This window comes from Cygnus atratus, chromosome Z (assembly GCF_013377495.2).
Source record: "Cygnus atratus isolate AKBS03 ecotype Queensland, Australia chromosome Z, CAtr_DNAZoo_HiC_assembly, whole genome shotgun sequence".
Lineage (NCBI taxonomy): Eukaryota > Metazoa > Chordata > Aves > Anseriformes > Anatidae > Cygnus > Cygnus atratus.
Window position 1 is genome coordinate 37853806 of NC_066396.1, and position 144179 is coordinate 37997984.

A 144179-nucleotide genomic window follows, 5' to 3' on the forward strand; every position below is an offset into this window, starting at 1 on the left:
TATTACTGAGGGGTGGGAATACATTTTATAGTTCATCTTTCCATGGAGCTCTGTAAAACTTGGGAGTGAAGGGCTAGGACCATTGAGAGCTGTAGGTTAATCTCCTAGAATTTGTTACCATCTAACACTGTGATAGGAATCATTCAGTATTATGTATATACAGCAATGTAGACTTTGTAAAGCATTTTTTGGCACTGTGTTCTGAAGTTAAGGAATACAATTATGTTTGCAATGTCTTTTCAGTCCCCCAAATCTTGGATTGAAGAAGTCTTCAGTAAAAGAGAATGTGCAAACATAATTCCCAATTTAAAAGATCCTCACAGGTAACACAATTAATTTCATTTTCTTTCTGTTAACGTTTAGAAAGAATCAGAATACACTTTTCTGGGTGTTTTGTGAAGTTTAGATGCAGTTCTTTGCAGTTTTGCAATGCTGCATTGGCGATTGCTCCATTTTTAAGTACATCTCAGCAGTTCATTTTAAATGATGTTGTTTGCCCCATCCCTGGGAGTGTTGCATGGGGTTTGAGCAACCTGGTGTAGTGGGAGGTGTCCCTGCCATGGCAGGTGGGTTGGAACTAGGTGATCTTTAAAGTCCCTTCCATCCCAAACTATTCTGTGTTTCTACAGTACTGTTTGTTTGGATTAGAAATTGTGAACAATTGACCTTCCTTTCCTTCCTAGGCGCCTTGCTCTCAGTCCAGTAACCAAAACTGTGGTATGGCGTCCAACTGAAAGAGAAAAAAGTGTCATGCTTCTAATATTGCACTACTGCTGCGCAGGAATTCTTAATCCTGTTCTACAGTTTTCTCCCTTCCTCAAAATAATGTCAGCTGTTTATCAAAGTTCAGAGACACAGGTTTCTGCTCAGGCTGGCATAGAGCGTGAAAAGAGTAAAGAAAAGATGAAATCCTCAAGCTATTCTTTAGGAACTGAGAAGAAAAACATGATTTGGCATTCCAAACTCTGTATCTAGTGGATGGTGTTGCCTAAATATACTCAGTGAAAACACATTTTGAGGGTGTAAACTTGTAATTTGGATAGTATTGTTCTGAACACATGGATTGTGTAGAGTAGATGAGAAGGAAGACTCATCTATGAAACGCAGATATAATGTATATTCTGAGATGTAAAACCCCAAACAAATCAGTGAAGTTACCCAGTAGTTCTTCCAAGGGTGAATGCAGAAGAACACAACCTTTAATTCTGTTAATAAGAGTTTTATTACATGTGAATTGATATTTTATGAATACCGTTACAGATGTTTTCTTTTATACATGCATGTTTTAATTATCCATCTTTATCACAGATGTCCGGCAGGATGCCAGGTGTGCCAGAATTTAATCAGGTAAGAATGCATAAATATGTATCTATGATTTTTCTAATGACATAAAACCAGCAATGGATATTCCTAGTCTAGGAAGAAACGACAGCAAAAATATCCTCCTCTTACAATGTCAGAAAAGAATTTCTGTGGACCTGGTGGAGACATATTACCATAAACCTACATAAAATAATTGTAGGGTAAACTTTAACTTACTCCCAGTAGAAAATTTTGTCTAAATAATTTCTGTGTGTGAGTTTGTCTTAATCTTCTCTTGATGAATGAAAGACAGAAATGTGATGTTAACATGGGAAACAATTCCAGCTATATCCTGGATGATACAAAGGAGAGAGAGAGGAAAGCAATGGAAAACATTAAGAATGAGGGAAAGAGCAGAAACAAAATAAAGGGAGAAGAAACATCCCTGATGATAGGTTTTCATCTGCTCTGCACCGGGCATTCTAAGTCCCTGCCTTCAGCAAGTAACAAAAATCACATCATTTTGGTGGTTTTAACTGATGTGTTGATTTTTCAGACAGCTAGTATTTGTGGCTTGTATTAACTAGTTGTTTTCAATCCAACATTTTTAGTTCAGCTACTGTTCCCAAACTGCTTTTAGTATTGTTTATGGTTATAAACTAGAAGTTTTTTGAATGAACATTTAATCTTTCCTCGTTATTAATTTTGCACTAAAGGCTTCTGAAAGCTGAAGCAACAGAAAACAATGTTTCCAATAACTAACAACTAGTAAGCTGATGCAAAATGATTCTGTCATCTGCGTGAGCTTGACTATTTGCTTTTTGATGAAATGTTTCACATTTTGCAGTTGGACAAGATGATCTCTGAAGGTCCCTTCCAACTGTTCTGTTCTGATCTGATCTGTTCTGATCTGATCTGTTCTGTTCTGTTCTATTCTATTCTATTCTATTCTATTCTATTCCTTTGTTTTACTTCTAAGTCTTATATGAAACAAGAATCACATTTTCCAAAAAGCAAATAAAATACTGCTGTAAATCATATGACTGCAAATGGATTTGTAAGTAAAGCAAACATTCTGTGCAGCATTAGTTCAGAAAGGGTCAACTCCCTCTATCTGGTATCTGTCCATGAAGAATGGTTGTATGCATATTTTGCTTTAGAGCAGAAGAAAGGAGATCCAAAGATTTTTTTGCAAATGTTCTAGAAGTAGAAAGAAAGCTGAAGTTAACTTGCACTTCCAAGATGGTTATTCCTTTGGCGCCAGGTGAGCTAAGTAAAGGAGTACTTAGTGTATAATTTCATGGTTTAATCTCATGGTTTAATCCAGTCTAAATCAGGACCACAGCAGTTCTGTAGTTCTGTGCCACCTCTCTCACCGTGCTCATAGTGTGACCACATTGTTAGTTGTTCTTGGAAGCTCATTAGTATGAAAATTAACCTAGAGGAAAAAAAAATAGCTTTCCACCAAATCAGCCACCTAATGAACCATTATTTAGTTGCATGAATGCTAATATTATGGTAGGAGAAGGAGGAAGAGAAAATGGAAAACGGGATGGGTTTATTTTTTCTCTTTCACTTTTCTCTGTAAAGAGATCCCATACCTTTGGATTTTTACTTTTCATCTTGTAGTTGTTTCTTTTACTATTTTGTTGAGTATTTTCCCATGGATCCTGTATGTCCCTCTCCCTATACATGCAGAATGTGTGTCGGTGTCTGATGTTCATTTCAGTCAGCCATTCAGTCATGCAAGTACATTTCCCCAAATGTTAACTCTTCTTTTCTACTTGCGTATCTTATGATGCACTCAGAGCTTTATTTGAGAAGAATTTTTCTGTTCTTAACAAGAGGAAATCATTTTCACCTTAGTGTTATAACTGTTTATATTGTATTTATTAGGTCAGCAGTGAAGTCAGGTTTAGGCCTCTTGAGATCTGTGATTTTCTACTCAGTCCAAAATTGATGTGAGTGTACTTATTGCCTATTATAATTTGACCCAATATCACAGGCAATTGAAATCTCTTAATGATTTCTTATTTGTAGAGAACTTCCAAGGTTTGCGATTTATGATTGAGTTACACAACTATTTGCTAATACTAAGTAGAATAATTCCATGAAGTAGTTGCTAATGACATTTGATAAACTCACTAGCACACTTGTTTGTCCATTCTTCCCTGGTGTGTTGAAATGGCCCCTTCAGTGCAATGCTAACAAATACATACCAGAAAGCACCTAGACCAGTCTCACTATGTGAATATTCAGCAGCATGGTGCCATACTTCTGAATCCTTACATATCTGAGGTGCTCTCATAAATTGTCTCTATGTTTGACCATTTACACACATTTAGGGCTGTATCAAAAGAAGCATGGGCAGCAGGTCCAAGGAGGTGATTCTCCCCTCTGTACTCCTCTCTCATGAAACTCCACCTGGCATACTGTGTTCAGCTCTGGGACCCACAGAAAGCTAGGGAACTGCTGGAGCGGGTCCAGAGGAGTGCCACGAAGATGATCAGAGGGCTGGAGCACCTCTACTATGAAGAGAGGCTGAGAGAGTTGGGGTAGTCTAATCTATAGAAGAGAAGGCTCTGCGGAGACCTTACAGAGGCCTTACAGTATTTAAAGGGGACCCACATGAAAGATGGAAATCTCCTTATCAGGGAGTGTAATGACAGGACAAGGGGTAATGGTTTTAAGCTGAAAGAGGGTAGATACTAGATTAGATATAAGGAAGAAATTTTTAATGATGAGGTTGGTTAGGCACTGGAACAGGTTTCCTAGAGAGGTTGTAGATGCCCCATTCCTGGAAGTGTTCAAGGCCGGATTGGATGGGGCTTTGGACAACCTGGTCTAGTGGGAGGCATCCCTGCTGATGGTGGGGGTTTGGAACTGGGTGATCTTTAACTTCCCTTCCAACCCAAACCATTCTATGATTCTGTGAATTTTTGGGCACTGAAGTGCTGCCTGCAAGGACACTGGACTTTGTAATGTAGTTACTGCAGTTACTTCAGCAATAATCCTCCAGGTTTCTCCTTTTTGTTTTAAGTGTGATTTTCCAGGGGTGTGCTTTTGTGTTACTGACGTTGTTCCCTTCTTCGCTCATAGCTTGGTAAGCCTTTTGGGCAAAGACAGTAGAGTCATTGCTGACACTTTGAAACTATGCTTGCGACATATTCACAGTATCATAGAAAAATGCAGGCTGGCAGGGCCTTAAGGAGGTCCCCAGCCCAGAGCAGGCTCAGCCTGGGCTCAGCCTGGGCTGCTCAGGGCTTCTCCCAGGGGTGTGAATACCCAGGGTTCAGAGTCCCGACCTCCCTGGGCCTTGGCTCCACGGCCGGGCTGTCCTGGTGGGGAAAAGGCTTTTCCTTGTCTCCATCCTGAGCCCCTCGTGCCTCAGACTGTGCCCTGCCTCCCGCCCTCCCACCAGGCACCGCTGGGCAGAGCCCGGCCGCGTCTCCTCCATCCCCACCTGAAAGTGCCGGGGCTGCTGCTGGGAGCCCCCGCAGCTGCCCCTTTTCCCGGCTGAACCGGCCCTGCTCCACAGCCTCGCCTCACAGGGCAAGGCCTCCAGCACCACTGCCTTGGTGCCTCCCCTCCCCTCCCCTCCTGCCTGTTTGTGGGTGTCCTTCCCCTGGACTGCAGCATCCCAGCCCAGACACAAGGTACTGGGGAGCTGTGCCTGGTGCCCAGCTGGAGTGGTGTAAACGGCATCCCCGGCTCTCCTTTCATCCCCAGGGTTTAACCCACGGAGGGCAGTCAGGTGGGACAGGCATGATTTATCCTTGGTGAGCTCTCGCTGACTGCTCCTGGTCACTGCCTTCTCCCTCATGTGCCCAGACATGGGCTCCAGGAGGACTCGCTCCATGATCTCACCCAGGACTGAAGGGAGGCCAGCAGGCCTGCAGTTCCTCAGGTTGGGTTTTCCCCATTTTTGAAGGCAGGTGTGGCATTTGCCTCTCTCCAGCTGATCTCCATGGTCCTTTCAGAGCTGATGGAGCTGGCTAATGCCCTTGTATGGCTGCTCTCCATCAGCACCCTGGGGTGCAGCCTAATGGGTCCCAGGGTATGTGGCTCCAGAGCTCCCAAGCAATCCCTGGCTTAACCACCAACCCTGGCTGTGAGCTCCTGTCCTCCTTGAGCCCTGTAGCTATGCACACAGCACAAAAGTTTACAGAAAAGCAAAACAAAACAAATGTGTGTGATGTCGTGCTTTGGTTTCCTCACCCTTTCTGAGAGCCTCTTGGTCTTGCCATTTGAACTCTCACATCAGAAAGGCCTTAGCACCTGGTCTGTTACTGCTAGTTGGCTGAAGAACCTGAGCATGCCAGGATGTGGCAGAGCATGAGCTGCTTGGGAAATACAAGACCCTTTGAGTTCATACCTCTTATTATGGTAATCACTGAGGTAAAAGCAGGTGTATGTACCCTATGTTGCACGTGTTAGGTCCACGTGCAATTCTTTCACTGTCTGCTGAGCGTAGCTGAACTGTTCTGAGTGCAGTTCACCTGTGGGTGTATTTGCATCCAAGCATTAAGTATGCAGAGCTAATGCTGTTAATTACTAAAGCTGTTAAATGTTCATTGGGCCTCTCAGTTTCAAGGTTACTGCACTGATTTGTCATGCCAGATAGTTGGTTGCTTTCTATAGGATCTCTGCTTTAAAAAGGAAGGTTGCTCTGGCTCTTGCTGTTCTAGAAAGTACTGCTGATGTTACCCTGTATGGAGCAGTAACATTAGATAGTCATTCTGTGCTCATATTTGATGATGGTTTACTCTGTAGACTGAAATTAATTCAGATTTTAGAAAATTTAATGCACTGATAATGAGTCTGATTGCTTTTCAATGCTGTTCTTCCAAGCACTGGCCTGTGCTGGGTTGGACTGTGTAATGTGGTATAGTAAGTAATTAAAGTTGATGTAGTATTTAGTTGGGACTGCTATTGGCTCACTGTCTTCCAGAATGACTCCTGCATAAATGGGTTTGTTATGGTGAGACCACTCCAGGAGCAGAATGGTGACAACAAGATATTTTCAGGACCAAAATGAGTAAGGACACTGTTACTCATTTTTCCTCTGGAGATCTCTTTTTTTGTGGACATCATACTGTCTCATACCCTGGAGTCCCCAGAAGAGCAAAAGTATGAGAAAAAAAATGGAGCAAGAAGGCTAATACCTCACCTGTAAGGAAATATGCCCTCTGAAGACCCATAATAAAATCAAAGCTATTTCTTTTTTCTGGTCCTTCCTTTGAGGTGCATTGGCAGAGCCATAAACAAGTATAGTCATTGCCCTCATGTCCTTTGCAGGCAGATGTTATCCAAGGCTGTTTTGCTTGTGTTATCTGGCTTTGCAGCTACATTGCTCTGAAACAGTTTTAGAACAGGTATGGCTCTGTGGCAACTCTCAGTGAAGTCTGAGTCCACGCGCTATTTGACAGCACTCACAAGATCTGCAATGATCTTCCATCTGTGTTGAACCCATGCAGTTTCCTGAAACAGGAAACATTGTGTATCTGTAAATGTTTTGGTGTGACTGGCTTATTCTCCAAGTTCCAGCTTTGGATACTTTTTGTCTAGTTCATGATCCTTGACCTGGATTGCCTCTGAGGAGTCAGAATTACAGCAGGTTTTGATTTTGGGGTCATCAGAATAAGATTTCTAGATCAGTAGCTAGTTTCATCAGCTCCTGTGCCTGCTCTGCTATTTCTTGTTTTTTAATATTTATTTATTTATTTTTGTTTGTTTTGTTTTTTCCTTATCACCACCATGGTGCAAATGGTTGTGGAATCATGCAGTGAATGCAGTGAGCTGGACTGGAGAATACTTCTGGTTAGAATAGACTGACAAAAAGGGTCTCAATGAGGCTTTCTCCTTACTTCCAGCTAGATCAATTCCTCTTTATTTTTACAGGATTCATTTGTGACTGCGTGCCTGACTTTGTGGAAAATCCCTGTATTTCTGTGATTTCCTACTAAATTAGCTAATCCATGTTGAATTAGCTTGACAAAAGTCAGGCATTTTTGATAGCCCCTATTGCTTTCTGACTTCTAGCTAAGCACCATCATACATATGATAACAGAGCTCAAGTCTTTTTTGCAGCTTAAGGTTTCTATGACTCTGCAATTCTTCAATGAGTAAGATTAATTGATTTATTAATTACCTGTAACTGTAGGAGGCTTCTTTCTCCAGTTTGCTTTTGCAGAGCAAAATCGATCAAATATGATTTGCTATTTGCCTGTTTAAGAAAACAGGGATGCAAACAAAATTTTTTGGTTTCTAGGTGTCAAAAAGTACCTCTCTAAAGCAGTTCACTTCCTTAATTTGCTTAGCGCCTTTTTTTTTTAATGTATTTATCTTTCACTGGTTAGTTTACACTCATCTGCACAGAAACTAGTCTCTCTTTTTGAGTTTTTGAGGATTTTGTAGATCAAGTTTACATCTAGCTTGCACCTAGATTCACCAGAAATGCATCAGAGTCCCAAGACAGTCTTTTGACTGAATTTGGGCTTTTGGAGGTTATTTGTTATTTTACAGAGTAAAGGGGAAGAATTTATCTCCATTTCCCAGAGTATGTTAACATTTGAAATGTCTAAAGGAAAACTGGAGTGTCAGATGTCACTATAAATACATCAAAGTTACCCTTGTAGAGCTGGCTGGAGCTTGTTGGAGCCTGTATGACAGTAATACCGATTGAATTTGGAGTCTGGGTTATTCATCCTGTTGCAAACCTTTAATGCTAACTGAGCTTCTGCTAAATTTCTCATAATATTGCACTTAATTTATTTTGTATATTCACTTTGCTGATGTCCAAGGGTTAGTACAATGGTGTCTCTAGACTGAGGGTTGCTCCTCTCTTCCCAGTTAATGAGTGTAACTACTAGATATTTCTTCAATACCTAGAATAACCTCTGGTAATAACCATAACAGATCTTGGTGTCCTAAGATATTCCTCTGAAATTTCACAAGTCCAGTAAATCTCAGGTCAAAATTAATTTCTGGGTAAACTGTCAAACTGTTAGCAGTGTTCTCAACACAGAGAACAAGTCATGTATCTAGTAAAGCATGTATATTTAATTCAATGTCATTTTGTCATTTCTGAGATTTTTTAGCTGAGCTCATTTTTACTTTATTCAGTGTCAGAAAGATACTCTTCTTTGTAGGAAAACTATTTGGACTATTTTGGTGATGATCCTAGAGCTGCGCACAAGTGTGTATAGTATAAAATTGTTTCTTTACGTCTAATCTCTTTATCTCGCCTCTCTAATGTGAGATGCTGCTGTGGACGTCTGATTGGAGATCACCCAGGATTAGACTGTAGTTGGCCTGTCTATCAGCCTGCCCTGCAGAGAGATGAAGAATGGTCTGTGCAAAAACATACACAGATGAGTCCAACGGATGCATTTGGAACAATCAGTTTTCAAGATGGAGATCACACTTACCATGCCAAGGTTTGCATGTAATTCAATTCTTAATGAATGTTGGGGTATATATGTCTGACTTCTTCTTATAATTCCAGTGTAAGAAAGGTGAAGAGTGACACTGGGTGAATATTGGATGGTTTTTCTTAAGAGAGCAGGGGAACCTAAACATAATTCGAGTTAGAGCGTGTGCATAATATTTTTACGTTGAACTTCACTGTAATTAAGAATAGCTTGTCTTTCTGTCTGTATTGCTCACTGATGTATTTTTGTGCTATCACTTTAATTGTATTATGAAAGTTGTGATCCTGCACAAAGTGTTTAAGATGTTAGAGGTGGGAACTTCATAAAATGTTGCATTTTCTTCTCTAGGAGTATTTTAAGGATGTTTATTTTACCAATTTTTTTGACTTTCTTCCAGTATATTAGACTCTCTTATGATAGCAATTTGGATCAGCTGTTACACTTGATGGTTAAAGAATGGCAGATGGAGTTGCCAAAGCTAGTTATCTCCGTTCATGGAGGCATTCAAAATTTCAAGCTTCCCTCAAAGATCAAGCAGGTGTTCAGTAAGGGACTGGTGAAGGCTGCTGAGACTACAGGAGCATGGATAATTACAGAAGGCATCAACAGTGGTATTGTAATTCTTATTTCTTTTAGTCTCCCTCTGGTGTTCTTGTCTGTATATAAGCATATATATTTGGGGCAAATATAATGAAATTGTTTGATATTTGTGATATTTTACCACAAAAATAAAGCATTTCTGGTTTAGGAACAATGCATAATTCAAAGAGTAACAGTGCCTTTGCTGTTGACAGGCATTCTGAATATTTTGTTGTATTTTATTTTTATTGTTCTATTAACGAGCAAAGAGTATTCTGCATGTAGTAAGAAACACAGTGCCAACTGATAGTAGATAAGCAGAACTTATTTTCAGTCAATTTTATCTGCTTTATTGAAATATTTAGCTTCTGAGGATTATAAGCAGTGTTTTGGAAACTGTTTTCAAATCTAAATTTAACTCCTGTTTTATAATTAAGAAATTTTTGAGTTATGATAATCCTTACAACTAGCCTATTTTATTATCTGAAAATCCCTGTGGATTTTTCTATTCTCAAAAACTGAGGTGATCAGTAAGCCACAGAACTGAAACAATTTTACTTCTTTAGCTTTTATTCAATCAAGTGACCTCACAGGAGAACCAGCCTCTACACTTATGTAAATAATAAAGTTTCAATTCAGGTAGAAAGTCCCAGTAGCACATATGTTAGAATTATTAACTAAAAATTTGTGTTGAGTATGAAGCATTGGCACATTACATCTGAGCCTTACAAATTACTGCAAGGCACATCAAGTATACAAGCAGGGAGGAGGTTTATTTCTGATCAAAACATAACTACAGAATAAAGTACATGATGGAAAGCTCTTTCATTTCTGTCCTGTAGCGAGTCTATGAATGTAGAAGAAAAATGATTGTTAATTGTCTGTTTAGGAGTGTCCAGGCATGTGGGGGATGCACTGAAAGGTCATGCCTCACCATACCTGAGAAAGATTTGTGCTGTTGGGATCCCCCCATGGGGTATCATTGAGAACCAGAGGGATCTCATTGGCAAAGATGTGAGTTTGACACATTTTATTAAAACCCTTTATGTTCTGGCAATGTTTTAGCTTTTGTTCATACCTTATTTTCTGCTTGCTTTATTTCCCTGATTTGGTATTTTTTCTTAGTAACAGAGGCTTAGATTTTGCACAGTAGGGGAATTCTGTGGCATGTTGAGACACTGTATTTTGTTTTTCTTCTGTAAATGAATAATTTTAAAACATTTCTTATAGGAAATTTTCATTCCTTTTTTGAAAATTTGTAATTAATTAGGTAACTCTCCAGAGGATGCAAATGATGTATTTCTATATTTATGTGATTTAGGATAGGCAGTCAGGTTAATGGTATACACAAAAAGGCTATTATTATGTGTGATTTTTGTTCATAAATTAGAATTTTAAGTAAGTGCCACTGTGAGGGCACAATCTACTTAACTGTTGAAAAACACTTGATATGTAAGGCACATTAATTCCTGATAAATAGTAGCTTACATGTTTTTAACAGAAATACACCCAGGAAAAATATGCCACTGTGTTTCAACTATTGCAAAGAAAGGCAGGCAGTGACCCTGACTAAGGACTGCAAGCCTGCCTAATCAGAAATGTTTTCTGTGCAATAAATTGTGGTTTTGTTGCTGTTAAGATCATATAAAATGAAAGCCCATTCTTGACTAGAGCAACAAAAAGCATGATAGAGATTTTCATAAGATTGCAATGTGATGAAGAAATACATAAAAATGAGTTGACGTACCTGGTGATATTTTGCTGGTTTCTGTGAAGATCTTTTTATTTTGGTTTTCATAGGTAGTTTGCCTATACCAGACTCTTGGTAATCCACTCAGCAAGCTAAGTACCCTCAACAGCATGCATTCTCATTTTCTAATGGCAGATGATGGGACAGTAGGCAAATATGGGAATGAAATGATGCTCAGGAGGAATTTGGAGAAGTATTTGTCACTTCAAAAAATACACGCAAGTAAGTACTGCCATGGTCAGCTTTATTACAGAAAACCCTATTTAAAAGATCATGAAGGTGCTTGACATTTCCTGTCATCTTCTTGTGAACGTGGCAATTAGGGATGTGGTTTAATGGTGGAATTGGTAGTGTTAAGTTGATGGTTGGACTTAATGATCTTAAGTGTCTTTTGCAACCTAAATGATTCTGATTCATTTTCCGTAGATTTCACTGAGGTTGAAAGTTGCTCAGTGCAACTGTCTTGAATTCTGAATATCAGAAAAAATAAAAAGGACAGCATTCTCATAAAGCATTATGCATCTGGACTAACTCACATTTTGGTTTCTTAGTTGCAGGGACATCTAAATGACTCAGATGTATTGAGCATTTTCTCACTTCACACAGTTTTGCATGGTCTTTATATAAGCACTATACAGTTTTGCAGCATTTTGCCAGGCAGAAAAACTGTCACATTTGGTCGAATTTGTATTCTTCTCCACATTTATTACTTTTATCCTTACCACTTTTCTATATTACCAGCTTGTGTCCTCCCCAGGTACAGAGGCAAAGACTGGTTGCAAAAGGAGTACTTTTATCCAGTGTTTCTGTTTGTCAGTTTGTGCAACTTCCATTGGTTGCTTATGCAGTAACTGAATTATAGTATAGAAATCATGAAAGAAATATGTATTACATAGACAAGTATTTCTTTTTATTTACTAGTTTGTATAAGTCATTTGTGGAAAATTCATTCTTACCTAATGATTTAAATCTTTACGTATGTTAAAAAACTTTAGTAGAGTTATAATATTGAATCCTTGTTTTCTTTACTTGCTTACAGTATAGTATTTAGAAACTAACTCAGTTTTTAATCTGTTCATATTTAGAGCTTCTTACTCAGCCTCTGATATTTTTTATTAGGACTTTAAGTCAGACTATTTCTATTTTTTTTAATTATTATTTCTATTGCATCTTATTGGAAATATTTCTGATTAGTAAGAAAAATAGCCTGCTACTGTAAAACTTGAGAAAGTCCTTAAAAGGTGCCTAATTACTTTTTTTTTATGTGCAGATAACAAAATGGATATGGATCGCATTTAAAATGCTGTCAGTGTCCTTGCATGTGTGAGAGCTAATGTAAAGGGCAGGATATTCAGCAGGATATTCCTTCTTTCTGATGCTAGAACTTTATTGAGATGTTTTCATGGTCATTTTGATCTGGTCACAGAAGTTCAGTGAAAATCAGACTTAAATTAGAGATAGTGGAGGCATGATTTCCTCTCTGTTGAATCACGTAGTTACTATGAGACTTCTTCATGAGTATTGATCAGATGTCCTGATTTTGTGTGTGTGTGTGTGTGTGTTACTGAGACCTGTTTGTAACTGGTTACTTGTGTTTTGAAACAGGAATGGGCCAAGGTGTACCCATAGTTGGGTTGGTGGTGGAAGGAGGTCCCAATGTGATTCTAATGGTGTGGGAGTACGTGAGGACCAGTCCACCTGTCCCTGTGGTGGTCTATGAGGGCACTGGCAGAGCTGCAGATATCCTGGCTTTTACCCACAAACACACAGGTGATACAGGGTGAGTAGCGCACGGTCTGTTGTGTTGGGAGGGGCCGTAAAAAGCCTGTCCCAAAACCACAGAGATGATTTCTAATGCTTCTGATGATAACCCTGCCATGGTCTTTTGCTGCCTTTTACTTCTGTGAAGTGGGAGCAGTGTTTCTTCCTTCCCTTCCTCAAACTAGTGCTAAAAAAATGTCTCTGCCAAATTTGCTAAGGGATTATTTTTTTTGTTTTCAGAGGAAATAGAAAATGCATGTAGGTATTTTGAATCATTATGTTTCTCACCTTCGTCTAGGGACACTGCTGAGGGACCCCACAGTGCCTCAAGTTTTGATCCAATCCTTTCATATGTCATCAATATTCTGCAAGTGGCCTTGGAGCTTGGGTTCACAGCATGTTTGAGATTACGGCTGGGGTTAGTGGCTGTAGGCACCTCAGGCTGGGGTAGGAGAAGGAGTAATGTGCTCTGGTTTTAGCTTTGTTTACCCAGATTTGTCATCCTTACTGTAATTCTGTTTGTGACTTCTAGTGCAGTCTTAGCCTCAGACTCTGCATTAAACCTAACTTGATGCAAATTTTGTATCCAAAATGTAAATAAACAAATATATTTCTACAGCAAATTAATATCTTTGTGAAGGTTTTTCAAAGGCAAAAGGGCTTTTTACATAAAAGTCAATTAAAAAAAAACCACACACAATCTGACCTGGAATTTTTCTAATTAAACAGAAATTAACAGCTTAATAAACTTAGTTATTCATTATGTATATATCCTAATAATTTATTTATTATTTATTAGCAACCTGGTTTAGTGGAAGGTGTCCCTGCCCATGGCAAGGGGTTGGAATTAGATGATCTTTAAGGTCCCTTCCAATCTCTTATGATTCCATGGTCTTTTCTAAATATTTGGGGGGAAGAGGGAGGCAGGGGTAGTATTTTTCACTTTTTTCACTTGCTTTGTCCTCAATATTCTTTGATCTTTAAAAAAAAATATCCTATCATTTGAGAAGGAAAGAAGAATATGAACAGAAGGGTTAGCAGAGAGAAATGAGGGGAAAAGAGAGATATCAAGAATAACAAGGAACTAATGAGGAATTTAATTTTATCCCTATATTAATACTGAAAGAAAGAAAAAAGGTTTCTGAACTTTTCGTGGCTGTTTGCTTTATATTCACGGATAATCCTTTGAAAATTGTTAACTGTTCCATTTCTTCAATTTCCAATAATACATATGTATGGTCAGAACGAATGCCTGTGCAAATAATATTTTAAGTTATGGGATGCTTTTGTTTTGTTTTGTTGAGCAAAGGGAGGAAGATGTCAACGGAGAAGTGGAAGTATAAGAGATCTCCAAGTGTCTCTGCAGTCCCTATCTCTTGCTTAGATGTCATTTGGGCTGGGAAGAAGTAGCCCAAAAAAATATATATTTTAGCTTGTATATCTGTTTTTCAGGGAGCTGCGCCCTCAAGTGAAGGAGGAAGTTTTGGTAATGATTCAAAATATGTTTAGTTTGGGGCAGAAACAGTCCAGTAATCTATTTCACATTTTGATGGAATGCATGGAGCACAGAGAGTCTGTGAGTAGGATTAACGCTCTGACTTTTTTATATCTTAATTTGCTGTTACGCTTTTTGCCCTTTCTGTGGTGGGTTGGCATGGACGCAGCAGTTGTAAAAGTAATGGTGTTATCCCTAAAGTAAATATAATACAAAAGTGTCTGTACTAATTTATATACTAAGTAGCTCCACAGAGGCTGCTTAGTTAACTTTGGAAGTCTTGATGGCTGCTTATGAAATGACAGTCTTTCTGATTTTAGTAGAGGCTGGACATCTTTGTTTTCACATGAAAGATCAATTAATTTTTACTTTTTTAATGCTCTAGTACTGTGTTCTTTGTAATTTGGAAGTGGTTCTATCTATTCTTCTGCTTGTACCAGAACTGTGCTAGAATTTGTCTCTGAATATCAGGATAGAATGCACTGTCATGTTTATTGGCTCAGGAGCTCATTTGGAGTTGCCAAATATTTGTTTTGGGAATAACGACAGTTGTAGCAATGATTACTAAAATGGAAACTATCCAATATGTTTTTATTATTATTTGTTTTACTTAATTGGAGTGTCTGTTTTCTAGTTGAAAGCTATGTAGTTATTCATCACGTTGCATTTTTGCATTTTGTAGCTTTAAAACTAATCAAAAGGAAATAGACATTATGCAGTAGGTTGATGCCAATTTGTCTTGTATGCTATTGTATTACAAAGCAAACTGGTACATTGTCTTTCTGAAACAAAGGAAAATCATGACCGGGCCTTTGCCAGTGTTTGTGTTGAAGTCTTTATGATTTAATCTACCACAGCCAAGAAGAAATAACCACAGACTTCTTTACCCCACCTCAAATAGTGTACTTCTGCAATTCTAACAGATAACCATACTTGATGTGGAGTCTGAAGAGCAGCAGGACATTGATTTGGCAATTCTGACTGCACTCCTGAAAGGTACCCAAAAATACGATCTGCTTTCATCTGAAATACAGTCCCACTGGCTTATCCTTTCAAAGCAAAGGAGTAACATCAATGTGTGAAGACTACTCGGTCCTTTGCTTGTTTTCTAGGTACAAATATGTCTGCTTCAGATCAGCTGGATTTGGCATTGGCCTGGAACCAGCTAGATATTGCCAAGAAACATATATTGGTTTATGGACAACACTGGAAGGTACTCTTACATTTTATTTTTTTGCAGTACCTTTACACTTTATTGTGACAACTGATTTTCCATGGTTTGCATTTGTCAGGCTTTTTAAATGAGGAGTAGTTTGGTGCTTGGAGTCAGTCTTTTGGGGTAATCATCTCTTATTTTGAAGAAGCATTATTCTTAAAACTGCAAAGTGCTCAACTGTAGAGACAGTTGAGGGCATCAGATGAAAAATCAAATGCACTTGTTTACCCAGAAAAGAGATGCTGTCTAAAATTCCCATAGTTTTCACTGCTAGCTTTTTCAAATAGTTTCAATGGTCCTTCTGGATATGTATCCCTCAAGCCTATGTTGACAACCACTGACGATCACAGACATTTCACGGTAACCCAGAACATTCTTTTCTTTGAAGGAATAAACTACAAAGGAGTGTTGTCTCTGTTTTCCTAGCTCCAGAGAATACGGATATCCCAAGACAAATGCTGAATCCTTTATGGTGTTGACAGGTAGAAATAAAATTATCTGTGGTTAGCATGCCATTGTGGCTCAGCTTTGCAGAAAATGACCTAGTAGGTGCCACGTTAAACATGAGTCAGCAATATGCCACTACGAAGGTTAACGGTATTGTTGGCTGCATTAGGCAAAGTATTGCCAGCACTGGTGAAGCTGCACCTGGAAGACTGTCCATTTCTATGCTCCCCGCCAGTACAACAGCTACCTGGACATACTGGAGGGAGTCCAATGTAGGGCCACAAAGGTGTTTAAGGGACTGGAGCACCTGTCCTGTGAGGAAAGACTGAGAGTGCTGGGACTTCCCATTTGTTGTAAGAGTGCATATTTATCAAAGTAAAACATTTCTTTGTCTTTTTTTTTTTTTTTAAATTTGCTTTTCTTTTTATATCTCCCATTCTGCTGTTAAGAGGGCTGATTTCAGCTATGCATCCGTTCCGTGGGAGATCTTACGTGAATACTACCTGGTACTGACAATTTGCTACCACTTTACTGATGACTTCTAAAATCTTTTCTACCGACAGTTCAGTTTGACATAGTTCCTCAGATTTGTCTGCCATAAAGAACAGCTTTGATGTGGGAACTTTCCTAACATATTCTGTAGCGAGCAGTGAGGCAATGAATTAATTTTCTATTTCTAGAATAGCCTTCTCTTTTCTCATGTTTCTTTTACACCTTGATCATCCTTTGGCCTTTATGGATTTGCTGGCAGTCCACGTGCCCCTGTTCCTCTACTTCAGATGTGTTTGAAAAAGATGTGTGTACCTGTTCATATCTGCACAATTGTTCAGCACCATTTTGAATGAAAAGTCATTGTCAAATAATGAAATAATGTTCCCCTCTTTGAGTAAGATGTAAGGAGTTTGTAATAAACAACGCTTACATCTCTAGCTGCTTCTCCAAGCAGAAATTGGAAAGAAACATGTTCTAGAAAATCTTCTGCCAATTAAGTAGGAAGCAATCTTAAAAAACAACATTTTCTTCATACATTGTAAATTAATAAATAAATAAATAAACAAACACATTTTTAAAATTCTATTTTGACCTAAATGCTTTCTTAATTAAAGAGGAGTACCCATACAATGCAATTGTAATGGTCAGCAGTTTATGCATGGATATTTGGATACTATGAAAAAATTATTCACTGAGAGCATGGCTGTGCACTGGAACAGTTCAGTTTGTTCTTGGGCAACCCTATGCACAAATACAGGCTGGATTGAAAGCAACCCTGAGGAGAAGGACCTAGGGGTGTTGGTTGATGAGAAACTCAATATGAGCTGGCAATGTACACTGGCAGCCCAGAAAACCGACTGTATTCTGGCCAAGAAGCATGGCCAGCAGGTTGAGGGAAGGGATTCTCCCCTTCTACTCTGCTCTCATGGGACCCCACCTGGGGCCCCAGCACAAGAAGGACATGGACATATTAGAGCGAGTCCAGAGGAGGGCCACAAGGGTGATCAGAGCGCTGGAGCACCTCTCCTATGAAGACAGGCTGAGGGACTTGGGGTTCTATGACTCTCTATGTCCAGCTCCTTTGTTATTTTGCATGTAGAATTCCTCTTAAGTTCTGTGCAAGTACTATGACTCGAGAGTTTTCACAGTTTCGATACTGCTGTAGGTAGAGCTCTGCTTTGCAGCGTGTTTGAGAGTTTATCCTAACGCAGATTCTCTCTCATATGTGAAGAGAAGTCTGCTTTAAAGAACATCGAGTTCTATAGAGAGATCTTGAAATATAGTACCTTGAAATGGCTTTTGTCATATGTCGAAAAAGAGAGGCTTTCCTCCTGCCCCCAGCATTATCATACATTAGCTTCTGAAGTGAATTAAAGAGTAGGAGAGTATTATCCTGCTGTAGAGTATATTATTATCCAAGCCTGGTTGTAAAGGTAGACTTGTAAAGGTCTTCACAGATATTGGGTTTATGGAGACACAGTTTTACTCCCCCTTGCTACTGGATTTTTTAGGCAGATGCTTCTTCCAGTATATTTTTCTTCTATACTGTATACTTTGAATATACATAAAGACAAATCATTGTGATAAACAGATCCTTAACTGCCCAGGAATCTTTTATTTAGTTCCATAAGAAGATAATTTTCTAACCTTTCCATCTATTTCTGTCCTTCTGAAGGTTGGTGCTTTGGAACAAGCAATGCTGGATGCTTTAGTGATGGACCGTGTGGATTTTGTAAAGCTGTTAATAGAACATGGAGTGAACATGCACCATTTTCTTACCATATCTCGTTTGGAAGAACTCTACAATACGGTTAGTATATGAAATCCCAGTGTACACAAGGCACACTAATAGCTTTGGATAAACATATATAGAAAGATTACTGTTTTCCTTAAGAGATTAGGCCAGGCCACTTTTTTTTTTTTTTCTTTTTGATAAAGAGCTTTTGAGAAAAATTGAAAATGAATGGGTTTTGATCAGTTTTGATTGCAATGAAGGATTATTGGATTGATGTACCAGCTTTTTATTTTTCAATTCATTGACTTGAACCAGACTGCTCACCTGAAGCTCATGAGAATTTTGCTCTGCTTTTAATCTGGTATCTGATGTATACTTACCTTGTTGTAAATGATATGCTGTTTAACCATAGTGATACCTACCTATGTACCATATAGTAAGATTTAAGTTAATAGAGATGTTACAGATTGGAGTTGAAATGTTTTTGAAGAGGTTTGTGGGGACAGTGTGAATCACAATGGTTTATTCTGAGGATCTTTAAACTTCTTTCCTCGACAATATTGTTTTTCAAATGTAGAGATGTGTTGATTTACTTTTTTCTTTTCACATCACAGAAACAAGGACCATCAAATCTACTTTTGCATCACCTAGTTCGAGATGTGAAACAGGTAATGGATATAGGAGAGGCTGGGGAGCAAAAATAGTAACTTAGAGCTTTAGTGTCCAGTGGCAGACTGCTATTAGACAATACTGGGGAATATGAAGGAATAGAAGTGATGTTTTCATTACCATACTTCTGTATCTACTAAATGGTTTTTATCTTCATCCCACTAATCCCCCCAAGCAATTAACTAACCTACTACCACTGAATACTCCCAAGGGTCCTGTACCTTAATTTCAAAGCCAGAGGTTCGTATAGATCAGACTGTCTCTTTCTCAAGTTACTAAAGTGATATTATGAAGTGATTGTACAAAAGACCTAGTGAATTAGTACAGTGATTATGCTTACTAATGTAACATTTTTCTTTTTCTTTTTCCTTTTTTTTCCCCTAAAGCGAAAGAAAGAGGCTTTCTGTGCTAAGCAGTAACAGAAAGATGATGTGACAAGAAAGATTATTTTACTGTGCTGCAGTGTCTAGGAGAACAGAAGGTGGCAGTGGATGACTATTGCATGGAGCGCTGGCTGACTTAGTTTAGTGACAGCCTTGTTATATAGCTACATTTAATTTATTTCATATTTTCATTATCCCTGACAGCTTTGCTTAACCAGAAAGGGGTGAGCTGTTCTTTCTGCATGCAGTCTCCACTGCAAGAGATGCCTAGATCCAAAACTAGATTAATTGGCCAGTTCTTTCCAGGTTATGAATACTAAGATAAATAAATAAATTAATCTGACTATTTGCAGAGTTCTCTGGTCTCAAGTATTGGGATTTCTGAGAAGATTTTGTTTTTATGGGTGACCTCCATGTCAATGCCATTGATGCTACAGTAGGTGGGCGCAGGGTGTTCAGATCTTCGTGGCAAGCTATTTTCTGTGTTTTCCCACACTGATAGACATATTTTGGGTTTAATTTATATGATGGACCTGGAGGATCTCAGTGTTGAAAATACATTCTGTTCTTCCAGTCTGAGAATGGAGATGTTTTCTCCATTAGTGTGACCGGCTTTGCTGCTGCTTTGTTTGAATGGAGATACATTGCAGTCTGCCCCTTCTAGCATTCAGTATATGTTGCTTGTGCAGAGAAGCATCTGCAAGTGTGGGTATTTAGGACTATAAGTACTGGTCTATTTTTTAGTTTTGGAGGTGGCAAGCTGTGAGACACGCTTTTGCCCCAGAATGCTCAACATGTTGGTGCCTCTTGTTACCCAAGACTGGGTGGCTTTTGCTAGCTATACTGAGGGTTGCCACTAAACTCCAATGAAAAAAGCTCAGCCTAATGGATAAAATGGCTTTTTACAGTCTGAAAGGCATAGACTCCTCTGATCCTGATAATACCTGTGATCCTGTTTATGTACAGGCAGGCACATTTTTCATTTCCAAGAGTTGCGCTTTAAGGTTTTATTGATTATATCTAAAATATGCATGGAAGATAATCTTTCTTCAACTAATTTGTCACAAGTCTTGTGTCTTGGAAGTACACTGGATGTACCCAGGGAAGCAGTGCTTTAAACACAAGTAGTGACATACTCAGAAGGTACAACTAATGCAAGTGCAGCTGCTGTCCTAGTTATCACGACAGTCTTGAGCCTCTGCAAGAGACTACAAGTGTCCTGGAATTATTCTACAACATTAAATGTATGCTTCATCTATATCTTAATTTTTAATTAATAAACTGGTTTAATGAGCAGATTGTACTCTACCAATTTGCTCTGTTATCAGAAAAGGAAGATTTTTATCAGCTTGTCTGGCTGATAAAAATTGTACTGAAGTACTGAATTGTACTGAAGTACAATTACCTTCAGTGTTGAATGTAGCTCGTCTTGTGAACATTGCTATGTATTTCCCTGTGTGATGTGGATGCAGTGGACAGCAGATGTCACACTTCTTAGGCTGAAAATGCCAGTGTGCCTCTTTTCTCCCTCCTAGAGTAATTTTGTATGCCTAAAGAATGTTTACACTTCCTGACAGATGCAGTAGCTGTCAGTTGCACCTTCTCCCAGAGTTTCCTTATAGTAGCAGGGATAGCATGTTGCACATAACAACATCACAAAATGCTTGTGACATTTGGTGTTCCAGAGTACACTTCCTTCGGATTATAAGATATCCCTGATCGATATTGGCCTGGTTATAGAGTACCTCCTTGGTGGAGCTTATCGGAGCAGCTACACAAGGAAACATTTCCGAATTCTGTACAATGATCTGTACAGAAAACACAAGGTAAATTCTGTGAAATGGCTACCACTGGTCACAAAGAAAATCCAAAGTATTGTACCTTAAAATAGCTCAGGATGTCACTGTGTTTTGTCTGAAGGTCATCAGTTAAGTGTATACCATGCTTACCTGTTTTATGAGTTTGCTAGCTGTGGAAAAGTTGCAATTAAAACAGACAAATATGTCTAATGTCTAGACCAAATGCTAGAAATGCCATCCTTTGGACAAAATGGTCAGCAAAAAGTTCAGAGAACTTTTGTCTTTTAAAGAGCTTATGGCACCTTTTGTAAGGACTGGCACTTGGAAGAAATTCCAGATTGGGTCATTCCATTGTTGTGCAAGCTTTGTTGTTTAAATTGTATTATTGGGGAAATCAGTATTTTATCTTTTCGAGATTCAGAAAAAAATATATATATTTTTTTAATTAAATGTGAAACAGGCCATTTTTTTTCCTTGTTGGTATAAGCTTCAGCTGTAGTTTGCAATGATGGCTGACTCACTAGTCTCTGAATAACTGCACAGGCGCCACTGAAGTCAGAGATAAATATAGGCAAACTTTGTCCCTAATTTGCATTTCTCTTTCTGTTTTATGGTGTGCCTTTGCATTTAGAGAGCGCTCTCCAGCTTTTCTCAGAACCTGTCTCATTCCCTTCATCAGAGTAATCAAATGGGTAGCAGAATGGGATCTGCTGAAAATACTTTACATTCTCAGTTCTTCCGAACAGCACAGCCTTACAAATGCAAGGTAATGTAATTGCTAGTTCTGAACTGTACTTAGGACACAGTAGGCTGCTAATCAGTTTACTGAGAGATTTATTTTAGACAGGCATTTTTATGATAAGGTTTTACTGCCCACTGTTCACGCAGTAAAGGACTCCTCCCATGATACTTTTTGACTTCCATTCACACTTGTTGATAAGAGCTTTCATTCACTGAAATGCTGTATCACTAAATCTGTGAATATCAAGCACAGATGAAAACTCTTCTTATTTGGAAGCAGCAGTAGGAATTTTCTGACTTTCCTGATGTTTTCTCATGATTGCTTATTAAAGTAGCTATAGTAAGAAGAGATATAGTTCTGATATCTGTAAAACAAAGACAACGTTTTCTGTCAAAGAAAGAACAATAAAAGAGCAAAGATCACCATATACATATATCTGATAGACTAAATGTAGGGTTGAATGAGTTTAATTGGCTTTATTAAATTTAGTCTGAACCAAAATGAATGCATTACAGCACTGACACAATCTGTGATTCACCTCCCTTAAACCTAGTAAGACATTTTCATTGCCATTAGTAGAGATAGGAATGTGTAGAAAGTTCACACTACAGGTGTGGTAAACTAAAAATCATCATTAACTATCATAAGTCCTTTGTGTATGGTTTCAATCTACTGTTTGCTTTTTCTCTGGTCGTGATGGGAGTACAAGAAAGGAGTGAAAGTAGTGTCTTGGTATCGCAGGGGTTCGTGAGTACCCAATGTTATAAAAGAGGAGGCTATAAATGGCAAGGGTACAGAGCAAGGAGTGTCTTTTTCCTCTACTAATATTATCAGCTTCTTAGCACTGATAAACTAAATGTACCCTAGCTGTGGTTTATGACTTTGATGTATATACCAATTAAACAGTTTGCTACTTGCAATTCAGAACTGTGTGCAATTTTATTCACATGAATCTGAACCTCAACCATTCAGAGAGATTTTGTGTTTTTTAAAACAAATTTATAGGAAAGATCCACTGGTTTCCATAAGTCTAAGAAGAAGTCAAAAGAGGATATAAACTTTGCAGAGAACTATGAGTCATCTGGCTTTATCTACCCCTATAATGACCTCCTGGTTTGGGCGGTATTAATGAAAAGGCAGAAGATGGCAATGTTCTTCTGGCAGCATGGAGAGGAAGCCATGGTCAAAGCAGTTGTGGCTTGTAAACTCTACAAGGCAATGGCACATGAAGCTAAACAGAGCAACATGGTGGATGACACTTCAGAAGAACTTAAGAAGTACTCAAAGTATGAGTTCTCCCTTCACTTCAGTTAATAAAGATTAGCAATGCTTAGAATGGTTAGACTTTTTCATAATCCAATAAGAATATGTAAGATTAGTGGTGCTGCAGACTGTGGAGTATAAAATGTCTTCTGCTGCTCACTATTTATAACATATAATGGAGCTCTGTATTAGTGCACAGTCTGGTCAAGAATTAAGGTAAAACTATTAGTATGTTATCTAGTTGCATAGCTGAAAAATAAAATATAGGTTAGTAGGGCATATCTTGCGGTCTACTATGTGGTCAACGGGGATTTTGAAATTTCCCTAATAGCTTACCTAACCAGCTTAACTTGTTAAAAATCAATTATGACACAGCTGTGTTAAACTTTTCAAACTCATAATATCTGGTAATGAACAAAGTAAAATCAGTCCTTAAGTCCTGCTCTGCATAAGACCTTATGAAAAGTATTCGCTGAAAATATCTGAGTGAATCAAAAATGAAGTAGACCAAGAACTTTCATCAAGTTTGTTATTTCATTGTAGTATTTTTCTGGTAGTTTTTCTTCTTAATGACATATTGTCATTATGGTTTTGTACCATAATTCCTCAGATTCAGATTACAGTAAAATGTGCTGGCCTGTTCTGCTTGCAGTTCCAAAACTTAAAGGAAGGCATATCTTCCTGGCAGAGTCTCCCCAACAGAGGTGTCTAGGAGCCAGTGTAAAAGAAGAGGCTTTTGCAGATGCCTGCAATGCTTCCCCACACTGATGCTAGTACATAGAACTTCATAGGGTCCATTTTGATCACTAAATGAGATTAAGAACAAAACAAATAAATCAAAAGATAGAAACGAGGATGACATTAAACCTTGTGATTAGGACTAAATAGTCACATTTACTCACCAAACTATTTTTCTCTAAATATATTGATAAAACAATGGGTAAATGAGAAAAAGGCATACTTACTGTGTATTTTAGCTGAACTTTGGCTAATGGAGCTTTCAATCCAACCAGTAGTGATTCTGAGTTTTGACTGGTCCCTATTAATTCTTTTCTGCTCAAGGGAATTTGGGCAGCTTGCCTTAGATATACTGGAAAAAGCATTCAAACAAAATGAACAGATGGCCATGAAGTTGCTGACCTATGAACTGAAAAATTGGAGCAACTCAACTTGCTTAAAACTAGCAGTGTCTGTGGGCCTGCGGCCTTTTGTATCTCATACTTGCACACAGATGCTACTGACCGATATGTGGATGGGACGCCTGAAGATGCGGAAAAACTCCTGGTTTAAGGTAGCATCACTCACTTTAGCTTTTGGGGCATTTAGATGCTATTTATATGTTTTATACATGTATTTGTGTTTATGAACTAGTCTAATGCAGCTTCAGACAGATATGCTTGTGTGTAGATTGGAACATATTCATCTGGGAGAGAAAAGAAAGGCGGGGGAGGGAGGACAGTACTTGGCGTTGGTTTTACTTCTTTGCAAAAGAATCTGGGGGATGGCATTAGGAGAACACAGCTCCTGAGTTGTCTTTGTCTGTTCCCATTTCCTCAGCACCCTCCAGTCCCTCCCCACCTATTCTCGTTGCCCCACATTGCTGGTTTTCCAACAGAGCTGCTGATGGCAGGAATGCCCTCCAGACATAGGGAACAGTATCTACAGTATCTCCAGATACCACTAACTCTCTCCAAAGCCACAAAACAATCAAGAGCAGCACACCTCTTCAGAGGCTGTAAGAGTGTGACACGGAGATTCCCACCCCAGTGGCTCTGTCCCAGGCCAGTGGAATAGCTATGGGTTTGTGCTGGCATCATGCATGGCTGACTTTGGCCTCAGGTCTATGCTATCACTGCTGAATTAATTTCCTGAATCTTGTGTTTCTCTTTCAGGTCATTGTAAGTATTCTCCTGCCTCCCACTATCTTGATGCTGGAGTTTAAAAACAAGGCAGAAATGTCTCATGTGCCTCAGTCTCAAGATTTCCACCAGTTTACATGGTACCATGGGGACCAGAGCCCACCCAGCACTAAAGATGTCTTGTCTCTGGTTAGTCTGTGATGGGCAGTCATTTGTGTGTCAGGGTCTGTTGAATGAGGAGGGATTGATCAGCTGGAAACATTGGGACCAGATTATCAAGAAGTAGGGTTTTGATCCCTTGCTGGGACAGAGACTAGAGGGATCCTGGGCAAGTCACTTCATGTGTCCAGTATTGGTCATATTGAGAATATCCTTTCCAATCTCACAGGAGTACAGAGGTTATAATTAACTGTCAGTTATGCCGTTCTTTTAGGGCACAAATTTTCTGCTCTCCGTGTTCAAAAACAGGTTCTCTCTTCTTCTGAGTCTCTTGAGGCTAGTAGAGACGTCATTTAAAGCACAAGAGAAGCACTCTTTTGGTTTAATCATTTGAACTGAGTCCTGAAGCACTCTGCAGGGACCTGTTGTTGCATGAAAGTCCTCCTTAGATCTGACTGTAGAGAATCTCTAGCATAGGTGAAATCTTTCCCTATTAAGATCTGAATTCCTCCACACTTCTGCTAAGCAGAGTTGTGTGTCCTTTCTTTTCCTCATTCTTCACAAGTCATTCCTTGAACTGAAATTTTCTAGAAGTTTTCAGTTGGAGGCAGACATCAGACACAGAGAATTTTGATCCGAACTGGTAAATGTTGGTGAGGTGTTGACCAGCGCAAATATGATTGTCAAGTGAGATGTGTCAGGCAATCTTACTTGCTCTGTCTCCAGCAGATATGTTTTATGGATTGATTGGGACCTTATCTGTTAACTTGCAATTTGTGCAAAAATAAAGGAGAGTGGATTATTGTCAAGGGCTTTTGCAGCAGAATGGCAGACCTGTCATTGCCACACCTGTGTTTTCTACTTGATGCAGGAAAATGCTTGAAGCTCTTACACCCTGCAGTGCCTGAACTGACTGTTCAAAAATGCTTTCTGTGGGATTAGGTAACAGCTATGATATGTAGGAAAGGCAAATTGTAATTGCTGTAGGGACCCCCTGCAGTCTGGTAAAAAGCAACACAGCAATGTGCTTTTCTGCCCTGCCTCAGACAGGGTTGCTTCCTTTCTGAGCTAGCAATAGGCTTAACTTCTAATTTTATCTAATACAGAGTGTTGTTTAAAACAGAAAGCTGACCTACTTTTCTTAAATCCTCTGATATGAAACACGGAAGAAAAAAGTACAGAAAATTTCAAAAATCTTCAAGTGCCATATAGAACATTTTTCACACACGGTCATAAATTCCAGTCACCTGCTGCAGCTGGAAATTGCACTCTTTTATGGGACAAATTGTCTACTTCACCTCAACAGATCTGCTGTTAATATGTCAGGATGATTCTGTGTGTGTTTCTCTGTTTTAGTACTTTTCTGAGTCAAAGATGATGGAAAAAAACCAGTTTTCCCTGACAAGGAAATGTTGTGTAGTAGGGATAAATCTCCATGTCACCAAAACTGCTGTGCTGCAGGTGTCTAGTATCAGCAAGTTTTAACATTGATATTACCCAAGGCAATTAGCCAATGTTAAAACAAGAATGAATGAGATAGGTTGGTTCCTCCAGGCCTGCCAAACTACCTAGTTTCCCCTCCATCTCTTAAAGCCTTCTTTCAGCACCTTCTGTTTTTTGTTTGTTTGTTTGTTTTCAGTTGCCCACTGCTGTGGGTCTGCACCTTTTCCTAGGTTTCAGCAGCAACTCAGATATTTGTTTCTTCAGAAGGGTTCTTGTACAAGTGTCAAACTCAATGCAGAATTGTTTGCTTTTTGCTTTGTTTTTAATTTGTTGAGGATAATAAAGAAGTTACCTCTATTTTTTGTAGACTGATTTTGTAAGAGAATACTTATCTCATCCTCATCTTCTAATCAGGCATACAGTACACCAAAAGTAGAAACTGGATTCTGTATTTAAAACTCCAGTATCCTGACGTTTTCTGCACATCTGTATTCAGACTGCATGCAATGAGCTGAGATGTGGTACTCATTCATTTATTTCAGAATGCCCCACAGATATGAATAGATTTATAGCTTACACACTTAAGTCATATTGGGAGTTGTTATTTATCTGTACTTTACAGATAGAGGAGATGAGATACAGGGAGATAAGTGACTTGCTTAAAGCCTTAGAGAAATGTGTGTCAGAAACAGGAGTGGATTCAATTCTGCTGATACCCAGGCCATTGCATGTAATCATAAGACCAAACGCTAAATGGTATTTATAATTAAAAAGTGGGAATGATAATGAGATGCTTGTAACCAGATAAAATCAAGCTACAGTAATAGTATATTTTGAGTAAAGCCTAAACATCTGTGCCTTCTTCTAACATGGCACAATCTTTGCAATCATAGAGCATGGTTTCTTACTCTTAAAATGCTATTTCCTTTTTAAGAAGGATTATGATGTGGAGAAGGTGGCTCAGAAGTCTGATGAAAGCCAAGTAGATGGTGGACAAGGAAACCTGCCTGGCACTAGAAAAATCTATGAGTTCTACAATGCACCAATTGTCAAGTTCTGGTTTCACACGGTTGGTCATCACACAAGAACTTGGATTTCCAGAATTCTCCTCTGATTCTTTGAATGCCACTTGATGCAACTTTTTCTCTGTCCAACGTGGATTTCCAGTCACTTGGTGGTGGTGGGGAATGGGAAAACATTTTAATGAAAAGTTTTCAGCTGAAATCATGCAGCTGCAGTAGAAAAAAAAAAAAAAAACACAACAATGATACCCTCCCCCTCTTTTAAAAGATTATTTCCTACAGAGCATTTATTAAATCAATTTGGATTTATTCTCCCTGCATTTGTTAAATCAATTTGAGTAACTAACCTCTATGTTAGTAGAACTTAAGGTATTTGAGATCAGGCTGCCTGTTGGGTCAACTGTTACTCCTTTAACAGGTTGTAGTCAACCAATTGATATGTCATAAATCCTCCTTCTTAGGTATGTTTATGGAAAGTTTTGTTACCTTTTAAATATGTTATCCATCTGATCTTTTTGTGTTTTGGAAGGCACTGATAAATCAAATGTGATTCACTTAGTTTTGAGAATGGTTACTTGCTCCTGCGCAAGGTTAGGACAAAAGTGTAGCATTACCTTTACATTCATGTAACAGTGTGTAGATAGTTAACATTTACATAGATAGTTAGAAAGAAAGATAGGTAATAGCATGGCTCCTGTTGGGCGTTGGGGCCTAGGTGAACATGCACAGCAATAGTTCATTTTCTGCTTCAATCTTTTGAGCACCAAAACACAGTTTTCAGATGATGTTTAAGGGTATTTGCACAAAAATACTTTGGAGAGCTAGGCTTAAAAATCTTAGAGTGGCCCAGTAGTTAGAATATATGTTTATATTCAAAGTATATTTTGTTATATTCAAAGTATATTTTGTTATATTCAGAGTAATTATTTGATAATATGTTTGCAGGAATTTGTTGGAGTTTTTCATGCATCTGTATTATATACTGTGTATTTTTTAGATGGCGTACATGGCGTTTCTCATGCTCTTCACTTATACTGTGTTGGTGAAGATGGAACCAAGACCGAGTGTGCAAGAGTGGCTTGTTATTATTTATATTTTCAGCACTGCCATTGAAAAAGTTAGGGAGGTAAGCTTTTTCCATTCACACTTCTCATCTATAAAGGATGTATTATTAACCAGAAAATAAAATAAACTGGAGAATGCCAAACTGTGAGTTTTCCATTGGAGAGAATTTAGCAGAGGAAAGAATTACATAGGGCAGTTATTTATGTGATTTTTTTTTTATATAAAGACTAGTACTTGGACTTTAAAAATACATCTTGAAGTTTGTCCTTAAAACTCCATTTCTATGTAAGCCAGTGGTAACATACAGTTTGTTTTAAAGTGATTGTGCTGAATTGGGTTTTGGAGCCCTATTGTAGGCACCCATTTCTTACTTTCTTGGACCAGACCATTAGATTTCCTATAATGAATATAGAATGTGTCTTTAGGTACTACTTTGAGTGCGGGCATTGTTATCAGGTATTTTATGTAGAATAATCTAAGATTTTCCATCAAGTCTAACTGACCATCTAGAAACAAACTGAAAAAAAAAAGCCAGCAAATTTTAACACTGGATTGTTTGGGCGTGAAAAAATGATACTCTAATGAAAATTAATTGCAATTAATTGCAGTCAATTATTTCTGAGTTTCTGAACACACCTTGCACTTCAGACCTGAAGCTTGAGACGAATGCAGCTATATATTTCACAAATTATTTTATCTGATCAGACATACCTTCAACATGGAATTGGTGCAGCAGTAATCAACAGCGGTGTGAGGTGTCCTTTATATGGCTTTTGGAATGCTGTACTTTTAGAAGAATAAAACAAAGTATTCACAGTTCTGAGTGAAGGATTCTGTTACAACAGATCACTCAGAAGACTACAACATCATTATGAGAGAGGTGAGGGATTTTAAGGTGCAGCAGAAATGCTATGGATATATTGAAGTTTGGGATGAACACAGAAGTTCTGTAGCTGCATGAGGTTAAAAAAAAATAAGGATTATCTAATTGGGAAAAGAAAAAAGGATATGAAATATCAAGGACTGGAGATTGCTGTTCTGCTGTTGCACTGTATTGATGGTGGGACAGTGGAAACATCACTTCTCCTTTCTAGCATTAACATTCTTTGGAGACTTTGAAATTCATTTCTTCTTGATCTTCTTTGTCCGTGTACTAGTTCTGGGCAGCTGTCAAAGATTTTGTAGGGCAATCTGTGTTACATGTCCAGCTAATTAACTGCTGAGGGTCTTGTTATATATAATTGCAAACGTCCATTTCTCTAGATTGTATCAAGTAATGGTTAAAGCCTTAGGCGCTGATCCTACAACTAGTTCCTCATATGAGTTAGTCAAGTTGAATTGAGTAGGATCACTTGTTTACATGAATGTGTTCATATGCGTAAATTCTTGCAGGATCAGGGCATAACATTTAAAAATCTCTCCTTTGCTTGGTTCTTATCAGTGTGATCTTACATAGCACTGCATAATTGGCCTCACTCATGCCACATGCAGAGGTTTTATTTACAGCCTCCCAAAGATTCCACTTCACACATTTGCTCAGTGAAGCTTAAAATCCCTTTGGGGCACCTCACAGTTCAAGGAGTGAACGTTTCATTCTTTACCTTCCTAGTTGCCAGCACTCCTTTTTTTAGCATGCCCTTGGTGCAATACAAGGATCTTACTTTATATTTTCAGCCTGCAATAACAGGCAATAGTTGTTTCCCCATCAGCAAGGTTAGGTTGATGTTTTCCATGATTTAGGGGCTTTTGAAGGGGCTACTGCAAGTCGTGACCATTCCTCTAGAAAATATTAATTAATTTATAGTGATAGCTGTTCTGTACTGCCTGTTCTTTTCTGCTGAAGAACACTTTTCAGTGAACAGGTTCAGGCTTGGGATTTGTTTTTCTTTAGGAAGAGCAATTCTGTTTGGTGTGGCATGCTTGAGAAATAAAACATTATAGATTAAGTCTAAACCTCAATAAAGAATGAATTGCAGTATATATAGTATGTGGGCCTGAAAAAAAAAAAAAAGGAAATAAGAAACAAACTTTTTCAAATATCATAAAACTGTTCAGACAGAAAAGGTCAAAGAATGTATCTTTGATTTTAATGGAGATGCTGTGTATATTTTTTGTTTTGGTTTTGTTTTGTTTGATTTTTTCCATATTCTATTCAGGTATTTATCTCAGAACCTGGAAAATTCTGCCAAAAAGTGAAGGTGTGGATTTATGAATACTGGAATTTTACTGATTCTATAGCCATCATCCTGTTTATGATTGGCTTTGGCTTGCGCTGGTTTGAACCCACTGTTCAAACTGCAGGGCGGCTCCTTTATTGCTTGGATATAATATTTTGGTATGCCCGTCTCCTTGATCTCTTTGCTGTGAACCAGCATGCTGGCCCATATCTGACAATGATTGGGAAAATGGTAAGCATTACACTGTGGAGCAATTTTCTTGTAGTCATGACATCTACCGAGGAGCTTGTAAAGGTCAGAAGTGACATAAAAGGATGGTGATCAAAGTAGATGTTACCTAATAAATCATAGTGAATGTGTTACCTGAAAATACCATGATTTTTTCTGTTTGTGAGTTGACGATAACCAGATTTCAGTTCTATTTTATTCATTATTTAAGTTTATTCACAAAAGCCATTTTCACTTTGTTCCTTAGAGAAGGGTTGTATTTGTGTAGAGTTTCTGATCCAGCTTGATAATAGTAAGAAGAAAAATCACCGTTTCTTGCAGACGGGCTCACTACTATAGATAATTCCCCTAGCTCTTGGAAACTGTCTCATTATTATTTTACATTTTGATTCAAATAATTATATCCCATTTTTAGCAGGCAAAATTTCTCTGAGATCAAAGTTAATTTTTTTTCTCTTTTGGTATCAGAACTGCTGCTGAACTGCTGCTGAGTCTTGAGGGACATATGCAGATTCCCACTGTAATTTCCCTCAGTTATTGGAACTATCTTATTAATACTTTTATATTCTGTCTTGCATAGTAATTCTGATTCAGTGTTAGAATGAAAAAATCATTTGAACTGCTATTCTGTACTCTTAGTTTAGACGAAGATGCCACTGATGAAAAGCACCATCACAAGGTCTCTGTGTTTTTTAAATATTGGATAAGATCTTTAGAGAGATTTGAGAGGCAAGACTTCTGGCCTTTTTGTTCCAGAATTGATTTTAACCTCTGGAAAATGTTTTAATTTCCTCCAGCATATTAGATTGTTAGCCTGTTTTTGTATTGCTATTTGCAAAAGTAGTGACTGATTTTCTTCCCCAAAATGTAAGTCTCCTTTGCATATAATTAACACAGTTAATTCTTCCATGTCCAGACAGCAAACATGTTCTATATTGTGGTCATGATGGCCATTGTCCTGTTGAGTTTTGGAGTGTCACGAAAGGCAATACTTTCACCAGAAGAGCCTCCTTCTTGGACTCTCGCCCGAGATATTGTGTTTCAACCCTACTGGATGATGTTTGGTGAGGTCTATGCTGGAGAAATAGATGGTAGGTGATTTTCACAGTGCAGCTCAACAGCTTACATTTAATATGTGCTTAAACAAGTTCACTTTTGACTGTTAGAATTTTGGCCACATATTAAGTCTACCCTTACTCAAACAATTTTTATTCCAGTGTATATATAGCCTTAATTTGTAATACTGCACAAATAAAGGTGAGAATATTAGTTTCTGTGTATAAAATGAAGATTAAAACTTTCAAATTTAACTTCTGAAATGAAGTATATTACAAAGCTCAGAACAAAGCACATAGGGACTAATGATAAAGTAATTCTTGGTCAGACCCTGTCAGTGAAATGAATTTGCAATTGGGACAGTCCTAAGCTGCTGATCTCTTGGAGAAAAGACTGCAAAGTTTATTAGGAAGACAGAATAAAGGGAAAAGCAAAAAGGAAAGAAAAAATGATTTTTCACCATAGTAAGAATTACTTGACATTCTTCTTAAACAAATAAACCAGCTGAACATGAAAATAAATAGCTTAAAACAATAGGAAAAATGTTATTTCTTGCTTATGGCTTTGTCTCAGTGAGAGAGAAGATCCAGGCGCTCCAGGGGTTATTTCATTATATAGATGGAAGGCACTCTTATGCCATTAAGCAATGGGTGCAAGTAAAATAGTCTTGAAAACGGAAAAGAAGGTTTGCAAATACATACAGATACTTAAGACGTATAGTTCAGTTTAGACCTGATTCACTTAAATAATTAAGGATGCCACATCAATTATTATTGATGAAACAGTCACATGACAGATACATATCTTGGCTATATAAGTCAAAATACTTTTAATAAAAGTATGGCATTAAGTTTCACAGTTTAATTCATTTAATCACCTAGTAATGCTAAACCTTTAGAAATTTGAAACTTCTCAGATAAGACGGATTTCTCTAATGAATCTTTATGCCATGGAATATCTTCTGAATTTAGGACTGCTGTGTTACAAACGTGTTTTAAAATTTCCTCAAAGGTGCAAAATTTGATTAAAAAGCACAAACATTAAAAAGTGGTTGTTTTCTCAGTTTAAAAATATTCAAAGGGATCCCTTAGTTTCTGTGTACTATCAAAAGTATCCATATGTACATTTGCATGTTAATTAATATGATCTTACTGAAGCTATAAAGGATTAATACTTCAGTTCTGATAAAGCAGCCTTGTAGCTATATTTGTTTCACCACGGGGTCAGTGAAAGCTTTGCCACTTGCTTTAAAGATCAAAGATTTGTATTGCAGTTTACTTGAGTGTGTGCCATCCCCCAAATATATTGCAGTTGCGTTATTTTCCACTTAACAAAAAGTCATAGTGACTGTCATAAGATATGTATAGAGTGGTGTCTAGAGCTTCTGAATTGAAATGGAAACAATGAGGCAGTAGGGTCATGAAGAGTTATCTTCCTTACACAGAGGTAGACTTTTAACAACATATCTCTGTGGAAGAAACTGGGACTATTCTGTTTCTTGCTCAGGCAAATGAGGAGCATATAGAATCATAGAATCATTAAGGTTGGAAAAGACCTCCAAGGTCTTGGATCTCCTCCAAGGTCCTACCACCAATGTCACCCACTAAACCATGTCCCTAAGCACCAGGTCCAACCTTTCTTAAACACCCCCAGGGAAGGTGACTCCACCACTTCCCTGGGCAACCTGTTCCACATGCCCTTGCTGTGCTCTGTTATATTCCCTTGCTAACGGTGCTCTGTATGTCTTTCCCTTTTAGTTTGCGAAACCAATCAAGACTGTCCTCCTGGGTCCTTCCTCACACCATTCCTCCAAGCTGTCTACCTCTTTGTGCAATACATCATCATGGTCAACTTACTTATTGCTTTCTTTAAGTAGGTACCGTGCCGTATTGCTGCAAAAGCAAAGACAACTGATAGATGTTCTGCCAACACTTCTGTGTTGACTGTTTTGAAGTTTGAACAGAACCTGGCTCTGTGGCAGTAGACAACTCCACTTGGCAAACGAGCAACATTAATTCAGCTCTGACATAATTTGTACTTTGTTCCTAAAAATTGTATTTGTTGTGCTGACAGCCTATATAATACTCATCACAGGGTAGCACAAGTTTTAAATTGGCAGATAAGTGGAGAATTTAAGGGAAGGAGGGTAATGCCATTGTAGGAGCATACTCTTTAAGTAACTGTTTAAGAATTCCTATTGTTTGGTGCAATTTGATATGTTCTGGAACTGAAATCTAACTGTTGTGTATTGAACTATCTGCTTTTTAATGTCTGCTGCCAGAGTAGGAAGCTTTCATCAATGTTGTTATAGTAATTTTAACCTTTTGGGTTGAGGGAAGCCCTTGAAGTAAATCAATTTCTGTGTAAATATTAATAAAGAACAGTGTAACCCAAATAGTTAATTTTTTTTTTCTTAGAGTTGTAGTATTTCTGGGGAAGAAAAAGTCAGCTGTAGGTTAAAAAAATTTCAAATCAAGAAATGTAGTGATTAATATTCAAGAAAACTGAATGATCAAAACTCATTCTATTCCCACTTCCAATTAGAAATCCCTTTCCTGAAATTGTGGCAAGGCATTAATTTTTTTTTTTAATGCACAGCTGTGAAATTGTAATTTGAATTATTTCTAGATTTAAACCTTCAGCACTGATGATATGTTAAACCTTCTGCTTAGTGATTTGATTGTTCCAGAAGTGGGACCAAAAAAGGGTATAAGCAATATTTTTAATTATGCTCCCAGAAGCAATGCTGATGTTTTTTTGATTATATGTTGGGTGTGTAGTATGACAATGCAACTGAAATTAAAGTGCCAGAAACCACAAAGTTGCTTTCCTGTATTTGGGTCTATGACAGTACAGGAAATACTCTATGCAACACCAGCATCACGTTTAGTAATATCAGTGCTCCAAAGAGTACCCCACAGAAGAATTGCTCATGTAGCTGCCTTTTGCATCATGTATTTTGTTGTAGGGGGAGAGCACTGAAAGGCAGCAGAAGGGTTGTTAACACTCTTCCCTTAGCCTGACTCACACGTTTAATCCAGTCCAAAGAGGCAGACAATGTTGAATTCCCAGATAGGCTATGTATTAAAGTTTAAATAATCTGGTTGAGATTTCAAAGCCACTTTAGGGATATTTTTTGCCCAGTTCCCATTAAAGTGAATGGGAATTGGATATCCCAATCTGTTAGGCAGCTTTGAAGATCTCGTTCTCTGTGCACTAGCTGCGGGCACATGCTGCTGCTTTGTTAAATGAAAGTTGCTAAGCTGATTTACTTCACTGGAGGGATGAGACTTTTCTTCAGTGTCAAATTAGATCTGTAGACAAGCATCTTTTGCTGTATTGAGAAGATTCCTCACAGGAGTGTTTTACCTTCCTTTCCCGTTTATCTCTCTTCTCAGTAATGTTTACTATGATTTGAAATCCATATCAAACAAGCTCTGGAAGTATAACCGGTACCGCTACATTATGACCTATCATGACAAGCCATGGCTGCCTCCACCTTTTATTCTCCTGAGCCATATTGGACTTCTGATAAATCGCATCTTCCACCACCGGCCCACAAATGAGTCTGATCAAGAGGAAGGCGATGTTGGACTGAGTAAGCAGAGCTAAACTGGGGACCAACAGAAATAGATTATGAGGAATGTTTTGCCAGCCTCCCATCACTTTGTAGCTCAGTTTCTCCAAAAAAAGAGATTTTCTGGCCTGGAGGCTGTTTTTATTTGCAAACCAGAACTTAATGTGCCTGTCTGAGAAGTCTTGTAGAAAAAAAAGTGACTAGGGGAATGTTTTGCTTTTCATTTAGCTTTTGTTTTGCTACATATTGTGCATCAATCAAAATGTAATATAGATAGTAGTAACAGTTAAGAACTTAGGCAGGCTCTGGCTCTGAGGTTTTAACTTACATCATACTCAGTCATAGCTATTTTCAATGTAGCTAGCCTATGACGTGCAAGAAGGTGTTGCAAACCTATCCTGCTGGAGTGACATAGATAAGTCACAACTTGGAGCTGAAATTAAGTAGTATTAACTTTTCTGTATGGTAGAAAAACCTTATTTTGACGGAAAATAAACAACACTGAAGGCATACATTTTTGTACATTTATCCCAAAAAGACCATCAATTTCTTTTTAATAGCCCAGAGTTACAAATACTTTTGATGAGTCTGTGTTTATTCTTCTGGTACTATTCAATGACTTGTTCCCCCTGTATCCTCCATATACCATTAAGTTTTCATAATTTTTTTTTCTGGAGCTTAGGTAGTTGGGATCTGTGGCTCCTAAGATAAACGGCAGTTTAAGTAAAGAGGCACTGAATGGAGATCAGTCTCCTGCTTTCAGTTTCCTTTGTAATGAGTGTCACGTGTATTAAGTAAGCTAGTTCAGGGTATTTTGAGATGAGGTGTTAGCAGCCCATTAAAGATGCTTCAGCAAATGACTCTTATGTCCCTGACTTGTTATATAATTCAGTGCATGAGTGCAGAGTCCCTTCTTGACTTCTGCAGCATTGTCTGGGGAAGTGAAACCTGCCATTTGAGAACCCATTTTTGCATCAAGTAACAAGACCTGTTTGTAGATGTAAAGGAGCTGTGAGGGGAAAATCCTCCTAGACTATATGAGTCTCTGGGAGAACAAGAAAACTCCAGCTTGCTAGGTTTTTGGTCATGAACAAAATAACCACTTTATGTTAGGCTTCAGATTGGTTGTTAGTCAATGTGTCAACATTACTTTATAGCAGTGAATACCAACATGAATGCCCAGAGCAAGTCCCTGTACAGTAGTACTTCACAGTACTATTGCTGCCTCCCGTGTTGGGGAACAGGTGTCTGTGGAAGCTGAGGAAGTAGCTGCAGAACCTGAGGACAGAGGAGATCTGGTGTTGGAAGATATATGGAGAGAGCACAGGAGCTTCAACTTCCTCACTGCACACTAGTTCCTTTGTGCATTGGCTCATCACTGCCCCTTAATCCCACCTCCTTCATCCTTCCTGACCTGGACTCCTCTGTCCTGAGGTCATTCCTAACACCTCCTCATGGCAATGCCAGCTCTGTGTCCCACTGCCTCCAGCTCATGCTGTTCTGTCAGGAACAGCCATAGCCAATGAGAGGAGGGGACTACAGGGTGTCAGGATGGGGAATGAATACTCAACAGTGGGTCTTGATGGATGGTGGGGCAATGCAGGGGAATGAGGTTGTGGAGAGGCTGGGGGCTGTAATCTTATCTAAAATGGGGAACATTACTGTATAGTATTACACGGCCTTATCCTTTTTGAAGCAGTGTACATTCTTGATACCTAATAACTGAACTGAGCAGACCCTTCTTGGGTTATGGTTCATTTAGGATTTTCTCTGCTGAACACGAATCCCTGAAGGTATCTGCCATGCTCACAAGTGGTTACAGAGTTCAAAAGTGCGCTCAACTAATCAATGCTGAGCAGCTTTACTGCAGTTCCTAGGCTCAGCTCCTCCTTCATGGCTGGATATATCAGCGTGCTTTTGAAGTACCACTGCTCTTTTTATATGCATGCATAGTATAAGCGACTGACACAGAGGGTTTCTTGCAAGGTATGTTAGATACCAGGAAAGCTGTAAGACTGCTTAGCACATCCAAAAGTCCTTGGATAGAAGAGGGCTCATACCTTGCCTGCATTTTTCTCAGTGCAGAAAAATGCACTTTTTTCTTTTTTCTTTTTCCATTTAAATACCTTTGTGTTCCTTTTCAATATGCCTATGCATTGCTTCACAAGTTTAAAGAAATTTTTGTGATTAAACAATTGCTTTTAGCAATGAGGATCCAGTGCCACCCTGTGGAAAATCAATGAAAATGCCAAGGCAGAGAGTGAAATCTGAAATGAGCTCACAAGCAGGGCAGAAAGGATTTGGCATGTTTGGTCTTTGTACATAAGCCCAAATTTCACGGAGTTGGGTCTGTTTCATTCTTGTCAAGGGAGGAAAAGAAAACCTGTTCTGTCATTTTTCTTTTTTCATGGACACATACTCAATTGTATTTGTCTTCACACTTCATACCAACTCCTATTTCTTTGTTCAGAGCTGTACTTAAGTGATGAGGAGTTGAAGAAACTACATGACTTTGAGGAACAGTGTGTGGAAAAATATTTTCATGAGAAGAATGAAAGCTTGAGTTCCAGTGACAGTGAAAGGATCCGTGTGACAACAGAAAGGTGTGTTTTGCTGCAAATTTGTGCTCTTTGTATACATTTGTTACAGTAAAAAAAAAAAAGAAAAAAAAAAAAGACTTTTAATGCTTTTTGTCAAGTTATGGCCATTGTGAATTTGAGAGGCAGTAGCATATGTAGACCATACTAATTTGATGGAAAAGTAACATGTCTATTTGACCTGAATGGTAGGCCTGTCTGGGAAGCCTTGCTGGCAGAATTGCATCCTTGGACACGTGCAGTTTGGTTAATGGGGTTGTTAGTGGTTTCACACTGATGGCTGCTTAAACTCCACCACACAGCTCTCTCACTTCTGCTCTTTAAATGAACAGGGGGAGAAAATAGAGTGAAAAGGGGCTCAAAGGTTGAGATAAGGACAGGGAGATCTCTTACCCATTACTGGCATGGGCTAAACAGACTCAGCATAGGAAAATTAATATAATTTTTTGCCTATCACTAGCAGAATAGCATAGTGAGAAACTAAAAGTAAACTAAAAACACCTCCCCCCCAACCACTCTCTTCTACCTCCTTCCCCCGAACAGCGCAGGGGAACGGGGGCTGCGGTCAGTCCCTAACACTTCAACTGCGCCGCTGTCTCACGGTCCCTCTCTGTCCCTGCTCCCCATGGGGTCCCTCCCACGGGATGCCGTCCTTCCCGAACTGAGCCTGTGGGGGCTGCCCACAGGCAGCAGCTCTTCAAGAACTGCTCCCACATGGCTCCGTACCAGGGGGTCCATCCCTCCCCCAGGAGCAAACTGCTCCAGCACGGGTCCCCCACGGGTGGGCGGCAGCTCCCCCCAGACCCTGCTCCTGCGTGGGCTCCTCTCCATGGGCTGCAGCTCCGGCCTGGGGCCTGCTCCTGCGGGGGCTCTCCATGGCCCGCAGCCTCCTCCAGGCCACATCCACCTGCTCCACCGGTGGCTCCTCCACGGGCTGCAGCATGGAGATCTGCTCCGTGTGGGACCCACGGGCTGCAGGGGGACAGCCTGCTCCACCAGGGCCTCTCCACAGGCCACAGGGGAACTGCTGCTGCACGCCTGGAGCACCTCCTGCCCTCCTGCTGCACTGACCTTGGGGGCTGCAGAGCTGCTTCTCACTCCTCTCTCTTCCAGCTGCTGTTGTACAGCAAGCTTTTTTATTTTTATTTTTATTTATTTTTATTTTTTTCCCCTTCCTTAAATCTGCTCTCCCATAGGCCCAACCAATGTTGCTCACTGGCAACTGCTCACTGTGTGCAGAATGGTGTTCTACATTTTCCCTTTTGCAGAGAAGGTATCACCAAGAGGACATGCCAGAATATGGCATACAATACGTAGTTTTATTTAGAGGCTTAGCTGTGTAAGAAAATAATTGTATAACCAGTGTAGCATTATCTGCACTGTACCATCTTGGTTTGCAAAATATCAATATGTAACTATTAACAGGATTTCAAAGCCCCCAGTATTTGCCTAATTTAGCTTTCTATTGAAATCAATGGCAAAGCTGTCATTACTTTTAAAAGGAAGAATTAAACAAACTGAGCACTATAAAAAGTCTTACTGAATGCCAATACAGATCTGATCTAAAATTTGTTTTGCCTAGATATAGATAGGCCCTTGATGTTTGTATTTTCATGGTCTTATTTTCTACATACCAAGACAAAACATATAAGCAAAATGAATGTCCCTTGTAGAAGAAATAAAATAAATAGTTTTGTTCAAAAGCTGTAGAATCAATTACAGCAAGAAGATTTTATTTACTGGATAACTATAGACCTAAAAAGGGATTTTTTTCCGGAGTGCCAAGTTAAAATGTACTCCTAGCATTGCATAACATTAACACAAGAAATTCATTTAGGTGAATAAAACATTTTGGAACACTGGTATTTGATTTTATTCAGCTGTTGGTTGAATGCTGCATCTTTAAGTTATTCAGTAACAAAGGAAGAGAGCTTCTTTTGCATATTGCCTGCAGCTGGTTCATCATTGTCTTAATGATAGAGCACCAGAGAGAGTATCTTTAGCAAACGTGAGATAATGAATTGGTTAAAAAGATATCGTTCCAGTCCAAGAAGTTCTTGCACTGTTCACTGGGGATTTGAAGACCATAAAAAAAGGCTTTGATTTTGGCAGCTGATTTTTTTTTTTTTTTTGGTGGCTGAAGATAACCGGTAGCATCAAACATAAAAAATCTGTTCCAAGAGGCCATACGGGTTGTTGGGAAAACCATTTTCAAGCAGCATTTGAGAAATGGAATAGTATCTGTAGGGTGAAGCCTCATCCTTCTCATGTTTGCACAAGAAGTGTAGAAATGAAAGATGACTGGCTGACAAGAAGTATACTTTACAGCTTTTTACTTTTTTTTTTCTTTCTTCTTTTTACAGCATTTACACTTACAGCAGTACACAATGTAGCATTTCCAAAGCTGTGTCTTCTTGTGTGTGGCTTAGTAGTTCTATGGCATAGAATGCAGATTAGCAGAAATATGTTTTTTAAGATAGATTCTCTCTGAGCAAAAGGTCTATTTCTTTAAAAGTCAGTGCCTTTTGGCCCAGTATACTGAATGACGTGTTTTAAGTCTGGATGGGTTTTATCAAATATACATGTTCATGAGAATGGAATTCACATGAAAAAAATAGAGAGGATTGTTTTAAATACTGGCTTTTTAAAATGTGTTAATCATCTGGCACACAGAAGCAAAGATCTGTGTTTTGATGTTTTAATTATCTGTTCTTATTCTGTCTAGAGTGGAGGAGATGTTTCTGCAGCTAAAAGAAGTGCACGAGAAGGTATTTTATATCAAGGAGTCTTTAATCTCCCTCGACAGTCAGCTAGGACATTTGCAAGACCTGTCTGCCTTGACAGTGGACATCCTAAAAGTGCTTTCGGCTGTAGACACCTTGCAGGTGGAAGAAGCCTTACTGGCTGACACAAAATGTCGATCCTGTAGGAAGCTGCCCCATAGCTGGAGCAACGTGCTCTATTCCAAGACCCTGAGCAGTCTGGAGTGTTTGTATGACAAGAAGTACCACTACTACAGCATGCCACCCTCTCTGTTACGGAGCTTGGTAAGGAGTCAGTGGTCATCAGAATGCAAAGACCACAAACTGAGGACTGAGAGTAACAAGGTGGTAGAAGACAGCTCTCGGAAGATAGAAATAGAAAGTGACACACTCACTTCAGGCATATCTTCTGAGACTAAGTCAACCCCTAGATATGGACAATTTTTGCTGGTACCTCCTGATCACCAAGGAGGGCCCTTTTCAGAGGATGTCACCTTAAATTTGTCCTTTTCAAGCACTCCTACCAAGTACAGGGAAGATGTATTCAGTGATGAACTTCAAAGGAGCATTGCAGTGCAGCAAAACATGCAAAATGTCAGCCTCATTGATAAAGAGCCAGAAGATTATCAGTGGAGCCAGAGGGACTTTGTTATTCACTTGCCATCAAAAAAGACTAATGCTGTAGAGGCTGATCATCCTCTCAGTCTCCAGCCATCACTGGATGACAGAGAGAATGCAACACCCTGCTGTGATGACAGGGAAGAAACTGAAGGTGGTTATGTGAACTGGGGATTCTCTGAAGGTGATGAAAAAGGGGTTTTGAGCTCAAGAAAGAGACAGAAGAAGGCACTGTGCATACATTCCTCCTATAACTGTGACTGCAATTGCACAGGTAGCCCTCCCAGGCACGTCCAGATAAAAGAATCAAAGTCCTTCTCTTACAACTCCAGCAGCTCACAGCACAGCATCATCTCTGAGAACAAACTGAAACACAACACCTCCTTTTGGATCAGTCCCCCCTGGAGGGACTGGGGTGTCTGCAGGAGCAACAGTTTACCATCCTCTCAAAAAGAGAAAAGAGGGAAAACCTGCAAGGCCATAGGTGATAATAAAAAAATGCTGTACCTTTACAGTATCTTTTCTTGGGAAACACAAGACATTATTAAAAGATGTTTTTTTTTGGCATTCAGGAGGTATTAGCTGTAGCTGAGGGTAGTAAGGAAAGAGTCCAGAGCTACTATTTCACTTTTTTTGTGTGCTGGGAATGATTGCTGTGGGGAATTTGTAAGTGTGCCTGGTACAAGCTGTATGACACCACTGTGTCAGCCACAGTGGCAGTCCAACCCTGATTCTCCCCACCTAAATGGCCCCCTACAGTTGTGGCTACAATGCTGCTGTGACAGAGGAATGATATTGGCTCTTGGGGAGTCTTTTACCCTGGGGAAGCAATCCAAGAATTACAAGAACCAAATGAATTTGCAGAATACCTAAGAGATACATTGTCAGAAGGTTGAATGGATAATGAATGACATTTTTATAGAAGGCTTACAAACCTTCCTGTCCACCACCAAATTTGCTTACCAGCAGCTAAAATATGGCAGATTCCAGTTCTAAGTATAAATAGTATGAGATGATAGATAACATTTGTTGTTTTATATCTTATGATGGTGAACATCTTTGCACTGAACTGCATGAACTGTCTGAATATTAGCTTTGGGTGTCACAAGTCTTTCTCAGCTTGCTTTGGAGATCTGCCAACTCTGTCTTATCAGATCTTCTCTTAGTAAACAAAAGCTCTGTAGCTTAATGGTGTTTTTTGATTCTTTCCCACAGAGTCTTTACCATCTAGTGAGCTACACTACAGTGAGGCAACAAAAGCAAAACAACAAAACAGAGACAGAAAGTCTGGGAGAGAAAAGAAGAATCAAAAACCCCTTCAGGTGCCGGTATGTGTAGATGGAAGGGAATCACATATCCCATAGCTGTCTTTTTCATTCACTAAGAGCAGTTCTGCAGTGTAGAGCAAAATTCAAGTTTAGTTGAATATGTTTGCATTTAAAAGGCTGCACACAAATTGAGAAACCTTTTTTTTTTTTTTTTGTCTGGCTTTGATTTAATCTCCCTTTTGTTTGAATGTGTGGCATTTCAGTTTTGAACACGATGAAACCTATGGACTTTGTTAGATAGTAGACCAAGACTATTATTGATTTTACATAGAAAGGAATCAGTCCTTGCACTTCAGCTGAGAGAATCAATTGTGGAGGCTTCATATGCTGTAGGATAGATTGAAGAAGTGGTGAGCTGCATCCAGACTGTGTGCTACTGTAAAGAGGAAAGCCAGGCTTTATAAGGTTCTCACTCACCTACAGGAGCCCTGCAGTCTTTTCTCTGAATCCATCAACCAGTAATCACATTGTAGATAGCATGTTGATTGTGTCATAGAAATACAGCAACTTTCCTTACTGTATCTATACATACATATATAAAAATTCGCTTCTGAAGAGATTTCCAGCATCTTTGTCAGGTGGAAAGAATTATTCCTGTTTAATGAGATGAAAGGTGAAGGCTGCTTTGTTTACATAAGATGCTTAGGTCAGCAACAGACTGGAGACTTGAACTTTGAGACCTGATCGTCTCTTAGGGTATTCTGAGGGACTTTGAAGTTTGTTTTAAAAACCTATAGCACCAGATCTTTCTTCAGTAGTATTGACTAGACAAAAGCAATGTGACTTCTGCAGCTTTTAACAAATACGGGAAAATCTGTTTCTCATTTGGGAGACAGTTCAGTCATTGGCATTTCAGTGGTGCACTGAAAGGCCATGTCATAGTGTAGCTGTCAGAGGAACTGTAGAGGTGCTAGTCATCCTATAAATCGAGTGTCGTTTTGTCTGTCTTGCCAGGTGATTAGAGTGGATGATTGTCCCCAGAACACCCAAGTGAGCTCAGAGCCTGCAGAGATCAATATCTGGGATGAGGAAGAGAAACACAGCAAGAACTGGCTTACTGTGTCTAATTTCAGTCAGCTAAGTATGTGATACTTTGCAGACAGTGAATTCAGGACAGCTTTTAAAAAAAGAAGCAGTAAATAAAAATTCACAAACTCAAAGTGTCATCTTCCACTTTCACCTCCTGGCATAATTTTTACAGAATTAGAAACAGATTGCAGGCATGCGTGGCTTGGTTACTTGCTACTTTATGTCAGGGCAAAAAGGGACATAGATTGGATGGAAGGTCAGTTGCATTTTTCTGGGAGTGCTGCCTGTCTTGCATGGGAAATAGTAGAGTACTAATCCTCAGGAATAAGTGGGAAGTGGGGAAGATGATATCCTTTCCTCCTCTCCTGAGGTGTCTTCTGAAGTGGCATTCTGGCTTATTGCAAAAATAAACTCTCGTGAATTTTTCAGGGCATATACACTCACAGGCAGTGCTGTGATACTGTATCTGTTGGCAGATCTTCTGAATGCATTATTCATTACTCATTGCTCAGAAACACATCCTCCAAAGTGAAGAAATGAATTCTTCATCGTCTCTGCTGGAATTAAAAGGGAATGGCATTCTTCCTGTTCTTTTATAAATTCTCCATCTCTTTCATTCTGAAAAATCCTTGCATGGATTATTTTATCTTTGAGTTTTGCTATATGCAGCCCACTAGCTTCATCCTGCAAGCTGCTGGGAGAAGCACAAGGGAGTGCTGTGACTCAGCACAGCATGGTCAGAGAAGGGCTGCTGCACTCCTCTGAATTCTGCTGACAGAGAATGGAAACAGTTTTAACCCTGTGAAATCCTACTCTTGCTTTTATAGCCCATTACACATTTGCTAGGGCATTATGGCATATAGGTGGTTATTTTATAGCACTAAATAGGTGTGTGTAGCAGTAGAGCTGTTCATATACACTCTGGAAATAGCTGATACCTGCTCTTTTGGCTAGGTTTGGAATGTCTCAGTTACATGCACCAGAAAATGAAAAATCAAGACATCCGTAGGCATACCATACCATTCTGTGATTACCTGAGGCATTCTCAAGAGGTAAGACCTAAGATTACACATCCTAGTCCATAGATTTGTCTGTTTTGAGACTAGGATAGCTCTGCTGACCTCTGTGGACTTGTAACTATAGGTTATTTGTCGTGAAATACCTCTTGAGACACGAGAAACTTTCCTGTATGCTGCCACTGTGCTTGTGTGTGAGTAAATGAATAATTTAAGAGCTGCTAACACTCTATGAAGATTATTGAAGTAGGATATTAAATTATTGAGTCACGGAGTGGTTTTGAGTATGAAGAAAGTGGCCAGAAACAAAGTATGTGTTGATGTTTCACTATGCAGTAAGTGAGCACCCATCTTTGTCTTGAACTTGTGGGCAGAACTGGTCTGCACAGTGAAAAGATTTTTGGAAAGTTGGCTGCATAGTTCTTAATCAGACACACAGAGATAGTTATTTCTTGCAAAGTGTTAAACACTGATAATAATTTCAAAGCTTGGATTTCTTAACCTCTGATTTATAAACACCTTGCCTTATGATTCATCAGAATTAATTTGCAACTTAATAACATAAAGGCCCTCTGCCTATGTAAATCAACATATGCCCCTTGAATTTGATGGAGCTAGACCAATTTATATGTCCTGAAGACTGTGGGCAGGAAGCTGCTGTGTAGAAAATTCTGTCTGTTTTTAAATGGTGTGGCTAATAGAAGGAAATACATCTTTCACTATGTTGTGTAGGAGTTTCTCAGAGGCATGTCAGAAAATTAACAAGGAATAAATTGAGAAAAGGAACTGTTAAATAATCCTTTCCTCTTCCATTTCAACAGCACCCACTCTTGCTTGTTTTACTTATAGCACTTGATTTTTGAAACAATAATGTCTAACAGCCTAGCTTATTTTTCACTGTAGTAATGTGAGTCGCTTTTTTAAAAAGGGGATGAAAATAAAACAGATAGTTTCAGATCTGATATTCTGAGTGGCATAGAATTTGAATCCCAAATACTTGTGAAGACTGCTCAAATCCTAATTAAAAAAATGATTTTTTTTTTTGTGTGTGTGTGTGAAAGAGGTCAGAGATAAAAATAGAAATAACTTTGCTAATTATGTATTCTGTAAAACCTGGGTTTGGAGATTACATCAATAAATCTTTAAAATGTGAAACACAGAGTCAGACAAGCAAAATAAAGGTACAGTCAGGAAAACTGCATGAAAAGACGAAGTAATCTGATGCTTCTGAATTTATATTATGGTTTCTTGCTTAAAATTCAAGGGTAGGATTTTTAAAGCCTGTAGAAATATTCCACTGATTACAGTGGGATCAGAATTAGGCAGGAACTGGTCACCTCAAGAACACTAACTTCAAATTATTTAATCTTCTAAGATATAGTTTCCAATGCACACTGAATGTTTGTGCCTTCTCTTAAGTACTGTCTGGATTATAAGGTTATGTCTGGTTATGACATCTCAACAGTACATACATTGTTGAGATATTATGATATTGCTGCATATAACTGCTCATTGTGGATTAACATATATTTTAAGTTAACGAATTATAATATTTTTCAGATTTACCCAGGAGGGTAAATGGGTATCAGGGAGCAAAGCAAGGATGTGTCTGAGATTTCTGTTTTGTTAAAGATATTTTTCGTCTGCAAGGCAATCTACATGGTGAAAACATGAGTGAATTCTGAAATAAATTGAGAGAAATTGAGAATTAAATCTCAGAAAATATTCAAAGCTGAATTTTAGTTAGTTTATCTTTAGTCTTTGTCTTCTTCAAACTTTTGATTTGAGCTCTGCTTCCTTTGAGGATTGAAATCTGACTTTTCAGAAGAATAATCCCATCTCTGACTAGCACTTTGGGAGGATCTTGCAAATGGCAGGCTGACCCAATTTTTTGTAATAGGGCTGGAAGATCATTTGACTACTTCTTTAACTACAAGACCTGGAAAATATTTGATCTAAATATCCCTGGAGAACTGCTTAATGTGTTGCCTTATTCTATTATCGAGGTTTAGGGTGCATTTTATTTCTAACAGCTGTAAAGCTTATTGCTAGATTGGAATTTACTAATACAAAGAGGGTTCCCATAATATTTTCAGTATTAGAAGACCTTTAACATGCTTTGTAACTACACTGAGATACAGCTCTGAACATAACTATTTTATTCAGTTATATACAGACAACATGAAAAACTGCAGTATGAGCAAATTGTTATTGCATTTTACTGTAGGTATGGCAATGCTGTTATTCTCCTGTCAGTGGGATTATTCATGTTAACAATAAGAGTATCAATAAATGTTCTCAAGATTTTACATTTTTTAATTGTTTGGTGAGTATGTGACAGCGATATACAGATTTATACCAGTAAAAGTATCTCTCTTCTCTATAGGATTTGAGTAATAGCATGTCTGGAAGCACACAGAGAAATAATCTGAGAAACTCCTCGTACGTATCATTAGCATATTAAGATATTCATCACGTGTTTTTAGAAAGAGACTTCTGTACTTTCTGCTGTACTTTCTGCAACTTTCCACTTCAGTTCTGTAATATACTTAGAATGGGAAATTGAGGTCAAATGAGGAGTTAAGACAATTTAGTCTGTTTTGGTTTCTTTAAATGAAGGCATATTGATGGAAGTAAAGTAGATCCGTTCAAAGGAAATGTATAATTTTAGGTGGAATGGATACTCCTTTTTATTCTAACAATATCAAATTTTCTAATTCAATCACTAAGATTACCATGGTGTCTTTAACTATAGAATCTAGTAAGCATGAGTTGCGTATGATTTTGCTGTGCAAATTGCATATTTCCATTATTAGTAATTAAAATCCTAGCAGCTCATGAAACATTCTCTCATTCTGTGATTAATTTCTTTTGTACTGAGTTTACATATTTACAAAATATTTACTTAGTTTTTATAATCAGTTTTCAACAGTTATTAAGCTTTGATTATATGTATTGAAATTATACTGTTTTCAAATGTGTTTTCAATGTTGCTTTTTTATTTTTATTTTTTACAGCTTGATTGATCATTAGCTTAATATTGGGGGTAATTTATTTCATCCAGTACTGTCTCTCTGTTCCTTCTTTCTTATTTTCATCAATTTCTTGTATGTTTCCCTTACTGAGTAATGCTGTTGATGTAATAAATACAATGTACTAGAAAACTGTCACATCCCATGTGATTTCACCATGGGGGGAGGGAGAAAGATACTGTGTTTTTTACCCATCCTGTTTTTTTTTTTTTTTTTTTTTTTATAAATCCAGTAGCCAAACTACATACTTACTAGCAGGATTCACAGGCTTTTGAATAGCTTGATTCTGTAAGTCTGAGTCTGTTGAGTGAGTCTGTTGACTTCAGTGGTGTGTTAGGTGAATCACATCCACTGTCTTCTCAAACAAAGGTACCTTTAATGTTAACGTTAATGTTTGCAGCCTTGTTAATCCAAAAGACCAACTGTTTAAAAACTCATCTTTTGTGCAAGCAATAGCATGTGTAGCTCTGAATACATCTCAGCATTGATTCACATGGTTTGAAAAATGAACAATTGTGTACGTGATTGAAGATCTTTAGCTGATATTGTTACTGCATTGTAAATGACACGAACAGCAGTGCAGAACTGCAAAAGGGGTTCAACATACAGCAGAGAAAGGAACATGCAGAAAAATGTGGCTGTTCTTCGGTAACTGAAATTTATTTGCTAATTGTTGCAATGAACAAAATTACACTGCGGGTTATTTTGTTTTATGATTGCTTATCAAAATTTAGTTTTGCCTTCATATAGATCATACCTCTTTGATATATGATATACTATATATAGTTTAATTACAGGAATTTTGGAGTAAAATATCAAATGTTTGTTTTTAAACAGGTTGAGAGCTTCAGAAGGGCCTGACAGTAAGTTTTTGGTTGCTTGCCACACTTTTTAATTCCTCTCTGCAAATTCCACTTTGACAATTCAGAAGTATATAATCCAAAAGAAAATTAATTTACTATAGTTGGATAGTTAAAAGAAATGTTATATTTGTTTCATACATTGGTTATAAAATCTTATTTTGAAATGTAAGATTTTTATTTATTTATTTATTTATTTATTTATTTTGTGAGGACATGTTTTCCTCATGGTAGCTGTAAAATCTTGAAAGAAAAAAATCTATTTTTACTCAAGTCTGTCCTGCAATGATGTCCTTTTCAGGAGAAATAAACTTTAAAAAAAATTAATCACTGGCAGTGTGAGAGAAGCCTGAGTTAAAGCTGTGTCTGAGGATAGATTATGGTATACAATTTCTAATGTATGCTTGATTTTTTGAATACCAGTTTGGTGTAGTTCCTCTACAACAAGTTGGTGAAGCAGGTGAAGCACTGAACTTATTATGAAATAGCCAATAAAGAAATTCAAGTTCATAATGAGGAGTGACTCTGTTCCAAAGCAGCTAGTTCACTTGTATTTATTGCCTATTAGTCTGTCTTCGGACAGATTTAGCTATAACAGGTTGAGCAGTGGAACGTTTATCTCTTGTTTGAAGCTAGCTGTGATGCAGAAGCACATCACTCTTAGGCTTGTCTCCCCTGTATGTGTGGTCTCTCTGGGTCAGGCTGTGCACAAACTGTGGCACTGCTGCAGGTGTGGGATGTCGTTGGTCTGTTCTCCAGAGTGCACCCTTGCTTTGATTAAAACCTCATTTTCCCAGCCTCAAAAGGAATAAGTTGGCCCCCAGTCTACTTCTCATGCTTCTCATCTGACAAGGCAGAAAATGTGATAAAACTACTTGGGTCCTTCTGGAAAGAGAGCAAAAGGGACCTCTAATCACCAAGAGCACTGGTTGGAAATGCTGATCATTCCCCCAGCATCTGTTTGTGTTTTTCATTTAAGATCTCTCCCACTGGGGAAGGAAACCTAGCAAATAAAGTAGACCAACAAGAAGAGTGTAATTTTCAAATGGTTTGATGAAGATTCAGTTCCAATTATCTCATTTTTCAGAATTAAAAATATTATAGCATACTTTTTTTTTTTTTTTTCCAACCTGGCATTTCAAAGGATTTCTTTCCAATATAATAAAGTGATTTAATGTGATCAGTGGAAACATGTTTATTAATCTTGGTTTTATTAAAAAGAATTTTTATAAAACAAAGATTTTTGGACCAAATCTGACCTGGCTGTGCCTGCTATGTAGGTAACCACAGAAATTGTTTGTCTGTTTATAATTTAACAGCATTTTAGATGTCATGGGTTAATGAATCAGTATTATTGTAACTTTGTTGTAATAGTACAGTTAATGGAATGCTTAATGACTGAGGATGGACTTGGTAAAATCATGCCTTTGGGAGACTGCGAAGCATGATGGACAGTAAAATGCTTTTAATATCCCAGAGGTGTAATTGGCTCAGAGAAGCTACATGTCTTTGAGGTTAATATTGCTGGTTTCCCACCATTTCCCTGAATAAATAAGTCATCTGGCTGTATTGCACCGACTGAAATCTGCTGATATACTGTACATTATAACACAGTTAAAGCCTATTAGTAATTCTCCTCTTCAGAATGCTCAGACAGTAATTCTGATTAATTTGTTTCATGGCAAACCCTGGGATGGAAGGAATTCAAAAACCATGCATTTATCTCTGCTATAATAATTAACATAATGATCCTTTAAACATTATTTCAGATATCTTTGCCTGCTTGAAAACATCTCAAGATCTGCACCATCATTACTCAGGTAAGCAGGAGGCACCAGTATGATAGCTGAGTAGTTTAACAAATTTAAAAGAACATTAGTTCTTCCCTTGTCATTCTCTGTGATTTTCACTTTGAAGAGTTGCACAACTGCCCACTGCTAAGAAGGTGGTGTATTAATTCAGGCCTAATACTGCAGTGAGGAAATTATGAATTATTTTCTTGCTAATTGCTCCATTCCAGGTATTTGTGGCAAATACAGAGCACAATATAGATAATTGCTTTCAAAATATCAGAGAAAACAATGAACAGAGCTCTGATTCCCAGGGGGGCCAGTAGAGGCACTCATTTGTTTATAGCTGTCATTTCCCCTCACACCTCCCACATCCTCCTTTGTACTTTCTGGAGTTGGTTTCTTCAGTTAATTGGTCCTGTACTACTTAATCTGTGTTTATATACCTATGAACTCATGGAAATTTGGCAGGGAATAAATCATTTGGATGCTAATTGCCCACAATCCTGTCTTTTCCTGAACTGAAAATGCAGAGATTTTCCCACAAGCTTGGGTTTCATTTTTTTTTTTTTTTTCCCAGAGGAGAGCTGTGCACAGCATACCAGTAGATGTCTCTATTGCCTGCATGGCTTCGTCTCCTTTCAAAGGAAGCATAGGGTAAACCAGAAGCATTAGCAGCCTCATGAAGTTCAAAAAGCTATGTTGTTTTCAATGGGAATAACACCACTTGGTTTGTAATCAGTGTACAGAAGTAATTTCTCTGACATGGTGGCATTGTTGCAATGATTAATTTGTTTCTTGTCAGGCATGCTGTTTGAGACTGGGACGACTTTTTAGTGCAGGCGACAATCTAATTTACATTAAAAGCTGACAAAGATCTCTAGATGTTTCCAGTATAGGTGTATAGGTGTTCTTATATCAGAAAGATCAGAATAGAATGTAGTCAACAGAACCCACACTTTAATACTAAAAATCTGTGCCATATACTGCTTATACTTTATTTTTGCTATCATGTTTTGCAGACAACTACAGTTCTGCCTCTCTGCACACCCAAAAGAGCTCAAGTTTTGCCTCAAATTTAGCAGCTGGTTCAAGTTGCTTTCTCATTTCACATTGCTTCCCAAGGCTCTGCAGTGAGCACTGAAAGGGTCTGACAGACAGCACAGGTCTGGCAGCTCCCCTGTTAACATCCTTTTCCCTGCTATACAGTAATTTAGTGACTGTGTCACTTTGGTGATGCATCAAGGCAGGACCTTGATTTTCAGTCTATGCTTCAAAAACTGTTCAGGTATATTAATCAATGCCTATCAGATTTGGAATATGTAAGCGGAGTCTGAGATAGAGGTCTCTCAGTTGAGCACCCTAATTCAAGGGTTGGCATGTCAGGGGTCCCCTTTGCTCTCTCCTTCTGGGCTAATTAATCTCTAATTTCTGCTTGGAGATTTGTATCAAAAAGGGCGAGCTCTGGAAGCTTGTATATAAGCTCTGGAAGTCAGCCAGACTTACAAACTTTTTGGTTGCTGTTCAAAGAAACACAGCTAAGGTAGTATATGGGTTTCCTCCTTGTTCTAGTCTTTATCTCTTTGAGGTTTACTCCTCACCTCTCTCCCACTTCTCAATAACTGAGTCATTGTGAAGGCAAATCCATAAATATTTAGTTGGCACTCTGAGTTTTGAAGGTGTTTGACTGAGAAATAAGCTCCCTGTTAAGAAGGTATAATAATGTTAATTAGGTTGTTTGGCGTGGAGCCCAGATGAAGAAGCTACGTTCTGCGTAGGGCAAGCCTGGATTTCCCTGCAAAGTCTTGCTAAAACCCGAGGCACTTCAGAGCCTGACAGAGACAGACAGTGAGGGCAGCTGAGGCCAGTGCATCTCAGTGGCACAGTTCAAATATCACTGCACTGGAGCCAGCAGGAAGAGAAAGCAGAAGCAGCCCTTGGTGAAAGGAGGATGAAGACCAGAAGCAGTCCTTCTAGCTAGGGTGCAAAGTGCTTGTTCCACAGCCTGTTTTCTTGGAAGACAGGAACTAATGGACAGGGAAAAGAGTGGTAGCTGATGCTTGTGAGATACCATGGGCATACAAAGGAGAGTTGCTGGCTAGGTAGAACTTCTCAAATAGCAATCAGAAGATCTGACAGAGAACCACACTGTAGCTTGCTTGGCTTTGAACACTACAGTAGAGCACTGTCAGATATTTTTGAAAGTCAGTCGGCTTGTTTATTCAGTATGGCAATGAAACCTGTCTTGTTTGCAGCTGTTGAAAGAAACAACTTAATGAGACTTGCTCAGACCATTCCATTTACACCAGTCCAGCTCTTTGGTGAGTACTGACCTCCTGCTTATGTTTTTTTTTTTTTTCTTGGTTGGTTGTTTTTTTTTTTTCTTTGTAAATAATCCATGCATTATTTTTTAAAGATTGCGTTTGAGACATTTCCTTGAATTAATTTCAGTAATTCTTCTTTTCTAAAGAAATGAACCAGGATAGAATTATATTCATGCAGTATTTTAGGAGATTCTCATGGTTATCTGGTCCAGCTCCCTGAGAGGCCAATTCATATCAGGTTGCTGAGGACCTGTCCAGTTGTGTTTTGAATATATCTATAAACAGAGTTTCCACAGCCTCTCTGGACAACCTGTTTCAGTGTTTGACTGCTTCACTGTAAACTCTTTTTCCTAATGTTCATTGGAGTTTCCCTTGCTGCAGCTTGTATCTGTTAGCATTCATGTGATTACTGTGAACCTCATAAAGGAGTCTAACTCCATCTTCTCTGTAACCTCTCATTAGGTAGTTGAAGACAGCAATAAGATTCCCCTAAGATTTATACATGCATTCTCTCTCTCTCAGAGAGAATGGTTCTTTGTCAGGAACAAAACCATGTATTTGTTGAAAGGGCAGAAGACTTGTAGTGTTCCAAGTAAAATAGAACTGTGGTATAACAGAAGAGTGGTAGAGAGTAATATGTAAGATCATTTGGAAGAGTTTTGAAATTAGTGTGCTGTATTGGTTTACAGCAGCAGAAGCTCTGTCTCTAGACATTTGAGATCTAGGTGTGTTTTCTTCAATGGGTAGAATATTTTGTCTCACAGCAACTAATTGCTGATACTTGCTGCATCGTAGGATTTCTTGGGACCAGATTGCTGCAGATAATTAATATAGCTATGAGCATATTGAACATTCTAATCTTTCAAGCTCCCAGGAGATACCTTTCTAGGTATTAAATTGTCAAAAGATAATAAAATGAAGAATTAATATAAGATTAAGAAATGTGCCCAGTTATAGTACCTTTATTCAAGTGTCTTTTATGTAAAACATTGACTTTTCCATTGCTTTATTTTAAATTAAAATGTTTGCAAAGTGTATCATTCATACCAATTCTGTGGTAACTGGTGAAGGTAGGCTCAGGGGCAGGAATGAAATACATTAATTTATCTCTGAATTCAGCTTGCCCTCCCTTATGCTATTGTTTGCTATTTGCAGATGCAGTTACCTCATCCCACTTGCTAATAAAGACCTGTTTCTACTGAATTCACATTGCAAGTAATGTGAGTTGCAAGAAGAAAAGCCAAGCTTAAAAAAAAAAATCTGTTAGTTTACAACTGACAGAAATGTCTCTTGCTTGCACTGCTAGAGAGGAATGCTATTACAGCTATATAGGGTAACAGCATGACTGAGTTAAAATTCACCAGATTTATTCTGCTTTCAGTAAAATGTTATTAGCAGGAGCAAAACTGAAATCTTTTCAGTACAAATAACATTGGAATCTATAGGAAAAAAGATAAATCTTAATTTACAATGCCAAAGATGTAAATGTCTTGTTAATTTGCTTTTGCTTGTTTTTCTAGGATTCCTTTCTCCAAGGAAAGATCATGCCCTTTTCAATCTAATTTTCCTGGCTTATCGTGGCCAATTCATTACTTCTGTACAACTTGGCTGTCTGCCTCAAAAAGCGGCTATCTCTAGCCCTTTAATTTTGCAGTCAATAACTATTACAAGCTGTGTGTGTCTGTTTGCCTTGTCTATTTGTTTGTTTTGTTAAGCACAGTTACAAGGAAAATACTGTGAGTGGTGCCTGGGTCTTGATTAACTTAAAACAGATCTTACTAAAAATCCCCCTTCCACACAAGTGCAGAAACAGAGGGAGCCATGCTCAGGATAGTTAAGTTAATTCACTGGAGATAAAATGATAAACCTTTTTAAATATATATTTTTAAATCTATTTTTTAAACCATTTTAAGTACTTTAAAATTGTGGCAAAAGAGATTGTTTTATGTAGACCAGAATGTTGCTGAGCTTTGTGTAAAAGGTCTTAAATTGCATAAGGTCTTAAATTCATGTCTGTCTAGAGGCTTAATACAGCTCTTTGGGCCACTCATGTTTTCACAGAGGATCTGTGAAAATAGGTAGTATAAATTTAGGCAGGGAAAACTTTCACAGAAATGAATAGTGTGGCTTACAGGGTTATTTTAAGATACTGAATCAAAATGTAGTTCTCTCCTGTTTCTGCAATGTGTGACTTTTACTGACAAAACTTCCTTTCGTTTAAGCTGGAGAGGAAGTGACTGTCTATCGACTAGAAGAGAGTTCACCTATGAACCTTGATAAAAGCATGTCTTCCTGGTCCCAGCGTGGCATGGCTGCAATGATCCAAGTCTTGTCACGGGAGGAGATGGATGGGGGTCTACGGAGGGCCATGAAGGTCGTTTGTACTTGGTCTGAGAATGATGTATTAAAACTGGGACAAGTGTTTATTGTGAAGTCTTTTCTGCCAGAGGTGGTTCAGACTTGGCAAAAGATCTTTCATGATGGCACAGTGTTACATCTCTGCCTGAGGGTGAGTACAGACCTGAAGGGACACTGACTAGTGTAGTTTGACATGCCTTAAATGTTATACTGCTTATATGTGAATGTCTTCAGCATGGGTGATGTGTGGTTTGATGTTATCTTCTGGAAAGGAAAATGGTCTTGAGGAAGATATATCCCCCATTTGTAAATGGTATACAATTGGCTGGTTTTTGTTTGTTTCTTTTTGTCAAATTCATGCTACCTTTCTTCATGATACCAAATGAAAGTGATGCTTATAACGTGCTTTTCTTCAGGAGATCCAACAGCAAAGGGCTGCCCAAAAGTTAATTTATACCTTCAATCAAGTGAAGCCTCATACCATTCCCTATACTCCAAGGTAACTTCACTGTCTTGAAGGTTTCGGTGGCAAAGGTTTCTCTTCTCAGCTATGTCCTCGGTCTCATGTAGACTCTTTTTCCATAGTGAGTTGAAACAGCAACTGCTTAAGACAGTTGAGTGATAGTTTAATTAAAATACATAGGTATGTAGATATGTAAAGATAAATCAGGGTGGAAGACAACAGTAATGGTAGTGGCTTAAACAAGAGGGTGTTAGTGAAAGAAATTTTCAAGAGACTTAAAAAATTTCAGATTTGTTGACTGTTTCCTGAAATCTGTTTTCTGGTGCATGTTTTTTTTCCTTTTTTTTTTTTTTTTTTTATATTTTTTAATAAGACACATTATGTGATGGATAGTATTTGAATGTGTGCCAAAGGGAAGGGAAGGTAAATGAGGTAGTGGGGTGGGTGAACTGTATGTTTTAGAGGGTTGATGTTAGTGAAAGCAGTAGGTCTTTAAAGTATATTTCAATCGTGTATTCACATATTCAAATGAGAGAAATGCCCACATCTTTAGTATTACTTGAATAATATTAAAGCTTTTTATTAGTAACTGATTGAAATACACATTTTTGAGAAGCAAGCAATTACCCTGCACTCAGTCTGTTTTTAAAGCATTGCATATATCACAGTGTCTTGAGAGCCTCCATGTACAACTGTATTCGTTTGGTAAAACAGATCACAATTTGGGAGTACTTGCTTTGTAAGCACTTATTGTAACTTTTTGCATAAAATTTTACTGTTTCCTTTACATGCTATCTTATGAGCATGACGAGAAACGTCAGGCCTTCAGCTCATAAAAGACCTGAAAATTCAGCAAAGCAGAATAGCTTTCTGCACTAGAAGAGCTTTGTTACATTTTTAGGGTAGATAAGCAGGTCTGATGTAGAAAGTGCTGAGACATTATTTCTAACCTGTGTTGATGGAGACTTTTCCTTCTGGTTACCTTCTCTCCCCTTCCATTGGCTGTATCTACAATTGCTTCTTTTTAAATCTGCTCTTCTGAAATGATACAGCCCCACGTTAGTTACAGACTTCCTATTGTCTTGGTGGGTAAAGATTTGGCAGCAGGATAGTAAAGAAAGACATACCCAGTTTAATGTCACTACTGGGGAAAAAGCAAGCGGCACTGAGCTGTTATGCATTTTCTGTGGTAGCAGTTGGGTGGCCACTGAAAAAGTCTTGGCTCTGTGTAAGCCCTTCTCTGCAACAACTAACTCAGTGGTGTGTTTTCAGCATTATTCTCATCCTAAATCCAAAACACAGCACTGTACCAGCTACCAGGAGGAAAATTATCCCAGACAAAGCCAGGACACAGATTATATTGTTTGCCCATAAACTGTACCTTCTGCTGAAATGCATTGTTTTGATAGTTACCAAACTGAGGAAGTGTTTGTGCTGTCTACCATTTGGTATCGCTTGCCGTTGAAAATGATCCAGCCGGTGAAGACATGCCCTCCTTTTTGGTATATTTGCTTTGCATCATGCTGTGTACTGACTGTGAGGATGTTCATTACCCTTATAGACATCATTTATATCCACAGATTCCTGGAAGTTTTCCTCATCTACTGCCATTCAGCAAACCAGTGGCTGACCATTGAGAAGTACATGACTGGCGAGTTTCGGAAATACAACAACAACAATGGAGATGAGATTACTCCCAGCAGCTTGCTTGAAGAGCTGTTGCTGGCCTTCTCTCACTGGACCTATGTATATACTCGTGGGGAGCTCCTTGTCCTGGATTTGCAAGGTAACTGCTAGCGTGGGATCACCAGTCCTAAGCCCACTGAAAAACAACTTTCTTAAAAGAGAATTTAATACTGCGAAATGGGCTAAATTAAATTCTCTTTAGCCCATCTCTTTTCTACATACTGGCAAAACTCAAGCAACCCCTGGATATCTGTTGTGAGGTCCTGATAAATGAGCATTGACAGAAACGCGATAGATTAATGTAGGTATTGTGGGAAAATAATTTGGCTTCAGGTACATTTAGGCTGAATGGGCAAGCAGCAGGGAGTTAAAGTGTACAGGAACATTTCAGCCAGCTCCAGAAAAACACTCCACAGTTAAGGTATTTTTCTTTTTATTAAAATACGTAAATAATACAGAGATTCAAGTGTACCCATGTATATGTGCATACTTAATATGTGTGTATATCTGTCCAAAGAGTTTGAATGGCTATCTGTTTTTTTTTTTTTTTTATTATTAAAAAATCTGTAAGCAGTTTACATAAGCTGCAAGCCTCAGTGCTATTCACAAACTCTGGTGGCTCCTTCAAAGAGCATGTGATCACTTTACTGTACATGTATAAATAGGAACATGGCATATTTTAAAGAGATAAAACAGTTGACAATGTTCAGAAGATGAACAGCACCCATCAAATGGTATAAACACAATTGTTTGTCATTTCTGTCAAGGGAAATGTGTATGGGTAGACAGAGACTTAACATATTTACATTTTACAGCATCCAGAAGCTGTGAATTACAAAAAGACATGCTTAGTATGCAAAATAAACCTATAATTCCATCCTTGCCTTCACTTGCCTTTAGCAGCACATGAAAAAAAATACAGAAAGAGTAAGTGTGTCTCCAACCATAGCTTACTAGAATTTGTCTTTAAGTTTGCTTGGGTTTATTATACAACTCTTGACAGTTCCAGACCAACTGCATTGGCTCAAATGTGAAGAATTTAAACATCTATGTAAATCTCATCAAGACTGGAGCTTCGGTTTCCATCTCAAGTGGGGAAATGGACTGAAATCTGCTCTAGTTTTGGTCCCATGTTTATTCTGTAGTTCTCTTATCTGGTGTTTAGTAAGAGTGCAAGGGCTGCTGTCTTTGGATTTCTGATTAATTTCTATCACAAGTTTAATACTGGGGCCATACTACATATGTATACACTAAATTTTGTCTAATTTAAGTCAGCTGAAATGAATTCTATTGAAAAATATTTCAATTTGGGGGTATTTCAATTACAAAATGCTCTCCATAAGTTCTACCGGTGTTTGAAATAATTAATTATTCAAATAAAATAATTGCATATGTTTATAGAATCTCTTCTTCAGTTTAAGAGTACAACAATTTCTTCAGATGTAAGGAAAGAGCTTTTTGGTAAAATGTTATTATTTTTCATTTTTAGGAAAACTGCAACATAGGTATGAGCAGTCAGTCAGTTATTGTAATCATTTATTTAATCTACTTTGGTGGACACCCCAAAGAAGCAGAGATAACGAACCCAGATTTGCACATCACATAATCGAATAATGAGTTGTGGCTTGTGTTGTGTTTGCTACCTTGAAGGGAGTATATCTCTGGAAGTAGATCTGTTGTTATCAGTAAGATGCACCTTGGGTTAGTACTTTTATTCCAAATTAAAGTCTTACTGCAGGTTACACTTTGTTTAATTCTTTCAGTTTCAGCATAATGTTTAGTTGTTACTAGTATTTGCATAAGCCTTCTGTCTACGTATGAATAAACCACAAAACAGATAAGTCAGGACTGTAATAAGAACTCTGTATGTTTGCCAGTATTTAACAGGTTTTTAGAGTCACAGCATTTTTTTTAGCTCATGACTGTTTTACCTGTGACAATTCATGATCTAAAATGAAAATGGGTAATTACATTATTCTTAAGTCCCAGGTTATGAAATCACAACTATCTTCCCTTGTAACACACTCTGTTGATTTTCTTGTAGGTGTTGGGGAAAACCTTACAGATCCATCTGTGATTAAACCTGAAGACAAAAGGTACATTTCTCTCTAATGAAATTATCATTCAGTTCAAACATTCTGCTGATAGTCTGTATATTTAGGTCATTTTTTTATGTTCTGTGTGAGAGGTTTAATTATTTATTGTATGGTGTTTGAGTTACATGGAATTGCGATGGCAATGGGAAGGCTGCAACCGCTACTGCGTTTTAGAGGGCTGTGGACTTCAGGGGCTGTATGTGTACCAGCTCCATATGTACTGAGCAGTATGTGAAAGGTGGGGAGAATCTATGTTGCTGTCCTCAGAACACAGCAGTTTTCCAGGACTGCACAAAGAGAACAGGAATAGGAGCTTAAGAACTGCATAAGTTTCATAGCAAAACTGTACTGAAGGGGTTTATCAGTAATTTAAATATTGTGGTCTGGTTTCCTCTGCCTAGTGAGGCACTGTATGAGTATATAGGGCCATACGGCTCAAGGAGATGGCCTTTGGATCTCTGATCTTTCCAACAGATCCTAGTAGTGCATTTAAGCATAGTGCATGCTACAGACCAAGAGCTATGATGCAGAGATCTTAAATCTTGTGCAGAATGTTACAAAACCCAGAGGTGCTACAAAAAAGTAGTCTGCCTTCATGAATCAAGTTGCAGAAGCTGAGCTGATATCATAGAATCATAGAATCATCAAATATCCTGAGTTGGAAGGGACAAACAAGGATCATTGAGTCCAACTCCTGGGTCCCCAAAGGACCACCCAAAAAATCAGACCATGTGTCTGAGAGAGATATCCAAATGCTTCTTGAACTCAGTGCTGTGACCGCTTCCCTGGGGAGCCTGCTCCAGTGTCTGACCACCCTCTTGGTGAAGAACCTTTTCCTGATGCTCAGCCTGAACCACCTCTGTCACAGTTCCCTGCTGTTCTCTCAGGTCCTATCGCTGGTCACCAGAGAGAAGAGATCAGTGCCTGACCCTCCATTCCCCCTCATGAGGAAGCTGCAGACTGCAATGAGGTCTCCCCTCAGCCTTCTCTTCTCCAGGCTGAACAAACCAAGTGAATTCAGGCACTTTTCCTACATCTTCTCCTCCAGACCCTTTACTATCTTTGTTGCCCTCCTTTGGACTCTCTCTAACAGTTTTATATTTCTTATTCTGTGGCGCCCAAAACTGCACACAGTAATATCTATTGCACACAGTAATATCTAGGGAGATATCTACTGCTCACAGTAATATCTAGGCAGATTTCATAGTGTCCTATGTAATAAGTAAAATATTCCCACCAATCCTCGCTGTGGACAGCACGACAAACACAACTGTCTTCTGGGTACATGACCCTGTCTGTCATGCTGTGCAATGGCTACTCTCCCATCCTATGACCTTGCTCCTTGGTCATAGGTGCTGTGGTAGAGCAGAGGAGAGGTAGTAGTGTCAGTGGGTGCTACCCTGCACAGTCCTCTTTTCTGGGAAGTCTTCCTAGACCCTAACATCTCTCCAGACTGTCTTGTGTTCAGCTTTGACTCCTGGCTGACATTTGGCTCATGTCATCTGACTGAAGGGGTTTCTCATGTTTGGAAGGAAACTTGATTAGTTTGATTTAACACAAAGGGAAATTAACTATAGGGATATCAGATGACTAGTCTAGAACTCGGAACAAGTTAATTTTGGAAGCAGGTACTTAGTTCTATGACCATTATTAATATTCCATTAATGAAATTAGTGATAAATGACTATTAATGTATGAATGCTTAATTATGGGGGCAGGTGTATTGTCTGTATAATATTTACTTTGGAAGTAACATGAAAAAAAAGCTGACCGCCTCACAGTGACAAAGTCTTCATAGAATCATAGAATAGTTTGAGTTGGAACGGACCTTAAAGATCATCTAGTTCCAACCCCCCCGCCTTGGACACCTCCCACTAGATTGGGTTGCCCAAAGCCCCATTCAACCTGGCCTTGAACAATTCCAGGGATGGATCATCCACAGCTTCCCTGGGCAACCTGTGCCAATGTCTCACCACTTGCATAGTAAAGAATTTCTTCCTAATGTCTAATCTAAACTTGCCCTTTTTTAATTTACAGCCATTAACCCTTGTCCTATCACTACACTCTCTGATAAAGAATCTCTCCCAGCCTGTATTTGTGGTTGGGATTGCTCTGACCTAGGTGCAGAACCTTGCAATTGGCTTTGTTGAACTTTATGAAGTTCACAAGGGCTTACCTTTCAAGACTGTCAAAGTCTTTCTGGGGGGTATCCCTTCCCTCCAGCATGTCAGCTGTACCACACAGCTTGCTATCATCTGCAGACTTGCTGAGGGTGCACTCAATCCCACTCTTAATGTCACCGACAAAGATTTCTTTGCAGTGAGAAGGTCACGGGATCGTGACAGAAATACAAGGATAGTTTAGGATAGAGAAACAGAGAGGTTGATTGGTTGATTATATAGTTGTTTACTACAAAAATTTGAACAAACATTTTAAAATGTTGTAACAGATGTATAAAGATACAGTTTGCTGTTATTCAAGTAGACTTTTTTATACCAATGAAAACGAGGGTGCTGAGAGAGTTGGTGGATGTGACTGCTTGGCCGCTTTCCATCATCTATCAGCAGTCATGCTCATCCGGGGAGGTCTGAGATGACTGGAGGCTTGCTAATGCGATGCCCATCTATAAGAAGGGTTGTAAGGAGGACTCAGGGAATTACAGGCCTGACAGCCTGACCTTGGAGCCAGGAAAGGTGATGGAACAGGTCATCTTGAATGCAATCATGGAGTGTATGAGGGACAACCAGGGGATCAGGCCCAGTCAGTATGGGCTCATGAAAGGCTAGTTCTGCCTGACCAACCTCCTTCTATGACCAGGTAAACCACCTGGTAGATGAGGGAAAGGCTGTTGATGTAGTTTACCTGGACTTCAGCAAGGCCTTTTACATGGTCTCCCACAGTATTCTCTAGGAGAAGCTGGCAGCCCATGGCTTGGACAGGCACACTCTGCTGTGTTAAAAACTGGCTGGACAGCTGGGCCCAGGGAGTGGTGGTGAACGGAGTGAAATCTGGCTGGCAGCCGGTCACCAGTGGTGTTCCCCAGGGGTCGGTGTTGGGGCCCATCCTGTTTAATATCTTTAATGACGATTTGGACAAGGGAATTGAGTGCACCCTCAGTAGGTTTGCAGATGACACCAAGTTGGGGGGAAGTGTCGGTCTGCCGAAGGAGGGTAAGAAGACCCTGCAGAGGGACCTGGACAGGATGAGTTGATGGGCAGAGGCCAATGGGATGAGGTTCAACATAGCTAAGTGAGGGGTCCTGCACTTTGGTCATAACAACCCCATGCAGCGCTACAGGCTTGGGGCAGAGTGGCTGGAAAGTTGTGCAGAGGAAAAGGATCTGGGGGTGTAGGCTGATGCTCGCCGGCAGTGTGCCCAGGTGGCCAAGAAGGCCAACGCCATCCTGGCTTGTATCAGGAATAGTGTAGCCAGCAGAGCCAGGGAGGTGATTGTCCCCTTATTGTATTCTGCTCTGGTGAGGCCGCACCTCAAGTACTGTGTTCAGCTTTGGGCCCCTCAGTACAAGAAGGACATCGAGGCCCTGGAGTGTGTCCAGAGAAGGGCTATGAAGCTGGTGAAGGGCCTGGAACACAAGTCCTGTGAGGTGCTGCTGAGGGAACTGGGGTTGTTTGACCTGGAGAAGAGGAGGCTCAGGGGAGACCTTATTGCTCTCTACAACTATCTGAAAGGTAGGTGTGGGGAGCTGGGGGTCGGCCTCTTCTCACAGATAACTAGTGATAGTACTAGAGGGAATGACCTCAAGTTGCACCAGGGGAGGTTCAGTTTGGAAATTAGAAAACATTTCTTCTCAGAAAAAGAGCAGTCAGGCATTGGAAGGGGTTTCCCAGGGAGGTGGTGGAGTCACCGTCCCTGGGGGTGTTTAAGGAAAGGTCAGACGTGGTGCTTAGGGACATGGTTTAGTGGGTGACATTGGTGGTCGGGGGCTGGTTGGGCCAGATGATCTTGAAGGTCTTTTCCAACCTTAATGATTCTATGATTCTGTGAAATGTTGAATCTCAACAAACTGATAGTTATTAGTGAAAACTGTGACCAGTCATTAGTCCACAGTACTGCATATGTCAACTTAGCTTATCCTCTTTAAAATAGGAATAATATTTACCTGCATTATGTTGAAGCATGTGCTTGTTAGTATCCACCTGGATTATTTTTGTCATTAAATTATTTTGTCACAGTTACTAAGATTTTATTTTCAGATTTTTTTTTTGTTTTGTTTCTATCATCTGCAAAACAGTCAAGTCCTAGCTAAAGAGCAAGTGTTGATTAATTAATCAAAACCAGCTTGATTTTTTTATGCTCTGGGAAATCTTCAGTACAGCAAGTTGTGAAACAATATTGTTTTGATTCAGGGATGTAAAGGAATAAGGCAGTGAAACCACGGATGTATTCTGTAAGCAGCTAGCAGATACCCAATTCTAAGAAACACTTTCTAATAACAGTAATGATGTAAAAGCACTATCTTTGTTTTAATGTTCATTTACTCACAGAGGAAACATTTCTGACAGTATCAAGATCTGACTGAAGTTTTCATTTGTGTATAAGATACTTAATCAAAACTTGTGCACTGCCTCTAAAGTTCCTTTGAGCTCACATTCTGTTAGAAGCCTGAGAGAAAATAGATAGCATCTGACTGATGGGGCTGATACAAGTTTTAACACTACTTATAATTACATTATTTATGTTTTGTTTCTTTAATTCCATTGATCTAGTGGCTCTTGTCATTATCTTGCAATGAGTCTTTTCTTTCATGCATGCTTCATGCTGTCTTGAAATGGACTTTTCAATGGCAAAACATGACCTCTAGCTCTGTGACAGTGTGTTGTATCTTCAGTTTATATATAGTAACGTGATAAAACCCAGCAGATTAGTTTGGAAAGTATGTCTGATACTGTGGAATCTCAGGCAGATCCTGAGCTCATGTAAGCTGGTGTAACTTCATGGATATGAACATTGGAGATCTGGCCACATAGACTGCATAGGGTGTCTGAGGTGATAAAATGGTGCAGGTTTAATGTTCACAAAAAGATTTCCTTTAAAACAGACGTAGTCAAGTCACAGCAGCAGGGTCGTGACATAGTGCAGTCCCTGCAGACTCCTGTAACACTGAAACGTTGTGAAGAATTTCCTCCTAAGTAGTACTCTGGATGCTCTTATCAGGGTGTACTACATTGCTAAGCCCATAACAAAGTCTATACTGGTAAAGCTTTCACAGACACTGGATGCAGAATGTCTGTAGAACAGATTCAGAGATGAGGGAAATAGCTGGCTGAGTTTCAAATTGTAAAGAACTGATGCATTATGCCTACTGAGAAGTGAGGAAGAGGGCACTGGTGGTGAAAAATCTCATGACAAACAAATGAAATGGAGGAGTCAGAGGTGCTCAATCTCTTATTCTCTCTTTTGAAAACTCTAAAGCAGATAGTGATGGGCTGGAGGTTGTAGTATGAGTGGAGACCATGTTCTCTGAAGTTACTCATTGGCATGCACTTTGAAGAACAAATCTATTGAATCTTTACCAAGCTGTGCAATTTCAGACAAATAATTTACAGTTGAATTGCTGTCAATAGATAAAGTATCTGCCTGGACTTGACCTCTCGTACAGACACCTGTACACTTGTACAGTTGAAACAGGCAGATAGGAAGTTAAGTCTGCAAAAACATATGGATTAAATGGAATAGATAACTCCCTGGAAAGGTGCTGCTTGACGTGAAGCCCCCAGTACCTTCCATCAGTAAAGGTCTATAGATGTCTTATTGTCTGATCTGAGCATTTGTAGCTCTGTCTACAAATTGACCATGACCAGCACTGTTTGTAACAACAGTCTCTATGTTACCTGACTGTCAGACAGGACTGATCTGGTACGAATTGGTAGGTGTTTATGGAGCATAACTATGAAGTAAGATTCTCCACAAAAGCAGGAAGAGTTTTTTGTTTGTTTTTAAGTCCATGGCTCATATTTATGCACCTGTTTGAGACAGAGGAAAACTGGATTCAGTATTTTTTTCTCCTTGGAGACTGTCCTGGTTTCAGTTAGGACAGAGTTAATTTTCCTCCTAGTAGCTGGTAGGGTGCTATGTTTTGGATTAGGATGAGAAGAGCGCTGATAACATGCTGATGTTTTAATTGTTGTAGAGCAGTGCTTACACCAAGCCAAGGACTTTTCAGCTTCTCGCTCTGTCCTGCTAGCGAGCAGGCCAGGGATGCAGCAGGAGCTGGGAGGGGGCAGACCCAGGACAGCTGACCCAAACTGGCCAAAGGGGTATTCCATCCCATCTGACGTCATGCTGAACAATATATATAGGGGTGGCTAGCCGGGGTGGGGGGGGAGCCGGCTGCTCGGGGATAGGCTGGGCATCGGTCAACGGGTGGTGAGCAATTGCATTGTGCATCACTTGTTTTGTACACATTATTACTAGTAATACTATTATTATTATTATTATTATTATTTTCCTGTCTTAATAAACTGTCTTTATCTCAACTCAAAGGCTTCACTTTCCCATTTCTCTCCCCCATCCCGGAGAGGGAGTGGGGAGGGTGAGCGAACGGCTGTGTGGTGTTTAGCTGCCGGCCGGGTTAAACCACAACAGCAACAAAATCAAACCATGAATAACCAGGAACCATGGAATGGCTTTGGTTGGAAGAGACTTTAAAGATCACCTGCTTCCAAACCCCCTGCCATGGGCAGGGACACATTCCACTAGGCCAGGTTGCCCAAAGCCCCATCCATTCTGTCCTTGAACATTTCCAGGGATGGGGCATCCACAACTTCTCTGGGCAGCCTGTTTCAGTGCCTCACCACCCTCAGACTGAAGAATTTCCTCCTAACCTCTAATCTAAATCTCCCCTCTTTCTGTTTAAAACCATACCCCTCGTCCTGTCTGCCCAAACAAAATGTTGCTCTCCATCTTTTTTATAACCCCCCTTTAAGTATTGAAAAACTGCAATAAGGTCAACTCTGAGTGAAGGAGAGTGACCTTGTTTATAAAACATTTGTACAGTTAGAAAGGACCTGAAGAGTTCAGTTGGTTCTTTTGCACCAGGTCATTCCTGTGTCAGGCCTTACAGGTCTTGTACAGCCAACTTGCCAGTACGTCTCTTTTCAATTATTTACCACCCTTACTGTTTAAAAGTTTTTTCCTGCTCCCCTGCTTGAAACACTTCTTTCTGATCCTGTCTACTATTGACATAGACAAAAAAAAAATAAAAATCAACAGGTTTGAAGGTAGGCACTATCTTCCTCAATTCCTTTCTTTTGTTTTTAGGCTATCCCCATCTATAAGCAGACTTATAGACTGCTGGCCATTCTTGTTATTTTCCTAATTTACTAATATATTTTTTGAAACAGTTTTCCAAGTTGAAATGCAGTATTACTCTTGTATCATTAACAGTGCTGGGTAGAGAGGAAAGATTATTCTTTCCTTTAAACGGTATCCCTGTTTATATATCCCATAACAGCATGAGAAAATTATCAGTTTGTATTGTATTGACTACATTTAGCATGGAAAAAGTTAGATCAGGAGAAATATCATTCTGGTTCTGTAGCCTTGGAATTAGTGAAGTCTTCTCAATTTTCTATACCTGCCCAAGCAAATACTTGAGCATATTCAATTTACGCTAGCATTTTGCCAGATTATACCAAAAAACAGAAATGACTATGTAGCATCATGTCATCTAAAATGTATAGATGGCACTTAAAAAATATTCCAATTCTTACATGTTTTGTTGTACTAATTTGCAGTAAAAGCTGGATAGATTACTCCTTCAAATGATCCAGAAACAGATAATCTTCACTGCCTGCCAGAAATTAGACAGATACTAGTAGTTTCGGTTATTCATTGCTGAATAACCAAAACTTCACCTGTATGAAAGAGGAGAGTGTCATATTTGATAAATTCTTTCCTTAGAGAGAGTACATTTTCTTAGTGTGGATTACAGATAGATTTGAGAGAGTTAAAATCTTTTTCTGTAGCTTCTCAGAGCTGTAATTGATTTCAGATTTTAAAATGTGTTGTTTCCGCTCTGCATATCATTAAAATAAAATACTAGCATTCATAAAGTTTCTTTGGAAGTGTTTCTTGTGTGCTGTGTTCCATGATGTCTGGAATGTCAATCAAATTCTTGAGAATAATAGTGAAGCAATATTAAAATTAATGAACACTGATCTTTTGGAGCACATTAAGGATCTGTTATGATTATGTGGTACTTCTCATACATGTGTATGTAATAGCTTGCTTCTATTTGTAGTTGTGTCAGCTTCATTCAGAATATGCAATACACTTCCACAAATGGATCAATTCGTAATGTTGCTGAATTGGCCAGAGTGCAGACACATGGAAATGAGCATAGAAAGAAGCCAATAAATTTTAAAGCCTTGCCTGACAGCAGTATACTATGTTCTTTTTCTGTGTTGCATATTGGTGTGACTCCTGCTCCACTTGCTTTTGGTTTTCTGTTCTTAAATAAGGTAAAAGTAAGTCTTTGCTAACTCTGGTTTGGTCCCAGATGCCCACTAGTAAAACACGGGCCAAACCATTTGCTTGATGAGACTGAATGGTGGCTGCAACAGAGTCATTCAGGCTCTGGCATACACTGTCTTCACATCATTGTGCTCAAATTTCCATTGAGCATTTTAGTAGTAACTGCTGGGTGTGTCCTGTCTCCCTTTAGAGAAGGCCACAGCAACACTTCATCTCTGAGATGCTGCAGAAAGGAAGAGCAGATATGGGGTATATATAGGTTAATCCCTTACCAGAACTGGTGGTTTTCTTGTCTCAGAGCTAAGAAACTGGAGGTGCACACTAGTTTTTATGGTCTTTATACAAAGGGCTAATTTATCTCTGATTCAATAAATGGAAATTATCATCCTCTCTCTCCCCTACAATTGCATTATTTTGAGTTTGTTGATTGTTTGATATTATTACTTTTAGATCTGGAAAGATGGTATTTGGACCAGCAAACCTAGGAGAAGATGCAATAAGAAACTTCATCACAAAGCATCGTTGTAACTCCTGCTGCAGGAGGCTGAAACTTCCTGGTATTCAAAATGAAGATTATTTTTTAACCCATATCTAACTTTCTAAGTGTAAGGTAGTAAAGGCCTAGGTGTGCTATAACAAGAACAGAAATTCTACAGAGCTGAGATTATAGCTGGCACACTTACACAAAGGCAAATAAGAGAATATTGATCTTTTACGTCGTTCTTTTGCCCAGCAACCATGTTAGTATTCAAAGCTTCTACCCATTGAATTATTTCCTTTGCTGTGCAAAACTGATAGCATTTTGGGTGATAACATCACCCATTTTTCCAGGGTGATCACTACAGATAGCATCAGCAATAATTTGTAGAATGAGAACAAATAATGATCTAAAAATTATCAATGCATTAGCCAGGGAAAAACTGGAGCTTTTCTGGTCCTTGGGTAGGGCCTGTACACTGCATCTCTTACCTCCAGCTTAGCTGGATCACTGATTATTCACATTAGGTTTTATAGAATGGGCTTCTGTTTATTGTGGTGGTGATTTAAAAGGCTCAAAGCCAAAATACATTGCTATTTTGGATGAATTTCCACCCACATTTTTTTTTTTTTCAGAGGAAGGCTCCTTTTCAGTGCCTGCATGGTGGAAGAAATTGTTTGATTCGGAAACAGGAACTGGAGTGTTATTGTTTTGGATTATTTGTGTTTGTGGCAGCTAGAGATAACAAAGGAGAAAATCAGCTGAATAGACACAGTGTGGGAAGGTTCATTCATATCAGCTCCCACCATTTTTGGCCCCTGCAGGGCTCTCTTTCCACTGACTCTGATTTACCCTGCTGCAGATTTTCCTTCTCCTGAAAACTGCTAACAGACTGCTGGCCACCAGTTGCAGGGTTAGACACTGCCCAGGGTTTATGTGCTTTTTAAATATTTACTTGGCTGAATCATTTAATTTATTTTTTTCATAGAATCATAAAATGGCTTGGGTTGGAAGGAAAAATCATCCAGTTCTAACCCCATTGCCATGGGCAGGGATGGCACCCACTAGATCAGGTTGCCCAGGGCCTCATCTAACCTGGTGTTGAACACCTCAAGGGATGGGGCATACAAAACCTCTCTGGACAACCTGTTCCAGTGCCTCACCACCCTTACAGTGAAGAATTTTCCCCTAACATCTAATCTAAATTTCCTGTATTTAGTATACAACCATTACGCCTGTCATATCACTACCTGCCCATGTAAAAAGTTGCTCTCCATCTTTTTATAAGTCCCTGTCAGTACTGCAAAGCTTCAATGAGGTCTCCCTGGAACCTTCTCTTCTTCAGGCTGAACATTGCCTTTCAACATGCCTTACGGCATGCCTTCAATGCCTTACAGCTCTCTCAGCCTTTCTTCACAGAAGAGATGCTCCAGCCCTCTGGTCCATCTTCATGGCCCTCCTCTGGACCTGCTCTAACAGGTCCACGTCCTTCTTGTGCTGAGGGCCCCAGATGTGGATGCAGTGCTCCAGTGGGTCCTCACAACAGCAGAGTACAGGGGGACAATCACCTCCCTCCACCTGTTGGTCACCTTTCTGTTGACGCAGCCCAGAGTGTAGTTGATGTTCAGGGCTGCAAGTGTGCACTGCTGGCTCACATTGAGCTTTTCATGCACCAGAACCCCCAAGTCCTTTTCTGCAGGACTACTTTTAATTAATTTTTCTCCCAGTCTGTGCTCATGTCTGGGACTGCCCTGACCCAGGTGCAGCACCTTGCACTTGGGCTTGTTGAACCTCATTAGGTTCATGAGTCCACTTCTCAAGCTTGTCATCTTCTTGCCATAGATTTGAGAAGAAACGACTGCACAATGGAAAGGCTCCGTCCAGCCTTTGAAGGAGAAGTGAAGGCAAGTGCCAGAGAAACTGATGATGCAGATGAGCCGCTGGAGTATGACACACGGTTGTGAAGCAGCAGCTGTGAGCGGAGCCCACGTATGCATGCTTGAAAACCCGTTCCTCATCACTGGCATGGGCCAATCCAAAACAACAAAACATAGATGTCTGAGTGCAACATCTGTCTGCATTTGACAGATGCTACAGGCAAGGAATCAAAAAAAATCTCGTTATTTACTCCCTTTCTCTTGTGTCTTGTGCTGGTCTGTTTGTACTGCTTAGTAAATTGCCATTAGCACGTCACCCCTTAGCTGGATCAACTGTCCCATCAGTGCCTTTTTTTTTTGGAAATGTGGATAGTAGTTCCAAACTATGCTGGGTAAAGGAAAATGACTGTGACAAGATTATTTACAGGGGGGAATGATTTGATGTGATTTGTCTTTTTGCTCTTTAGTAAATACCTGAATATATACACATGTAAATCACTCATTTTCAGATGCAGAGCACGCTCTGCCTTATGTTTGCTTTTGATCTTTATATAGGATACCTTCCAAGACAATGTAGAAATACTATTTTTTCTTTTTTGCTGACTTTGAGGCAGAGACAAAATAAGAATACACAAGTGATAAATTACTGATTTAAACAATAGCCACTGGTATGGCAGATGTACTGCAGAATGGTGTGGGAACTTCATCCTGAGTCCTTATCACATAACAAGAACAAGACAGACAATGAAGTGTTAGATTATTGGGCCCACAAGCATCATTAACCTTACTCATTTTGAGATGATGAAACTGATACATCCATGACCTTCAGTTCAAACATAAAGAATAACCTTGAAAGTGATACAAATTTTAACAGGATTTGCCTTTCTTTATAATATGTTAGCTTCAGGGGTTTTTTAAGTCTTTAGGTGGTCAATTGCAAAAAGGGTTGAAAAGTCACAAAGAATAACGTGTTCCATTTGGTATTTAACTTCATGTTGATAATGTCAGGCCATACATGGGACTATTTTCTACCAATGTTACCAATGGTGCAGTAACATGTATGCTTTTGCAACGTATTCATCTGTTTTTCTATTGATTTTGTCTGATTTCAGGAGAATCTGATAAAACGTGAAAATCAATTATGTGCAATATGATTTTTGTATAATAAGGATTGAAATGAACTGCAGAGCACAAATATCTAATATAAATTATGTTGTATTACAGATCACTTCTACCATTAAAGAATCTTCACAATTTTTATTGAGTAGAGATAGTTAATGCTGAAATGTAAATAATTGGAAAACTTATACTTGAATAAGAAAAAAAAAAACAAAAAAAACATATTTACACCACAATGGATAGTAAAACGTAATGCTTAACGGATCTACCTGTTACATCTACCATTCATTTGGAATATTCAGAAAATGTCTATGTACACATAGGAATTAGAATCATAGAATCACAGAATAGTTTGGGTTGGAAGGGACCTTAAAGATCATCCAGTTCTAATCGCCTTCTATGGACAGGGATGCCACCTACTAGACCAGATTGCCCAAAGCCCCACCCAACCTGGCCTTGGACACTTCCAGGGATGGGGCATCCACAGCTTCTCTGGGCAACCTGTTCCACTGCCTTACCACCCTCAGAGTGAAGAATTTCTTCCTTATATCTTGCATAGATTTACCCTCTTTCTGTTTTAGTTTACAGCCATTATCCCTTTTCCTTTCACCACACTCCCTGATAAAGTGTCCCTCCCCATCTTTCCTGTAGCCCCCCTTTAAGTACTGGAAGGCTGCTCTTAAAATTTTCCCAGAGCCTCTAGGCTAAATTACCCCACCTTTCAGCTTTTCTTCACAGTAGAGGTGCTCCAGCCTTCTGATCATCTTTGTGGCCCTCCTCTAGACCTGCCCTAGAAGGTCCATGTTTTTCCTATGCTGGGGTCCCCCAGAGCTGGATGCAGCACTCCAGGTGGGGCTCCACAAGAGCAAAGTAGAGAGGGAGAATCACCTCCTTCAACCTGCTAGCCATACTTCTTTTGATGCAGCCCAGGATATGGTTGGCCTTCTGAAGAAATTGTATGTTTCCAGTTTTACAATCCCAGTTTTTGTATTGATTATGATTTCGATTAAGACATTGGTGTAATCACTTATACTAAGTTCAGATGAGATGCCATCAGTTCCTGAAAGTATCCTGCATATACATACAAACAGTGATTATTTTTGCTTTTTATCTTTTTGTGTTAAAAAACACCACCTATCTCCCTATTTGAAAGAAAAGTGTATTTTTTTTTTTCTTCTTCTTCTCTCTCTTTTTTTTTTTTTTTTTTTAAGCAATGCAACATATCAGAAGACTTAACTTGCCTTTTATATCTCTGTAACAGAGGTTCTCTCTTTCGCAAGTTTGCAGCTTACCAATGAGAATGTTTAATTGTGTCTCTACAGAATGATGGTGGATTGTCACCTCTTTCAAGATAAAGTAGTAGTTCTGTTTCCAGTGACTATCATCTTAAAATTGGGCTTTAGGGATTTATGTGCTTAACATACATACTTATATAGATGCTTTAAAGACTGAACTTTCTCTGAAGGATCTCTAACTGTTAGTATACCTGTACATTTATTCAAGTCAAGTGACACTTAACAAGTGACACTGTCTTAGAGCCAAAGACAGTTTTAAGTCCTGCCCTGGTAGTGCTGCTTTCTTCAATCATTTCCATAAATTCTTTCATTTGGGGATGTAAGAATTATGAACATTTTTGTATTAGACACAAAAAAATAACCTCCACACTAGACTGGGCCTGAGTTCCTTTAGTTACTTTTTAAGTTTTGAAGATATTCCCTGAAATCATACTTCATATTATCTTTTCTTGTCAACTCTGCTATTGCCTTTGAGAGAGAGCTACTTCTGCATTCATAGCAATACTTGTGAGAATGGGTACAGCATAAATCAGTGGGGATTAATTGTATTCCCTTTTGTTATATACACATCTAGGTATATACTACCTTCCCCTCAGATCAGGGATCCTTGCAAGATACTCGTCTGTGTTAAAATACAGTTGATACAAACATATTTGATATCAGATTTTGCTCAATGTGAAATATTTAATGTGATGAAACAAGAAAAGGATGCATTTGAAAATGTTCCATTATATACTTCTGTCGGAGCATCAATTATTCTATGCTTGTAGACACTAAGGTAAAAATTCCATTGATTCTGAGATTAATTAATTTAGCTTCACTTTACTTTTTGCACTTTTTATAGAAGGGCTGATTCACATTTCACTGAATGTTACAAGTTTTGGTAATTTGGGTAAAGATATTTCTTCACCCTTTTGTCATAGTTTGATAATAAATTATAGTGAAATTATTATTATTAATTATAATTATTATTTCTTTTGAGTCCTTGGTGACTTTCTTAAAATTTCTTTGAATTCTTTAAATTCTTCTTTGATGTGTAAGCACTGGCCACAGATTGAAGCCCAGACCCCACTGAAAACATGAGAAAAACCCAGAAGCCTGTAGTGGGAACAGCAATACGCTCCATACTAAAACAATGGTATATGTAGAATGAAAGATTTTCAGGACTGAGTTCTTTCTCTGCTTTGCTTGACAACAACTGTGGAAGAGGAAATCCTGCATGTCAAACTGTAGGGTTTTCTGGTTGTTAGTTTCAATATTTGTTTTTGCTTAAAAGCATGTTTAGAATTTTTTTTTTTAATACTTTTGGTGCGTTCAAAGGAAAGCCCTACTTTGCTCAAATAGGAAAGGTGGTAAATTTCTGAAAAAAAAAAAAAGTTGAAACAAAAAATTATAAACTCACATTTTAATATGATCTTAAAGGAAATTTTATGAGAAGCATAGAAGAGCTGGGGTTGACCTGTGAAGAACACTTAGGAGAGTAACGAGTTAGAATACGGCCACAAAATAATAAAGAAGGAAGAGCCCTAAGGCTGATCTCAGACCTCTCCTATGCATCCACTTAAGGAATGGGCTAGAATGAGAGGGGTTAATGAGCTAAACCTATAGGACCCCACTGCACAGCAACTGACCCAGGTGAGCAGGGCAGTCTTCAAAGACACCGTAACAGCAAATGAGACTTTGAGCTGGCCACAAACTAACCCTATGCTGCTAACTAAAATTGGGCTCAAATGACCTGGAGGACTGGATTAACTTTTGATGACTCCTGGGCAACTAACAAGGCCAGGCTGCCCTCAAATGATCACTTGGGGAAACTAGCTGGAATTAGAGTTGATTTCACATGACTCCTTTGCAGGTTAATTGGCTCTGAATTTGATTTCAAATAGCTTGTGAAACAAATACCATTGGCAAAGTTGACCCTGGGCAATTTATTGGGTGTAAATAAATTGGGTGTAAAGCTGATCTTCAATGGATCTCACGTTGTTCTCAGTTGACCTTTTATAGCTAATGCTAGCATGTTGACCTCAGATGAGCCTTGAGGATCAAACAAATGCTATTTTAACCTCAAGTGACCTCCACTAGTAATTAGAGCTCCTATTTTACCTGAACTAACCTCATGCCAAAACCTGAGATGACTCTGCAATAAGATTTGAATATGATGTTGACCTCAGACAGGAAACAAGGACTATGGCTGCCCTCTAATGATCCCTGAGCACCAAACAAGCACCTCAAGTGACAACCCAAGCAATTAATTGGATATCAGCTTTACCTTAAATTACCTCTGGGCACCAAAAAAATTCTTCACTGGCCTCATGAACTCTAACATCTCAGGCTCTCTGGTTGACCCCAGAAGAACCATGGCAGCTTAATTGGATCTCAAGCTGACTTTAAATGATTGTTCTCTCCCCTAGATGAGAACAGTGTTGATCTTAAATGACCACTGTGCATGTAATAGAATGTCAAGTTGACCTCAGGTGATCCTGGGTTTCAAACAACAACCTAGTTGACCTCAAACAATGCCTTAAATATATGTAGATCTGATAATGATGTCATACTACTCCTCTGGGTAGGTTAATTGGCACTTAGGTTGAGCTTGAATGATGTAATGGTGATTGATTAGCCCTCAAGTTGACCTCAAATGACCCCCCTGAGTGGGCAGCAATGCCTGTGGTGATCTCTAGTGACCGTGGTCAAGATAATTCACCCTCATGTTGGCCTCAAATGACCCCAGGCAGGTACTTGAATCTTGTGTCCAGTTCAGATGACCATTGGGCTTTCTAATTGGATCTCAAGTCGATTTCAAATGTCTGCTGACAAACTTTGGATGAAACTTACCTATTCCCTCAGTACTGTGAGCCAAGACCATGTAGTTGAGCCTGTGATCTGTGGACCCCAGGCAAAATGGAACTATGTCTGCCTTCAAATAACATAAGTGACAAACGGAAAGTTTGTTTTTTTTTTTTTTTTTTTTTTTTTAATTCACAAGACCACAGTACATCCAGCTGAGGACAGCAGTTGACTTCAGATGATGTCTGATCAACAAAATATGGCAGCTCTTTAATGCACAGACCCTCTGATTGACAAATGTATTGCTTGAGGTCTTCTTTGTAGTGTATTCAGGAGGAGAACAGAAATATATAGATCATTCTTGGCATAAACCCCAGGCTGCAGTCCATCTCAGGTGACAATCTGATGTGAAAATGACAAACTTTTTCTATTTCCATGGTCCTTTTTCAAGACTGTACTTGACTGCAGGTAGCTGCTCTGTATACAGATGGGGCAGGAACTAATCTCTGTTTATCCCAAATCACAAACTGTGTCTCACAGTAGCTGTCCTTTAGTAGTAGCTGTGTGGAGAACTGTATTGGTATGTTAAATCAGAGAATTTGTCAGTGTTTGATCTCCAACAATCTCCTCAGCAGAAGACTGAGGCAGTATTTGATCTGAGAATATCTTTAAGCATGAAACATTTCATTTTCTTATCTTCTTCTGCCTCCACTATCAAATTGTGCTCAATACTTGATCTCAGGTAATCCCTGAGCAGCACATGTAGTGCATAGATAAATATGATGCATCTGACCAGCAGTATGGAACAACAGTTAAATTATGTTTACCCCATTGTAAAGTTTGGGGCAGGTGGGTTTAACTGTAGGGCTATGGCTATAGATAGGTTAACAGTTGTCCCTGTTACGGGACAACTGTAATGTAACTGTAAATACACATATTGGGTAGCATTAACATCTGGAGGACCTTGTACAGTGAATTGGGGAAGCCATTGTTCTTCATTGACCTTTGAGCTGTAAACTAGGGGAGGCATTGACATCTAAATACACAGCTTTGGCCATAGATGACCAAAGAAAATTTAGTGAGAACAAATATGGAGCTGGGGGATGTTATGTGGCCACTGTAAAGACTGTAGTGGTGGTTCATTTCTGCTAAACTCAATTTAACTATTATTTTTTATCAGTGTTTCCTGAGTAGTAAATTGAGACAGTAATTGACCTTTGCATTCCTGATCCCTGAGTCCAAATGTAGGACATAGAGTGGTATTTAATTTCACATTGTCTCTGAATAATTAATTGAGGGAGTAATTGACTTTGTATGACTTTTTGAATTAGAGAAGTAAATGACCTTGTTGTGTGGTAAGCAGTAAAACAGTCCAGTGCCCCAGCTGCAATCTGTGTCCATAGTTAACCTCATTTGACACCATTACAAGAGGTGGTGGCAGAATATGATCTCAACTAATGCCCTCTCTCTCCTATCTGAATTTTGTCTTTTAAATTAGGCAAATATGTTTAACATTGATGAAATCCAAATAACAAATAGAGGCTGACAGGTACCTCAGGAGAGTTTGAGTGCCAAACTATATGGGAGCTTAACCTCAAACTTCTATGGACTAGGACATACAGTCTGCACATGACTGCTTGTGAATGTGAATAGGAAGCTGAAGATGGCTGCTGTGGTTCCTGAGCTCACCCACTACCTGTCCTGCGATGGGCTATCATCTGGCATGCAGATTCCCTGTCCTATTCTGGTGTCCTACTGCAATCTCAAACTCAGCATTTCAGTCTTCTGAACTGAGCACTCCTGAAATGTCATTCATAATTCTACATTACCCATTAAAGGGACATCACTTTTACATGGTCCTTAGTAAAAATACGACCTAAAAGGAAACCCACGGCTTTGCCATTGACTTCAGTGGGGCCCAGACTTAAATTCAGATTTCAGTGCCTAAATAAAAAGTCTGTCTACCTAGCCATTTCTTTGAACCTCTTTTTCTGTCTCTAAGACCTATTTGGATCCATAGTCCAAATAGACTATGATCATAGTCTATGACTATAACATAGATCCATTCTTCCCAGTGAAGACTCTAATATTTAAAACAATATATCTTACTCTGTCCATTCTACAACATAAGACCATCAGAATTTTTTAGGTGTGTCTACCACACCCTTCAGAATCCACACTAAATCATATCGTATTAATATCGTATCAGGTTTTCTATCAAGCCAGACACGGAATTAACTTAATATTTGAATTCTAGGTGGGTTGAAGCATTTGCTCTGAAGTTCTGTGGCTTCTGCTTAGAGCACTGAATAGCTTTCCATCAGGTAGATTCCTCAGAGTTGAATGTAACACAAATACTTCTGACAGGATCACCGAGTCTGTCTGCTTCATAGTCCCTTAATTACACAACAGGTGTGTAGTTGCCGTGATCCAGTCTGCATGGGTGCTAATGGTCATCTTTTGTCAACAGCAACTGACCTTTCAGTTATGATTATGATACATGATACCAACTAAAAAGACATTAACAGTAAATTGCAACATAGAAAATGATAAAATATTCCATATTTAAATGAACGTCAGTTTTAGTTCCATGCTAACTAATATTCATTACCTTGCTTTGTATCAGGAATGGAAATGCTATTTTGTCCTCCATTCCACAATATGCCAAATACTATGTCAGCTCTCTTACACTGTGTGTTCTGCTCTCACCTAAACAGAAAGAACAGTTTCTAATTCAAGTCCCATTTGAAACTCACACTCTCTAATGTACTGTGTACTTGGCTAATGCCTCATTGGACATTTAATGTTTCTTTTGCTTTTAACTTATGGACACCAACCATGTTAACAGAATCACAGAATCGCAGATGATTCTGTGTTAGTTACCTAGATGATTCAACCATACTCTGATAAACTACAAATGTGTAGACACTGGAAAAGCCTTAAGGTCAAAATTGGAAAAGTACGCCATTCCCAAGTTAGAAAATATCTCCTTCTGCTGTAGTCCCCATCTGCTCACCTCCAAACATTGACTCTTAGCGGTACTTTACCCCTACCAAAATATTACAATCATAAAGCATGGATCAAATATACTCTCATTGCAAATGTGCCTGTGCAGAAGGACCTACTACTTATGTATTACTGCATGTAGCAGTATGTGGAAGGGATGTTGTGGTAAGGGTTGTGGCAGAAGGCTGATATTTTCTTGATGGGAAGAGCTAAGGTGATGGAGTTTGACTGGAAGTATGCCAAGCCTCCTTTCTTCATTTGGTGAAATCCTAACATGGAATGAATATTGATCTAAAATTAATAGACTTTCTGGAAAGCTACATAGAGCTCTGATGTTTAAATTAAATTTCTGTAGACACATCTATATTATTATCCTTTAAATACGTAATAGATCATTATGAAACAAATTGGATAGGCTAAGTACCAGCACAGAATGGATTTGCTGTCTTTTTCCGCTGCACGAATCTGTGCACTAATTGGAAACCCTGGGATTCCCAAGAGAGAAGTCAGACAGCTGGCTGTTTACCCTCTGTGTGCCAGCAGATTTCAGATAATTACTTTACCTACCTACATTCTTGCTTCTGTTTAATTAATATATCACAATTATTTATGTGAATAAAGATTAAACTGTTGTACTTTTTGTGTCCTTTTAATATAACAACGTTGTTCCAGATCCATGGAAGCACTGAAGACACTAACACAAGAAGAGTTTTAAGTTACACATTTTTGTCCATCAACTGTGTTTGACTGCCGGGAGGAAGAACTGGAAACCAGCACATCAGGGATGCACAATTTTAATTAACAGACAGACAGTGAAGACTTTTATTTACCAACATTGTTTGCCATTAGGTGGGCATTAGAAAACCTTAGTTTTCTTATGGCTTTGCACCTTCATTATAAAAGGCTTGCTTTTGCATTATTTCTTAATTAAAAGGATATATTTCTTTGAGCCTCTTCTAGCCTCTAATCCCATAGTCCCCCTTAGTAATTATAAAAATTCAATGCCAGTCTCCTTCACTTCAGTCTCAGACCATTACCCTTACCCACAGTTTTCATTTTACATGGTACACACTACCATTCCTCACCTTCTGCACTCCTATCATACACTCTTGTCTTGGTCTTTTGGAGCACAGTCTAGCTGAAGGCCTCCTTTTAGTGATCTTTCCCATATTGCACTCTTCTCTTTACATGCCTCACTAACCGTAGCCTCATTCTTCAAATTCTACCTACTAGTTTTCATTCCCTTACTTATCTCAATACCTCCCTGCTATGGGATCCAGTCCTGGATCTTATCTTGGCCTCAGTCATGATGCTTTGAGCAGACCACAAAGGGGAACAGCAGGAGAGAATTTTTGCCCCATTGTGAAGAACATGTACTCAAGCCAACAAAGCCAACATACACGAGCAAACTGCTACTGTGTTTGATGCTCAAACATTGTATTTGTTCAAATGTAAATGATTTTTTTTTTCTCCCCTCACAGCAGCCTAAGCTACTACATTTATGTCTGTGGGCTGAAATTTTTGGGGGGGAACAATCTGATTTATTTTTATTTTTTTTATCTGCTTCACTGGTGGCACTGTTTTCCAGTGACCTTAACTCTCTCTCAGGGACAGTGGCAGAATGACCCACTGGCTCCTGTAGAACACAGAATCATTTAATATACCATGAAAACCTTACCACAAGTTCTCTATTCAATATACACATTTTAACCAAAATAATAAAGGACACATACATGCATTAGTTTGGTAGATAGCAAGCATCTTCTGCATGTGCTACATGGGACTGTGTATCTTGAACATAGTCCTTGCCACAAGTAGGTTTGCCTACAGCCTTCTCCTTGTCAGATCCCTTAAACCTGAAAGAAACTGCATACACAATTATTTTCAGGACATGAAGGTAAACTGCGCTGCCTGGGAAACCTGCTTTAAGCCAATGCTGTAACAATACACAGCGAAGCACTTGTACAACAATATTTTCATGAACCTCCCACATGCTTGTTTGTCACACCTCATTGCTTCTTTCCTTCTCTAAAATTGTTGTGAGTCTTAAGGACCAAGCTGGTCTCTTCATGCGCTTAAAGCAGGAGTAATACATAGCGTTCTTTGTTTCCTGCTGAAAATTACTGATAATAAACATAAATAACTGAATAAATAAGCTTTCTTCACCACAGGTTGCATTTCAATGGTTTGGGACATAATTCATGCACTCAGACATTTATAATAGCACAAAGAGAATATATTAAGTGTCTTTTATTGATATTGCTGCTCTTTAAGGGTAGACAAAGTAAGCAATGAACTACATATTAAGACAATCCAGAGGACAAAAAAGCACTTTTTTTTTTTTCCCCCGAACAGAAACATCTCCAATTATCTGACAATAGTTAATATTTTCATTTGCTTTGTGTTTACTGAGGTGCTAAGACCTTTCTTTCTGTTTTTTAGGGTCAGATACATAATTTGCAGAGATGTTGCAGTTGGCTTCCCAACGCTGCTGCCTATATGAGAATGGGCTTGAACTGTGGGAAGCCTGCATTACCTCTTTTGCAATGCTCATATCCAGTTGCTCCTTGGCACTACATCCACGCAGCACACTGTTTACATAAACAGTTACTCCAATAACATTTATTATTATAATAATAATAATAATAATTATTATTATTATTAGTAGTAGTAGCAGCAGTAGTAGTAGTAGTAGTAGTAGTAGTAGCTGCCAGTCTCAATGGTACATACCAAAACAAGCAGACAAAACCAATAAAATCCTGTCCATAGGGTTTTGGAGACTTAGGAAATCAGATTATAAACTGCAAAATCTGCACCTGTGTTTTGCAACATTCACGTTTGGTTGCAAATCCTTTCCTCACAGATCAGCCCACCTACCTGCTTGAACATGCCAGCAAGTCTGTGGCTCTAAGGCTTAGAATTAGGTGTGTAGCACAATTGTGGAAAGGAAAACATGGGCTTCCAAAGAGATACCTCCCTGCTTCTCCACAGAAAACTGGAATCAAGGGTACAGCAATGACATCTAATTGCAACATGCAGGGTCCACAACATGGAAGAAATTACAGACAATGCTGGTGCCAGCTTTCCAATTAAAATTTGACAGGTCTTGTAGAATGACCATTTCTTTCAGCAAGCATCTATCTTACCAAAACAAAACAAACAAACAAACAAACAAAACCCAGCTACCTGCTTCCTGCCTCCCTCCAGCATAAAAACCACTGCAAAAATTAAAGTCTTTGCTCCGCTGCTGATGTTTACCATCCAGTTCAGGAAAAGACAAAAATACATGGAAATAAAGCAATAAAAAATAGGAAAGCAAAGTGAATGGGAGGAAGAGAGAAAATAATATTTTATCTATTATTATTTATTACTTATCATATTTTATTTTTCCTAGTTTAACAGTGCAAAAAGGGACAGCCTTGCAGTTTTTTACACCCACCTGAACCCAAACTTTTCTTGTTCCATGAGCCTGGTATTGCACACAGTGCCATGCTAAGGTAAGTCTTTTGAAGTAGTGATACAATTACAGCAGTGGTGTAAGGAATCAGATCCTTGCATTTTCAGATGAATTTATTGCAGCAGCTTTCAAGGTGGGGCTGCAGGTTTTTATGGAGAAGCAAAAATTTATTGCTTTGATTATAATAAGCTCTGAAATGTGATGCCAAATGAATAATACATAAAATAATTAGATTGCATATAAAGAGCAGCTGGTACATTGAAAAGTCCCTTTTCTATTTTTTGGACCTACATCTCAGAGCACGCATGAAGCTGACGTTTCAGAGACGGTAGTTAAGGCGAGTTTAGATACCCTGTGAGGACAGACCTGTAGCTTGAATCCAGCTTGAGGTCCCATGTGGACTGAGCTTTTGACAGGCTTCATGATTTCGCTAGCCTCTCCAGGGTCCTCTGACTGTCATCACTTAGCAGCTGCCTCCCAGTAATTCTTGGTATTTGGAATAATTATCTCCTCTCCTCTTCTTGGAACAGCAGAACTAGACTTCACCCACAGATTGCAAAATGGCTTATAGATCTGCATAAAGTCTGTTATAAATATTGTCATTCCATCCAATTTTCCAAGCCCAAACTTATGCAAAAATATTTTCTGTGCATGATGCTCTCTAAAACAGTTTAATGAGTAGAGAGAGCTCTATATGCTCACTTCTTCCTATAAATATCTCCTATTTATTAGATGCTGTGCTCTATTTAGCTTTCTGTCTTGAATTTGCGATTGCATGCACTCTACTTGATTATCTAGTAGAAAGTCCAAAAATGCAGACATTAACTTGATATTGCTGGCAGCGTGCCCCCTCTGCTCAAATGATAAGGCATTCCCATTGTTCTAGGCTGTGCTGAAATGGAACATCCCAGCAAAGAGAAAAAAATCTTTTCCTTCCATCTCAGTCCTAATTCTAGTCTCTATCTAGGTGTTGAACTCAGGTTAGTAAAAGGGGTAGATTAAGGCACTGAGCTCCCATGCTGACTCTGTGAAAGCTTTTCTTTAAAATTCTCCATTATTTGAACAGCTCTGTTAACCAAACCTATTATCTTTCCCCTTTGGTTTTCAAGTTGAGAAAGGAAAAGCAACTTCTTTAACGGCCCACAGATTGATGATTAACATTTTACATGTCCCTGCTGGTAAGTAAAAGAACTGCTTTGTGGACAGTGAAAATGCTGTAGAGAAGGAAGCGGGAGTCAACTTATGTTACTAAGTTGTACTGCTTCATTAATCACAATCTTTTTTATTGCATTGCTCAAAGCCAAATCCATTCTACTTCTCAGGAATGGATTAGATCAAAACCAAGTACACTTAGTGCACCTTTGACATCTGGCCTAGCAGCTGGCTATCTGCTAATATTGCTCTTAAGAGGTGTCAGGAGCCACATTTACTGTGACCATTCTAGCCCTTCTGATTTAAGCTTCTGTAGAGGGCAATGAATTACCTTAAAGGAGCTCCTCTGGAAAGCCTTAAGTTTTATGCTGGACCCCTGCCAGCCTCACTACTTCATGAGTATGAACAATCAGACAATTGAACTGATTTGACTTTGCCACTCCTGGAGTTTCATTGCCTTTAACCTTGGGATGTAATGATGGTAATGCCATGCTAAGTGCCTCTCCTACTAGGGGAATAGGGTTTGTCGGTTCAAGTAGGGCACCCATTCTTGTTAGCTGAAAACTGCACTGATTTGCAGTGAGAGGGGAAATAGATTGAGCATGATTAACACCATTTTGAATGCAGCTTATTTTCTTTTAAGGCTTTTGAGGTGCGAAGTGTCCAGATGTGTTTATCTGTGTTTTAATTGTAAACTCATTACCAAGCAAGGTTGACCTTAGCTATTTTTTTTTTCCTTATTTTCTCTCTCTCTCTTTTTTTTTTTTTTTTTTTCCCAGAGAGATTTTTTAATGTCTACCAAAGACTCAATAATGACAGCCTAAAAAGTTTGTACCCCGCTACCTGCTGGCAGAGCAGTGATGGGTTGGTTTGATTTTGGGCTTTATTAAACATGGAGGCTATTGTTCCTCCCTGATGAAGGTTCTGTGAGAGGAAAGTTTTCCTTTGCTGGCAGTGGAAGGTTGAGTGATAAGATCTCGTCAATGAAAATTGCCAACCTACATCTGGTAGGACAAACTACAGAGTCCTTGGCTTTTCATATGACATCTTGCCTTCTTTATTTCCTAGTTATTTTCCTGTGCCTTCTCATGTTATTTACTTCCAACCCTCTTGACTTGACAAGAACCTAGGCGTGGAGATGATGACAATACTGAACAGCAGTTTAACAGTCTTTATGATAACCTAGCCCTTCTCAGTCAGAAGGCTTTTGACAGAGTCATCAACTTCTGTCACTGATGTTGTGGTCAGAGGAGGCTGTTGCGCTGTTGTACTCACCCACAGAAAACAGACTCCTGTCCAAAAAAGTCGAGGTCATTGAGCAGGGATCTGTGTGCTCACTGGGGCCTATACAGGAAGTCTATATGCTCTAGGAACATTTCTCCACATATTGCAGACTAAAAGGTCTGACTGATATTTATTAGTTAACCTCAGTGTGAAAGAGATGAAAGGAGCTTTGGTTAATGCTTAAACCTGTTAACCACATGGTGTAGGGACCAGCATGCATTCGCTGCCACCTTTCCCACTGTCTCCACACCCAGCAAAGGAGTGGAGTGGATGCTGGGGATCGGTGAAAACCTAAATCCCTGCAGCTTTCTTCACCAGAAGAGAAGGACCAGAGATGTAATTATAATGTTACAATTACAGAGAACTATGAAAAGCCCCTTGGGACAAAATGGTCCAAAAAATGTGATTCATCTTTTCCAGTGAGAGGGTGGGCAATTCTGGCAAGTATTTTTTTAAGGCTGAGTCTTACCAGGGGAAGGGAGACAAACGCTGCTCACTCTGTGAGTTGAATGCAAGTCCAGAAGCTGAGCAATGCTATTAGCTCTTCTTAGGAGTCCTACCTTACAGAGAGATGATACTGTGGCACAGTTAGAATGTGTCACTGGGCAGTATCATAGAATCATAGAATCATAAAATGGCTTGGGTTGGAAGGGACCTTAAAGATCGTCTAACTCCAACCCCCCTGCCATGGGCAGGGATGCCACCCACTAGATCAGGTTGGCCAAGTCCCCATCCAGCCTGGCCTTGAACACCTCCAGGGATGGGGCATCCACAGCTACTCCGGGCAACCTGTGCCAGTGCCTCACTACCCTTACAGTGAAGAATTTCCTCCTAATGTCTAATCTAAATCTATCCTCTTTTAGTTTAAGGCAATGTCCCTTGTCCTATCATTACTTGGCTTTTGTTAAGAAGGATAAAGAAAATGGAAAATGTTCACCTCTCAGGCCTCTCTCTTTTTCAGCAATAAACAAATAACACCTTCCCAAAGCCTACTGCTTCCTATCAAGCAGCAATGCTTGTTCCAGGCCTTTTTTATAACACATGTGGGAGATCAACGTTTCAAATACTCATCTGCATCTACTCCCACTTGATAGCTTGGCAGCACCTTCACACTGATTCATCTCTTCCATATTCTTCTAATATTAATCCCTATTATAATGGGACCCTATAATGTCCTGTAGGGACCTTACTCCCTATGTCAAACATTTCTTATAGAAACTTGGTATTTTCACTGCATTATCTATTTCTCCTCAGCAAATTTCAGCAGAGCTGCTCTCCAAACAACTCTGCGTGTAGAAATGAATTCAGACATACACAAGATTTTGCAGGAACACATGATCCATTTCATTATGGCCATATCCAGTCGGTTAGCATCATGATTGCCCTAAAAAGGGCAAAATGATCTGTGTGGTGGCAGGAGCAGCCTTGTTGAAAGACACCTGGCAGTCCTGGTGGACAGCAAACTGAACATGAGTTGGCATTGCATTGCAATAGAGAAGCAATGGAGACAAATCAGATCCTGGACTGCATCTGCAGTGGCATTACTAGCAGAGACAGAGATGTGACCACCTGACCCTACTTGGTGCTTGTCAGGCAGCACCCAGGGTACTGTGTCTGTTCTGGTCCCTACTATTCAAAAAAGATGTGGGCAGGCTGGAGAAGGTCCAAAAGAGAGCCGTGAAGAAGATCAAAGTGCTGGTAATCCTGTGAAGGAAAGACTAAAGGAGTTAGATCTTTTCACCCTGGAGAAGAGATGGGTTAGGGGACCTTATCACAGCATTTCAGTAGTTAAAGGGTGGCTACAAACTGAACAGAGGTGTTCATCATGAAGAGCCACATGGAGAAGGCAAGGGGCAACAGGTACAAGCTGCACCAGGAGAAGTTGCATCTGGATATAAGAAATTCTGTACAGTGAGAACAATCAATCACTGGATGTGGTAGAATCATTATCACTGGAGGTTTTTAAGATGCAATTGTACAGGTTGCTAGATAATCTCATCTAGGCTTCTTTTTCCTATGAAATATCGAACCTGATGATCTTTCAAGGTCCCTTCCAACCTCGGCTATTCTGTGATTCTGTGATTCTATCACTTTTGGGCTGGAAATTTCTTTTTAAGCTGGAGTTCTCAATAACTAAGACCAGTGACAAAGGACTAGCATATGTAATGATGAAAGATGAGAGATAAAGTTTCCCACCTGCTCTGAATGTTTTCTTGGGCTCATACCAATCTGCAAGCTGTTTGGCCAAAGGCAGACAAGAAACAAAATTCAGTTAACAACCTTCATAAGACAAAGGGGTTCTTTTGTACAGTAGTTGGGTTTGTGCAGCCAGCGCCTGGAATCTGGATTTCTGTAGGAGTTTTTTAAGCTTAAACAGACTCAATCTATGTCGGAAATCCTGAGAGCTTGGTAACATCTTTAAATATTTCTGGCCTGTCATTATTTTACTTTACACTTGCAAATATGTAGTTTATGTATATCTCTATTTAAGTAAATTTTATGCTTGTACAGTGATTTTCTGCCTTCAGTTCCACCACTGCTGCTGGTTTCAGTAGAGTAACTATGGGTTAAAACATCTATAAAGAGAGCACTCCTGACTATCAAATATGTAAAACCTTCCTTGTTTCATGTGCTTCTATTTTTCTTACAAATATTTTCTAAGGAAATCCTTTTGACCATTAAGTAAATAGTTAAATTTTTAAAAAACTCTATTTAACAATAGTGTGCTGGTTGCATTTGAATCATGTGATTGAAAGAGTATTTCATCTCCTTAACACAGGAAAAATATAATTTCAAATGGAACAAAACAGATCAGTCAGATCAGTCAGATGCAGGCAGTACTCCTGCGTGCACGTCTCTGCTGCAGGCAGGATGAGATACTTTTACAAATAGTTGATCTTTCCAATAGAGGGCAGTGTGTCAAGGACTCCCTATGTTCCAACACTGCCTTGCATCGGAAAGAACGTTAGAGTAGCTCAAGCAGAGGTCCAAGTTCAACACAGCACTGGAAAGCAAATCTCTTGGGAAACAGCCTAAATAGATAATGACATCAGCTTTTAATGTCTCAGACTCTCCTATTAGAGACCAGTTCAAGTGGCACTAAATTGAGGTCTGTAAATTTAAAATAGAAAAATTAGTGTTATTCCCTGTGCTGTTGATGCAAGCACTTGATGGATACATTTTTGGGCACATTTGATAATACACTCAGAGTTCTGTGCAACCATTAAATGACTGAGGAAGTTTTAAGACTGAGAAGTTTTAAGGGCAACTTCTGTTATCGGCCTCCTGTGGTGTTTGTTCCGATTCTTAGTGTTTCCATAGAATATCATAAAGATACTAGTTTCTTTTAAATTTAATGAAAAAATGTTTCAGGTTTATATATTTTTTTCCCTTTTATAGCAATATTCCTCACATGAAAACTGTGTCTACAGGAAAATATATTTTTAATTGAAAGAACACTAAACCTAATAATTTTTTTACTCTTTTTGATTATGTTTTTAACATCTGTCACATATTATCTTAAACAGCTTTTGCTGGACAATATCTTTTTCTAGGGGCTGAATACACCTTTGAAAATCCAAAGCTTATTTGATTGCACTCACTGAATGTTTTTGAACTAAAATGAAAATAACGAATTTGACTTTCCCATTCCACACAAGGATTTTAAAATCTAGCGGTTTAGTTCAGTGATGTTTAGAAGCCACTGAGTCACTTGTAAAAGGCATGATACCTATGCTTTGCTTCTTTTTGGAGAAAATATAAACGGTGTGAGTTCAGTAGAAATGGATATCTTTTTGCATGCAGTGTTGAAGGTTAAGAGTGATAGCTTTAAATCCAGATTTACAAACAGCTACAGCTTTTCAGGGTGCTTTTTTCAGTGATATGACAGGATTGCAGAATTTTCCCGTTAAAGATTGAAATTTTGTTACTGTTCAGACTGACTTGCACAGAAAAGTCACTCTGGGACATTGGAACAATAACTCACCTCAGAGAGCGGCAGAGTGGATTTCATTAGTATCACAGATGGCAGCAAGAGAACAAGCAGACTTTGCCAAGACAATACAGACTGATTTGATAACATCTGGAAACCTTACGGTAAAGATGAAGACAGTACATATACCTCAAAAGTGCCAAGAAATAGATAAACAGATATGCAGATGCCAAGTCATCTGCTTGCCTAAAATGACAGGAGTAATCAATGATCACAACTAGTGTGCCCAAAACATGCTGCTTAAATTTTCTGTTGTTCTCATTATTTTCAGTAGAACTCTTAATTAGCTGTATAATATTATTATGATTTAGTTCATGAAAAGAAAAAAATTAATTCATTAAAGTAACAATTTCTTTCTGTATAGATTTTGGCTGGTAAAATATTCTGCACTCCCTCAAGCTGCTGGGATAGCTATATTCAGATGGTTACTTAAGCACATGACTAGCTTTAAGCACATGGAAGAGGTATTGATTTCTTTGGATAGGGTATGAGCTTAAAAGCTACACACAAGCTAATGCCTTGGATTCTACTGGGACTCCTTAAAAGCATGGCCTTCAACCTCGCCTCTGTTACATGGCAGGAAGGGTAGAGAAGAGAAGGAATAATGGCAAAGAACCTTTCTAAGGGAGAGAAATAGTGGAGTGCCCCTGAAATGTACTTCCTTTTTTGAATTGCCCTGCAGTGCAAGCCATACAGTTCAGTATTTGTAGCAGGCAAATACAAAGGCCACTGAACAAAAGTGAGAAATCCTGTATTACCCTGCACATCTGCTGGGAGTGGCTCCAGAGACACCTAGCAGGAAGCACTGTGCACAAAACTATTTTGTAACCTGGAAAAAAAAATTAAATTTCTTTTGTAGCAAGAAGGTGAGCATGTTGATTAGGGTAGCATGGCCATTTAAAGAAGGTGAAGATAGTATGAGCTCTCTCCTCACATCATTACCTTCACACCAGCCTTCTTACCTCCCATTTGATAACATAGTGATACTGAGTGTGTTGCATTGCCTCAGGAGAAACACAGAGGATCAACTACAAGCCCAGTAAATGAGAAATCTGACTTTTAACCTGACAGGAAATTTTTATTGGTGAGTAACTCCAAAATACGTTTACTAAGACTTCACAGCTGAAAACTTCACAGTGCTCGGTCTTCAGCAGTCACAAGAAAGCAAAGTATATACTAAACCTGGCCTACGTCCATTACTGAGTCATTCAGAGGAGTGTTGCAAAGCCAATCAGCTGCTATTGCAATTTTCATGGCTCTTTCACTGTAACTGAATGCATTTTTGAATTCCAAAATATAAGAAAACAGGAGGGGACAGAGGATACAGCCCCTGATAAAGCCCTCTGATAAAGGCTTTCTTTAATCTGAAGAAATTCCAGACAAGCTCAGCATTTGCACAAAATTGCTATTGGTTAATTAGTTGAAATGGAAGCAGTGTATACATCAGCTTTATCAGGGCTGGACTGAATCTGTTGATCATGGAAGTAATCTCTTAAGCTCAGTACTGCATTTACTTTTGTGGCAATTTTGAAGGGAAATCACAACAATTATTTCTAAATCACAGATGGTACTTGATCTGTTTACTTTTATACATGCAAAATTCTAGGCTTCCGTGTGAAGTATGCATGTTACACAACTAAACTGTCTATATGAACACCTAAACACCACCATGTAGTTTCATGCTGTTGTCCTAGATTATCCAAAGTGTCCATGTGCTGGGGAGAGCTATAAGAGACCTGAGACCTTGAGGAGCAGCATGTGGAGGTCCAGCAAGTCCAAGGAGGAGGTCCATGAGCAATGCAAACGAGACCAACACACCCTTCTGTTCAATTGATTCCTTACAGACAGAACATCCATATCAAAGATTTGCTCTGACTTTTTGAGAATCATAGCTAAACAGTTTTAATGAATATCTGTAGGGGGAAGTAATTTATTTATTTGTTTATTTTTATTATTATTATTTTTTTATTAGCCTGTTCACAGAATCACAGAATTGTAGGGGTTGGAAGGGACCTCAAGAGATCAATGGGTCCAAGCCCCTGCCAAAGCAGGTTCCCTAGAGCTGGTTACCCAGGTAGGCATCCAGACGGGCCTTGAATATCCCCATGGAAGGAGACTCCACAACCTCCCTGGGCAGCATGTTCAATATAGTTGAAATAAAACCCTTCTGGGTTCAGAGCCCCTATATCAGAACAAATCAGTCTTTGTCCTCCCCAAACCACCAGCAATCCAGACTTCAAAGGATTTTTTTTTTTTTAATTATTTTGATTTACCCAGTAAAGATGCTGGACTATTTTTGAGTTGTTTATCACATTTCATGAGACAGTTCCTGTAATGAAGATGGTGCTTAAAGTACATGGCAAGTTATCACCTGATGATCCAGACATTTGCATGAGCATGTAATTAAGTGAGTACTTGTAAGTGTATAATCCTTCTGGGACAGACAGTGATTGTTATTTCATATTGTATTATCTAAAGCATTTCACTGTTTTCTTTCCTGAAAGCTTATACTAATCTGTATCATCATCTGTGTTTCAGAAGCTGTAATTTACAAAATGTATAAAATAGATGGTTCATGCATGTATGAACAGATCTATTTATGGAGTTACATGGCCTGGACAATGGAGTTACACTGACATTGAACTGACATGACAGAGTAGTGAGCCATTCCCTGAAAGACTTTCATATAACTGCATTTCAAAATAATGTTCTAATTACAAATATTGTTTCCTCACAAAATTCCATCACTGTACTATTTGCCAGTCAGTACCTATGAATGTTTGTTTCTGTCTCTCAGGAAAAGAAAATATTTTACTAAAGCTTTTCTTCCTAGGCTCTCTAGAAAGATAAGATAGTCTAAAATATCATAGACAACCAAACAGTAAGAAAATATGAGCTACACCAGTATCTACTAATACTGATTTAAACTACATCGTTTCTGATTTTCTAACTGAAAAAAATACAGGTTATTATAAAATAAACACCCGTGACACTACCACAGTGGTTATTCAAATACCAGCAGCATACTTATAGAGTTCTGTGTTTTGGAACATGTAAATACAATAATCCATTCATTTCATATGGCTAGAAAACTGTTCACACTTCATGATGTCTGAAACATAGATGGTTATATGTGAAGTCATTATTAGATTTATCTGAAATAATTTCAGATGGATACAAAATCTTTGGATGAGTCTTAAATCTCTAGGACTTGAAAATCTAATTATGCTAAGATGTACTTACTGCATCTCAGAACCCAAACTTGCATTCTGGCATCGTGATTTAAGGAACATTTAAACATATAGCTTGTTTTAAGTGTATGCTTAACAGTTTGCAAAATCAGGTCTTAGACACTGTCTTCTAAATTTTCTTCTGGTTTACATTTAGATTCCTAAAAATGAGATAATAGTATATTTGAAAGGTATTATCTTTAGCTTTAACAGCTAGCACTTTCTGTTTCATTTTCTGCTATTAATTACTATTAGAAATACACAAAATTAATATATTTACATTTGTCATTTCTTTTAAATACAGTATCTTATTTTCAGTTAGATAACCTCTTGTTACATTGTGCAGTTTGCCTTAATTCAAGCATCTCTAGCTTTAAGTCTTTTGCTCTTCTACTAGCTGAGGCTTTCCTTAAATTAAACAGAGAAATAAATGAATAAATCTAACAATTTGCATATTCAGAAGTTGCAGCTATAATTTAAATTGCAAAGCAGAGCCACTTTTGGTGCATTGATGGAGCAACATGCAATACTTAATTCAATAGGTCAAGAGAAATCATGAAAATAAGTATAGACTCTTTATGTTTAGGTTTTTATTTTTACTATTGTCTTTTGAAAATGCATACACAGTACGTCTTCCTTACGGATCCAGGTGATTCAAAGGAAGGGGCAGAAAAGTAACAAACCAGTTTTTTTCTTATGCATTTTTTTTTTTAATTTTCTTCAGCATTAAAGAAAGGAACTTCAACATTGATTGTCATTTACAGAAAACATTCAAAAATCATGTGTGCATTATTATAGAATGCTAACAGTATTGAACTAATAATTTACAGGACATAAAATAAGACAAAATCTATTACATTCTAAAGTAATATAGAACCTTTTCATTTGACAGGGATGCCGGTCCTAGGAAATGCATGATAAAAAATAAAAACCTCAATGGTCACTTTCTAAATGAATCAGGCTGTAGTTTTACTCACTTACACATAAATTAGGTCAGTTATATTAAACAAGGGATAAAGATCAGAAGAAAACTGCAGATGTAGAAATGCTGGATGAACTCCTGGCTCCACAGAAATCAATGGGGGTTTTGCCACTGATTTCAATTAAACCAGGTTTTTACCCAGCATATCATTGCTCATATGTGGTTTTGCTTTTTCAATCTACAAGCCGGTTAAGATATATCATAATTATTATACAATTGAGCTTCAGGAAAAAACAAAAAAAAACAAAACAAAACAAAAAACCAACCCACTGTTGACTCTGTGAGGAATTTGATTTTAGAAGGGAATTTTCATTCAGCTTTCCAGAATGATTCATTTTGAGCATTATTTTTATTTTATTGTTGTTGTTGTTAATGTTTTTAACATGTCTTGTCAGACAATGCAACTCTTGTGCGTTACCAACAGTGGTAAGCATACTCCTCAAGTAGCACACCCTCCCCATCCCTCCCTCCCAAATCAAATCAAATTGATTTACAACTATGTAGCTACAGCCAAGCACCAAACAGCTTAGGGCTTGGAGATCTGGGTCTTAGCATCTCATTTCACTCTAACAAAATGAACTGGAAATAGAATAAAAAAAATTACATATTTGAAAGTGGGAAGTATATGAAAAAACAGTTTCTCTCATAATCCTAAAAGCAAGGAAGCATTTGCAGGAATATTTCAAAAATATTAGAAAGCTTCATTTAAATCTAAATATCTATTTTAATTATGTTTTTTTCTTTTTTTTCTTTTTTTTTTTTTTATAAATTGGTAATCAGAAAATACTAGCCATTAAAGTCACATTGGGATGCAGTAAAAGCATCCAAATAATTTTTGTGTTATTTATGCTCCTGCCTGTGTTATTATAGCTGCTGATGACTTGGACATAATTTCATTTTCTATTATGATCTTTAAAACAGGTATTTGGTGAAGGTCAGTTATGGCTTCAGATTACAGCTAGTGAGTGACCTGACCTCAGATTTGAATAAGAAAAGCATATAAAAATATTTGCTCATTGAAAAGAAAAAATGTTTCTACTAATATAATCCATGCCAGAAGAATTCATAAAAGCCATATGCTGTAAGGAAACATTATTAGCTTAATCAACCTTTCTTCACATCATATTAGTCAAATGCAGTCTGTAGGTATTAATACAATTCTCACTGTACAGACTCAGTGGGAGCAGGTTTGACTGACAGCCCCATCTTTTTTTTTTTTTTTCCCCATTACAAACAGAAGTATACACTAAACATCAACGGCTGGTCAAAAGGCTTTATCTATTACAATCAGTTTCCATAAAAACTGAAGAGTACAATACACTTATAGGAAGCAATTACATAATTTGCTCTTTGATGTTTTTCCTCTTTAAAAAAAATCATTACAAAGTCTTATGCTTAAACAGAGACATAGAAAAAATCAGTGTATTCACTGTCCCCAGTTATATACAGCAAAAATTACAGAGACAGCATACATAGTATTAGACCTTCCACAAGCATATATTAAAAGTAATTACATTTGAAAAAATATTTTATTTGTCTTCTACATTTCTACAATACATACTCAGGTTTCTCTCTTGTTTTGTTTGTTTAGTTTTTAAGTAACTTTCTTTAGTGTTAATCAGATGAGGCAGACAGTGCAGTTGTAAAATAAGGGATTTGTTGCTATTCTGATTCTTAATTTATTTATACCATCCATTCATTACATCTGGAGTAATTAGTTTAACATGGGAATTATCTCACAGCGATTAGCATAAATCTCAAAACACCCCATGTGCATGATTTATCTGGGTGCTTACTTAGAATTCTGTTGTGCTTTATTTGTGGCCAGAAGTACAATCACAGAGCCACTCACTCCCTGTAGCATACCAGAGGACAGATTGCAGTCATGCATGAGGCAAAGACTACCACCACTAGTTCACTTGCTATGATACTCCGTGAATTTTAAGAATAAGTCCATGAATAAATCCCTGTCTACTGCACGAGAATATGTAGTCCACACTTCATAGGGTAACATATTATTAACATTTCTGATTAACAACAAAACACCTTTTTTGCCTGATTCTGACATTGAAGTGACACATTAAAAAAAACACAACTGTAGTGCATCTGAATCTGAATCCCCATAGAAGCTGACAGCCTAATGTAGTAACTTTGACTTATTAAGCTGTGTGTCTAATCAAGACAAGTATAAGTGCTTTTTTATTTTTATTTATTATTTTTATTTATTTATTTATTTATTTATTTTTATTTTAAATAAGCTGGTTTTGTCTGAAACAGTCTTCAAGGTAAAGCCTGTTCTTTGCGGTTGCCCATCTGGCCCTGCTTGGTTTTCCGTGCAGTCAGTTTTTCGTTGGTCAAATAACAAGGGACCAACATGATCACAATATTGAAAACTAGGAGACAATTCTTTCATTCTGTCCAGAAAGAGTTTCATATTGAGCATACTTTACTGTTGCCAATGTATAGCCATAAACAAGGGTCTCAGCCTTTTCTTGAAGCACATACATTTTTTTTCCAACAGCAGTATCTTCGATCACAAATTAGCAGCTCCACCCAATGATTCCAAGAAATACGCAAAAACATTGTGACATCTACACTAGATGATTTTTTCTTTATGTTATTCTACCGAAGACCACGTGCAAAGCAAACATTTTCTGCATGTACAATTACAAAGAAACACTTATAATTTATTTATTGCTGCTATATCCAATGATGTTTTCTTTCTCCTCCTATGTACTGTGCTTGAACTGTGACGATGATGGAATTATGCAAATGTAGTACATTGTGTTACTGAACTCACTGTAAGCAGTATTACCCTCACTGCCTGCCGTAACACCCGGGAAATAACCTTCCTTTCCCAGTGCATTTTGTGCATTGCTTTATTCTGTCAGCACATGCAAAATGGAAGGATTGTTTACACGACACTGACACATCCATTATGTCACTGAACATTTGGGCTGCCTTTTTAAGTGAGTTACTGATCCATGAGTTACCACTGGAGAAATTTTACATCACAAGAGCTTTTGTCTGCAGTTTAGACTGCATATATGATTGGTTCTTTTGGTTAAGTGGTCTGCTGCAGACCATATCTGGGACGGTAAATTTAGGGTTTATTCCCATAATTCTGACTTCCAGGGACAGTACAGCTAAATGAGGACATGGAGGCCGTGAGGAAGAGGAGGAAGGAGCCTGCTTCCTGTCTACTGGGTGCAGCCTTCCTTGCAGACTGCAGGTGAACGTCATCTTTGAGAAAGAGCAAAGGTGAGTCATTCAGCACTCCAGGCCTCATTCATTATGAACTAAGAGTAAAAGGAGAAGAAAAGAGAGGCAAGATTCTTTGGCCAGAAGATTGTTCTTTTTAATGGGCAGTTATCATGCTAGCAAGAATTTTAGTCATTTAGACATAGCTCCCAGCAACCTGAAAATTAAAACTAAAGTTGCCATGGGACAGTCAGTGAAGAATACTATTATGAAAGCCTTTATGCATAGGGATATTGGCCTCTTCTTTCCACCTCCTGATGTGGTTGCCCACTCATCTCTAGGTGTAGTGATTTCAGAAGATGGAAAGAGTCAGAACTCATACATACTCACTAAAAGAATAGCAACAATGGTCATTATTAGAGCTGAGGAAAACCTATTGTGTGGAGAAATGAAATTAAATCAAGGGCTGGCAAGATAATCCACTGAAATTTACCTTTTTGTATGAGTTCTTGTAAAGGTAGGTCTATGAAAATATTTAGTGTAAAGTTAGGCATTAGCAGAAGTGCATTTCTCATCTCTCATTACTAGGAAATGAGAGTTTTTTCACCAATGCAGTTTTAAAAAGTTTTTTTTTTTTTTTTCCCTTGGGATGAGAAGAGGACTGGTCATGTCATGGAGAAGCGTTGCTACAAAGGCCTGGGGGTAGCTGTGACATTGTGTATTGCTGAGAGGAAAGGGTAGCTGTTAGGCAATTTTATACTATTCGATCTATATAGGCATTTCTCCATGTGGTAGCTCAGCAAAACCATTGCTGCCATTGTTGACGTTATCATTTATTCCACATCTTAGCCTTTCTTCTTACATGCCTGCAGCAATTCTGAATATGAGCTCACATTAACGGTACCTAAACTCAGTACCTTTAAACAGCACTTTCTTTTGTCAATTGCCTAAATTCAGTAACTCATAGAAAGCTTGCTTGCATTTTGTTTCCAAAAGGACTTAACACCATAAACTGACGGGTCAGTAGTGCTCCACTAACTGTGAAACAACAAGTTAAGTAAATCCTGCACCAAACTGAGGAAACTCTGACAGTGAATTCAGTTTATAACAGTTTATAACAATATTACTTCACTGGCTTGAAAGCCTTGTCTGGGTTGTGTTCATTTGGGCAGCTCAACCAGTGCCCTTCAAAGCCTCTAGTATTCTCTTCCTTATTATCACCATTATACTTATATAGCTATTTTTAATAATGAAACATCCCTGAGTGGCATACAGTGCAATATCTGCATCAAGCAGTGATTGTCATTTACAAAGCATGAAACATAAAAAAGAAAGAAGAGGACTGGGTCTCCAACATGCTGCTTGTAGTAGATATCAGAGATAGAAGTAAGTCTCCAGAGTGGAGGCAGAAAGTGCTGGGATAGGTTGGTAGGTGTGTATACTCTGTTACTGTCAGGAAAAGAAAGCCATCTCAGGTTTCCATTTCACATGTACTTAAAAAAGATTGTGCCATGTTTCAGTTTGGTCTGATTGTGCAGTGCTATATTCCTATGATGTCTAATAGGCAATGACTCTGAAAATAATCTGCTTCCAGACTGGACCTTGGTCCTTCTGGAAATGGCACAATCAATGCACAGTCAGAGGGAAGGAAGATGCAGGGAGCCTGGATGTGTTTCATCTGTGCTTTGTAGCACAGCTTTACGGGGGGGCGGGGGAGGGGCGGTGAGAAAGACTGGAGAACGTAATAATCAGCTGCACTTCTCTAGCTGTGCTGCCTGACTGCTTTGCAGAGTGCTGCAGCCTTGGAGCAGCTCCTACAGCTCAGTGGTGGGAAGCTGAGGGGCCAGCATGTGGGAACGGCTTTGCATCCTCTTTGTGTAGAAGTTTGTATGTCAGAAATACTAGCAAAATTAACCCAAAAGGAAGTGTACATCTGTGCATGCTGCTACCATGAAAATGAACAATGAAAGTCATTTAATAAAGCTTATATTCACAGGCAAATCCAGTAGCTGCTCCAACTGGAGCACCATAACCTTGCACAGGCATTGAGACAGCATTGGTGCTCAAGGCACAACAGAGAGAATAAACTGGTCCCTGTGAAATGCAGCAGAAATGAACAGCAGAAAGTGTGAAGGAAAAGCATTAAAGAGCAAGTATGATGACATCTGACTGTGCTCCACAAAGCTCAGAGGGGACCTCTTAACATCAAAGGTCTGACTTTGTGAGGGGTTGAGCACCTTCTGTGCTGTGCTGAGATGCCTCCATTTTTAGCGGACCTAGTTAGAGCTCAGGGAGCTTGACAACATGCCAAATCAATTCCTAAATGCTGCCTATCATAAAGCAATCTTAAAATACACATTGTTTTTGGAAACTAGTTGATTCAACTGAATGCCTTCTATTACCCTGTTTGTTTGTGTTGGTTTGTTTTTCTTTTTCCTTTTTTTCCTTTTTTATTTTATTTTTTTTTCCCTAGCAATCACTAAAGCATTCTTTCCATTAGAAGAAAATATGACTCTTGGAATTAATTCTTTATGCAAAGAGCTGGCTAGAGTGACATTTATACCAAAGTGAAGTCTCTGTGGCAGTATAACAGTCTACATCTGCCTGCTTGATGCCAAGGAAAATTTAGATCAATGTGGTTCAATTATCTGAGAGCAATTCTAGAAGATTCAATATATGTTTTAAATATGTTAAATATCAAGAATTAATCAGTCATTAAAAATTGTGTCCTGTGTGAAGAGCTTGTCACTAAAAAAATCAACAAACATAACCAATTACTACACAGAGCAGGTGTGACAAGTTCCAGTTCTAGAGATTTAATTGAAGGGCTTCAGATATTGTTGCATACTAATGAAAACCAACAAGAAATAAAACAGTGCACCAATATTGTCTGAAATGCATTTTGTGAGTGGTCTGTGGTTATTTACTTGGATAACTGGAACATACAAAATCCAACACTGAGAATTTGAAACTGTGTACAAATGACTTTGTATGAACAATGACAACAAAAATCCAGTCTGTAGCATGTGGTAATTTTTTGTTATTCTATACTCAGTCAACGAAGGGCAGGAGAAGTACTACTTGACCTATGTGGTCAGTCCAAAATCACAGAAAATTAAATGTTATCAGCTCTAATTAGCACAAATAAATAATGTATGAGAATAATTTTCTGTTTCTCAAATAAATAACAGAATTACTTCCTCAAATTCTGTAAAAGTAGAAACAAAAGTAGAACAAGCTGTTCATAATTAACATTATTTTAAGATAATAATTTGTTTAGCAATATTTGTAATTGTACAGGCTATTGCCTATCAATGACAATGAGGATTTTTGCATACCAGATTCTTCATGGTTTTACGACAAAAGGAGAGAATCGATTTCTCACCCCAGACTGTACACTGCTACCTCTGTGGTTTCTGGTAAGTCATTTAACTTCTTTACCTTCATTTCTTTATCTTTAAAAAAGGGTAAGTAAACCTTACTGATTTGGTCAAATCTTACTGAAGAGGTCATGAGGTTGCAGTGATTTAAGAATAGTGCTTTAAGGATGAAATTCCCTATGGATAATTATTAAATAATATGTAATTTTCACTGGTGATGTCCATTTTGCCATCCTGCCTAAGACATAAGTCATAATGTCAGCTAAAGACTGATTAGCTTGTTTGAAAAGAATAAAACATTTTCAAGATGTAATGCATAATTGCGGATTGTTTCTAAACATAACAAACTTCATTTATCAACAATAAGAACAGTAATATTTATCACATTCTATATCCTGTGGCTTAGCTGAATATGTTACTTATAATATACTGAGAATGAGTTTATGAAGGACTTCAAACGAATAGATAGATAGATAGATAGATAGATAGATAGATAATGTTCTTGTATTGAAAAAGAGAAGAAAAACATGAATCCCCTGCAGTTAAAATTGAACTCCTGTGGGATTCAGTTTAACTTGACTTTTTTTTTCCAAATACGTTCAGGTTGACCATGCATAAATATGGTTAGTTATGTTTTTTTGATATTAGAAAGAGGTGGAATTTGGAGTCCTATTCACAGATTTGCCATGTAAAAGGCTGCAAGCAGATAAATCACCTTCTAAGAGGATGCCAGTCTTAGGGTTTAAGTGGTATAAAGAAGAATCAAGAGCAATGTTTTACTATGTTAACCGAAGACATTTCAATGTAATGATCAGAAAACATGCTCTGAATTTGGTGGAAGAAAAAGGTGTTTTAGAGATTTATTTTGTATAGGACCAAGTAATTTGGAAGATTGTGTCATGTTCACAACAAAATTCTTCTCAGCACAACTAACTTGCTTGTGCAGGTTACATATATATATAAGTTGGAATGGACTTAAATATTTATTAACTGGGAGATTGTAACTGCTCTTGTATCAGGTCTTGGAGTGCTAAAACAGTGCATGTATACTTGCAAACTGGTTGGTGGAGGGCTGGGGGAAACCATATCAAGTGTGCCTGAAATAGGCATTGAATTACTAGATGATGCAGAAAATGGAGCACTGGACTGATACAGGAGCTGCATGGTCTCCTGGAAAAGCCAGAGGCCTTGAGTTATCGCTGCCACAAGCCAAGTTTCTGCACCCACCATGAGGCCCAGCTGCGTCCCCATGGGCTCCCAGCAGCACTGCTCTGGGAGTGACCTGGCAGACAGTGGGGCCTTCAGCCTGCCTGCCAGCATGCTCCTCCTCACCAGGCCTCAGCTCGCATTGCCTTCAATGTGATTTGAAATAAAGAAATGCGTCTGCTTATGACCCTGCATTTGCTTCATTTCTTTTTCACTTATTTCTGCATCTTCTTATTTCTGTTCTACTTCCTCCGCTGGTGTCCCCTGAAGAGACTTCTCAGGAAAAGCTCACAACAGGTAAAAGTGTCGTTAAGGACAGAGCCGTGACAGGAACTGAATACCTGTTCTTCCACAGGCAAAAAGTTTATGTTTTTTATCTCTGGCAGACTCCAAATATATTAATCATGACTGCAGTTAAATTTAATAAATCCCCAACTTCAGGTCTGTAGTAGTCATTCTGTTTCCTAACTCCCTCCTATGTTTGCCTTTGGTTTTGCAAACAAATAAATGCACATAAAATCAATTCAAAGAGAGACAGAAAGATAGCCTGAATCTTTTGCTTGCCTCCTGAAGAGTGCATAAAATCATCCCGATGTATGTGTATATATATAGACACATAAGTGTATGTGCATGTAACATATATATATCTCTATGTGGAATGGAAACCATCAGTCTCATCTAGATGAGGCTATGTCAGAAATAGTGATAGTTATGTTCACTTTGTAACCATGGCCATTGCTTGCTTTGACTTTCCTCCTGCCTCCCTCCTTCCCTCCCTCCCTCTCTCCCTCAGAGCTACGTTTTAGGCTTCCAATGGTTTTCGCTGAGTTCACTAAGTCTTTCCATTGAGTTAAGCAAAAAACAAGCCAAGTCTTGAAACTACTTTTCAAAGAAGTATATATAAAATAAAATCTTTTGTGGAATCAGAAAAATGTGTGGGTGGGACAGTCTATGTTTTTATTCTGTTTCAGACACTTCACTGACATCATGTCCTAAAACGTTCACTTTTATATGTGCTGTATCCCTGTGACAGGGAGAATTCCGAAAAAGCTTTTCTTCTCTCCACTAAAATTGTCCAGACAAGGCTTTTGCACCATTGATACATTCCTGATGTTTCATTTACAGACTGCATACATGCACTACATTACATGTCTCAGGAGTGATCCTGTCATTACACATTGGCAGATGATGATTTAACTCTGACTGGTAAAGCAAATTGTGATTGCCCAAAGTAAATCTAATACATTACTTGGAGAGCAAGAAATGCATGACAGCCTGGCTGAGCATCCTTTAAAAGTAGGCATGGGACTTTTAAGCTACAGCATGTATGCATATAATACATACATATATATATATCTATAAGTATATAGCACATATACATATATATATACGTATTTCATACATGCACAATAATTTCCAAGACAGCTACAAATTTCCACATGCATTAAACTATCTAAAAACATAGAAATAGGCAAGTCTAATAAGTGGAATTTTCTTAAATTATATTTGAACAATAAACAGCAAGAGTAATACTGCAAAGTACTGCTCTATTCTCATTTATATCTACAATAAAATTCTATGAACAGTTGTCTCCCAAAACATATCCCAATAAAATAAAATTAAAAAAAAAGGTAACACCCAGTGTACTATATTTTATATTCATTGTCAGTTCAAAAAAAAAAAAAGTAAACAAAGAAAAGAGAAAAAGGACATCCCCACTCAGAGTTGCATATTTACATTCTTCAAACTGTAGCGGTGAAAAATAATTCTATTAAGTGCAGAACATTCCTAGTGTTGCAGTAGTGACATTTTTAATAAGTTCATTATGAAAACATTTCTTTTTGTCTTAACAGTGATGCATTCCATGACTACGTGAAAATTTTATTATCCCCTTCACTTGCAGCCAGTGGTTGAGTCTGGATTGAAAAGCTCCTTATATAAGGGAGGAAACAGTGTGTTCACTATATCTGGATGAGACTGTTTAAATACCTGTAGTTTCTCTCCGTGCAAGTTGCAAAGTGCAGTAATGGTTGGTATCTTGGCTATTAACTGTGAGACATTGAAATAAGAAGAAAAGGAAGAGGGAGGAAATAAATTTAGTATAAATTACAGTTTCCAGAGTGAACTAATATAGTATCTTTTTGGTTAACTGAATACAATATCCTGAACTCCATCAAAACTACCTATCCAGACCTTGGATAAGACCACTGTTCAAGTACAGTTAAAGGCTAAAAACAATTGCCCTGGAAACTTGAGACAAGTGCCAAAACAGTATTTAACAAGGAACCTTCTCTAGGGGTATTTTTTTAAAGTGGTCCCACTCTTTCTAGGGTACCAAATAAAGTAATTAATGGATAGAACAAAATATGAACTACGAGGAAAGACAAAACCAAGAAGAAGAGTACAACAGCAATGCTTACTTCTTATATACAATGAAAGCATTTAGTGTGATGATTTTAACTTACATTAATGTAGCAATGGAGAAGTGGCTACAAAAAGAGACACATGACTGAGGAGTGCTTAGCTCCTTGTTTTAACAATTTACCTTCGTCAAAGTCTCATCATCAAGATGGTTCTTCTGGATCACATGCTGAAGTGCAAAGTATATTTTTTCCTGAAGCTTCTGGACCTTCCTTGGCTCTATTAACCAGGCTCGATCTAAGAAAAAGGAAGGGAAGAGATAAAGCCAAGAAAAGCACAGATGTGGTACATGCTCATGGATGAACTCAGTGTCCCATGCTGGCAAGCATTCACAGCAATCATAATTCTCATGAGGGAGGACTGCATGATAATTAAAACATGGTTTCAGAAGCAAAGTATCTTAATCCATTAAAGGATCACTGGAGAGATTAATCAACACATACTGAGTGTACAGCAATACAATATTGGCTCTGCATTTGTATGTGTGAACCAGCATGTTAAAAGGAAAAATGGGAGTAGAAATGAAACAAGAGCCAAGCATTTTATTATACTTTCGTGGTGGTCAGTGTTCTAACTTCATATTGCCTAGGTAAAAAAGATGTCATGTCATCTTAGTGTCTTAGTACATAAAAAATAAGCATATTAATCAAAACAGTCACATATTTGAAAATAATATAATAATCAAAAAAATAAAACAAAATGTATCCTGTTATTTATTAGGCTAACTTTATGAGACCAAATATTATATTCTGTATAAAAAGAAATGTCTTCCTTCAAAAGAATTTATTTAATAATGCAAAGAATAATGAGCTGTTGCAAAGTCTTGAAGTGCAAATTTCTCATTATTTAAAAATGTTCTCTTTTTAAACAACAAATAACGATTATATGGCAGAATGACAATTACAGTTGTTTGGACTTGTACTGATCTCAAACCCCAAGTTTAGGAGACTAAAAAAAAAATATATATATATTCTCTCAAGTCGTAGCTTCTGGAAACAACCATACACAAAGTGAAGTAGCAGACCCCAAGACAATCTCCAAATGAGTAATATGCTGTGTTTATAGAATCATAGAATCATAGAATATCCTGAGTTAGAAGGGACCCACTAGGATCATTGAGTCCAACTCCTGGCACCACACAGGGCTACCCAAAAATTCAGACCAGATGACTAAGAGCACAGTCCAAACACTTCTTAAACTCCGACAGGCTTGGTGCCATGACTACATCTCTGGGGAGCCTGTTGCAGTGTGCAACAACCCTTTCGGTGAAGAACCTCTTCCTGACACCCATTTACAGCACCACTAAACCTTCTGAGTTCTCATGCTGTAAACTTGTTTCTCCCTCTTTCACAATCCAGACTGATTCTTGGATCTATAGATTTTAGCTTTCCAGGAGGCTATCAGGCTTCCCTGGCTATCAGGGGAGGTCCCAGTCTACTGGTGGCTAGCAAATGTGACGCCCATCTACAAGAAGGGCCGGAGGGTAGACCCAGGGAACTATAGGCCTGTTAGTTTGACCTCAGTGCCAGGGAAGCTCATGGAGCAGATTATCTTGAGTGTCATCACACGGCACTTACAGGGCAACCAGGCAATCAGGCCCAGTCAGCATGGGTTTATGAAAGGCAGGTCCTGCTTGATGAACCTGATCTCCTTCTATGACAAAGTGACGCGCTTAGTGGATGAGGGAAAGGCTATGGATGGGGTCTACCTTGATTTCAGTAAGGCTTTTGACACCATTTCCCACAACATTCTCCTCAAGAAACTGGCTGCTCGTGGCTTGGACTGGCGTACGCTTCGTTGGGTTAAAAACTGGCTGGATAGCTGGGCCCAAAGAGTTGTGGTGAATGGAGTCAAATCCAGTTGGAGGCTGGTCACTAGTGGCATCCCCCAGGGCTCAGTACTGGGGCCAGTTCTCTTTAATATCTTTATCGATGACCTGGATGAGGGGATCGAGTGCACCCTCAGTAAATTTGCAAATGACACCAAGTTAGGTGCATGTGTTGCTCTGCTCGAGGGTAGGAAGGCTCTGCAGGAGGATCTGGATAGGCTGGACTGATGGGCTGAGGCCAACTTTATGAAGTTCAACAAGGCCAAGTGCCGGGTCCTGCACCTGGGGTGCAACAACCCCAAGCAGAGCTACAGGCTGGGAGATGAGTGGTTGGAAAGCTGCCTGGCCGAGAAGGACCTGGGAGTATTGGTTGATAGTCAGCTGATTATGAGCCAGCAGTGTGCTCAGGTGGCCAAGAAGGCCAGCAGCATCCTGGCTTGCATAAGAAACAGTGTGGCCAGCAGGGCTAGGGAAGTGATTGTCCCCCTGTACTCAGCTCTTGTGAGGCCGCACCTTGAGTACTGTGTTCAGTTTTGGGCCCCTCGCTACAAGAAGGACATGGAGGTGCTTGAGAGAGTCCAGAGAAGGGCAACGAAGCTGGTGAGGGGTCTGGAGAACAAGTCTTACGAGGAGCGGCTGAGGGAGCTGGGATTGTTCAGCCTGGAGAAGAGGAGGCTCAGGAGCGACCTTATCACTCTCTACAGTTACCTTAAAGGAGGCTGTAGAGAGGTGGGGGTTGGTCTATTCTCCCATGTGCCTGGTGACAAGACGAGGTGGAATGGGCTAAAGTTGTGCCAGGGGAGGTTTAGCTTGGATATTAGGAGGAACTTTACTGAAAGGGTTGTTAGGCATTGGAATGGGCTGCCCAGGGAAGTGGTTGAGTCACCATCCCTGGAGGTCTTTAAAAGACATTCAGATGTAGAGCTTAGTGATATGCTTTAGTGGAGGACTCGTTAGTGTTAGGTCAGAGGTTGGACTCGGTGATCTTGGAGGTCTCTTCCAACCTAGACGATTCTGTGATTCTGTGAAATAAGAAATTAAGTTTTGTCACAGGCATGAATCTTAATGCACAGATGGAAAGGTGCAGGAAAATCCCTCTCCTTCTCAGAGCTCTTCTCCATACCTCCCCCAGTCACTAAAATAATCCATAGAAATAATGTAAATCAGGAGACTGGAGCTGAAGAGTATTTCAGCACAGAAGAAGCAGGATTCTGTCATTTGTCTGACTGTCTCTGGAGAAGACTCTATGAAAAGTGTCCTTCACCAAATGTTCTGAAAAGAGACAAAACTAAGCCTCTAAATATTTAGCAGATAATCAGGAAAAGAAAAAAAAAAATTGAAAAGGTTAGGGATCACAGGGATCATTAGGGATCATAGTTTGACTCCAAAATTTATGCTGTTGCAAAAACATACCTTTCAATAGTGTTAAATCAATGCCTATTGTTGCAGACTGGAAGTAGAAAGAATTATGATAGAGAGCAATCCTTAAAGATTTATCTTTCTGCCAAAAGCATGAGCTTAAAAATAGACTGAGGCTGTTGGAGCACAGGCTTCATCATTTATCTGTCACAGAGCATGTTGTATATAATATAGGAGTTCTTAAAATAATGACAAGAGCTAGGTGAAAATTTTGCAATGGATATTAAGTTTGTCTCCCAAAATGTGATTTCTACCAACTGAAAAACATGTGCAAATTTGTGCAAATTCCCCAGATACCTCTAATTATATTCTTAAAAGTGTGGGAAAAAGTCAACAGATCAGTGGCTACCCATACAGAATATGAGAAGCACTGTTTCAGCTCTTTCAGTGCTTTTCCTTCTGGATTTTGGTGGCTTCTGTATAAGAAGAACTTGAAGATGAACACTTCTCAAAGGAAGTGGCTGTGTCAGTAAATTAGTGGGTAGAATTACTGGTGTGGTTTCCTCTCAGAACCAGTGCTTTATTTGTTCACTTATGTTTGCAAGACAAAACACTTTATGGTGAAGAAAGTGGAACACCTGGATTATTTCATTCTCTGTTCATTCTCTATTGCTTTTTATTATTTTTGAAAGAAAACAAACAGCAATTTTCAACGTCAATTCAATGTGTACTGATTTTTCTTGCCTCTCCATTCACAAACTTGGCAGCCCAGCTGAAATGAGAATTATTTGCACAACTCAAACTTGCAGTCATTTTAAAGAAGAGAGATTGCCTTCACTCTTGCACATGATGCTTCAGCCCATCCTGTCTTTCTCATTGCTTGTTCAATGACTAAAGATACAGATGCTTGCAGATTACAGCAAGAAATATTCAGCAAGGATCACTTTTTTTTTTTTTTTTTTTTTTTGGTTAAAAGAGTAGGAGACATTGCATGTCAACTTGGACATGAAATGAGAAACTGCAGATTATTGAGGTATATCTTCTAGTACAACCAGTTTCAAACCTCAAGCCTGATTATAGTGAAAAAAACTTTGAATTACCTCCACTTATTTGTGTTACTTAGCAGAAGCTGCTATTCAAAAGACACCCAGCTCTGCCTTAAATGCCTTACTAGAATTAATTGAGAAGTTTTTACAACAAACACATGCCTGCAATACTGCTGGCTCAAAGCCAGTGCTGAGTTGCTGGCTTTTTCAAACACTTAGTACGGCTGCAGATGTTTTACAAGTAGAAATGAGTGTCAAAATGATCTGCTGACAGAATGCAAGAGATTTTGTTGCTTTGCAAAATAAAGGGGTGTATGAAGATCTGCAAACCTTAATCAGAATTTTGATTTCCATTGAATTCCTACCTGTAGCTTCATAAATTACTTGATCCAGAATCCATTAAAGTCAATAGGAAACTTTTCATTTCTTAAATATTTTTTTCTTTTTTTTTCCCAGACCTAAGGTGTACAACACTCAGAGATGCTGGAAGCTTTCTGTGACCAGATTTTGTTAAATAGGGCTATAAATTATTCTAATTTCCAAGATTACCTGGGAGACAGAAATATAACTTCTTTTCAATTTGTCTAGAAATTATGTAACTGAATTTTCTTTCTCCACGTGAGATACCCCAATCTGATCCAAAGTGCTTTGAAGTCAGCTTCCAAATAATCTTATTGCTTCTGGTTGTTCAGGAAACACCCTAGATATTAAAAAGGACAAATATTCAGCCATCCCCTTCCTACTTCTCCTAGCTTCATAATATGAAGTCAGCTTGAAATCATCTTCTGCTGTCTCTGTTAGTATATTACTGAGGAACTGTATAGCCTAGACTGCGATAGAATTTCCAGCTTGTCTTCAGCTTTGAATGGAGTCAGTCTGTTGACAGGTCACTAACGTTAAACAGGAGCAAATGCTGCACATCTCTGTCATTCTCATAGGTTGGGTCTTTTTGGGGGAGAAAAGGGCTGGTGGAGAGGGACCTGTCAAGGCACTGAGTCCCGTGTCCCAGAGGAAGCCAGGACATCTGGGAGGTGTCACACAGGCAGTTTTTGCCCCCATGTACAACTAGGACATGGCTAAGGAACGCATGGTAATGGGAGCTCTCTGGAGGGTCATCTCTGAAGCATCCTGATCTCACATCTAGCAGGCACTAGCTCAAACCTTTCACCTCTGAGCAGATGACTGCAAGAAGTGCTCAAAGGAAAAATAGGAGTAGAGTGCTTTCAGGTGGTGTCATTAATGAGAACAAACATGTTGATACCATCTGTGCTAGTCTAATTCTGCCTAATGTAATCTCCACCACAGATGTGCAAAAGGGCAAAGTGACCTAGAGGAAGTCTTTAGTGGAACAGGCTGGAAAAGTGATTAACGGTGGAATTTTTTGAAAAGGCCTTTCAAGGGGTTACTCTTAGTGGGAGCTGGAGGTCTGCCACCCCTGAGGAGTGTTTAAAATGCCACACTAAACTGTGAGTTTGTCTTTGTGGAGTTACATGAATATATGAAAAGGAGTATTTTGCCCCTGGAACTATCACCTCTCACATGGAGATAAATTCAGACAGGAAATCACGCAGATTTTTACTGCTCATGTTCTTATCCCCATAGAAAAAGCCAGTCGTAACTAGGGACTCCTTAACCCGCTCAGGGCCATGAGATTTGAGTTCACTGAAAATCCTAAGAGGAACATGCCCCATCTTCGGCACCATATTTCTCTGTATGTGTTCTGGAGAAATGCCAGCTGGCACTGCTTGTCTGCACAATCTTGCTCCTTGTCTATTACCCCTATTCTCAGCAACTATTTCTCCCTCAAGTTCCAGTCTACCTTTCTTTTGTCCCATGAAAGAGCTCACAGAAGCTAATGAGATGGTCCTTGACTCAAATAGCAAATCTTTGCCTATAGATTAAGTTCAGGTAGAGAACAATTGATTTTTTTCTCCATTATTTTATTTATTTATTTATTTATTTTTTAATATATACATAACTGGTATGTTACATAATCTTCTTATCTGGATTTCTGTGATAAGGCCACCACATTTTTGATCTATTTCCAATATGTGTAATTGTTGTCAGTCTACCCAAAATATTGGGAGTTGTATTTGACTAATACAGGTATTCCATTGATTAATACACAACTCGATACATTTAATACACCTTAAACAGTTGTTCAAAAATGTAGAAATAGAGGTGGACAAGGATGTTAAAAACAGAATGAACAAACAAACAAACAAACTAAACAACAACAAAAAAAGAAGATTCATTCTGGCATTTGGATTAAATAAATACCTGGTGATATCAGAACTGCAGATGAAAACAAGGCAATCTCCTCCTCAGTCAGCTGTAAGGAACATAAATTCTTTGCAAAGTCAAATGCTTCATTCACCAGATCATCAGAACCTACAGACCACAAAGGACAACATCAAATTAGAAATTTATTAGTTTATCTTTTTCATTTTCATGTTAAAAAAAAAAAACAGCAAATGTCTGCACTTCTAAAACAACTACCTTTCATCAGCTATTAAAATTCTACCTGCTCTGAAAATCAGCTACTTCATGTATCACTTAATCACCCAAAGAAGCACAAAAATTATCAAGAATTAGGGGTATGACAGATGAACAGCATACAGAGATCTTGAAAAGGTGTTTTCTATTCCCAGCATGGAAAGAAATTTTATTTCTAATCAGACATAAAAGCTAATGGGGATGAATGACCTGTCCTAAATAACTTTCACTCATATCATTTATCAATTAACAGTACAAATATTTTTGAAAATCTGTGAAAACATTGTAAGGACTAAAATACATCAGACAGTGCACATTAACACACACATAAATGTTTATTCATGCAAGGAAGTGTTATATTTATTCATATGCAAGAAAAAAATTTACCTATACAGTAAATTTTTGATATAAATTACTCTCCTTGAATCTGGTTCTGTTTGTGTCATTTTAAATTTGCTAATAATGTATCACTGTCATTGACTGACAAAGGACACCCATTTAGCTATTAATGTTTTAGGTAGCATTTAATATCATGTCAAGAAATGAAGCAATTGCTTTCACATACGAATCTAAGTAAGCTTAAACGTTTTCAGCAATACAGTATTTTAGGCAAGCCCCTTTGTATATTTTATTGTAGTTCATCATTTTAGTCCCCTCCTTGGTGTAATAAAGTGGCCTTCTGCAGGACACAATTAGTGGGAGTGATTTGATATGTCAAGCATAACTGACCTGTGATGTTAAACCACTTAGCTTCCACCATGAACTCATGCTTTATCAAAGCTTCAGATGGCAGAGTAAAAGCTCTGTCTGATAAAACCCTCATAGTGCTCCTTTCCTTTAGAGAAAAACACCCACTACTGCTGGCAGCTAGTGTCACATTTTCAGTTCGATTGTAGAGATTTGAACGTTCTAGGTTCAACATTACTAAGGTTTTCAGTGTGTGTCAGTACTTTCAGAAAGATAAATCTGCCATTATTTGGCTCAATGTAATTGGTTGAAAAGAAGATCAACATACCCAAGGCTTTAAACATTTGCATCCCTCCATACTTTCCCTCAAACAAAACAGTATTGTTGAGTGGGTTGAAGGCACGGCACATTCTCACCAAAACAACTTCCAAGCAGCCTACAGGACACAAAAAGGAAGAAAAGTACCACATATTACTGTAAAACATCAAAATACAGGAAATTTCAAGAAAAGATTTAGGAAGATATCAATCATTAGAAACATCAACAGGCACAGAAAATCTTTGGAGTCACCTAGACGATATCTCTCTGAATATGGGAAACAATAGTTCTGTCTGATTTGATTATAGAAAATGGGTAATTTCTGGTCCAGCCTCACCATATTTTCTTTAGGCTTATTTTCTTCTTGCAGCAAATTGGTAACATGGGCTTAATCTGAATTTAGACCTGGAAAAATGAATGGAATAATAATTTTAAGCACCCTCTCACTAAATCCAAATTTCCTGTAAGAGAAACTCTGAGTCTGAGGATTCTTTTACAAACATGTTTTAGAATAAAATGTCCAGATTTTCTAACTCCTTCTGCTCAGCATTAACAGCAAAACAGAAAGTAAAACCTGTTGTATTTATACATGCTGAAGCTAAACAGAGTTGTCTAACAGTACAGTCAAGTGCAACTATATCTTTTGCTTAAGGTGCAATTGCGTTGCTAGTTTTGTCTGTCAAATGAAAGAAATTACATGGGATGCACTGACATTTGCAGATGTTTCAAAGTTAGTGTGAACTTAAAAAAAAATAATAAAAAATTGTTGTTATATGTCTCTCTTTTTCCAGGGACCTGCTCTGCCTCCCTTCCCTTTTGCACTTCTGCCCACCACCTTGGCCAAGTCCCACACTGACCACAGACAGCACTAAACACATCGACTTTCAGATGAAGTGAACAGCTCTCTCTTGAAAAAGGAAGCACTTCTTATGCTTTAACGAGCTGCCTCACACCTCGCTTCGTCACGCCATTTTGTCCTCCTGAGTTTAGCATTGCTGTTGTATGGTCAGAACAAAACTTGTCATGATTCTTAAGGAGAACAGAAATTACCACGTCCCATGTCAGGGAAGGGACCTGTCCCTTTCCTTCTACCTTGCCCTTATGTACACACATGAACACCCAGACATGCACAGGGAGCGTGGCCAGAGCATGCCACCATAATCCGCTCTCATTTAGCCCAAAACCAACTGGCGCCAAGAGGGATTTTCCCTCCTGTGCACTGGCTGGAGAGTATCTCTGTAGTCTCATTAAAAAGATTAGAAATGACCACAGAGGCATTCACTAATGACAAGTGGAGATTTTATGGGGTGGCAGATGACTGACTCGACCAGCTCAATTCACAGGGTCCTTCCATTATATGTCAGGTTGGAGACTGCAGTTGCTGCAATGACAATGTGTGTGTGTATATTTAATAACCACAACTGACAGTAGAGGGAAGGGGATCAGAAGACAGTAACGTGATCAGTGGGGAAGACTACAGAAGTGTTAATGCAGCTAATGAAATAGACTGAAAAGTAAGGTTCCGTCAAAATTAAAACGACGTACAGAACAAGACAGTAGAGTACATTTCTAATGTACTGGGAGTTAAACCAGTCTCAAGCCTTTGGTATTTACCCACCTGACTTAAGGAGAAGAATTTGGTCATTCTGGCAGAGCTCCATGAAACCTGTTATCCGCTTCGCAAACTCCACAACGTACTGGATAGCGTGTGTGATCTGAATGGCACACTGTTGCCACAGAGCTTCTCTGGTCTTCCAGGAAAACACACATGGAAAAGCAAACCAATAAGTAAGTGGCTTTATCAGTGCATAGAGGACTTCTAGTGGCCTTGCAAGAAAGCACAGTCCTAAGACTGCCTCCCCAGTCAGAGCTAGTGGCATCTCTGCCTTTCAAGGTGCCTAACACTTTTTATCAGAATGTTGTTTTCACAAGTTGGTTGCCCAAGTAGTCTGAACTCTCTCTTTGCTTCTTCAGAGGGGGATAATGCATTGGCCAATATTAAAATATGATTTTAATGTTGATTTTTGTGCAGGAGAGACAGTCGGTGGCACCAACAATGTAAATAACCCAGGATATTCCAAGGGAGGAAGTGGTGTAGTGCTATTCAGTCGTCTGACAGAATATTTTTTCTAGTTTGAAACTTAAAAAATAAATCATTAAAGTATCATTGCAGTCTGAATACTGACTACTTGAGATTTTTGTCTCCTTGATAACTACTTTCCTTGTGCATGCAAGTTGTGCAAATGCAAACCAATGTTCTTGGGTTGCATACAATAACTGTGCAAGTTAGTGTGTTTTTCTGCTTGTTATTTCTTCTTAGACCCATGGCTTTCCTAGAATAAGAAGGAGTCTCTTTGGGCTCTTGGATGATCAGTCAATCTGCCAATTGATATCTCATTGCAGAAACATTGCTAGTGATGCAGGCACAAGAGGCACAAAGAGCACAGCTTGACTTCTGTTGACTGGGCTATATCTGAAGAGGTGCCAGTAAGAAATATTCTGAACATGATCTGAGAATCACAGAGGCAGAAGAGAAAAAACAACAAACATGTAAAGAGACCATTTTTCCAGCCACTTTTGAACAACTTCACTTTAAAGAGTATTTTCAATTCATCATCATTTGTTATCTATAAGTGACAGATATTTAGTTTGCTCACAGTGAAAATATTTATTATTCAGATAAAAAAGGGCTCTGCTTCTAACAGCTTTCAAAATGATAAGGAAACAAGTTAGGTTGTCTTATTTTCTGAAAACTCTTAAAATAGAGAGAGTCCAATCCTGATCACATGATGTTCAACTGAATTTCTGCATAATGATTAAATATGTTGTAATAAACAATGTATAGAAATCTGGATTCTGTGACCATGTCTGAGCTTTGACTTAAAAATTATCCCAACCTGCTGGTAAGCTACTCCTTCTATTTAAGAAATGTCACTCTGCTTTTACTCACCAGACTCCTCAAAGATATTTAAAAACCTATTTTCACCTGTAAGAAACTCATCAGCTCTTCTTTGGCAAATATGTTACGCTAACAATTACATTAACATTTCATATTAACAATTTCAATTCATAGGGAACAGAAGAAAAAGCATATTACAAGGTTGTACCTTGCTCTGATAAACCTTAATTTCTTCATACGTGTGGGTCTGCCATGCTAGCTGGTGTAGTTCCTCCATTGTATATTGGCAAGTCTCCAAATGAGATTTAATGATATTCTGTGCAATTCGATCTGAGAAGAGGAGAATAAAAAATAGTTCACATGAAACATTCTGGTGAACAGTGAATTGCAATAGCAAAATGTTGAAAATATTAAGGTTGTTGGAAAATGCAGATTTTCAAAAAAAATAAAAAATAAAAATCTTTTCTTTCCAATGATACCTTTCTCTCACTCTCTTTTAAAATATTTCTGAAGATGTCTTTTGTGAAATATTTCAGTATTCAATCCAAAACCAAAGGATGCTTCGTAAATAAAGGATGCTTTTGGATGTATATATGAAAATAACAATGGATCTTATGAAATTATTTTAATTCTTTAATTCTGTAAGATGATGATGATGATGATGATGATGATTATTATTATTAATGTGTTCAAATAAATGTTGTTTGGAGGCTCTGGTTTGCTGATCACTTCTGTTTACCTCAAGCCTGCACAGCTGCCCACACCTGGCTACTCAGTCCTGACATGGGCGTTTGCATTACTTGGGGATTACCTACATCAGAGAAACAGGAAAATTGTCTCATTTTTCTCCAGTTAGGTTTTAGCTGAATCGATTTCTGAATTAGCATGATGGACATGAACATGGAGACTGGTGCTAGCAGGGTGTGAAAGCTGCAATGAGCAGCCTAAATTTTAGGAGAAGAGAGGCTGGGGAATTGCTCTCACACTCTGTAACAGCACATGATTAAGTTACATTAAAGTTATTCTGAAATCACAGCTTTAGACATTACTGCATAGCATGGAGTGCAGGATGCAAGGGGAAGCATTCATTGCTGGCCTGAGAACCCCATAAAATTAACAGTAAACTTCTCAGGGAAGTATTTGAAACCAGACCTTTGTCCTTTAAACCACTTGAATGGATTAAAACGATTTTCCCCCAAAAAAATCCAACATGAATTCATTAGCACTGGAACTTGAAATGTCTCGATAAAGCATGATCTAGAAATGTGATGATTTCTTATCTTGCAGCTTTGAGACCTGTATAGCTAATGTAGCTCAGTGCCTCATCCTGAAGACATTGTTTAAGCTAAATGCTGTTTCAGCAAAGTAAAAGGTGGACAAAAAAACTGATCTGAAATACTCACTTCAGAACCTGCACTTATCAGAAAACATATTCATCAAAAAAGGAGAGGACATTGACAGGGTATTAGCAGAACCTGAGCATGGGAAATAAAAAGAACTAGGAATGTCATCATTTACTCATCCACATCCTCAACAGTTTCTTACAGTGGGTGGATCTGTTGTTTTGGAGTCCCAGAATAAGACTGTTACTTTGGCCAAATGTTATCTGAATTTAAAAACACCGTCAAGAAGGAAAGCCGAAAAATGAATGTAAACATATATGTGCAGTCTGCAATCACTGTTATAGGAATATGAATTAAAGGAGATTTTTCTGTACTACTGTCACAGTTAATAAGCTGAGAGTTAGTGGAAGGGTGCCGAAGAAAACACAAAAGTGTTCCAGGTTTTTGTACAAAAAAGAGTATTTTCTCTATTGAATCTTTATGGGTATCATTTAACAGATCAATGCTGCCTCTAGGTTTCCTGGTGGAAGAACTGACTAGTGTAAAGATAACTAAAAGTATATATTAGTAAGTACAGGAATCTATCATTCTTCCATGGAAGCATACAAGTCTTACCCCATGGTGGTAAGTCAATGTTGTATTTTGTAGTAAAAACCTTCCAGATAAATGGACTTGTCAGAAAAAATTAAATAATAATTAAAAAAAACCTGTTTTATAAACACTATATTTCAGATTTTTACCCCCCATATTTTTCGGTTTACTGTATATTTTTAAAAAAATCAGCTTTCTGGAAACATCATAAACTAGAGTAAATATGACTGTAGAAGTTTAGCTCAGGGTATAGATTTTGTATCTTATGTTCCTGAAAGTATTTAACCAGAAGGAACTGAAGTATGGTTAGAACATTTAAACCTTGTATCTAAAACACCAGTGAAAAAAATATAGTTTAAACTTGTATTACACGTTCCCAGTCTGAATGGTGAACGATTTTGCTCTCTATAATCACTGGGTGCTCTTTCTGTTTCTTGTGTTTTCTAGCTCATCTCCCCTAGCCTCAGCATTTGTTACACTAGGCTGGAACTATTCATGTTCTCAACAAAAGAAAATACTTGCAATAAATATATCAAATGCTTTAATATTACTGCATAGCCAGATTTTGAATCAGATAAGGCTGGCCTACTTGTTGGTCTGATGTGAACAATCTGAAGATGAGATCCTTTCATTTCACTGACCCGGAAATGTATTTAATCACCAGTTCTACATCACTGCAAAGACTCCCAGCCTCACTCTTTTTCCTACCATTTACATATTTACCTTAGGATCAAAGAGCTGAGTAGCAATTCATGAACCTTCAAGGTTTTGTAGGGATGGCATCCTGTGTTTTAGTTCTATACATTTTTTCCTTATGTACTTATGTTGAACTGACAATAAAAAAACATGTAGATGTGTGAAGGCCTAGGGCAATTGCAGCAAGCAGCAGCTCCAAATCCTGACATCCGAAGAGGAACCAGGTGCAAGAAAGACTTGAAACTCTTGAGCTGCAGGCTAGGCAAGGCTGAGTGCATGATAGAAAGGGTATGCTGGGTCTCAGGGGAGGAGGGGACTGCTTATTTTGTGTAAGCAGCAGAGGAGGCTGCTTGCTTACACTCAGTGCTGGAGTCCCTGGGGGGTGCCTTATGCAGATATAGCATACATGGGGTGTGCAGTGCTGACACGGTGCAAAAAACCAAAAGAATTATAAGCTTATCTTGGCTTCTCAGAGGGTTCAGCAACAGAAGATGCAATGCAGGCAGAGCAAAGAATATTACTCTCAAAGGGATTTCAAAGAGCATAGCCTTTTTTTTTTTTTTTTTTTTTTTTTTCCCATGCCATTTTCAGATCTGAGTTCTTTTCACCTATGTAGTTGTAATCAGCACATATCTCTGCAAATCCCATGCAGAAAGAAGACCTTAAGTCATTGGGAATAATGTACTGACATCTAATGTAAACCTGTCCTGATGTATGGCACAGGTACTGTGCTAAATCCAAAATATGCCACATTTCTGGGAGGAGACCTAGCCGCTCTCAAGTATTGTTGGCAACTGAGTTCATTCAAAGAATGGAACAATGAGGAAGGAAAGCAGCTTACTACAGAGAGCTGTTGCCTTAATACAGAGGCCATGGCCTCAGCCCCATGGAGGTACCCTTCTGGGGGAATACTCAACAGTTATATCCCTCCTGTTCTCCAGACTAGAAGTTTCCACCACAGTTTCTCCATGCAACAGGTCTTGACTTAAGTCAATTTCATTATTTTCATTTTCATTTCATTTTGTTGTCTGCCATCTTAAGGCAGAGCTGTCGAGGGTCCCCTCACACCAGGAAGCTGCACAGATACAACTATAACTAGGAATCCTTTTTGGTTGTGTTGCAAGGACTATGAAAGACAGCACAATTCTTGTGACCTCAATGTGAACTGTATTCCCCTTCAAAATGTTGTCAGTCTCCATTTTACATAGATTACATCAGGTTTGCAACATTTACTTTATGACAAGACAACAAAAGAGATGATGTTGATTCTTTATGTGTGAGGATCAAAGTTTGAAGCATTTTCTTTTGCAAGGAACACCTTCTGCAAGTGTTGAGTGAAAATTAATAACTTCAGCCAAAAGGAATTACTAAGCCTGCATGACAGTATACCATCAACATTAACTACAGCTGTAAACTGCATGATTATTGAAGCTTATTGCCATAATATGTAAACACAGATGTACATTAGGTGTTTTATTTCTCCCCTTTTGTCTGCATATTGGGTTTATTATATTAGGGTTATATCTCCTATTATGCAACATGATCACTTGATACTGCATGACACCCTTTAGGGGTCTGAGAGCCACAGCACATCCTGGCAGACTGACTCTGGCTGGGAAACATGGACCACAGAAAATAATGTATTTCCAGCATATGCTGGAAGCATTTCCATTAGGTATTTTAGTTATAAATTTGAAGAATTTTTAGTATTGTTACTTTGACTTTTTTTTTTTCCATAGAAAACAGTCTGTTTTTGTGAAAATACTGTGTTTCATTACAAAAAGTCTCTAGTAAGAAGTATTTGCTTCCAGACATGTAAGCTAGAAACAACATAGTCGATCAAGTAAACAGCTAATAGTTGTCACCAATATGAGGTCTTGAAAAATCAGAAATATTCAGGCAAGATATATCTTGGAATGATCAATTATATTTCATTTCTGTCCCATATATGCCTGACTAGTTTTCTATAAATACCCGCTATATTAGTTGTTAAGTCTCATTTGTTCTTTTTCATTCTGAAAAAAAAAAAAAAAGACATTTTTGGTTCATAATGACTCTTAATTTCCAAAGATTTAATATTAAATCACACCAAAGCAGTCTGTGTGGTAAACACCTGTACTAAACTAAACTAAAAAAAAAAAAAAAAAAGATAAATATTACAAGTGGTATCTTACAAGATCTATGATCTTTAAAGAAAGCTGATTTTATAGATTCATCCTCTGGATTATAGAAATGTCTGCCAGCAGGACTGGTTTCTCAGAACAGATAAGAACAAGAAATTTAATATGTCCTGCTTTCACAGAAATCTCCAACATAACTGGAGAGACAAGAACTTAGTTTCAGCATACAGCTCAAACCCTCAGAGAGGAGACATGTCCACCAGATCCCAACCATGCCCTGACAAAAGCACTGCAGAAGAGGGAAAACATGCTTGAGATGTTTCAAATGTTCTCTAAAACCTGCTGATTAATGAGAAAGATAGCAAAACTGTGTTCTTCCCCAAACAGTCAAGTGGGCAGGAAGTGATTTGGGGCAGCTTCAGAAGAATTGTGGAAGAGGCCAGGACAGGGTGATCTGCAGGGCTTGGGAAAGCTGTGGAGGTGCTCCCCTATGGCAATGCTGATGTGGCGCTGAAAGGTGCTGGGCAGGCAGGAGGGTGGGTGGATGTGTAGATACAGGCATTCACTGAGAGACAGGCCCACACTGTGGAGAAGGCATCAAAACTTTTGTTTCTCAGATTCTCCTCATGTGACAAGACCTTGACAACAGCAGCCTGTGCTTTTTAACAGCCCTGCCGCATGTCGTACCTTTATTACATGCCTCCAATGCCAAAGCTAGTTCCTGAAAGCCTTGCCAAAGATTATGGTAAGATAGATGGGGAAAAAAGTAACAGAAAATGAAACTTAAATCAGAAGAAGCAATTTAAGAAAGAAAGACCAGGAAGCAATAACTTGAACAATACTGTAATCCAGTGTGTAGGAGAAATCAGCAGCACTCAGTGAGACACAGAAATGATGGTGGACAAGGATTTAATTGGGATTTTGCAATACAGCATTGTAAAAGAAAGTAAAATATGTAGAAGAAGATGCTCAGAAGAAGCTGAAAATCATACATCAGGAAGCTGAAATATTATCTGTCAAAAAAGATTTGTTCTAATTCAGAAAACAGTTGTGGATTTCTTGAAAGAAATACTTTGTGTATACATGTAATTCTATGGTCTGTGAAATATAACTGATCAGACAAGATGGCCTCAAAGCTTATGACTTGATGGAGCAACAAAAGCATGAAATAAAGATGTATACATATACTAAGAGTAAAACAAAGGCTGTACAATATGCAGGGGAGACTGGTGACAGAATAAAAATCTACAGAACATGCTCCTGGGTTGGCAGCTCGGTGCCAGCAAATTAGCCTGTTAAAGCCGATACCTGAAAGAGGCCATGTGCAAATATTGATGGGAACTGTCCCGGAGCATAATGACGGGTCTCACTGGCACTAAAAGCATTAAATGAAGCTATTAGAGAAAAGCAGCATCTCAGCAGTGAAATGTGGTATATAGGACATAGCCAAGATAAGGAGGAGGAAGACCACGAGAGATCAATGTTGCTCTAGCAAAAGAAACAGCTTTTAAATTTGGTCTAGCCTACCTAAAACTACAGGGACAAGAAAAATATTTGATTCTGCAAGGCTGGCCTAGTGCAATAAGCTGCAGCATCATTAGTGCAGTAAATTCATCCTAGTTTCTTATGGACACGTTGCTTGCCCTCCCCCCTGTGTTCAGTTGGGTTAGAGGCCTCAAGTGTGTACATGGCGCCTGTCTACACAAGCTGACTGGCCAGCAGGCCACCACCTTCTGGGGTGGACACAGGCCTGGCCATGGCTTTTCTCCTTCCCTAAGAAGGTGTGTCTTTGTCAACTTCTGAGTAACCTCTTTTACAAAAACTTGTGGGAGTGTAAATTTCTGAGACCACTGATTGCCTTTGTTGAGGATGAACAGTAGTTAAAGAAGTATTTATTGGGCGTGAGAAAGTTAAAGAAGTATTGGGTGACAGAAATACTAGACAGACAGGAAGACTGCACAACCCTATTCTGCCAGCAAAACAGGCCAAAAGTATATGCAAGGAAAGAGAAACAGTATACAGGCTATACACCTCTCAAGCATAACTTTGGGACTACAGGTCGCAACTTCTAGAATGATGTAGCAAATGAACTATTCTATTTCTAGTTTTGGCTACTCTGCTAGGATCTTTCTTTCTTTCTTTCTTTCTTTCTTTCTTTCTTTCTTTCTTTCTTTCTTTCTTTCTTTCTTTCTTTCTTTCTCTCCCTCTCTCTCTCTCTCTCTCTCTCTCTCTTTCTCTCCTTCCTTCCTTCCTTCCTTCCCACATTTCTTGTTTTAGGTTTCAGTAGACACCTCACAAAAGGTACTCTCCAAAAGTTGTGACAGCTCAAACATGCATTGCAACAGTGGGTTAGGAGCTGTTTAAATCTGAACTACATACAGAAAACAGAACGTTGCAACCTAGATAATATACATCAGCCTAGTGCAGACCTGCAGGGGTCTTTCATCAGCTGATGAATCAGTCCTGTCTTTTTCAGAAATTTCCTTGCAGTATCTGGAGATATTCAGCTGCAGTGCCTAGGAAAAACTCCAGCTTGGAGTCAAGTTCAGTGCTGGTGGTTATAGGTCTAATAACTCCAAAGATTGCACACAATATTCATCAGCTGTGAATTCGGCCTAAGTGGAAATTATCCATAGGATTCAGCAGTGTCTGTTTCCTACAGGCTCTTTAGTTCTTTCATTTGTCTGTCTTTTCTCATGAGAAATCCTAGGTTTTCTCAGCATTCCCTTCTTTTGCACTGGGAACTGAAGAACTTTGAAGTGTGCCTCCTAAAACACTGATAATCATCCTCAATTAAAATGAATAATGAATTTTTAATTTGCCACTTACCCTTAGGATCCAGTTGAATAGCTAAGAGCTCATCTCGGCTTATATCCTAAGTTGAGCTCTCACAGGGATCCACTTTGAATTAATGCTGCAATAACACCACAGCTTTGGCAGGCTGCTATAAGCATGCATATCAGTTCTTAAAACTATCAAAACTCCTGCAATACATTCTAAATAAAATCTCCATTATAATACTCAAACTAATGGCAGGCTAATACCAAATTAACATTTTTCTGTGTTCTAATTCAAGGGAACTATGACTGTAAATGTAAAGTTTTGTGAACAGGTTTCACTGCATAGATTACCTCAAGAAATTCTCAAGAAATTCTACGGTAGTAGAGGCAGTGATTCAGGCAATAAAGAAAAGATATGTCCTGTAGTGGCTGTCCAACATGAATATTGGGTCCTCCCATTTGTTTTTTCAAATGGACTGGCTGAAAAAAATTAACTTTATTTATTTATTTATTTATTTTAAATAGAAAAACAGAAACAGTTTTTCTGAAAAGTGGTTCCAAAAAACAAATTCATTTTTTTTATCCTTCCCTGGCTTTCTCAATATCATAATGCATAAAAGAAAAAAAATGCTAATGAATTACAAGAAATGACAATACAATTGAATAAAGCCCTAATTCAAAGGAACTTAGAGGATGGACCCAGAATTGAGTTAAAACCTAGAGGATTTATAAATGCTTAAAGGTCTCCACTTAATAATTCTTTTCCTGGATCTCAGCCAATTTAGTCAAAAACGTATATTTTATACTAATTAGAAATCATTTAGCTGGCAGCAAAAGCACAAACCAAGGCAATGGCTAGAGATTACGGGACATGGGCTCTACAGGCACCATATAATTATCACAAATTCATTGAGATGAACTGTTTCCTAACTTCTTCAAGCACAGATTACACAATTATATTACAGTTGAGACTGTTCCAAAGCAAGAATATGGTTTCATTTATTACAATTAGGCAAACATTGTTAGAATGGACATTGTTCACTATGAAACCTAGAAATATGCATGCAACACTTGGAATATTAAAATTCTTAAACTACACTTGTAAGGCTTTGACCTGTAAGTCTTCAAAAGGCTGGGAGAGTTTAGAAATACATTTGAACATTTTTCTCACTGTCACAGGTTTCTATTCAGATTTTTATAAAGATTTTATACAATTTAGGTGTAGAACTGCTTTAAAAAGCAATGACAAAGCATTCTACAGTAGTTCTATTTTCCCGTAGTGTGACATCTGCATTGGATCAAAGTAGTGTCACTGTGTAGAGTCAGAAATTGAAACAATTTGGTAATCATAAACAATCCCAGTGATTTCACCAATTAAGAGAAAAAATATCCATGCAGTCAAAAAGGAACGTGAGATACTGTTCCACGCCTTAATATCTTGCTTTAACTGCTCCAATTTATATGCAACTTTCATCCATGAAAGACTACCGTACTATAAAAACTGTATTCTGATACTCAGGCTCACCATTTGTCTGAATTTTAGTCTCATTGCACTGCAATTTTGCAATAAACACATGCATGTTCCTCACTGTGTGTTTCAATCCAACATTTTCCTCATATGTTTCCACTCCTGTACAAAAATAGTGGTGCTGCTCTTTGAAATGAACTATCAAAAATGAGTGGACTAAAGAAAGGTATAGTTCTCAACAGAGCTGGGAAAAACATCATAAACTACATAATGCACATTATTCATAGATATAAAAGGGAAAGTAGTGAAATGCATGATATGGTGAATGAAATCTACCACACAGAATGCATGTGGTGTACAAAAGTCAACTATGGCCATGGAAAGTAACACTTAAGATGTTGCATGTGTACTGGGAAACAAAACAACAACAACAACAACAAAATAAAACAAAGCTTTCTTTGTTTTTCTTGTGGCTGAAGGTTAGAGAAGAATCAAACAATGCTGTACGTGATGAAAAAGAAATTCAATATGGCCCCCAGATTTAGCTCTTTGAAAGCATAGGGTACGTATGCATATTGTCAGTACTGAAATGTCCAGAAACAACATGCACGAATATCAGCATTGACACTGAGATAAAGGGGTTGTCCAGATGAGGAGGTAAGCAACTTATCACTACTAATTCAACACACAGGACTTTTGGAGATAACATGCTACTTCTACATACTACAGTGATTCCTAACTCATCACTGTTTTGCCCCATTGATTCTCATATGCAGTGCTGTCTTTGCTGCCTCAGAGGTTGTGTGTGAGACACAACTTCGCAAGGCACCATACATCACATGCCACATACCCTCCATGCTCTGTTCCAGCCTTCTTTTTCTGAGGGTTTCTTACGGAAAGCCAGTTACCATTTCTTCTGCTGACATTGTGACACAATACAATATAATACAGTACAGCAGGGAATCTGCGGAACAGATATTCCTATGACTGACAGCTATAGCACACCTCAGTACTTATTATACCGCTAGCTTTACATTGATCTTTTTGTGTGATTTATAATATGATAACATTCACTGTACAGGGCTATTTCTGAAAAGATTATCATGATATATGCTAATATATGGGATGCATGATACATTATTTTACATATTTTGGCTGCTACAAATGGTTGCTTTCTAACTGCTTTTTGGATTCTCAATAGAATGAACACATTCTGTCAAGTTTGCTTATGTAAGAAAATATACCTTTTGAGAAAAAGAGGAATTTTATGTCCTTGCTTTAATGGATTAGAAATATTCCCACTTTCAAGAAATATATTATCATGCTTTGGAATGTAAGCTATAGATTAATTTGTTTTAAATAATGTTTAATATATTTTTAATTCATTTGTAAAATGGTCTGAAAAGCAGGTCAAACAGAACCAAACATCACAAAATATTCCCTATTCTCAATCTTAGCTAAAGATATAATTGATTTTAGCAATTTAAATACTTAATGCAGTGGTTTATATTATTCAAATAGTCATAGCTGCAATTAAGATGGACCTCGTTGTCTTTGGTGCTGCAAACACAGTCAGTAGACATTTTCCATTTATTGAAAATATGCATCATGTGCCAGAAATTATTTAACTATATGTAACCAGAAATCTTGAGTATTCCTACTAGCAACAATTATCCTCATAATGGGCAATATTTAAAGTGCCATTTTCTGCAACATCTATAGTGCATGGTCTGTAATGTAATCAAACTCCATTTAGGAGCACTGTCAATGGACATTATTGGTAAAATTAATGTGGCTTTGTTAGTTGGCTAGCATTTGACATATGAATTGAACTAACTGGAAGAGATTTCTTTCCTTTTCTGAAAGAGAAAAAGGATTTCACTTTCAGAAATATCAAAACAAACAAACAAACAAAAAACACCACACAATCCAAAAACAAAAAACAAAACACCCAAACCCTTTATAATTTACAGGAAAATTGTCTCTAGCATGTACTTTTAGTCTATCTATTGCATTTTCAAATAATTTTAGGTTAATTGCTTGATTGCATAAATTTGAACTAGGTATAGGTAAAAAAGCCCATTGCATCCTGCTTATTAAACTGCTGTAATTTTCATAAAATGCAGCTGAAAAAGACTTCTAGAACCGATATGAGACAGATCTGAAGTCCACTGCAGATACAGTGAGGCTCAGTGGATGCTCAGTGACTTGAAAACCACAGGGTGAGTTTTTGTTTTCTAAATCTACATCAAAAGTTGTAACACAAACTCTGTTCTCTCTGTCTTCATATGTCAGTAAGTGCTAAAATATGCATTTAGTAAAATATAAAAACATAATCACTTATTTATGAACATTTGGATCATTTAAACTACCAGTATGAGCAACACAAATTCAATAAAGCCTTTATGTAGATCTGTAATTAGTCTGGTTTCAATCTGTAAATTTTCATTTGTAAATATGTAAATTTACAAATAAAGATTACTAATCTGGAAAAGATAAAACTAGAGAAAACCACAGACTTTCAAAAATATTTTTCCAACAATTCTGATAAATTTTATGGCAATTTTATTGGCCAAATTTATTTCTAAATGTTTAAAAATCAGAATCTGCAATTATATATATATATAACTATTTTCATTTTAACATCAGCTCAGCTAGAATGTTTCTGCATCATAATACTCTAATTTATTCCTCCACTCTTCTGTCCATTTTAGATGAAGTGGAAATGTTTCCTAGCTGAGCTAAGCTGTCAAATTAGTTTTGAATCTTGCCATTCCCCATTTTCTTCTTTAATGTACAAGAAAGGGAAAAGATTACTTAATTACCTTAAAAATTAACAGAAGAGGGGGTTCTAAGCTTTGTTACATTAACTGAAATGAGCACAACACTGAAATATTAATTTATTCTTATTGTTACCTTTAAATAGGTAATGATGGTTAGAAATAGTGCCCTAAGGGTATCTGCATGGAAATGCTCATGCTGCACATTTTTAATTGCTCACTAGATGGCAACATTGCTCTGCTGAAATACAGCTGTAAGGCTGTACACATCTGCACACATCTGCCCTGAAAAACTTGGCTACCACCTTGGTAGAAGAGATATTAAAACATGGCTTAGAAAAAGAGGTGAAGAAACGTTACACAGGACTACAGTTACACAGCCATCATTTTCGTTTTACTATGTAGTGGTCCATGGGCTTGAAAAGAAGCTACAGACAAAAGAGAACTTCAACACAGCTGTTGTTAATGTCACCTTAGGTATGGGCTTTAATTTAGAGAGTTTGTTGCATTTTGAATCATCTGATCCATACAATAACCTTTGAAATAACATCTAATTGATGAATATATGTTCTGTAGACAGTCCATTAATTTTTGATTTGGCACAGAGAGCAAGACTTGGAGATACAGATAAGGGAGTTAAAGAATTAACAACAACAAAAAATAAAGAAAGAAAGAAACAAAACCAAACAAAACCAACTTCTATCACCTTTGGAAAAGTACTTTTGCAACCATCAACAACAAGGCACAACATACTTTCTAAGAGATCAGTCTGATGATGGTTTGCACATTTCATATGCAGCATACAGTGGTAAGGACATTCATGAATAATATAGGCATGGGGGAATAAACTAATTTCTTCTAAAGTTAATGGCAGGATTTATACTGAAAGGAAAAATGTGTGGGACCAGTTTTCAAATACATTCTCACAAGAGGAGTTGAGAATGTTTCCAAGTGAATGTGTTCTCTCAAAGTGGGACACTGAATGAACTTTATGTAAAGCTCCAGCTTGTTTGATATTGCAGCAATGGAAAACATTGAATGATCATACAGTATATAAGGTTGTGTACTGTAGATCCTGAGAAGAATGTATGAAACCAGCTAAATTAAGGCTTACATATGCAGAGTGCTATTTGCCGTTACCAGGGAGGCTTTTCTTTTACATATCTATCTTGAACCAGCTTTTACAACATTTTGCATGTTTTGCTTTACTGAAGTTTTCTAGTCAATGGGTCAGGAATGCTGTGTGTTAAGTGGGATTTGGTGAGTAGGAGAGGTGATGCCTCCTCCAGTTTTCACCACACAGCTGCTATAGTGAGCTACTGTCCATGCTAAGATACAGACAACAGAGCAGTGTTGGATGGACTGGGGATAAAGAAGATGAAGCTTGAGCCTACAGACATTACTTACTATTTAACTTCAGTTTTTGTAGAATTGTAATCTGTCCAAGACATTGGGTACCTTTAAATACAACTGACATTGAAGAAATGCCATGCAAATATACATAAGCAACACTTTTTTTTTTTTTTTCTGTAATTACAAGAGCTCTGGTTATGTGACCTCTTGTACTCTCTGACACCTTATCAACTACCTAAATACACACAAATGTAGGGCACGCTTCAGTTTGACCATAAGTGAACCTTTAACCAAGCTGTTTTCTCCACAAAAATGGTGACTAATATGTATATATTTTTTTACTCGGCTTTAAGAAAGCATAGGCTGGTAGTCTTATCTGTGATCAAGGCAAGGAAACCTTTCCATTAACTTCTACAGACCAAGACCTGAACCACACATTTTGTGAGGAGAATGCAATGCTCAATTTTGTAACAGATAATGTTATGCACATGCATTGAAACAAGATGGTCTTTAATTTGACCAAGTCTAAAAATAAGCCTTTAATACCTGCTAATTTAAAATCACACTTGGGAACAAGCTTTACCATTTTTCTGTGGAGCTGCAAGGGTCAGGAAACAGAGCTGCCTTTTCCCTTAAAGAGTTCCCATGCACAGGCTGACCTCTGCCTCTCTCTCTCCGTGAGGAGAAGGACATTCAATGTACAACAAAATACTTGCTTTCTACACAGAGGCAGATTGGACCTGAGTTTGAGCTTCTAGCACAACAGGAGGAAATTCTGCCTTCCCAGACCTACAGATATAAGGGAGACACAGTACCATGCACCCCTGGGACACGGGTGCTCCCCATACTGGCAGCTTTGCAAAAATGGCGGGACACACCTGGCTTGTGCTGCCAGTGGGCAGCAGGACAAGTAGAGAAAGAACGTGCTCAATTCATCCAATGGCTGAATACTTCCTTTGTCCTCTGCCCACCTTGGCTACAAATCCAGCTCATGGCTCCAACAAGATGCCTTGAGTCACAGATGAAAATACCTGTCTTAAAAGTAAAAGGAAATAGCCTAGAAATTCAAGTGATGTCAAGACGAAGCTCTGCTCCTTTCCGATTATTTACCAGCTTCAGATTGATTTCTTGGTGTTTTGAATTTCTTTTTGAATCAGGAACTGGAATACTGACCGAGGCAGAGCCTAAGGCACTCTTCTGCCTAATGGGGAACTACCTGTTTTAATCAAGCTATTCTTCATCATAGGCTCTGGCAGTTACATGAGAAATTTGTTTCTGTATTTGAAAGACTACTCTTTCTTATACTTAGCATTCTCATCATGATCAGATAAGGTGCAGTTGTACCCTGGAATATTCAACCGATTTGGAGGAATATAATAGTTCTAAATACCTCTGAAGGAGCCCTATATAACCTCAGTTTGTCATCATGTCTTTCTCCTTATTTCCTGGTACAGTATTTAGAGATACTAGTAAGCATGTAATGCAGGATGAGCTATATTTTGCTTGCTATGACATTCTAATATTATGTTTTAAAGTATCTGCTGTGCAAAACTTTTGAATCTCAAAACTGTTAAGATGAACAGTTTCCACTTCCACTATTAAGTCTACAACAGATCAAGGTATGTTCAGAAAAAATAGAACTTTTACATTTAAATTAAAGCATATAAGAGTTAAAGATCAAAGCATGCCTGATAATTTGATTTGTGGGTAAAAAATAAAATGTGAAGAAAATAAAGTATATGTTATATAAATTATTTGGTAGGGTAACATAGAAAACATTATTTCTATATCTGAGTCAAACTGATAGGGAAATGAAGAATTCTTGTTTAATTTTTGAGAGAATCTTACTGTTTGGTAGTGAGCAAAAAGTAAATACTAAAGTACTTTATGCAGTTGCAGCAAATTGTTTAGTCAGGTGCAGCAGGGGCCATTGTTAGAACTTGTTTAACAAGCATTTAACATTTTCATTAATAATCTGGAAGAGAGGGTTCACAGCATGTTAATTAAATGAGTAGATAATTCTAAACCGAGAGAAGTCACAAATCATCAATGACGACTGAGACCTAATGTAGCAGGATTGAAAAGGACAGAAAAATAGAAAAGAGAAAACAAGATTCAAGCTTAGAAATGGGCAGTCAGAGGTGTCTTAATAAGAAATGTCCTATACAGGAAAAAGGTAAGTGAGAAACAACCAAAGCAATAACACTGAAGTAGTAAGCAGTGAACTGGATATTGGTTAGAATATGATGCTATGATTATAATATGTAGTGCTATGATTCTGGGCTGCCTGAGAATAAGTCTTGTTGTGAAAAGCTTACACCAACTTTAAGGAACTCAAGGATGGAAGGATTCTCACACATTTGTTTATGAGGAGGGTTGCATTTGGACAAGATCATGTGTCTTGTCTGCATCTTGTCAAGATCTGTCTTTCAAGACAAGGCAAGTGTGCTGGTGCTTAAACAAATACACTTTTGAAGAATATGAACACCAGAAAAACATAAAGAATGGAAATCTGAATCTGGTATAAAATCTTCAGTGAGGAAAAGAACTAAAATGACTTGGATACTTAAAACAGCAGTTTGGAGTATCACTAGGCAGGGTAGCATAAAGAAAGTCCTATCAAGCACAAAAATCAATGCAGTATAGTTTTTCTATCTCTTATATTCTCTATTCACCTACCAGTTAAGGTTATAACTTCTACTTAACATGACTTGAATTTATTCCTAAGTCTCACCAGACTGAGTAAGAGAGAGTGAAATTTAATCATATTTTAGTATGAAATCAATGCATCCCACTGCTTAGAGTTTTCCTGCTTTCACTGCTAGACTGTGGCTATATAGACACTCACAATCTGCTGCAGCATTAAGAGCTGTTTTCTGATTATTTTTAAACCCTGAAAATGTCTTTCACCTGTGCTCAAATCCCGATACTTTAGGGTACCTCTCTTCCATTTTTTTTTCAGTTGTATCAGTTACCTGTTATACTGCATTATCTCTCAGTAACAGTTACCTCTCTGCTGCAGGTGCCACAAATGACATAAAAAGCAGAACTTGGGTAAAATTCGAGTAATTTAGGAGCCTCAGTTCCAATTTCAAATAGAAAAGAGGCAATTCCAACACCTGACTTTTGTTGTCAGCTCAGAGACAGGCCCTTAGCTGTGTCTTTCTCTCTGCAGTCGTGGGTTTCCCCCTTTCTCTGCTCAGGAAAGGGAATACTGGTCTGATGGTATGGAGGATGAAAGAATGGGAAACACAGTGTGGGATTTAGGGCAGTAGAGTACAGGGATAGGAGAACAAAAAGCTGGGTGAGAATTCAAAAGTGATGCATTATTTCTTAGTGATCCTGCAAGAGATAGAAGTTAAACACTTTTCTAAAGCTCTGTAAGTCAAAAGATCCCATTGATTTTGGTGGAATCCTTTAGCTGTTATGGATATAGGACCATGGCCATATTGTCTATGTTGATTTTGGTGGAATCCTTTAGCCGTTATGGATATAGGACCATGGCCATATTCTCTATGTTGGGCTCTGTAACTTTTGGCTCACTGTAACTGTTTGGCTTCTGTAACTGAGCATATAAGCACTAATTTGATTAATGTACTATCAGAACTGCGATACTTCTTGTACCTCCTCTGAACATCTCTGGGAACATTTCCCTTTGGTACAGGGTGCTGTAGAGAAACAGGTCTTAGGATTGTTTAAATTGTCTCTCAGCTGGTTCCTTGTACTACTAACCACTGTTCTAGTACTGAGCTTTGAAGAATTCACTCTTAAGTAATATTCATAAGTCCACAAAACCAAGCAGGAGGATGGAGAAAATGTTCCTCAGTAATCCTCCATACTGCTGCACTGTAGGTGTAGGTCTTCACTGGACAGCCTAGACCAAACATGATGGAGGGAAATGACACAGGCATAGGGACAAACCACAACTCCAGGGCAATCTGTAGGTCTGACTACATGCATATATTTATACATCTTAGCATACACCCATGAGGAGGAAGGCCAGGCCAGAGCTCTAGTTGGTGTTTACGGTGTGATATTAAATCATTCGTTATAGGTGTTTTTGAACTATTTTATTTTATTTTATTTAAATTCCCATTAGAGAAACATTATCCTTTGATCATATCCTCAGCCACAACTGAATCATCATATTTCACTTGTTAAGGTGGGAAGTACCCAACTAGGATGCCAATCTTCTTTCATTATATATATCAGAGGTAATACCATCAGTTGAGTTGGAGAGATAGGACTAGAGGTGTTAGATGAACAGAAATCCCTTACAGAAGAATCACCTGTTGCCATTTAAACTGTCTCATCTGACAGTGAGGTCTCTATGCTACTTTTCAAAGAAGAAATGAAGGGAAGGGTGCTTCTCCAAGGAATTCAGGCAGGGGCGTTTACACAACTACCTTCACCTCTGTTGAGCTTGTGAACCTCATGAGATAAGTAAACTTGTTCTGCATGTACATCCACACACCAGGAGCTGGTGCTTTTTGACTATGAATACCCTAGAATTAGCTGCCATGGGGATTCTGGGTGTTGACAGGAATATGGCTAGCTAGCTGAAGAGATCATTTAAGCCTCCTAGTAATGAGCTCATTTGAAGCAAGTGCCACACTACTAATTATCACTTGGTTCTGATTGATTCATCACCTGCTTTGGTGCTCCTATTTCACACACACAACATAAACTGCTTGGTTTAAGAGACTGAATAATTCACAGAGTTTGTTTAAAACAGAATCATGTCAACTACTGCCAGGCTGATTTTCTTTCATTTAGTTTTTCTATATGTGTGCAAATATATGTGCATATGAACATGTAATTACTGTAGAACCATGCATGGAATGCCTATAAAATATTTTAACAAAGACAATATTGTAATCTGGTTTATATTCATCCATTACACAAGATAAATAATAATTTTCCTTACCTATTTCAGTCATGGATATCCCCGGAGCTAACTGCCCATTGTTGAATGAGCTGTAGGTAAACAAGTTTGGTACAGAGGTAAGGTCATAGATAGGTTCCTGCTTTATCTGTTTGATTCCAGTCATGTCTAATCCAGACTGATCTGGAGAAGGCTGGGCAGAATCCACGTTGTAATAACCCTCAGACTTTGGCAGGTCGATGACGTGCCCATTTGAGTAGGTGCTGCCTGTTTCATTATTCAGGTTGCTCAAGCCATTGCTGATGCTGTTGCTGTAAACCCTGGCAAGGGCTTCTGCCTCGCCACTCTGCTGCTGCCGCTGTTCCTGCAATCGCTGCTGGTGTTTCTGCACTTCAGCATACAAGCTATCCCTCTGCTTTTTGGACATTCTTCCAAATTTCACAGCTGAAAAATAAAGCATAATGCAACTCATTTTCATTTTTTTTTTCTTTACAATAAATAAGATCCTTCTGTTATGATACATCCAGCAGAATTTATCAGAGAACAGAGAACAGATAGGAGGACATTCCTCTGGAAATATTTGTTTTTACACTTTATGATGTGTATTTTCCAATGCTGAGTATTTCCAGTCCATGTGTAATGGAGATCAGTTCAGAATCATCACACTTAGTAGGAGAGGATGGGCTTGTCTTGCATTTTTGCTACCCCGTAGTTCAGTTATAGTCCTCAAGAAGATTCTGAGCCTACACATGTGGGTGAGAGATCTTCTAGTAGGAAGAACAACAGAAAAAGAAGGGAAAAATATGAGAAAGATGTGCCAGAAAATTGAGAGGGTGGTAGCTCCTTCAATTTATTTGCACTTTACTTTGAGAGTTTGTTTTTCTTGTCATGAGCCCCAGCTTACTTGCAGCCCTCCGCAAAGTCTGCAAGCCACTTCACATGGACACACACAGGCTGTCCCTGGAACTGGCCCACAGTGCTATGCACTTTCTTACAGATGATGTACAATGGCTGGATTTTGAAAAATGCAACTCTGTATTTTCTTCAAATTTAGAGCCTCAGTAATAAAAACAAACACCCACTGTTTATTCTCATTATATATTCATTAATTGGATTCTCCAGCTGCTGTCAATTAGTATCCTGCCTCCGCATGATAAAAATGAATTTGTTACATGGATGAGAGGTAAAATTCACATTAAATTTCTCTGCTAAAAAATCCATACAGGTTATTTTAAACTTGCAAGATTTCTCAATATTATTAAGCATAAACACCCTCACATCAACAATGAGCGAAGAAAGTGATGCTGTCAGAAGAATTCCTTTCTTTATCTGTATGCAGTGTTCCCTGAATTATAGGTTGGGAAGACAGGATTGTCAGTCATGCTAAAATACTTGTGTGATCCCTCAAATACTTGGGAAATACTACTTTTCACAGGAAAGTATGTGCTGTTAAACTCCTGAAATTTTGCTACTTTAATTTCCTCCAGGAGGAAGTGGGAGTTGAATTGTCAAAGTAAATGGCATTCTAGGACCAAAAGGACTCCATGAGATAGCAGTGTATCTCCCAGACTGGTGGAACAGGTAAGCAAGTTGTTTCAGTAAGACATAGAATATACTGAAGGAGGAAAAGACCTATTACAAATTTTAAACAAGTTTATAAACTCTGGGCCATCTAAAGAAATAGCTCTTTATGTAACTTCTTCATCAATGACAATTTCAAATGACAGATTTTATGTAAATTTTTTAAGACAGAAAATTGCTGGCAGGAAACTTAATTAATATAACCTGTCTTCAAAACCAGAATGTTTTCTTATCATACTTCCTGACCATCTCAAATGTGGCTGTGAGCTGGACTGCCCTTGCATTAGCAGTGGCGGCTGGGGCAGGTCTGTTGTGGGCAGCTTTGCTCAAGCCTCCCACCAGACCTGCAACATGACCTGCCTACAGCTTGAAAGGTGGATTAGAGCTCTGCATGGACCAAAGGATCCTGCCCGTGGATAAACTGTGGAGCCTCCCACACTGGTTTGATTTCCATTTTCAATGCTAAACAAACATTTCTTATATAGACCCAGACACGGACAGGAGGTAATACACAAGTGAAATAAATGCTTTTTTTTTTTTTTTTTTTGCCCCCCCCCCCCCCCCTTTTTTTCATTGAGAAATGCCAGGTCAAGTGCTCTGAATAAAATAAACAAGTTTGAAACCTTTAACCTTAACATTACTTTTTTTTTTTTTTTTTTTTTTTTTTTTAAACTGCCTATTTACTGTTAAACATCTTTAGAGATCTCAAGGAAAGGGATGCTTTCTTACATCAATATTTAATGTTATTAATATAAGAAATTATATAAACTAGAATATAAATCCGCCTCTCAAGAGAGGACCCTTTTGTGCTTTTGATCAGAACAGCACATTTTCCTCCCAACTCTTAATGCTTCCAAACTAATATTGCTCTCCATTTTGTGATTCCAATCCACACCCCCACTCCACTACCACCCGCCCCCCCCCCTCCCCCCCCCTCCCCCCCCCCCCCCCCCCCCCTGGAAAATAACCTCTGTTAACTGGCAAAGATCCATGTCTCACAGTGCATGCATTACAAAGCAAGGAGCTTCTCTTCTCTCTTTTTCTAGAAATCTACACGGAGTTTAAGCAGTCAGCAGTGAAGAAGAGTTTCAAAGGGTTTAGGCATGAAGCAGGAATCTGACTCCTTACCATCTCTAGACATTCCCAGGGCAAGACATTTCTGCAGTCGGCAGTGTTGGCAACGATTTCTGTTGGTTCTGTCAATTAAACAGTTTCTCTGCCTTGGGCAGGAGTAGGAGGCATTGTTCTGCTGACTCCTCCGAAAGAATCCCTAGGGGCAACGAGGAAGAGAAACAGAGTATTACCATGTGCGTATATGTGCGCACACTCACACACACACTCACAGCCATGCAAATTCTTATTTAGCACAATGTTATTTATGCTATGGCTTTGCTGATGAACTAAACTTGTACAGTGGAATTAAAGAACATTCACTCCCAATAAGGAGAATTTTTCTTTGTAGAAGAATATTAAATAATATAATTCCACTTTGTTAAAAGACAAAAAGTGGAGAGTTACAGAATACACTCCTATTATGTAAAAACTACAAAGTATCATCTAGTGCTTGTTCCTTACAGAGGAAAAGATTGTCAGAATTTGTAAACAGATAACTTAAAAGTACATATTCTGACTATTTTCTTTCTTTAATGAAAGATACTGGTAATATCCGGCACTGGCTATATGTAGCATTAGAAGCTGAAAAGTCTGCTGTTTAATTTAACCTGGCAAACGTTGATCTGATCTGGAGAGACCATACACTTCAGGAGTGAAAAGTAATTCAAATTCAAGCATCACAAAAGCAGTAGGATTTAATGACTGTATCAAGTAAACCTGACACACAAAAGAGAAAGCAACACCTTTAGAGACTACCATGAGAAAGCAAAGACATTTCCCATATCAATGCAATATAACTATCCATTTTATCTATTAAAATTTTTGTAGTTATTCTATCTTCTAGAAGGTTTGGCTGGCCTGTTGCTGGACTATTTGGCAAAGTATCAAAGGGCTAGAACTAATACTTAAAGCCTTATGAGCTCTGAAGTGCTACAACCACCACCAAGAGGTACTATTACTGTAAAAATGACTTGAAATGGAAGAGTTGACAAAAGAAATGAAACCAGGAGATGAAAAAGAGAGAGGGAGAAAACATTTTACAATATTCTTTTATTTCCTGTAAAATAACGGACAGGAGGAACATTGAATCTAGAGACAGAAAGAGAAACAAAGAAAATAAGTTAATTGGCAAACTTAACAGCTGTAGAAACAGGTAACTGCATGGCTTTGTGCTGGGAAAGGTGAAGGATAGTCTAACAACTGCAGGAAACCACAAAGAGAATGCATCATTACTGCAGTTACACTAGTTACCAGAAGTGACACAAAAGTGGTTGTGCTTTTCTGGGTTGGTTTGTAAACAGCTCTCAGTGGAGTCAGAAAGCAAGAGCTGACTGCACTCGTTAGGTAAAACCAGTGTTATCTCCATGCAGACTGATAATGATAAAGTATGGAATCTGTAACTGCTGTGGTTTCTATGAGTGTGAGAGTGGGGAAGCAAAAGGGTGAAGTTGTAACAGGGCTCAATTTGCTTGCCAGGGGTAGAAAATGAACTCTCACTCAAGTCCTTGCAACCCAAATTAGGGTGGCACAAGGTGTCAGCAACAATGGGCTATAGGCATGATATCCCACTAAGGAGAGAAATGTGCTAGTTCCTAATGTTGAGCATAAAGAGACTCTATTTGGCCTGAGCTGGTTTTATCAGTGATTATATTATATCTAAAAATTAAATTAAGTTTTATGATTTGTACTGCTAAGAGCATGAACAGCCCATAGGGCAGCTCTCAGAAAAAATCTGCTAGGGACTTGCCTGATCCTGGCTGACCAAAACTTTCTTCTTGCTGAGGAGGTGAGCTTAATATAACACTAGATGGATGATGATTGCAGGTAATTCTTACCTACTTTTTGAACTTTACAGCCAATTTGTTTGTGACATGAGGAGCATTTTCTGGTTTAGATTTCAGTGGCTCTTATGTGGATACGGATTTGAGAGAACAAATGAATTAAAAGATGTTAAAAAAAACACACACACACAACGATCTAGCACCAACATGTCTTATCCTGTAGTGCTGTTTTTACCCATTGTCTGATCTCCTCTCACAAGATTTTTTTTTTTCCCTCCCATTATGGTTGATCTCCTCTCACAAAAACTTGTTTGTTCCTTTTCTGCCCCTCTTAGGAAAAAATCAAGGGTTACATAATGAAGTTAATCTACAGCAGGTAATTTATTTCTCCAAGGAGACTTTTGTCATTTGTTCTTCATGAAAAAGATCTCAGTGTTTTCTTCAAAGTAGAGAGAAACCTCTCATTTCATGTTTAGGGGATCTTTATATAATATTGGCTATATTTGCTGAGAATAATGAAATTTTGGGGAAGCAGGACACAAATCATTACTGAGGCCATAAGAACTTTAAGATAGGTTTCCCAGTGTTCCTAGCACTGACAACAAGTCTTTCTGCATCTGAAAGAGTTCATTTTATCCATTACTGACAGTCAGTCTGAGAAGGGGAATGGTCATGCAAACTACACTCTAAATCATGACAAAACAGAAGTAGCAAACACTTTGCGCCAGGGGCCAGCAGAGAAGATGAGAAGAGAGCTTTCATCAAAAAAAGTTTTTTGTTTGTCTCTTTAGTTTTTTTCTTTTCTTTTTTTTCTTTTTTTTTCTTTTTTTTTTTTTTTTTTCAGGATTTTTGTCTTTCAGAAGAAACCTGTCTTCAGGTTTCACACTGACAGCGGTGACAGTGGCAGGAGACACCATTTTCTTCACTGGGCCCAGCATGTTACTCAGTATATGCAGGCGTATATCATGGAACTGCCATAAAGTTTATGACACCCCTTAAGCACTTAGGATATGCATTTGCAGTGGCAGAACTAATGCAGACATGCAGTGAAAGGATTTTGTGTCCCCTGGAGTTTGTAGCCATGTCAGCAGCAGTGTAATCCTCCAAAAAACACCACATCCTGAAATGCTGTGGCCCTCTGGTGCCTGGCTCAATGCGCACGCATGCTTGTGGATACACTTCTGGTCTCTTTCTTCTGCACATGCTCTCCCTCTTCATTGGTTCACATTTCTAATGCATTCAGACAAAAGGAGCTAGACATGACCAGTTATTACTATGTGTGCTGAACAAATAGTTATTTAACTGCTGGGCGATGAAGAGCAGAGTTGCACTGCTTGAGACAGTGCTTACCTTAAGAGAGAGGTCTTGCAGAGGGAGAGGCTTCCTGTTGAACCTGATGTGAAAACTGGCATCTTTTTTTCACAACAGACTCACGAAACAAGATTAGACTAATTGATCTGATGCTGGAACAAAAACCATAGGCTTAAAACTGCTGTAAGTATAAGAGAAGTTCTTTATTTCAATAAGTGGTCCTCACACAGAGCTGAGGGGTATCATCTCCCCATAGGGCACACACAGGGGCCAACCCTAATCACATCTACAGGAGACTCTACCCCTCACTCTACTCCTCTGTGGAGGCTGGATAGTGAGTTAAGACTCTCCTTTTCTGCTTAAAGAATTTCTCTCCAGTCATTTTTGTGCCAGTGTTGAGGTATCAGATCAATTAGTCTAATCTTATCACATGTGACTGTCATGAAAAGATGCTTATTCCCAGTCCAGTCTCACAATAAGACAGTGTCACATTGTGGACTCTTAGTTTAAAATTGTTAATATTTCTGAGAGAAATCTGATCTTTGACAATATATTGTTTCTTAACATGTTGGCATTACATATTTTCACTTCTGAATGGGTGTACACAAATTTTCAGATTTTACAAATACAGAATTTCCATTTTACTCTACAAGTACGTGTCCACCTTTAAAAGCACCAACTTGTGTGTTTCCATACACAATCAACCAGAGATGTTGTCGTCAACTTTGCAACTTCTCTTTTACAGTCAGGGCTGAAATACCAGTGTGTATAGTATAAAATTCTGTTTTTCCATAGGTAATAATCTAATTCCTTACATAAGAAAAAGTACAGACTCTTTTTAAAGTTGAAAACTTAAGCCTTTTTGTTGTATTTGCTTGGGGTCTGATTAGAGTTATTTGAGCCAATGCCTGGGATAACATGTTAACACTTTTTTTTTTTTTTTTTGTCTCACTGCCAGTTCCTAGCAATTCCACTACGCTGGAGCCTATAGGGAAGAAGGAAAAGGATCCTTTTACACTACACATAATGTAAGGCATTTTTTTCTTTTGGAGACTACAATTTGGCTTGCAGAGAATACAAAGGGTATAAAACAGGACTAAACTGACACCTGTAAGCTTTTAAGATGTTGAACTGAGATACCACATCAACTTCTAATGCTACACAGATTGTATAAGAAACAATCCAGTTCTCAAGCTGATTTAAAGTAGAACTTGTATGACTTCAAGTTGCCATCCTCTTGATCAGCACTTGTACTGTATCAGATGTGATTAATTCATGTTTCAAAAGTGGAAGTAACTCTAAAGACTATTTAATGAAAAGTAACTAGTAAAATATGAAACATATGTATATGAACAGCAGGCTTTGGCGTCTCTTGCTTGAAAGAGTGTAGAAGTGTATTATTGCATACACTAATGCCTGAGGCTAATGCAGATGATGATGACTATGCTGTACTCAAAACTCATACCTTGCAGCCTTCACATGTGATGACTCCATAGTGTATTCCAGAGGACTTATCACCACAAATTTTGCATGGTATCACTTCAATTTGCGCTGAAAAATAAGACAAATATTTTGAGTATGTAATTCTATTTCATTTCTTTCTTCCTGAAAGGAAGGTCTTAAAAGCTAGAGGTAGACAACAGACAGGCTGTGTCCCCCTCTTTCCTCCCCTGATAACATATAACTGCTTCTTATTGTACTGTATGTTTCTGAATGCTTTGATTTGCCAGAATTTAATTTCTTCACATTATGTAATTTCTACCATACCCCACAAAACTCTTAAACAGTTTGTTATCTCATGATTAGCAAGTTTTTCCTCATATTCCTCTCTTTTGTATTTATTTGTTAATTTCATCTTCATTATTACTAATGACAGTCATTAAGGATCCTAAATAATTATCTAGATTGTTCTTGCTTACATTTTTCAAATATTCACTTTGCAGAGGTAGATTTACGTGGTATGTTTTGATGCATTTTGCAGAGTAGTAGAGGTGATGAAGTTTTCATATCCTTCAGATTATGGCTTCAAGACACACAAAGATACCGATCCCACTAGCAGAGATAAGTTTGCCAATGATTACTTAACCTCTCCTTCTCTTCAAGCGGTTTGTTTGAGCACCAGCTCAGACGTAGGCAATACCCAGACTGAGGTTAAATATCCAATAACTCTGTGATGGGAGAGTCATGCACTACCTGAAAGTGTTTGTATATGTCTATCTTTCAGATCCCTTTATAAACCAAATGATTAGGAAATTACTGTCTTCTATGTGTATATCTTTTTCTTTTGGTAACATAGCCATTTACTTCCCTCAACTACTTTGAATTCTGTGTATGTTTCCATTTTCTACATTGTAAGAACACATACTCTGAAATTTAGGGAAGGATTGTACCTTATTCTAGTAAGAAGCATTGAATTGAAATGAAAATGCGATTTTCTTTCCCATTCATTTCTTTTCCTCTGTAGAAGTACGTTTTCTCTGCATTTCTCCTACCACCTGGAACTAGTATCATGCTTGGTAGAGACCAGTACTCCTGGCAGATATTGGTTGTGTTTTAACCCTGGTAAAATGTCACACCCCACACAACTTCTAGCTTACTCCCCACCGGTGGGATGAGGGAGAGAATTAGAAGGGTGAAAGTGAGAAAACTCATGGCTTGTGGTAAAGACAGTTTATTAGGTAAAACAAAATCTGTATGTGCAAGCAAAGCAAAATAGTTCATTCAGTACTTCACATCCACAAACATTCAGCCATTTTGGGCTGAATGGCATCATTCAACCCTTTCCAGGAAGCATAGATTATTCACCACATGTAACAGTTATTTGGCAAGACAAATGTCATAACTCTGAACATCCTCTTCTCCTACTTCTTTCCCCTCACCTTTTATTGCTGACCATATGATATGGGATGGATCCACTGGTCAGCCGGTGTCAGCTGCCCTCAGTGTGACCCCTCCCAGCTTCTTGCACAGCTGGTGGGGTATCATGAGAAGCAAAGAAGTCCTTGGCTCAGTGTAAGTACTGCTCAGCAACAACTAAAATAGCAGTGTGTTTTCAACACTATTTTCATCACAATTTCAAAACATAGCACAATTCCACCTATTGGCTTCTATAGGCACATCAATGATAGAAGGAAGACCAGGGAAATTGCAGGACCTCTCTGGAAGGAAACAGGAGACCTGGTTACCTGGGAAGGCTGAGGTACTCAATGGCTTTTTTGTCTCAGTCTTCACTGGCAAGAGCTCTAGCTACATGGCCCAAGCTCCATAAGGCAAAGTCAGGGACTGGGAAGATGATGAACCACCTACTGTAGGAGAAAATCAGGTTCAAGACCAGTGAAGGAACCTGAAGGTGCACAAGGGGGCCTGATGAGATACATCCACAGGTCCTGAGCGAAATAGCAAATATAGTTGCTAAGCCATTGTCCATCATATATGAGAAGCTGTGGCAGTCTGGTGAAGTTCCCATTAACTGGAGGAGCAGAAACATAACCCAGATTTTTAAAAAAAGAAAAAAGGAAGACCCAGGGAACTACAGAACAGTCAGTTTCACCTCTGTTCCTGGCAAGATCATGGAGCAGATCCTCCTGGAAGCTATGTTAAAGCACATGGAAAATAAGTGATTGGTGGCAGCCCACATGGCTTCACTAGGGACAGATTGTGCCTGATAAATCTGGTGGCCTTCTACAACAGGATTACAGTATTGGTGGATAGGAGAAGGGTAACTGACATCAAATACCTTGAATTGTGCAAAGTGTTTGATGCTGACCCCCATAATATCCTTGTCTCTAAACTGGAGAGACATGGATTTGATGGACGAACCACTCAGTGTGTAAGGAATTGGCTGGATGGCTGCACTGTAAGAGTTGTGGTCAATGGCTCAATGTCGAGGTGAAGATCAGTAATGAGTGGTGTTCCTCAGGGGTTAGTATGGGGATCAGTGTTATTTAACATATTTGTCAGTGACACAGAAAATGGGTTTGAGTGCACAAGAGTGCACTTGAGTACACGAGAGTCTCAGCAAGCTTTCTGAAGACAGCAAGATGTGTGGTGTGGTTGACAAACTGGAGAGAAGGGTTGCTATCCAGAGGGACCTGGACAGGCTTGAGATGTGGGCCCATGAGGACCTCATGAAGTTCAATAAGGCCAAGTGCAAGGTCCTGCACCTAGGCCAGGGCAATCCCAAGCACAAAAACAGGCTGGGTAGGGAATGGATTAAAGCAGCCCTGAGAAAGATCTGAGGATGTTGGTCAAAGAGAAGCTCAGCATGTGAGCAAGCAATGTGCACTTGCAGCCCAGAAAGCCAACAGTTTCCTGGCTTCATGAAAAGCAGCATGGCCAGCATGTTGAGGGAGGTGATTCTCCCCCTCTACTCAGCTCTCATGAGACCCAACCTGGAGCACTGTGTTCAGCTCTGGGGCCCCCATCACAAGAAGGACATGGATCTATTAGAATGAGTCCAGAGGAGGGCCATGAAGATGATCAAGGGGCTGGAGTGCCTCTCCTACCAAGACAGGCTGAGGGAGTTTGGGTTGTTTAGCCTGGAGAAGAGAGGACTCAGGGAGACAGTACCTAAAGGGGGGGCTAAGGGAAAGCAAGAGAAGGACTCTTTGTCAGGCAGTGTACTGATAGGTCAAGTAATTGTTTTAAACTAAAAAAGGGTAACTTTAGATTAGATAGTAGGAAGAAATTCTTCACTGTAAAGGTAGTGAGGCACTGGAATGGGTCTCCCGGAGAAGCTGTGGATGCCCCATCCCTGGAAATGTTCAAGGTCAGGTTGAATAGAACTTAGGGCAACCTGGTCTAGTGGAATGTGTCCCTTCCCCTGGCAGGGGGGTTGGAACTACTGGATCTTCAACATCCCTTCCAACCCAAACCATTCTATGATTCTATGATTATAAGATTCCACTATGAAGAAAATTAACTCTATCCCACCCAAACCCAAGACAATATCTTCCATATTTGGGGCAACAGTGGTAACAGTTCTCTGCAACACAAGTCACTCATCAAATACTTGGGCAGCACAACTGAGAGCCTGCATGGTGAGGCTACCCTGAGCACAAAAGTTGCTAGCCCTTAGTATTTTGGATGGATAAATACAGCTCCAAAATGGATTGGAAGTCAGGAAAACAAGTTTATAATTCAGGCCATTTCAAACCTGTTGTCACAAAAAAAGGCTATAAATACTGGAGAAAAACTTATTTAAAATGACTGCATATTTTAAGACAAGCACTAAGCACACTCGTATGGTGAATGTTGGGGTAATGTAATGGCATAGTCTGGATTTTGACCATTTCCAATCTACAGTTATCTTTTATCACTGCTTCCAGGAAACAAGAGTTTCCTAAAAGTTATCTTTCTGCCACCATGAAGTTAAGCAAACAAAACTCAGGGCAGTGTCTTGCAGAGCCACCATACTTCCCACTGAAAGGAATATTGCAACCCCTACTCCATTGTAATTACACGGTAGGGACTTACTAAAGTAAAAACCACAAGGTGAATATTAGTGTGCCTATTCTCTGTTAAGTTAGTATCTACTTCCCTGGGACACCATGTACAAAATGAGCCGGGAAAAAAGAACATTTATGGATGGTTAAAGAAACTTTGGTTTCCCATTGTGAGTTCACTTTTCTAAGATGCTCTCTCTGATCAATCATGTTTCTAGGCAAGGGGAACACTGGCTTAGGCAAGCAATACAGTTTTTTAAATTGTTTATAAGCTAGGATGGATAGGATTAATTTTACTGTAGAAAAATATTATTTATTGTTAATATGTTTTGGGTGGAAATAACCCAGAAAGAAATCTCGGCTGTCCTTCTACTTAAGAAAGCTCATGTCTTGAAACAAAATTTCCTATGTCATCTACAATTTTGGGATTAGTTTTTGTATCTTGTTTTGCTTTCACAAAACAAGTGATGTAGATTTTCTACCTTCTTAAGAAACTTGTACACGTTAGCCATCCTCCTGGCTTAATAGCCAGATTAAAAAAAAAAAAAAAAAGGAAATTCCTGATAGAAATGTAGCTGCAGTTTCTTGGTAATTTTGCCAGGTTGATACTGTTTAAAAATGCTTATGTCTTATGCCCACTGAAGTAATTAAAACATTTAAACATGCACATCAAGGTAGTGCTCTTTGAAAGGCTAGCTGAAGCAATTGCTCACAGGTCTCTGCTTAAAAGTCATGTGGAGGGAGCAAGGCTAGGCCCTGGGACCATGTGCTGTTTTATGCTGACAAGCATCAAAGACATATGTCAATGTCACAGGCAGGGACTGCTGTGACAATATGAGGAGATCTTCAGGAAAAGTAATGACAAGGGAAGAAAAAAATAAAAACTGCTTGAAGGTAGTTTTAATGTGACTTGCGTATACAGTTTGTAACTGATATAGGAACAGAGACAGAAGAATCGATCCTGTGACACTCATTGCATTAAGCACAGTACTCGTTACCATGAGCAATCAATAATTCTATGCGTGACTTGCAATTATAAGCACTATGCTCATAATAAATATTTCTGGATCAGGTCACTAAATGCTAAGGCTCTGGGTTTCAATTATATGAAATAAATACTACAGGTGTGCAACTCATCAATTAATTCAAACCCTTGTTCAAAACTAACCATTCTATAAATTAGTAAATACAGGATCTCTAGGAAATTGCTACTATGGCTCCTTAGATAGCTCACAGAGCAGGTAGCATCTTTAGGACACAGAAAGCATTTGAAGAAGTTTGGAAAAATAGACTCTGCTATGGTCTCCTAGGCATTTCTTTTTGTTCA

The 144179-nt window shown here is 38.5% G+C and overlaps 2 protein-coding genes across 2 annotated transcripts; one reads left to right on the forward strand and one right to left on the reverse strand.

The window, feature by feature from the left end:
* Positions 1–222: 222 nt before the first annotated feature.
* On the forward strand, positions 223–71691 carry TRPM6 (transient receptor potential cation channel subfamily M member 6). Its single transcript, XM_035558518.1, has 38 exons — positions 223–323; positions 1309–1347; positions 8564–8741; positions 9133–9346; positions 10204–10328; positions 11115–11286; positions 12670–12844; positions 14278–14401; positions 15244–15316; positions 15433–15533; positions 18151–18285; positions 18825–18878; positions 20948–21088; positions 21717–21827; positions 22809–23089; positions 24129–24357; positions 24959–25114; positions 27462–27596; positions 28547–28675; positions 30771–31022; positions 31936–32110; positions 33833–33947; positions 35474–35673; positions 38123–38255; positions 40975–42113; positions 42845–42957; positions 43912–44038; positions 44941–45038; positions 47389–47444; positions 48872–48897; positions 50664–50714; positions 52940–53005; positions 55231–55517; positions 55783–55865; positions 57410–57615; positions 59560–59611; positions 68558–68664; positions 70428–71691. Exons 1-38 carry the CDS (start codon positions 223–225, stop codon positions 70547–70549), a joined length of 6081 nt encoding a protein of 2026 aa, XP_035414411.1. The 3' UTR covers positions 70550–71691.
* Positions 71692–102445: 30754 nt separating this feature from the next.
* Positions 102446–143364, reverse strand: RORB (RAR related orphan receptor B). The gene is made up of 11 exons (XM_050716402.1): positions 143335–143364; positions 142123–142132; positions 138874–138959; positions 134332–134473; positions 131665–132066; positions 113815–113936; positions 112326–112458; positions 110718–110825; positions 109487–109597; positions 103098–103210; positions 102446–102601 (listed from the first exon to the last, which is right to left on the reverse strand). The coding sequence occupies exons 1-11, from the start codon at positions 143362–143364 to the stop codon at positions 102446–102448; spliced, it is 1413 nt and encodes a 470-aa protein (XP_050572359.1).
* Between the last annotated feature and the right edge of the window lie 815 nt (positions 143365–144179).

Coding starts and splice junctions, on each gene's coding strand:
- TRPM6 (XM_035558518.1), top strand. CDS start 223: ATGTTTGCAATGTCTTTTCAGTCCCCCAAATCTTGGATTGAAGAAGTC. Junction 15,534..18,150: donor TTTATGGACAACACTGGAAG/GTACTCTTACAT, acceptor GTCCTTCTGAAG/GTTGGTGCTTTGGAACAAGC. Junction 31,023..31,935: donor TGACAATGATTGGGAAAATG/GTAAGCATTACA, acceptor TTCCATGTCCAG/ACAGCAAACATGTTCTATAT.
- RORB (XM_050716402.1), bottom strand. CDS start 143,364: ATGGCTAACGTGTACAAGTTTCTTAAGAAG. Junction 110,826..112,325: donor AATTCTTCTCCTTAAGTCAG/GTGGGTAAATAC, acceptor TGTGTCCTGTAG/GCTGCTTGGAAGTTGTTTTG. Junction 109,598..110,717: donor GCAAATGTTTAAAGCCTTGG/GTATGTTGATCT, acceptor TGTGGTCTGTAG/GTTCTGATGATCTGGTGAAT.